Source organism: Beta vulgaris, chromosome 4 (assembly GCF_026745355.1).
Source record: "Beta vulgaris subsp. vulgaris cultivar EL10 chromosome 4, EL10.2, whole genome shotgun sequence".
Taxonomy (NCBI): domain Eukaryota; kingdom Viridiplantae; phylum Streptophyta; class Magnoliopsida; order Caryophyllales; family Amaranthaceae; genus Beta; species Beta vulgaris.
The window spans coordinates 58,544,325-58,666,220 of NC_079205.1; the positions used below are offsets into that span (position 1 = coordinate 58,544,325).

The window sequence follows — 121,896 nt, forward strand, 5'->3', positions numbered from 1 at the left end:
CAAATTTAAATTTAAAAGGTATATGTTCTTTTACTTTAAGCGTATATGTTCATTTACTATATGTTCTTTTCACTATAACCTATGTTCTTTTTATAAATATAAATTTACATGTTCTTTAATTTTAAGTCGCGTGTTCTTTTTCAAAGTAAAAAAGTTGTTGAAAAAAGTTCGTGTTCTATTATATAAATGGTATGTTCTTTTTGGGTGCACAATACTTGTACCCAAAAAGAATATGTGTGTATAATACTTGTAAAACAATAAATTATTAAAAACACAAATGAATTAGAACATAAAAGCAAGAGAAATGTATCAAACAAAAAACACTACATGGATTTTAAAAGAATATATACATACATATAAGATTTGAGAAAAAAAAAACTACATAAAATCACAAAAATGATGCGTTTTGAAACAGGACCACGTAGAGGAAGGTGGTCTCTAGTCCACCATCCACGCATTGATTCTTCTTAAGGGGGAAAGACAAATGATAAACCTCTTTTTGCTAGATGTTTACTAATATTTAATGGGGTAAAAAATTGTCAATATATATGGAAAAAAAGTTGTCAGTCAAACAAAAAAGTGATCTCGAAAATTGGACACTGTCTGTTAAACAAAAAAGTGATCTCGAAAATTGGATAATGTCTGTTAAACAAAAAAGTGATCTCGAAAATTCCGATGCTAATATATAGCGGTCATGCTACTATAACTACTCAACTAGTGTTCGTGTAACTATAACTAGTGTTTATGCAACTAAAAAATAGTGTTCGTGTATAAACAAATAGTGTTCGTATTTTTTTTTACATATCTAAATAAGAGATAGAGAAGAGTAAAATAAAAATATGATGAAATTATATCAAAATGGATATCTATTTGTAGAGAATAAAAATCTATGAATATTGGTATATTTTTTATTTTTTAATAAAATATATTTTTAAAGATATACAAGTGTAAAAATTGCAAAAAGTAATTTGTTTTGGACAAATAATATCGTGACATGTGTGCTACTTATATGCTGCCACATAGATGCATGTTAGATGTTTGTAAACATCTAGCAAAAAGTATATCATCCCTAAGTAAATTAAACCATTATCCATTCAGTCATCACTCATCATATTGTCGAATTTATTTACTGGCTAGTTTAATTCATTTAAGGGGCGTTTGGTTCGTTGAGAGGAAAGGGAAAGGGTATGAGAAAGGGTTACAAGAGGAATGGAAATGGTTTCCCTTTGATTAAAAATGTTGTTTGGTTATGAACATCAAAGAAAATGGAAAATTATTATTATTATAATAATAATAACAAATAATAATAAATAATGATTAATATTATAAAAATAATATTTATAATAATAGTTTTTAAATAATAATAAATAATAATAAATAATAATAATAATAATAAATAATAATAATAGTAATAATAATAAATAATAATAGTAATAATAATATATAATAATAGTAATAATAATAAATAATTATTTAAAATAAAAATTATTATAATAATAATAAAAATAATATTAAATAAATAAATAATAATAATATATAATAATAATAAATAATTGTAACAATAAATTATAATAATAATATATGATAATAATAAATAATAATAATAATTATTATTAAATAATAATCATAAATAAAAAAATAAATAAATAATATAATAACTAATAAATAAATAATAAATAAATAATAAATAGTAATATTAATAATAATAAATAATTAATATTATTAAATAATAATCATAATGATAATAATAATATTAATAATAATAATAAATATTAATAATAAAAATAATAAAAATAAAATAATAATAATAATAAAATAATAATAATAATTAAAATAAAAATAAAAATACAAATAAATAAAATAAAATAATAATAATAATAATAATAATAATAATAATTTTATGGTAGAGGGATATGGGGTAATCCCAAACCTTGGGGGGTGGTGGGGAATCAATCTAAGGGTAAGGAGGGTAATCCTAATAAGAAAAAAGGGTAAAGGGTTCGAAAAAACACACTAATCAAACACTCACAAAGGGAAACAAGGAACTCAATTCCCTTTTCCTTTCTTGAAACCCTCCAACCAAACGCCCCCTTAGTTTAACTCATTTAGCAAAGAGTTTAATTTAATCCATTCAGTAGAATGATCGAGTTTTTTTAAAAAGTTATTCGATATAGTTCAAGATTGAAAGGGAAACAAAGGAAGGAGAAGAGAAGATACGACTAGGCTGGTGTGGGATGCGTATGGATATTGTTGGATTAGCATTAGATGGAATAAGTTTGTTAGGAGAATATAAATTTGAATTTGTCTAATTTTATGTTAAAATTAGACCACCTATTATAATAATTTGTGTATATTTAATACATTTTGGCACTTACAATGATATGGTGGTTACCAAATTCTATTTTGGTACTTACAATGATTTGGCAGTTACCAAATTCTATTTTGGTACCAATTAGGAGTGATATACATTATTTGTTTGCACTAGTTTGATAAGGGTAATAAATGAAAGGATCGTGAATCCCTCCCGAAACAGTATTTGTTACTTAACACTCGTACCAAATAATTAGAAATGGAAATGCTTATTTGAATTCGTTTCCTACATCAAATTTTTCTATACCAAACACCCTCTAAGTTTTACCAGATTCAACTAATATGATATACTTTTTTTTTTTAATTATGCTATTTGCCTCTTAACATAGTTTATCTTCCAACTTTGTGAAGCTATTCCACATCATTATATAAGAAAACATATAGTTAAGCGGGGTCTTGTTAAATTCGTATAAAAGCATAGATTCCAAATATCAATCTTTTTAAAACTATACTTATACACAAGTAGAGAAATTAATACTCAAAGAAGTGTCTCGATAAACGTGAAAAAGCAAACAGTGCAACTAGAAAAAAATAGAGGAAGTATTTATATATTTTTATAAATAAGGTAGTTGAAATCTCATGTGGTAGACTCCCTCCGTTTATTTTAATTGTTACATTTATACTTTTCACGCATGCCAATGTAAAACTTTGAGGATATACATCTCTAGTTTTGTTATTTGTAAAAATTATAAAATGTACATATTAATAAAATACATACTAAGACGAATCTAACAGGATCCTACATGACTATGTTTTTGTTCACGTATAAATCACAAATGAAGATCAAAGTGCAATTACAAATAGTGAAAAATGTCAAAGTGTAACAATGAAAAAGAAAAAAAATAGTATGAAATACTATCTATTATTGATGTTATTGTTGTCATATCGTATTTATTACTTCTATTTTTTGGCACATAAAGAAGTATGGTTGTTGTTGTTAGTTATTGTTTTAATGTGAAGTATATGTATAACTTTCAAGATAAATGCTAAACTAACTAAATTAAGTTTTGCTTGTCTAATATACTCATAAACACCGCATTTTAATAATTTTCAATAAAAATAGTCTACTTGTGAAAATTGGTTTTTAATTAATACTCCCTCCGTCCCATAATATAGTGCCTATTTCATTTTTGGTGGTCAAACTTTAAAATCTTTGACCGAATATTCTCATTTGTATATATAAAAAAACATATTCATATAGGATCTTGTTAGATTCGTCTCACTGTATAGTTTCATAATATCAACTTTTTATATTTTTTATTAATAAGGAATTGAAGATATTAAAGGTCAAAGTTACGTTTTGGAGACCGTGAAAAAAGAAACAAGCACTATATTATGGGACGGAGGGAGTAGAACTTTTAAGATGAAATAAATAGGGCCTTGGTGGTGCAAAAATGAACTATTTATGATACAATTGATTACTAAACTGTCCATTCTGATTCATATCTTTGACACCTCATGGTCCTCCTCATCCTTCAAAAAGTGCTTCTCCACAAATATCATCTAATATCTTTTTATGAGGCGATTGGTTAATTGTTAGATGTATAGATTTGGGGTATGTTCTCCCCATCTTATTTCAGTTCAATTCAGTTCAACTCTTGACAATACTTTTACTCTCACATATCATCATTCATTTCAGTTCAATTCAGTTCAGTTCTGTTTTATGCCGAAAAGATCATGCCCTTGTTTTTTTCCGACTATTTTTAGTTCAATTCAATTTTTCTTACCGTTCAATTCAATTTAGTTCAAACATTTTATTATGTTCAGCTTTCTCACAGTTTATTTATATTTAGTTCAGTTTCTCCTCTCCAAAATTACAAGACTTAAATCGTCCAAGAGATGGTTGAAACGAATAAGAAAATATTGCAATTGCATGCTTTCAGAACATGCTACTACCGGAAGTGGAGGAAGAATAAGTAAATAACAAATAGTATGTTACTAATCCTAATTTATAAAACAATCTATTCCTAAGTAACTCCTAACTCCCCTATTTCCATTTTAGGTGGATTAAATTTATCTATTTGTTCATACACCGTTTTCATTTATCTCACATCTTTGATCATTAATGAAATTTTTTAAAATTTCCGATTATAGGAAAAATTCATTCCATAGACTATAAATTCGTGTATATCGTAAAGGCTAAATATGCAATTTCAGTCATCAAACATCCAATACAATCGTAGATTTCATATATCTTATTCAACGAAATGGCCCTTATAGCCAAACATAGAACTACTAATGTTCTGATTGACAATCTGATCACATAAATTAGTAAAAGTCAAAAACATAAAAACATACAATTACTCTTTTAACTTGAAAACAACATATAAGATCACATCTAAACATCCTCTGTTAAACAGCTAGCAACTTATGATCATGTTCAGGGGCGGATCCAGGATTTTAGATAAATGGTGTCGTTGCGTGGGCGTAACGTTACTAGCTGATGATGTACATATTATGTTCATTTCTTCTCCTCTTCAAAAGCAGAAATCGGGTAAGAACGTGAAATACCAGTAGGAGTACCAAAGGTAATTTTACCAGAAGCAGGATCATCAATGTAAATTTCATTAAGTGAAATCCAAATCAAAAGTTCTTTAGCTTTAACACCATGAAGTTTTTTCATCCTTTGATTCTCAACAAAAGCAGTAACATGAGTATCATAAGATACTTGTTTCCCTATCTTGGTGAACTTGTGTTGAACCGGTTTTTTTTGGGTTAACCATACGAACCCGGTTGACCGATTATACCCAACTTCTTCAAAGTCATCCATTGGAAGAAGACCATTTGGCATGTTGATCTCTAATAAAAGTTCTAATGATTTTTGCTTGCAAATTTGTGCACCTGTGTATATTTCTGCACCTTCACGGTGTTTTTCGATGAATTGGGCTGACATTTTTTTTGGGGGAGTTGAGAGTTTTGGGGTGTGGGGAAGATGTGGGTTTTTATGGGTTTTTAAATAGGAGTTTTCATGTGTTGAGGTAGTTTTTAAGGGGTGGGGAATTAATTATGTGATGTGTTTAGTTGGTGGTTGTTTGTAAGGAAAAGGGAGTGCATTTATTAAAGGTTGGTTTGGAAGATGGAATGTGATTCTAGGGTGTCATGTCATGTGGATTGGCATATCAAAGATCGTTGGCTGAATTTAGCCTTAAACATGGAAATGAGTTGTGTCATCTTCTGATTTTGAGGAAGAAATATGTTACCTCGACTCGTATATGACATATTATGTCTGACACGGGTACGTGTCCAAGTGTCTAACTCTGGTAGTTTATGAAAATTTTCAATGATTTTCGCTCAAAAGGAAGTGTAGAAGTGTCTGTGTCCACGTCCGAGTGTCAAGCATGCGATACGGGTACTTGAGGTGAATTGAGTAGTCCATGTAACTAAGGGGAAAAAAATATGACTTATTTGAATTACTTCCTCCGTTTCAATTTAGTTGTGACACTTTTAAAATCACGGACTTGTAGACAATTTTTGGAGAGGAGAGAGATAGAGAAAGAAAAGGTCCCATGTGATAGGATAGAGATAGAGAGATGTTATTACCCAAAATAAAAGGTGTCATCACAACTAATTTGAAATTTCCTAAAATAGAAAGTATACAACTAAATTGAAACGGAGAAAGTATATGAATTCATTCAACTCAATTACAATACTGAAAAATCTTACTAGTTCTTGCGAGGTTGTAGTTTGGTTTGTTAGATTTGTGCTAATTTGAGCCCTTACAAGTTACACTACATGGTTGGGCTATCTAGGATATGGTGGAGAGATATGAGAAGGGAAATACCACAATTCTACTTTCAGCTCTTGAGTTGTGCGCGCGATGTATGAGATAAATAATGATAGAGGTAGTAGTGATGGTGGAGAGGGCAAAGAGAAGAGAGAAAATGAGGAAGTCATAGGGATGTAAAAGTCAACTCGATGGTGGTGTTAATGGTGAAGGAGAAAGGGGAAAGTGAGTTAATGGAATAGGAGAGAGAGAATAGGTAGGAGTAATTCAAGGTTAGTGGATTAATTAGGTCAATTAAAGATTAATGACTAATGGAGTTAATACCGTTAATCATTAAGGATATTTTGTGGATTTTTTTTTGAAAATTGGCTGGTGCATGATGAATTTTGAAAAATCGAGGGTATATGGTGAATAAAAATATTTGTTGGGGGATATATGGTGAAAATAAACCTGAATCGATCATTGTCTGACCCAAATCGAACCTGAACCCAATCACAACCCTGCACAGCATGCAATTGACCCGTCCCATCGCACATTGAACCCATTTATAGTCCCGATCCGAATTGACTAAACATGTTAGTTGACTCGACCAGTTGTCGACCTAATCCAAGATATATGAAATGTAACGCCCTGGAATTTCGAAAATACATCATAATTGGTACCAGGATCATAACTTAAGTTTGTGGGTTATGGCCCACTAATAAAATAATAGCCTAAAATGATAATTCATTTATATAATTGTTCATCATAAAATTATACTTGTTTATCCATCATACAAAGTATCCTAAACTTCTTAGAATCATACATAGTCTCCTCAACACATCTCATTACAATAGTCATACTACAATTGTTCATCCATATCTAAAATATAAAACAAAACGTTATGAGTCGAGGCTCTATAACATATTACGTTAACATCGTAAAAGCATATCACATCAATTTGTTAGCAAACAAGTAGGAGAAAAATAGTAAAACCATTTCGTAAATATAACCATTAAATCATAATCATAAAACATTACCATCATCCTTTATCGTGTTCATCCTCATATACCTTTTACTTTGGTAACTTGGCTAGTATAACAAAAAGGGACATCTGTTCAGAACATATATACAGAAAGGCGGCCACAACATAGGTGACACTTTTGGTGCCCACATTATTGACAAAAGGGCGGTCACAACATATATGGCACTTGCAGTGTCCACAAAAGGGGGGTCACAACAAAGGTGACAATTTTTGGGCTCAATCATTTACTAGAAAGGCGGTCACAACAAAGGTGATACTTGCGGTGCATATGAGATATTGCCAAGAACCATCTTTCACTTAAACTTTATCTTGTTTCGTTTGTTTAACATATCATAATCACATTACATACTAGTAATCGTAATTAGGAAGCATAATCGTAATCATAACGTAATCATCATCGTTTTCCTAACATCAAAGTCATCATATTTCATAGCATTAAATCATTTAATGAACACCATTCACATAACTAAACATTTCATATCCCGCACATGATGTACAACATAGCATAGACATTTTGTAGAAGCATCATATAAAACACATTTGGAAGGGGAGTGCAGGTGCTAGCAGTAGAATTACGTGGATTATTCTTGCTTATATTATTAGCAACTTTGACAGTCGGGGAAGGCTTGTAATATCCTTTATCCTTTTTAATCTAGTCAAGAATAGTGATGTTAATATATGTTTCATTACTTAGCTTTTAAGCCTAAATATTAGTTAGAGTTTATTATAGTTATAAGATTTGTCATTGTCTTGTTTATAATGTCATACTTGTTACTTTAAGTCATAAGAAGGTCCATTAATATCCATTATTATCCAAGTCGTTATTAACTTATTAAGGTGACTCTTTAATCAACTACTAAATGAAGTAACTCCTCTATTTTCATTTTTAGAATCATAGACAATTATAATTACAATTCATATCAACATATAACCAGATGTTTCATTACTTAGCTTTTAAGCCTAAATATTAGTTAGAGTTTATTATAGTTATAAGATTTGTCATTGTCTTGTTTATAATGTCATACTTGTTACTTTAAGTCATAAGAAGGTCCATTAATATCCATTATTATCCAAGTCGTTATTAACTTATTAAGGTGACTCTTTAATCAACTACTAAATGAAGTAACTCCTCTATTTTCATTTTTAGAATCATAGACAATTATAATTACAATTCATATCAACATATAACCATTTCATAAGTACATTGTTATGTTTATAGACTATTATGTGAGCCCATAATTAATACCAATTGATCATTTATTATTAATTAACTAAATAAGTCTATTTCTAAAATAGAATCATTAACATTACCATAATATTATAAAGTCACATTATACTAATAAGCAAATTAATTCAACATTATAAGTGAATATGAGCATCAATGAAGCAATATTATTATAGTTACAACTTTAGACTCAAATTATATAATTAGGGTAGTTTATTACAAGTATTTAATTAATTAATCCATAAATCTCGTTAAGTTTATAAGATTAACAAAGAGCATATATTATTAAATCTTAACATTTTATAATGCAAATAACATTAACAAGTGAGATAATTTAGTTTATAGATTATTGGTCCATATATTTTTAACAACATATTAGGATTCAACATGAAAAATTCATATAGTTTAAGTGATAAGGTTAAATATCAAAAGTTGATTTATTAGCAACTAGCAAGCCATTAGAACAACATCATGAGTTAACCCGCAAATCAGTTTCATCTTAGCCCAAAACCTAGCTTTTGTTTTAATAGAATTTCCCAAGGCCCAAACTCATTTAACTAACATAAGCAATAATTTTAGGGATGACAATTGGACGGGGCGGGTGCGGAGGATAGTACCTCCACAATCGCACCCGCATAAAATTTCAATCTCCATCCCCACCCCACCACCCATTGCGGGAAAAAAATTCCAGACCCATCCCCGCCTCACTAGGTACATATTTATATCCATCCCCGCCTCACCACCGGCATGGATACCCACAACTGCTTCATACCCGTGTCTTACCCACTTCATCCCCACCCCCACCACCCGCATGGATATCCACACCCACTTCGTACCTGCGTCATACCTACGTATTTATATTTTGCAAGATAAAATTATTAATAATATAAGTATATAAATAGAATTTTAATCATATATATGTGGGGCGGGCGGGGTGAGGCGGAGCAGCAAGGATGGGGTGGGGATAGCAAATCCATGCCCGCTCCACCATCCATTGCAGGTAGGATTTTAATCCCCATCCCCGCCCCGCTTGAGCGATCCCTAATAAGCATTAGTTGAGCTTGAATACAAAGCATAAAAATCAGAAAATGAAACGTTTAAACCTCTCCTACTTGAGCATGGGAGAAACGCACGATAGTAAAGGGTGAACGAAGCTCCGGCAGCGGCAGCGGCAACAGTGCGCGACGGCAGAAGGCCGACGGTATTTGTTAGTAGTGGCGGCGAGCATTGGCGTTCTTAGGCATCAAGTTGGTGGCGACATTGGCAGCGTTCGTCAGGTCTTGTTGCAGCAGCATGGCCGAACAACTACAGAACGAAACGGAGGAAGCACAAAGAAGAGGAGATAAATAAAGGGCTTGCGTCGCAGTGATAAAATACTAGCTTTTTTCACAATGTCTTCGATGATGATAAAATAACACTTTTTGATATCAAAGTTTGTTAGTAAAACTATTGTAATGAAATTCATTTGACCTATGTAGCATGGGTACTTCTTCTAGGTCACGTACCCGTACCCGTATTTGTACCCGATACGATACGTATCTTGTATGGGTACGCGTACCCTTTCCTAAAATTTCAAAATCTTGCCGTTTTCTTTCCCCGTACCCGTATCCGCACCTGTATCCGTACCCGTCTATGTGCAACCTATTTGACTCATGCACTTTTATTTTGTTTGAATAGCAATATAAGAGGAAAAGGACGAGGAATGGGAGGCGAAAGAATCGGACGGGGAAGAAAAAATGAAGCCCCATTTCCCCTTCAAATCTCTCATTGTGATGGATGATTGTTATTAAAGAGGGAGGAAAAATAGATCATTATATTGCTTTTGCCTTTCCCTTCCCCTCCTTCTCCCAATTCCTTATCAAATAAGGAATTTGTTTCCTTCTCTTTCCCATCCTCCCCCCTCTCTAGACACATAAAATTGTCTCTTCCTATTTTAATTAATACCCTACTCTAATTGGTCCATATTGAAGAAAGAATAAATAACGAGCCTAAAATAAAATATTTTAAACTCAATCCATAATCTAACCGGTTTAAAATAACCTATTTTAAAAAATCTTTTTAAAATAGTTTAATGAAATCTCATCTTCGCTAAAAAAAACATTTTAAAAATAGTTTCTAAGCTAATGGACAGAAATTATAAAGTTAAGAGCTTCCACTAGTATAAATCAATACAATAACAATTCATATCCCAAATAAAATTAGATCAAATGTTCATGAGGAGTAATCGCCCACAAAAATACACATAAATTCATTCAACTCTATTACAATACTGCAAATTCTTACTAGTTCTTGCGAGGTTGTAATTTGGTTTGTCAGATTTGTGCTAATTTGAGCCCTTGCAAGTTACACTACATGGTTGTGCTATCAAGGATATTGTGGAGAGACATGAGAAGGGAAATGCCACAGTTCTACTTTCATATAGATACATCACTTAATTATTTGTAGAAATGTTTTAAATTGCCTAAGTCAACTCTTAAGTTGTGCGATGATGAATGAGATATATAATGGTAGAGGTAGTGATGGTGAAGAGGGAAAAGAGGGGAGAGAAATGAGAAAGTCATATATTAACATTAAGGCATGTAAAAGTGAAATTTGATGGTGGTGTGAATGGTGGAGGAGAAAGGGGAAAGTGAGTTAATGCAACAGGGGAGAGAGGCTATAGGTAGGAGTAATTCAGGGCTAGTGGGTTAATTAAGTCAATTAAGGTTAACGATTAATGGAGTTAATGATCATTAAAATATTAAGAATATTTTGTGGATTTTTTTAAAAAAAATTGGCGGGTGTATGATGAATTTTGAAAATTCGGGGATATATAGTGAATAAAAAAATTTATCGGGGGTATATGGTGAAAGTAAATCCAAATCATTGTCTGATCCAAATGGAACTACCTGAACCCAGTCACAACCCTACACAACATGCAATTGACCTGACTCGTCGTACACCAGACCCATTTATAGTCTCAATCCGATTTGACTAAACATGTTAGTTGACTCGACCAGTTGTCGACCCAACCCAAGATATATGAAATATGCCGCCCCGAAAATGCATAACCATAATTGGTACCAGAATCATAGCTTAAGCTTGTGGGTTATGGCTTACCAGTAAACTAATAGCCTAAAATGGTAATTCATTTATACAATTGCTCATCATAAAACAATACTTGTTTATATACAAAATATCCCAAACCTCCTAGAATCATACATAGTCTACTCAACACATTTCATTATATTAGTCATATGGCAATTGTTCTTCCACATCTACAAACATCAAACAAAATGTCATGAGTCGAGGCTCTGTAACATACTACCCTAATATCGTAAAAGTATTTCACATCAATTTGTTAGCAAATAGGTAGGAGAGAAATAGTAAAACCATACCATTTCGTAAGCATAACCATTAAATCATAATCATATATAAAACATTATCGCATCATCCTTTATCGTGTCCATCATCATATATATACCTTTTACTTTGGTAACTTGACTAGTACAACAAAAAGGGACATCTTCCCTGAGCATACAGAATGGCGGCCACAACATAGGTGATACTTTTGGTGCCCACATTATTGACAGAAGGACGGTCACAACATATGTGACACTTGCAGTGCCCACAAAAGGGAGGTCACGACAAAGGTGACAATTTCTGGGCCCAATCATTTACCAGAAAGGGGGTCACAACAAAAGTGATACTTGCGGTGCCCACGATATACTGGAAAGAACCGTCTTTCACTTGAACTTTATCATCATCACATCACATAATATTAATCGTAATTAGGAAGGGTAATCGTAATCATAACGTAATCATTATCGTTTTCCTAACATCAAAGTCATCATACTTCATAGCATTAAATCATTTAATAAACATCATTCACATAACCAAACATTTCATATCCCGCACACGTGCAACATAGCATAAACATTTCGTAAAAGCATCATAAAAAACGCAGTTGGAAGGGGAGTGCAGGTGCTAGCAGTAGACATTACCTGGATTCTTGCTTAGCAACTTTGATAGCTGGGGGAAGGCTTGTAATATCATTTATTCTTTTTAATCTAGTCAAAAATAGTGATATTAATTATATTTCATTACTTAGCTTTTAAGCCTAAACATTAGTTAGAGCTTATTATAGTTATATGGTTTGTCATACCGTCATTGTCTTGTTTATAATGTTATACTTGTTACTTTAAGTCATAAGATGGTCCATTAATATCCGTTATTATCTAAGTCGTTATTAACTAATTAAGGTGACTCTTTAATCAGCTACTAGATGGAGTAACTACTCTATTTCCATTTTTAGAATCGTAGAACATTTATAATTACAATTCATATGAAAATATAACCATTTCATAAGTAGATTGTTATGTTTATAGACTATTATGTGAGCCCATAATTAATACCAACTAATCAGTTATTATTAATTAAATAAACTAACTAAGTCTATTGCTAAAATAGAATCATTAAAATTGCCATAATATTATTTAGTCACATTACACTAATAAGCAAATTAATTCAACATTGTAAGTGAATATGACATTAGTGAAGCAATATTTGACAATAGTTACAACTTTACTATCAAATTATATAACTAGCCTAGTTTATTAGAAGTCTTTAATTAATTAATCCATAAATCTTGTTAAGTTTATAAGATTAACAAAGAGCATATATTATTAAATCTTAACATTTTATAATGCAAATAACATTAACAAGTGAGATAATATAGTTTATAGATTGTGGGTCCATAGATTTTTAACTAACATATTAGGAGTCAACATGAAAGATTCATATAGTTTAAGTGATAAGGTTTAATATCAAAAGTTGATAGCAACTAGCAAGCCATTAGAACAACGTCATGAGTTAACCCACAAATCAGTTTCATCTTAGCCCAAAACCTATCTTTGGTTTTAATAGAATTTCCTAAGGCCCAAACTCATTTAACTAACATAACTACATAAGCATTACTTGAGCTTGAATAAAAAGCATAAAAATCAGAAAATGAGAAACATTTAAACCTCTGCTACTTGCAAGAGCATGGGTGAAACGCACGACAGTGAAGGGTGAACGGAGCTCCGACAGCGGCATATATCCAATGATGACTAATACCCTTTCTCTTCCCCCCCCCCCCTCAAACACATAAAATTATCTCTCCTCATTTTAATATCCAATGATCACTAATACTCTACTCTAATTGGTCCGCATTGAAGAAAGAATAAAAAACGAGACTGAAATAAAATGTTTAAAACCCAATCCATAATCTAACCGGTTTTAGTAACCTATTTTAGAAATCTTTTTAAAATAGTTTTATAAAAACTCATCTTCGAAAAATATTTTAAAAATTGTTTTCATGCTAATGAATAGAAACTCTAAAGTTAAGAACTTCCGTCGAGGCGTCGACTAGCATAAATCAATACAATAAGTATTCCTATCCCACATAAAATTAGATCAAATGTTCATGAGGAGTAATTGCCCACAAAAATACACACAAATCTCTCTTAATTATCAATGATTTTCCTAAACATGCATTCATCCCTTATCCAATGGACTCATGCAAGAAAGAGACACTCAGTTGTGTAAGCAGCATCACAATTATATTCTTTGGAGTCCCTGATTCCCATAGAGAAATTCAACAAGGAGAAAAGAATAAGACATTAAATACTTGATTTAGTAGAAGTAAGGTAGAGTCTTAAACAACAATGGAGATCTACAAGCTTTTCTGTCTAACTTTTCACTAATATCCTATGCATAAACTAATTAATTATAATATTAATAATAATGTAATACTCCAAAAAGTATGCGTGGCCTAGGAGTCGTCATAAACCAAATAAAAAAGTATTTATAGTTTCCTAAAATAATATAATCGACAAAAATAAGTTGTAAAATAAAAGCCGCTACAGAGCAGATCAAATCGATTGTGACAAGAATAACACAAGTGCATTAATCTGTAACACATGACGAAAGCAAGACGACACAGCCATGTCGCCATGGTCATGTTGGCATGTAATAATCAGATTCTTGAGCTCCATTTCAAATAGCTGTAACTTTATATTCATATCTTTGTTTGACAGATGTAATATATCATTGGAAATATCTTGAAGTCTCGTTTCCAACTCAGTTGGAATTACCTCGTTATATTTATTGGATAAAAAGTTATGAGAAAAATAGTAAAGAGATGTCATTTTTTTAGGGAAGAAGAGATGTCATATTTCGCTTAACTATGAAAGTTGTTTGTATTATTTCCAATTTCAATCCGTTTCAGGCACACGATACATATATATCGATATATATATCGTTTCAAAGGTCATCTAAGTGGTTTAATCCTCATGTCCTTTCATAGGAGCACAAAGTACTTGAAATTACACCAAAGACCTACAACCTATGAAAGCAACATAGATTATACGTCCTCCATTCTATAATAAGTGAAACACTTACAATTTTAGAACGTTTCAAAATAAGTGAAACATACCTTAAATGGCAAAAAGAAAGTGACAAAATGACAAGAGTACTCATCACAGACTTGTGTGGTTTGCTTTTCTCTCTCATTCTTTTGATAATGTAAAGGGTATTTTTATGACTTATTGACTTTTGAAAGTGATATTTATTAAATCTTGGTCTCATATTTCACCTATTATGGATTGGATGAAGTATAAAAAGATCCAAATCTTCACAAATATAATGTAAATGCTATAATACACCTGGAAATGAACCCTGATGTAAAGCTAATTTTTTTTTTTTGATAAGGAAAATTTAGGCAGACCCCTTTAATCAGGAAGTCAGCCTAACGATGTAAAGCTAAATGATGTTAGAAAATGAACTTATCAAAATGAACTTTCCCATAATAATATTTCCTTTTTTCTAAATTCTTTATCATTTTTGTATATTATGTTAGAATTCATATTTAAAAATATTATCTTTTCATACTCCAAAAGTTTTTACAAAATTTATGTAGATATTGGAATTTCTATCTTGTTTCATTGGTAGGGAACAAATGGAGATTTTTTATGATCCAAGTCCTAATGTGGATTATCTTGTATAGACAATTATATAGCTGATGTAAACATATGAATATCTTATCTCTAACAGCATCATCTCCTTCCATCCCCCAACAACTCCTCCATCTCTGTCACATTTGTTGTTGTTGCCTTGTTGCTGCTGAATTTTGGTGCTGATGAAGGATTATAGGGGCAGCTTGTGTGTCAGAGTTGGGCAGAAATGGAGGTCTAAATTGGAGAGGAAATGGTGAGTTATTGATAATTTGTTACTGTTATTTTTTTTTCTATTTTTGGAATGGATCCACTAGCTTTCCATGACACACACATTCAAGTGATTCAACTTTAATATAAATTAATCTTTTATTTTTCTTTTTATGTTCCATAATACTATTTCTCCTAAAACTCTGTGCAAAAGATATATGTAAACTAATAAAGAAGGGAGAGAGTATAAACATAAATATTGTATGAAATTGAAAATATAATATAATAATTTATGATATAGAATATTGTGATTCAACCGAGCAGCAAGTGATAATCTAGTGGACTAGTGGTATTGGCATCGTCTCCTTTTCCAGAGATCCCGGTGTCAGATCTCACCCCTTGCAAGGAGGAATCCTCAATTTTCTCCTTCTTTGCAAGGGATTACATCTTATCTTTAAAAAAGAAAATATTGTGATTCGACCTCAGGGGTAGGGGTGTGCACCGGTCCAAGACCGATTGGACCGGAATATGGAATTTTTTGGACGGGAACGGAAAAATTCCGAACTGGTCCGGTATGGACCGGAAACTTTCTGGTCCTGTTCGGATTTGGACCTGTTGGGCTGAAATCTGCATTTTTTTTAAAAAAAATCTTTTTTTATTTAGATTTATACATATTTATAAATTAGATACATTCATATTTTATAATTCTATCAACAATAATTTTAAAGTTAATAAAGAGTAGGTTTTTAGCTTTCTAACTTTACAACTTTAAAATTACTTTTAACATTTAAGCTATTCTTTTACTAAAATAAACAGAAATTCCTATCCATCGATCTAGATTAAAAATCCGAAATCTTGATTTTTGGTGGACCGGACCGTAATTCTCGAGTCGACCGGACTGTAATCCTCGAGTCGATCAGATCTGTTCAAATTCCGATCCGATGTTATCCTTTCCACACCCCTACTCAGTGGTGTAAAGATAGTTCACACGATAATAACGCATGGGCTAAGTGATCCACCCTTCATACGAGTTAAAGAAGTTTCGTTTTTCAACAGTTAGCCCGATGTACTTGTTAGCTTAAGTTGGAAATTTTAAGGCCCATTATCATAACTGAACTGAAAGAAAAAATCTTGGATTCCTGTGTGAAAGCATAGAGGAGATGGATCTATTAGCATTAACCACTTTTTATTTTTAAAAATAATTTAATTTGATGATTGGAATCCATGCTACATCTATTGTATCAAACACATAGCAAACATAATCAGAACAATCTTCCTCCACACAAACTACAATCGTTCTAGCTGAGATCTAAATCCTCTACATGCATTTGATCATACCATTTTCTCAATATAAAACCTTCAAAGAGATCTAGTTATTCTTTCAAAGTTGAAATTGATTTGATTCAATATTTGTAGCTAAATAACTTATACTTCCTCCGTTTAAAAATAGTTACACCATTTCATGTTTTTACACTTGCCGATGCATGATTTCAATATTAATATCATCAATATTCAATTATCAATGAATAAAAATTATAAAAAGTTAATATTTAAAAAATACACATTGAGACGAATCTAACAAAATCCCACATGACTATGTTTTTCCTAAAATATAAATCACCAAAGATAATCAATGTGTAAGATATGAATAAGAAACATTATGCAAATGGTGCAACTATTTTTAAACGGAGGAAGTATGTACTATGAAACAATAGATCCAAATCGACGTAAGTTGTAGTAGAACATGAGAAGTAAAAAGACAGACTCCAAACTCTAATACAAGAAGAGAAATATATATATACCTTAATATATGAGTTGAAAACTCTTGTCAATTTAGAAAAACTTTTATTATTATCGAACATGAACAATAATAAATCTATATTAAAACATAAAATTGGGGTTTATTATCATCCGCGAAGGGTACAACACTCCATATTTTTGAGGATAAGAAGAGACTGATCGATAAGGGAGTTTGTTAAATATGACTTGAAATCTTGTGAATGGCATAAGTCTAACTTTGAATGCACATATCTCTCAATATATAAATTATTTTGATGTGATTCAAATTGGAGGTGATAGCTTGTTCAAAGAGCTTTCCAACAATAGGTCATATGCCAAATTCCGATAAGAAACGAGAAAGTTACGCCCGTTTTACGAATGAGTGACGAAGCTGTTTCGTCCCGGGCTCGAAAACCCGCGGGCGCGGGCTATATCCCGCGGGCGGGCAGAACATTTGTGAGAATAGGGATGGCTGGCCGCGGGCACGGGGTACACCCTGCGGGTCGGGGACTGAACGCGTTTTTTCTGATATTTTTCGTTTTTAAGTTATCTTTTAGGGTTTGTACGGGTTCCTTATAATTATAAAAGGGCTCTTAGTGTTCATTATTATTAACACAACTTATGAAACACTTTTAGCCTCTAGATTTAGGACTCCTTGTATTATTCTCTCTGATTTTCTCCATTATAGTGAAGAACCTCTAATTCCCCACCTGTGGATGTAGGTCAAATTTGACCGAACCACGTAAATCCTTGTGTTATTTGTTTGTTCATCTTTATAGTTTTCTCACCTTCATTATTTCATTGATTTTCTGTTCCGCATTAATCAAACTACAACACCAATTTCCTAACAGAGTTGTTTAGTACGTTGTTAGGAGATTGTTTTGGGTAACTAATACATACAAGTTACACTTTTGTTATCCCAAACCACATCAATAGTTTCCCTGCTTAACCAGTCAAAGAAGTTATTTTTCAGTATGGTTTGGTCGTATGATGGTTTAATTTACTTTGTTAATTTGCTTGAACACAAGTACGCAACAACTGGAAAATAGTATTTGTGTATAAAAAAAATATCGCAAGGTTATGTAGTCAATTCAAGGCTTATAAAGTAAATTCGAATTTAGATTTACAAATTAGATTATATCTATATCCTATACAGTATACAAACTCTTAAATGGAAGTATATAAACACATATAACCACAATTTTGCTAGATTCAAAGGAAAAATTGATATTGTGCCGGTTCGATTGCCAACATTTCTGATTCAAAATTTACGATCTTTTTCAAGAAAAGTCGACCTCAACGTTATTGAATATCGGTTGGTTTACGCACATACTTGCCATTTGGTTTAGATATTTTGAGTTCAATTATCATTATCTGGTTTTTTGCACACTTCTACTAGTCATTGTATATTAATTTTATAGTGAGGTGTTTGGGATAGGGAGGTTTTTGCGCAAGTGAAGTTTGCACATCCTTGCATAGTGCGACAACCTATGCAAGGTGGGAGATTGATGATATTATTATTGGTCTATATGCTCTCGTATTGTTTCAATTTGGTTAAGCACATACATTAGTACAAGATTTCGCATATTACGAGCACAAGTAGGGGTGAGCATAACCGGGTATCCGGTAGAATTTTATAGATTCAGACTCAGATTCGGATCCAGTGGGTATTGAAAATCTGGAATTGGAATTGGTCCAACCGGGTCCTAAATTTTTGGACCAAGACCCAGAACTGGTGGGTACTAGGTCCAGAACTGGGTACCTAATTGTAAGATGGGACAATTGAGCTATAAATTTTTTTAAAAAAATAAATGGGCCTAAAGGCCTACTAAATACTAACTTTTTACTTAACAACTATTATCCCGTTACCAATTCTATATGAATATATGAAAAAAAAAAACCAATTTTAAGTATCGGGTATTCGGACCTATATCCGCTACCACCGGGTACCCAGAGCCGGAACCGGCCAAACCGGATACCCACAAGGTACCGAGTCCGACAAAATTATTCTACCCAGAATTGGAACCGGATGCAACTAGGTCCATTTTTTGGACCCAGATCCGGACCCAGTTGGACCGGGTCCATAACGGGTCCGGATTTGGGTCTGGGTACTCAGAATTTCTGCTCACCCCTAAGCACAACTATGTTATTTGCAATGAAAAATGTAAATTTTCGATCGACACAAGTTGTTTCCTAATCTAGGTTAAGTTACCTTAGGCTTATATATAAAGGCTTAGATAGAGTGAAACCTTCAAAGCCTTGCAATCATCATCAAATACATTGTTCAAATATTCTTGTGCATTGTTATGGTCAAGCACAATCGATGTGTATCTTTTTGTGTTCTTTATCAGTTTTTAACAAATGTTTATTTCTGAATTATTATTCTTGTTTCATTTGATTCCACAACTTGAGATCCCCATCTTGCCAACTGTTGTATTAACCTATACTACATCATAAATTAAGAATGTGATATATTTTGCAAAAAAAAAAAAACGTCCTTCACACTGATTATGTTACACCCCTTCCCAATACTTAGTTTAAGTGATGACAAATTAGAAAACTTAATCATAATAAATATATCACTGCAAAAGTTTCTTTAACATACTAAAATAACAACTTTTGGGGCTTTACCCCTCTATTGCACCCAAAAGAAAAGCAGCTTCCCAAAGTTGGCTAGATATTATATCATATTGCCACTTGGTGGAATCATCAATGAATAGGTAGTTTCAGCTCTCTATCATTCTAGGTATTTAATAGTATTTTGATGTCATGTTAGTTTGACGAAATGGTTAGACTAAATACTTCCTCCATTTCTTTTTACTCGCTACACTTTCCATTATGGAAAGTTTCACATTATTTGCTACACTTCTTTTTTGGGCAATAAACCCTCTCTATCTCTCTCCTCCCACATGGGTCCCTTTTCTTTTTATTCTCTACCTCTCTCTTCTCCAAAAATTGCCTAGGAATCCGTGAAATGAGAAATGGAACGAGTAAAAAGAAATGGAGGAAGTAGTATATTTTCCTCCCTTCATCCAAGGTTCCGGTGTCAATAAGTTTAAGTCAGTTTGGCCTTTGGTGCTTTTGTCTTTATACTTCGATCTTCTCGTTTTCCGGAGGAGGGAAACTTATTAGGAAGCTTCTTTCCATTTAATAAGTTTTTGGTCATCATGAAACTTAGAAAGGTCAAACAGCAAAAAGCACCTTCATTATTGGAGGGCGCTCATATAGGAGTCTCCTCGTTAAAGTCTATTTGGCCTCTTATTTTGTTATTTGAAGGTTTTAAAGTAAGAGTTACTTTGATATTATTACAAAGAGATTATTTTGACATCTTGTTACTGATATCAAAGCTCAAATTTGATACCTAAAAATAAATGGTACTAAAATAAGTATAACAGGAGTCCGAATCCTTTAGAGTTTTAGTGGAACTCTACAAGGTAGAGTTGTATCTGAGCCATACATTTTAAAATCAAGATATCGTATTGGCGGGAAGGAAAGATTTAGGGATGAATTTTGATGAGATAAAATAGGGGAAATTTCGGAAAGAGAATATAAGAGCCTTTTTTTTTTTATTCAATGGTTGATATTGCTCAAACTCTACCTTGTAGAGTTATTTTACAACTCTAGAGGACCCAAAGGTAGAGTTATTTTACAACTCTAGAGGTCCCATACACGTATAACAGATACCGAAGTTTACTTATCATGAACTTTGGTATCAACTTATGGGTCATCATTTGTCTTTTTGTGCGAAATGTTAATTATGAACTTTGGTACCGTGAATGTCAATATCGTGATAAGCTTATAGAAGTTTGAATTTTAGAGATAAATAAGCTCCATCACATTCACGGTATCTATCATAACACATTTTTACAAACATGCGATAAGAAAAATTACATTTTTTTTTTTTGAAAAAAGAATTGCATAATAGCATTAAAGATTGCAAGAGAAAATTTACAATCATAATAATTTATATATACCAAAATTAATTCACAAATTGGGAAATATAACATCTAGAGAAAAACATCACACATAAGATACATACAAAGCAAAAGTGTGAAAACAAATAGGTAAAAATTTGATGAGTGACATGATTGGTCCAACCTAACTACTCCAAATCTTAAAGTGAATAAATGACTTTGTAATAAGTTCTTACCCTAAAGGAGGTTTGAGCAAGACATTTCTAATTGACTCCTTATCACACATTTTCACGTGTATCAGGAGTAGTGTTAGTTGGCTCCACCTTTCTCATTGTGAAGGGTGAATTATGTGATTGGTCATCTTCATCATGGTACAAATAAGCAAATCCACCATGTTTAGTTACGTCCATACCTTCCATCTCATCTTTACTTGATATTCTTAAGAGCCCAAGACTTTTAAGGGTTAGGAAAAGTGGAACCATTAAAGCAGTGACCCAACCAAATATGACTAAAATTTGGACAACTTGAGCAGCTAGTAGTCTTCCACCGCCACCCATAAATAGCCCATAGGGTCTTTGTGTATCTAATGGGTACACCTCTTGTACAAACTTCTTAGATGCAAAGAGGCCGGTGAAGATTAAACCCCACGCGCCGCACCCGCCGTGTAATTGGGCGGCCTCTAATGGATCGTCATACTTGACCTTCTCGGCTAACTTATTGAACCCGATTAAAACCCAAGCAGATACAAACCCACAAATAATAGCTGCCCAAGGCTCAACAACCGAACACCCAGAAGTAATAGCTGCAAACCCACCTAAAAGCCCGTTACACACATCAATCACATTCCAATGTCCCACTAACATCCTTTTACCAAACAAAGTAGTCAAAGCTGCTGTTGATCCAGCCAACGTTGTTGTGACAGCTGTCCTCGCGACAGCACTCCATTGGCCATAAAATTCACCAGGATTCCCATAGGGTCTAAGAATTGAAAAAAAAGAACCCGGATTAAACCCATACCAACCAAACCAAAGCAAAAAAGTTCCAAGCACAACCAAAGAACCACTATGCCCTCTTAAGACTACAGCCCGGCCCGACCGGTCAAACCGCCCAATCCTCGGGCCTTCAATATAAGCACCCCACAAGCCCGCTATCCCACCCACCATATGAACCACACCAGACCCAGCAAAGTCAATGGCTCCAGACCCAAACAACAAGTTATCAGTATTACCCGGGCTAGCCCACCCATCTGTGGACCAAAACCAATGAGAAACAACAGGATAAACAAATCCAGTTAAAAACGACGAGTAAATTAAATACGCAACAAATTTAGTACGCTCTGCAATAGAGCCACTAGTTATTCCAGCAGCTGCAATAGCAAAAGCCCATTGATACAAGAACATACTATAATCGACGTTATTTGTAGCCGAAGGAACATCTTTAAGTGCGAAGTAATGGCGTCCTATGAAGGGATTTGAGGGTGTTCCAAAGGCGAATGCGAAGCCAAAGAGGAAGTAAGATAGTGAGCCAGCAGCTGCATCAAGAACATTGATGAGCATGATATTCATAGTGCTTTTAGCTCGGACTGATCCTGCACATAGCATGGCGAAACCTAGTTGCATGGCGAAGACTAAGTAGGTTGAGAATAAGAGAAATGTGGTGTCTACTGCGTATGTGACGGTTGTGAAGCGGTCACATAGGTATGAAGCTGCGGCAGCAGCGTTCCCTGGGGAGCCACCTAAGAGAGGGATAAGCTCTGTGGCATTGCAAGACATTGTGTTGTTTTTGAGGTGATGAAGAAGAAAGATAAGGACTTTTGGGAGATGTAGGTATAGTAGAATGTTTGAATACATATATATATTAGGAATAAGAAGGTTAATAGTGTTTCTAGTCAAAGAAACAAAAAAGAGAGAAGGTAATAATAGTCTTCCTTATGTGAATGTTGACTTTTATTATTTTTGTTATTTAATTTCATTTTTTTAGATTATACTTATTATCGGTTTATATTTACTTGCTATACCTAACAGAAAGAAAATGGACATTTTTTTTAAAAGAAAGAAAGAGAGGGACCATAAGAAATATGGGTTTACCATCGCCGAATTAAAGAAGTATGGGTAAATAAACATGGCCCTATACATATTTTAATACCTTATTTGTTATAAAATAAGTGAGAAGTGTTTCACTTATTTAAGAACAAAAGAAGTATTAGAAGAAGTTAGATTTGTGCGTTTAAGTGTGCAACAGTAGTATACCAACTACTGTGACATTTTCATTTTAGGAAGTGTATCAAGTATATTTTGAAATGGAGCAAGTATACATACACCTAAGTCGTCTCGGTTGCCTTTTGCATAAGGTCTTACTTCTAAATGAAAACGATCTTATTATGTATATATAGTCATATTGGATTTGTCTTAATGCTATTTTCATAATTTCTGTTTTTAATATTTTTTGTTACTGATAATTCAATATATTAATAATTAATGTTGTACGTGCATTATTATATATGAAAGTTGAAGTGGAACAAGTAAAAGAAAGAGAGTACATATATGATATATGCATATAATGAGTTTATATTAGGGCTGCATATAAGACATAAATACATTGCTTAAAGTGGAATTTAGTTGTAAGTTTATGACAAAATTTTGCATTAATTTATGTAATAAATGATCAATAATTGATACTTGCTTTTTCCACTTTTAGCTTTTTATATGCAGCCCTTGAGACTGCATTTAGTTTTTCCTTAATATAATAAGCAAAATTAAAGATTCTTTTGAGATATTTCTCGCATTTAAAGATTGTGGCTCTCATTTTACTGATGACGGATCGGATGAAATGATTGTTTACTTGACACTCATCTTTGTCCTAGTAGGAAAACACTATTGTTTTGCCTTTATGTAGTGCACGCCTATCATGAAATTAAAGAAGATTTTTGGATCATAATTTTGGATGATTCACTAATAAATTGAGGTTAAATTTTCAATCATACAAGTTCAATCCATGATCCAAATTGTGATCACAGTTCATCACACTGCTTAATGTTCTTAATGAAAGTAGAGTGTGTGAAGTTGTATCTCTCTTTCCAAGTGTTACATTAAAGGATAAAGACTTGTTGTGGGTATTTGTTTCTTCTTTAATTTCTACGAAGGTACTTGTACGTTTTCAGGAGTTGACTCAAAAAATAAAAGAAGAAAGACTTAAACTATTACATTGATAGATATTTCACACCTCACCTAGACCAAAAGAAAAAAAAGTATGTGTATATTTACATCTTACCAAATAATGGATGAAGTCAAGCCTCAAATTGGTCAAACCTTGCAAACATATCAATCAATAAGACGTACATCAAGCTGTTGCTTATATATATATATATATATATATATATATATATATATATATATATATATATATATATAACTTAACTAATAATCAGTTTAAATATTATTTATATATTACCTTAGTTTTTTTAGATGCAACATATATTTAATTAATTATCTTAATTTATTTACTAAAAAGGTAAATGTTATATCTTAAAACAGATGAAATATATTTGGTTTACAAAATTTGTATAGTAGGTGATTAAAGAGTTTAGTGCTATTGTGGGTCCAAAAGCATTGTGCATAGTATTTCAGTTGAACTTGCGAATTAATACTGATAGCGTATAAATCTATTTTTGGAGCCTCATTTATCAACTTAACTTTTTGATTGAGTTAGTCCTTTAACATGATATCAGAGCCAGCGTGACAAAAAGATCACGGGTTCCAATCTCATCCACCCCTCCGTCTCAGTTGAATATTTAGCGTCAAGTATGAGGAAGACCTATGCTGCATCCACACCTCAAGCCCAAAGGGCACTCGTACGTGAGGGAGCGTGAAAAAGTGTTTAAATCTAATCATGTGACCTCAACCTTCAGTTTAAACTTTTAATTGTGTTGATTCTTTGACGGTACAAATACTAATCAAATATTATGTGTAATTAGCGTGATGTCACACTCTTATAGACTATCCACGCTTTTGTATACAAGATGCTTCATAATACTGAGTCCGCATTATAATCGAGACGCTCGACATGGTAATTATTTTCTCAATTCTTGGGGTTAATGACTTAATGATAGTATTAGTTATTATGTTTGATAATTAATAATGGATTAATAATGGTGTTTATTAGTATATTGGCCATTCTGAGTTATTTGTGAAATCATCACTTGCGTCAACTGAAAATGAAGGCGGAGTTGCTAGATCTCACAACTGACAATTCAATTAGCAATTGATTATTATAACTGCACTAGTGGAATTAAGAATTTATGGTTGCGTAAAGATAATAATTGTAAGCACGTTGAAAGTGATAATTTTAGGCAAATTTTATGGTGTCTTATCCTTATAGGTTTTCCATTATATCGTATGGTTAATCTGGACAGGCAATGCATCTTATTACATATAGAATATATGTATAAATCCCCTAATATTTCTACTATCCCCTAATATTTCTACTATAGCATTTTTTTAGGGTAAGAAAAAGACGTCCTAATCGAAAGGAAACTTCGTACAGGTCAACCCTATCCGATTTTATAGGCAAGACCCCTTGAAAGTTGGAAGTATGGGAAAATGGTAAGCGAAAATCCCCATCTCCAAAATGTCTTTAGTAGAGTTTGATCCCACAACCTCAAGGTCGAGATATAAACCAAACTACTAGACGTACTACTGCATTCGTTCCGGGAAGGCAACAAACTCTACTCTGAAAACTTAAAATAGTTGGTCATACAGTACTATTATACTATATGTTGGTGGTTACGGGTAGTGTTCTAGTACAACTCAGGAGATGTCGGGCAATACTAAAAAGTCTGAGTAAAAGTTTTACTATTATGACAAGGCCTATTTACCACCATATTCTTTTAATTTGGGTAAGTTGGCTCATAATTATCATAGGTTTGTCTGTCCTGATCGAGTAGAAATGTCAAATGGATTATGTCAGTGACTTGTGTATATTTTATATTCAAGTCATTTATTATTTATATTACGGTTTTTCACCAATATCCCCGACAAATTAACAAATTCACCATATATCCTCAATGTTTCAAAAATTCACCATATACCCCTGAGTTTTCAAAAACGTGCACCAGATGCCATTTCTCTAACTTCCGTTAACTCACCGTTAGCTTTATCTACGATTTTGCCATCATTAAGCCCTAACCCTAAATCTAATCTAACCCTATCCCTAAAACCCTTCTCCTTACCCTAACCCTAACCCTAACCCTAACTCCTTAGCAGCCCCACCCCCTCCCCTCCACCACACCCCAGCCCTTACCCCTACCCCTCCCCCACCGTCGCACCGTACACCGCCGACATCCCCCACCCCCTGCGCGTTCGTTCACCACCGGCCTCCCCCACCCCCTGCGCGTTCGTTCACCACCGGCAACCCCCACCCCCTCTTCGTTCTCCGTCGATTCCCCCATCCCTTCTTCGTTCACCGCCGACCTCCCCCACCCCCTATGCGAAAATCTGACCCACCCCATCTTTGTTCATTGTCGATTCCCCCACCCCCTGCGCGAAAATCCGACCCCCTCTTCTTTCACCCACCCCTTGTGCGAAAATTCGGTAGGTGATGCAACAGTGAACGAAGAGGGGGAGAGGGAGAGAGATGGGTGTTGCTGCGGAGGGGAAAGGGAGGGGAGGGGGAGGGGTGAGGTGGGGTTTGGGGGTTGGGCCTGGGGTGGAGGGGTGGTGGGTTAGTGTTTGGGGTAGGGTAAGGATTTAGGGTTAGATTTTAGGGTTAGGGTTAAATTGTGGCAAAATTGTAAATAATGTTAACTGTTTGATAACAGTCGTTATGAAATGGATATTTGGTGAACGTTTTCGAAAACTCAGGGGTATGTGGTGCATTTTTGGAACATCGAGGGTATATTGTAGAATTTGTTGATTTGTCAAGAGTATTTGGTGAAAAAACCCTTTATGTTAAATAGCCTCGACATTAATCCAAATCGTCTAATCATGCTGAAACCTCTAGATACCAACTTGATTCGTTAATTAAGTGATCATCCGTTTCAACCCATTTGACATATCTATTCAAAATTCCTATAATTTTTTTAACAATAAACCGATTTTTTATATCTAATATTTATCGATGATTGTTTATTTAGACAATAACTTGCTAGTATTTTAGAAGATATAGATTTCATTAAAGCTTTGCCAACTTATACTCTGCATGGTGTTAAAATGATATAATTTCTTATATGTTCAAGTTAAACATATAAAGTTGCATCGATTTCGATTGAAAAATCTCAACACTAACCGAACTCATTTATTAAGAGATAATACTATATATAAGGGTTGACCTATATATATAAACGTGTTAAAAAGGGTTAACACAACCTATTTTTTCGTATTTGGTTCGTGTCGTCTGTCGTGTCAACTTTGAACAGCTCTAGAGAGAAAAGGTACTAGGTAGCGCAATGGCCAATGGTCATTCATACTTCACCAGTCCGTGATAACATACATATCTTCTAGTAGCAGCCAAGCACACATAAATTGACAAAGTCTTTAAACAAACAGTAACTTGATAATGACTATGGAGTATATGATGGTGCAAAGACTTAAATGTTTGACTATAGACAATAAAGAGAACTCCGCTACTTGACAATAAACATTATTGCTTTCCTCACTAAAGTGGAAACAATGAAAAGAATCAAATAGACAATAAAGATTAGAATCTTTTAATTACTTTTTCTCACTAAACTTGATAATGGCATATCCAAGTAATCCAACTATCCAAGTGGCCAAGATTCATGAACCATACTAGTAGCTATTTTTAACTGTTTCTAAGCCACCTACATATTTTATTTTGAAAACTCTATTGTATAAAATCAACTCTGTGGCACATTTCAACAAGCTAACGTACCTTAAATTGTGACTTTAAGAGTACAATAATCTACAAACTACTTAGAATAGTAATATCTAAAGCTGATATTCTGACGCAAAAGATTGTACTTAAATTACTTGTTTTTTTTAGGGGAATTAAATTACTTGTTTATTTGTCTGTTTAACCATAATAAGACCATAAATTACACATACAATGGACATCAACATACCCAATTAGCCAATAATATAAATAACATTTGCATCATTGTAAAAACTTGAGGCCGCACATAATGTGCAATGCTTTACGAAGGATTAGTATTTAGGTATGTCAAGACAATGAAACTTAATCTATTGTTTTAATTTTTGTTTTTAAAATATAAAAAGTTATTATGTATGACGTATAGGTTATGTAGTTTTTTTTTTAATATACTTTCAACTTCTTTTGATGGAATTCGTAACTTTTTAAAACTAAATATTTTCCAAGTTTATAGATTTATTAAAATAGCACTAATTTATTATTCATTACACAATGACATGTTCGATCAATGTTATCAAAGCTTAGTTATTATTTTTACTTAGAGGTATGCATGGGCCGGGCCAGCACGAGCCCGCTCGAGGCCAGGTCCGTTATCTGCTACGTGGACTGTGGGCCTGTCACGATCAAGAAATTTTATTTTAGGTCCGCACCGGCATGAGTCGCCTAGATGGCTTGTGGGACGGCCCGTGGGCCAAACACCCCTTTCTTTTGTTTTTTAGCTAAAAATCCAAAAAAAAATATAAAACATGAGTCAGGCCCCGCAGTACGTACGAGCCCGGCCCGCAGTCCCGTGAACAAAATCTAGAATTTCAGTCTCGTCCCGCCACTCACGGGCTCGGCCCCGATCCAACCCTTCATTTCCCCAAGTCTGCGGGTCGAACCCATGAACAGGTCCATCCCGACCCATACCCAGATCTACTTTTACTTAATATTTTCATTATAATTAAACTTCTTATATATAGACCTTATCAGTATTCGGTATATATAACATTTTTTCTAACAAGATGGAGGCTTATACCGTTATACGCCTTACGGTCAACAACATCAAGTAAGTGCCCTTCTAATTTGGCCTCTCCCAAATGTTTTGGCCGCTTAAAATCAAGGACCAATTAATGGCCTTCTTGGATTAATGCTAGTTCAAAGCGTGAATTATGGACTAGGGTGCACAATGCTCATTATGCACTCAAAAAGAACATATAATTAATACAAAAGAATATGAACTTTTTTCAACAACTTTTCTACTTTAAAAAAGAACACACGGCTTAAAATTAAATAACGTGTAAATCTATATTTATAAAAGAACAAATGTTATAATGAAAAGAACATATAGTAAATGAACATCTACCCTTAAGGTAAAAGAACATATATCTTTTAAATTTAAATTTGAAAAAGGAATCTTTACTTGCAAAATTTAAGGAAACAAATAACAATAATTTTTTTAAATTATAGGCTCTAACAGTGTGTTTGGTTCATTTTTAGTAAAGGAAAGAAAGTGAAGAGAAAGGAAAGATAAAAGAAGAGAAAGGAAAAAAACCTTAATTTCCCATGTTTGGTATAAATTTTCTCTTTCCTTTCGAATTCCCCCTCTTTTGGGAGGAAAGGAAAGTGAAATTTTATTAAATAGTCTTTCCTTCCAATTCCTCCCATTTTCCTTCACTTAATTTTTTTTTTAATGAACCAAACATTGGAAAGTAATAAATTTCCTTCCACTTCCTTTCTTTTCCTTCCAAATCCCTTCTACTAAACAAACTGTAAAAATATAAAACGACGTAGTTTAGAAAAGAGTGCACCATGCTCTACATGGACTTGGGTGCATGTACTTATTTGCGATGCTAGTTTTATTACAAAAATTATAATTGCGTGGTCTGATCTCGATGGCTAACTTGCTAATAATACTTGGAATGTAAGTATGTAACATCTAAATAATTCAGATCTCATGAGTCATGACGCATCGGAATTGTAAGCACATGGTTTAGTCATACTAATACAGTTCAAATGATTTTAAATAAGCCAAAAAAAATGAATTCTAGAGTTTTTTTTTTGGTTCTTGGGGTTGATGTTACATACTAATACAAGCATCGTCATGTATATTATTAGTATATTGTTAATATTATAATGCATTATATTTATATAACCTATGATTTTGTATAATTATATCAACATCATAAAAGAGCAGGAGGTGATAGCTCAGTAAGATACCATACAGAATTTCAGGGTATTGTTCAGGGTTTGAGTCCTCATCCTAACAATATGCTGGGACATTTACTTCTAGATTGTTTAGCTTCGTATCCAACCTCTAAACTGGTGTACCCAACATACTAGTAACCTAGCAAAAATTAGTCTTCGAACTAATTATTTTTCCTAATAAAAAAAAATATCAACATCATAAAGTCAGATGCAATGCTGTTCCCACGACTTTGAAGTAGTACTAATTAATTTACGTATAGAATAATAAAATTCAGAGTAGGTCAAATTACTTTTAGCCAATAGGCAAAATGAAATATAATTTTTTCAATCTGCTTAGAGATTCTCTAACAAATTTCATCTGCTTAAGCATGAATCTTTTGACTTTAGATTCTAAACTTGATTCCTTAATTAAGCAATTTTTTTAGTTTGTATACTAATTTAAGCGCGTTGAAATTTAGGATGCAAAACCTATGGATTTATGATATATGTTTAACAAGTCAAAGAAGTTATGAAGAAATTTAAACCAGATTTTCACTTAGATTATTGGGACAAAATATTCTGACAATGACCTAATTATTTTATTTTTCTGTAGGAAATTTTTTTCTTAGATCGTGCATGGAAGAAATGTAATTAGAAAATTTTAGGCCAAGACTAAAAGCTAAATAACTCCTTAACCATTTTTCTATGTAACTTCTAAAAAAATGTAATTTTGAGTTGAATTAGTGGTGGTACGAAGAAAGTAAGCATAGTAGTTGGCAACTAATCTATGTCTTGTGTAAAACACTAAGTCCTATTTGGCATAGCGGATAGTTGTTAGTTGTTAGTTGATTGTATTAGCTGATAGTTGATATAGTTGATTATAGCTGATAGCTTACTGCATTAGTTGTTTGTATAAAGGTGTTTGGTAAGTAGCTAATTGCTACATTATTGTGTAAAATGATCGATAATGACATGTACATAATATATTGTTATACTTTTTATTATTTATTAATATATTTTGGATATAAATATAATTGATCCACTCATTCCCAAACCTCTATTATCAAAAAGCTCATCTCCCCAACTTTTTTAAAAAGAGCCTTTTGAGCTCAATAGGCTAATTGAAGCCTCTTTTGACCAAAAACTCAAATTATAAAATTGACTAGTCAAGTACTCTAATATACGCTCAAACCTCTAATTTTGTACAAAATCTATCTTTACCAACAAGGCCTAAAACTATAAGTTGCACCTTTTTCCAATTAGTCTTTTAATCGATTAACTTTAGTCTTTTTAAATTGGACAACCTTAAAGATCCTAAAGTGCATAATTGGAGAAAATTGCCAACCTTGGTGCTTTTCATTGACATAAAAAAATCGCCTCTTAAATTGCCTTCCAGAAGTAGTGACTAGTGAGAAGGAGAGCAACATAAAGTGGTCATGTAGAGTGTATAGCCGCCTCCCGCTTTCCTTGCTCTTCTATCTCTTGAAAATCAGAACTCTAATGTTAGTTCTTACTGTGGAAAGATGACTACTATGCATAAATTTATATTTGGATGTCATAATAATCTCAAGTTTGATTCATTAATGAATAATTCTGAATTTAGATTGATACATAAACACGTCCGTATGAAAAGAACTCACGATTAACATGACCGACTAGATTATGTATCACGGAACCATTACTAATGCGCATGTACCAACTAGAGAGGTACATATGTTCATTTGACTTGTTATCCATGTACATGTGCGCATCATGCTCTATGTACTAGTGTGTGCACTATTTAAGCTTTGTGAATTTAGTGTTACTCTACTCGTAATGGTGAAAAATATTCACATAACATATTCTAGTTAACCACGACAGTCTATTGAGTAGAAAGGAGAGAAAGAGGGGCTGGAAAAAAACTAGGAATTTAGATTCGAAAAATAGCAAAATGTGACATGTGAAATAGGTTATAACTTATCAGGGACCAATATATAAAAAAAAGTATCACCACACATCAAATTATTCATGAATAGGTCAAACTTGGATCAATAGGGAAATACACCCTTTAACTTTATATATATGGTAACTATTTTTCCTTTTAGATTTGGATTCCACAGGTATTTTACTCAATCAGAGAAAATATATTTTAGATTTACTTCATAACACTACTATGACTGATTGTAAGATATCATGTTGCCTTTTGCCTCAAGGTTTAAAACTCATTAAACATGATGGTGATTTGATGATAGATCCATAACTTTATAGAAGGATTATTGTCAAACTCTTGTATTTGAACATGACCAAGCCTGATATTTCATTGTTGTACAACAGCTCCAGCCAGTTTTCTTGTGCCCCTAGAGTTTCTCACTTTCTTGCTGCACAACATGTTCTCAGACACCTTAAAGGAACTTTATATTATGGTCTATTCTAATACTCTGCTGACTCCACATTGCAAGTACATGCTTACTGTGATGCAGATTGGGGTACTTGTATAGATTTAACTAGATCTCTTACTAGCTATTGCGTTTTTCTCGGTACATCTCTTATTTCTTGAAAGACCAAGAAGCAGAAGGTGGTGTCTAAAAGCTCCACTAAAGCTGAATATAGGAGCACGAGTCACACTACTAGTGAGCTTACCTGGTATCACTAATCTTCTCTTAGATCTAAAAATCACAGTTCCTACTCCTGTGCCTTTGTTTTGTGACAACAAAGCCGCTCAACATATTGCAGAAAATCCTTGTCTTCATGAGAGAACAAAACATCTACACAATGTTCACTATATTCGAGAAAATGTTGAATTTGACTTTATGACCACTCACCATGTCAGCTCCCAAATACAGTTAGCAAATGTGTTAACTAAACCTCTTGGGGCTTCTCATCATAAGTTATTAATTTTCAAGCTTGGCCTTGCTATTCCTTGTTCACCTCCAAGTCCAGATTGGAGGGGGCTGTAACTTAGAAGCTAATTCTTTAGCTATTGTAAATTGGTGTGTAAGTAGATTGGACTGGATTGGACTTTTGCCAAATCCAAATCCAGTCCAAAGTTTTTTGGACTCGGGAAATTGAGTCCAAGTCCGATCCAAATATTTTTTGAGTCCAGTCCAATCCAGTCCGATAATTTTTGCTTGAGTCCGAATCCAGTCCAGTCCAGTCCGATTATTGTATCTTTTTTCCCGATTTAGATTCAATGATTCACAACGTATTTTAGATGCTTGAGCATTTGACATCTGATTCAATTATCAATATCCACAAATGAGACTGAAAGCTTAAATCAAAGTAAAATACTATGCATAAAAAGTTGAATTAGATGCTTACCTTGATCTAAGTTGAGAGGAAGCAGAGAGACTGAGAATTAATTTGAGGGAGAAATAGAGAATGCGAGAGTCGAGACAACTAGGTAGAAAGAAAATAAAGAGTAAGAGGAAGTGAGTAGTAAGGACTGAGGAGTGAAGTGAGATAGAATTAGTCGGCTACTAGCCTACTACTGCAGTACTGCTAGTATAATTTACTTATTTAACAAGTGGAGCTAAGTGCAATAGTTTGGCGCCAAGTAAAATTGTCTAGCGCCAGTTGAAATATTTAGAGAGTGAAGGTTGAAAACTCCAAAATTTTAAAAATAGTATCAATTTTTTTAATATATACATTATATATGTATTAAATATATATTATATATAAAAATATTTTTGGACTAGACTGGACTCATTGGACTCCAAAGGCATGAGTCCAAATCCAGTCCAAAAATATTTGGACTGAAAAATTTGAGTCCGAGACCAGTCCGAAAAATTTTTAGTCCAGTCCAGTCCGACAAGTTTGGACTGGATTGGATTGGACTCTGGACTTTTCATAATCCACTTACACCCCTAATTGTAAATACTTAGTTTGGAGTTTGTTACAAATTAGTTATAAGTTGTTATATTTAGTTGCTTAGCTTCCTTCACACTCTTTGTAAACCCTCTACTATAAACAGTTTTACTTGGACATTAATTTTTTTTTCTAACAACCAAGTGGTGATGGGGATTGGCTTTGGTAGGACGGACTCGTGTTTGAATCCCCGCAACACCCTTGGAAGAGGAATGAAACCTAACCACCCCGAACTTGACCTCGATCCGGATATAGCCCGAAGGGTGAACGGGTGCAAACACCCAAAAAAAAAAAAAATCTAACACTCAGATAATACAATACATAGATTTTTCTCTCTCTAAGATGATATCAATCATCTTCACACTTGTTCATGAGTTCTACTAGAATAAACTATAATTACACTTAATTACATATAATTAGATTAATTCATCTGTCTCATGAATAGAAGCCAACCATACTGATACAGGGAGACAGATAATCACCAAAAGTGGAGAGCAAGACATCAATTCTCACTCCTTTGACCTGAGTTGTCTTGCAAGCAAAACCAATCCAACTGCTGTGATCCCAGACAAAAGCGTTGATGAATAGAAGATTAGTAGCAGGGATATCCTCAAAGACTGCATTCAGCAAAGAAAAACAATAACTTTAGTTAACAGGAAGTTTTTTAACCTTGATCACACCAAAAACTTAGGTAATTGTTTACAAGAACCTTTGCCAGCAGCAAAGCATTTTCATTCGCATACTGTAACGAGTTTTCTGGGATGCTTTGAACGCCTTGACTTACTTGCCATGATAAGATCCTAAATTCAAAAGCATGATTGTCATAAGAAAGTAGTAGCTACATTGAATGCAAGGCAATGCTTATATGGAGCACCTGGGAGATCCAAGGACTTGTGCATAAGTTCGCGCTCTCGTGCTCTAAATTGGATGAGGAATACCATTGACCATCCTAGGGTACTCCATAGTGCAAGCTTAGCAATAGCAAGAAGGCTTACCCAAAAACAACAGCAATTGCTGCACCTATATTGGCCTTTTCCGGTGTCACTTCAACCTGGAGTTCTCCAAACTGTAGTGGGAGTAGGAAAGAATCAAGATTATCTAATAGTGGAATCCTCTATCATGAAAGTCGTTTTAGGGAACATGTCTCACAATAACTTATATTGAGACTCTATTTAAATTTCTAGAAAGTAATATAAACAAAGTTGTCACCGTAGTCTCACATGGAGCAAGAGACAAAGAACAAGATTCACCTTAAAAGTCCGAGTTTCAACATTTGAGCGTTCCTCAGTTGACGTAGGCACTGCAGTTGCAGATAGAAGCTTCCCAGCAGCAATCATTGATTTTGCAATCTATACTTGTTGCAAGCAGCCAAGAATACTGCTATTAAGGAATGCATTATCTAAGAGTTAATTACATTAAGGAGTGAAAACATGAAGTCATGAACCATGCACAATCAGTATAGATTTTATTTTCTTTTAAGTTATATTAACCTAAATCATTTCTAAAAGAAACGCCTTCCACCATTCCCCAGAAGAAGTTGTTCTGCGGCTCATTGATGTAAACAAACATATGACCAGAAAGTTAGTTTTGACGCGGACGTTAATTAACTTAGTTGGGAAAATCTTGACGTGGTGGTACTTCGAAGTTGGTCTATATCACTGTGCTTCATGGCTCTCTAGACTCTATGCACCCCATAATAAATGCTTTGCTTGTTAGAAAAAAGTACAAGAGAACTTTGACACTGTACAATACCTTTTCTAATTCACCTTGACCATATTGTCCCATTGATTGAAATCTTCTTCCAGCAGATAGCAACCGCTTACCAAAAGCTATAAAGGAAAATACTTGAGGATCAAGAATTACAAATTGAGAAAGGAAGAATCAACAATTCCAGTCAAGTCTTACCTAATTTTGCACCATCTGTTAAAGAAGGTTCCAACAAAGGGAGCTTCTGTGCAAAAGAGGAAGAAGTCGAAGTATCACCTAATTCCCATGCACGAGCCAAATTTAATAAGGTCTCCCCTAGCTCTTGACCACACTGAAAAAATTTGTTCAGAATTTGTTGCACACAGTTTGCACTTTGCACCAAATAAATGATTAAGAAATCAATAATATAACTGAAAACATATCATATGGTAGAATTTCGAAGACAGGATTAACCAAAAGGAAAGAAGGGAAAAAAAAAAAAAAGATTATGACTATAAAACACAAGGGGTGAAAACTGACAATGATCCAAGAACATAAAGAAACTAGTATTATTAAGTCCTCAAGTTCTTTAGCACAATGATGAAATGAGGAGTAGCCTTACAAACTGCAAATCACAAACCACCACCCACTGCGGCAGTTTCTAACATATTAATGCTTCAAGAAGCATTCCCATCAAACTGCAATTTGCACTGAACTAGACAAATTTCTATCTCAGAAAAAAATTACGTATTATCAGAAGTTCTAATTAGAAAAGAACAACAATCTGCCATAAATTGACATATATATCTATTTCCTCTGATCTCCGTCATTGCATAACTAGCAGAACCCTTCTAAGTAGGTTACTTCAAGTCCAACCCCAAGCATGATGCACAAATTAGTGGCTCTTGTGAATATTTGTTTATATTTTTATACACTTGTAAGTTGTAACTGAATACACCACAATAGTGCAAACGGCAAAAAGCATATTAGCATTCTGACACAAGTCATCCTTGGCCTTCTATATCTCTACAAATCAAATCTGGGAGCAGCATCGATATAGTGAAGTAATCTAAGACTCCCATGCGCTGCGAATTCCCTACTGTTCCACCCCGACAAGGGAAGATATTGAAGGAAGATTCAGCATGAACTCAGTAAAGCATACAAATATGCGGGTAAAGAACCAACCCCAGCCTTCATTTCTCAAGAATGCAGTCTCCTACCCAACATCAAGGCCCATGCGAATGCTCTTGAGTAACCCTTGCCTTCTAGATGAAGTTGATGAAGGAGTTATCCTTCGATCCAGTTGACAATTACTAATATAGAATATGATTAATTACTAGGTGTTTTGCTATGTTTAGGTCTACTACTAACTATGTCCAAATTCTATGAGGTCACATATAACAGGTTAATGAATTAGAAAAGGAACCCTAAACCCATTAGGGTTAGGAGTTTGGCCAAGATAAGGAAAGAGGCTAGGATAATTATTCTCCAAGTATATCCAAAGGTTATGTATACTAGGAGATTATGTTTATGGAAACATAACAAAACGAAGAAAATTTTCCTCTACTCTTTACCCCTAGCTGGCGCCCCATTGAAGAGAGACTGAGAGAAAATTGTTTCTTCCTCCATTGTTCTAGCAGACATAAGTGTGGTTCTAGTTCGTTGCTTGGTGGACTAATTAGACAATCACATTTGAAGTGTCCATAATTGCTAGAGGACTTCTTGCTTCAAAGCTTTAATTTATCTTTTATTGATTCATATTAATCTATGCATGAGAACATGTTGTTTGATGTTAGAAAAAAGTTTTATGCAATTCCGCTTATAACATCAAGTTCCTACAGTTGACAGTGCAGGTTTTTTTTCCTTTTGAAAGAAGTTATCATCAATTGTTCCATCGTATGCAAATTTATGAGTCATCATGGATTCAGAAGTGGACAAGCATAGACAAACCCTCAAGTTTGTAACATTGTTTCCATTAACGCCTTTTAACCGGTCTCCAAAAGATGGCCATTCATTTTCTACCGCCAATCAAATCTATCCACCAATGTCAATGACTGATATCGTTACTCATCATCAACGAGCTGCACTCTCAATAAAGAATCATCCTCTTGTCAAAACTCCCAAAAAGTCTCTATTTCACTCTTCAATTTTCTACTTAAGGAGGAAAATTCATTTACCAATTTGAAACCAGGGTCCAGGAGTGTCTATAACATCAAAACCCATCCAGATAACTCTAGGCTCTAGCCACATGTTTTCAAACTTGAAAAACCTTGTAACAGATCAGCTCCAACACAGAGAAAACCAGAAAGTAGTAAAGTCAAAATAAAGAGATGCCTTGCAAGGAAGCATTTCACGCAGTTCCACCGCAACACCTACGAACTATTGATGTCCACAACTTCAATAGCAAAGTAAGTACCTCGAATACATCTATGATCAGGAGGCCTCCAATACATCATATTGGAGCAACAGGAAGAAATGAGATAATATACTAAACCAATCAAATATGTCATCACACCTTAACCTACTAATTTTGGATGATTTTGAAGCAATTGCACTTCAAAAATACCTTGATTAAAGCTGAGGAAGAATTCTGACTCATAGTTTCCCTCTACAATTCTAGGTAAGTTAATATAACTGGCCACACAATTATGAATTACTCACTCCTAAAATCTATTATTCTACACGAACTTATAATCCCTATGTCAGGAATATCTCACCCAGCTCTATTACTTACAATGTCAAGAAATTCGGCACTCCACCAATGTACACAAGTATCATATGACTGATCAAATAATCCAGTCCTTTCATTTTGCTATGTTACTCACCAACCCATTAAACTTCTACTCAGTCAATCTTAGAAAAGAATTTACATTAGAACTAAGCTTGTTAGATGATGATTGTAATATACACTAATCATGTTAAACTAAAAGCAAACTACAGAAATTAACCATAACACATTCAAAAAAGCTAACCTCATCAAGTACAGGTCCATTTGAAAGGTCAAATGCAGCATCATTGAGCTGCAACAAACATTTTCACAATATATATCAAATTCTTGGCTTATTAAACCACAAAAAAAAAAAAAAAAAAAAGAAACTTCGATTTTTACTAGAAAATAACCATATCCCATAAAACAGAATTTTCACTTACATCAAGACGAAGGTCCCTAGGAAGCTTGGAAAAATAATCAGATGGTAAATCCAAACTATCCTGCAAATTAACAAAACAAAATTAATTTTTTTTTCTGAAAGATGATAAATTTAAGATTAAAATTCTAAAATTAATCAAAACTAACCGCCAATTCTTGAAGAATGGTTTGAGGATCAGGATTAAAAGATGTGGGAGAGTCTGATTGAGTGAGAGCACATGCTACAGTGAGGGGTAATTTGGCAACATGGGTTTTGCAATTGAGTGAAATTCTGAGGTGGAAATGTGAATATTTGTTGAATAATTGTGATTTTGTAGAAGATAATTTGGTTGGAGAATGAAGAAGAAGAAGAGGGTTTTGACATTGATGATGATAAAGAGAAGCAGCCATTTTTGGAGAGTTAATTTCCTCTCAACAATTTAACATATCTAGTTCAAGTGTTTAACCTTGGCTTTTTCTGGTTCATCACTGGACCAGAAGGGTGTTTGAAGTGATTCTATGATCAAATTTGTGGTGTTGGCATAATTTTGTGGATATCTAATGGCCCACTTCTAAATTTCTAATAGACCACCCTTCATAACTAATAATATGGTAACTTCGATTTCAGGTTTTTTATATTATTTACGCTAGATATGATTAAGTTGATGGTAATATATTATATCGTATTTTTTTTGGCAACAAGTACAAACAAGTAAGAATCAACAAAGGATTACAATATCCGTTTCGTGTCTTGCTTTAGCAGCTAAAACATGAGCTTTTGAAATTAAACACCTATCTATTTTAGTAATTTCACAAAATAAAAGTTATCATATAAGCACACATTGACCTAATAATAATAGCGACTTAGCGAGTCCGATAAGTCTTGACATTATTGCTTGCCTCCATTATTTCACGTAAAACTACATAACTTTCAGTTTGAATTGAGGATATTTAAAAGACCCCAGAATGTCCTTCAAAGATCTTCACCCCTTCCTCGGACCCCACCCATCCGATTCCAACAGAAGGACAATTATTCTTAGTGTTTGATTTCCATGCACCCATCCACTAAGATCGTACAGACCTCTCTATTCATTTGTCCATATTTGATAGAAAATTTAAACCGAACTCAAATGAACATAGGCAAATTGAATTTTTTTAATTTTTAGTCGTGCACCTATATATCGTATTAGTTTAATATATTTATGCTAATTCTTTTTATTGGTAATATAGGCCACAGAATATAACCCTTCACGTTTTATTATTCCCATTTAGTAAAGTGAAAGAACTAATTTAAAACCCCACCCTAAGAGCATGCATGCGACATGATTCAAACCAAAACCCTAAATCGGGTGATGGGAATCCCTTACATTAGTTGGCAATGATATCACATATGCTTATATTCATAATCATAAGATAAGCATTGACAGCTAGTGAAATTGCACCATAAGCTTTTCCCATCTTAAGGTCCTTAAGAGGTGAAGGGATGTATAAGCTTATTTAGGTGTACAAAAAGTGACAAAGGAGAGTAGCACTAAGCACTGAACAAGTTTTTGTTTCTATGTTTTTATTTTTTTGACAAGGATTTCGTCTCATGTTTTTATCACAACATTTGAAAACCTTGCCAACTCAAATAGTCGTCGCAATACATATTTAAAAGGTGGTGAGAGGTGAGAGTGGATGATAGCTCAGTTGGTTAAAGCTTCCCTACCAGTTTCAAGTAATCCTAGAATCGACTCTCATCCCCTAACTTGTGGCTCATTCGCACCAAAAAAAAAAAAAAAAAAATTTGGTGAGAGGTGAGGTTTGACAATCCTAATGTACCCAACTGCAGATAAAATGAGAAAGTTGACTACATTGGGTTATCCTCCTGACTAAGGGAGGAAAATGAGGGACAAGAAAATTGAATTAGTACCAAGGTTCCAAGGTACTAGATCACCTCCAGACCAGCACATTTCCATAATATCCACCTTCACAGTCCATTTAACATTTCAAGGAGCAATTCATGTTGTGCACCAGGAGTACACACTAGACAGATGGTGTTCCCGATCCGGTATGCAGGGCCAGGAACACCATCCTCCTGTATATATCTAGTGTACTGTGTACATGTACATCTATCACATATGCCTTGTTACAGGGGGTTTAATCATAACGTCTATGAACTTTTCTTCCGTTGCAGAAACAATAGTAGTATACCAAGTAATCATGCCACTGCTGTAAATATTAAGCTAAATCCTGCTCGTTTTTTCCTAAGACAATGATCAACTAAGGCAAATTACATAAAGCTCATTTGATACATGTAACAAAAAGGCCGTGATTTTTATAAGACTATTGAATTTTACAGTCATTTCTTCAGCTTGCCATTCCTAATTCCTAGGCTCAAAGAATGTCAGCCTCAATTTCCAATCTTTGCAACCTTTCTCTGCTCAATTTGGCCTGTCAAAGGGCACTGCATCTCGGTCCAACTAATTGGTATCATCGTCTCACCTGTATCATCCCATGCAGTCTTTAAGTATAGATATAGTACAACTTTTTTTTCTATTAGGAAGAAAAAGATCAAAGCAAGATAGACCATGTAATATAGGCCAAAATAACTAACCTGCAGTGCTTTCTGCAGATACAACTCCCAGTTCATTCTTTGCTGTTGACAAGTGATAAGCCCTTGCATCCCCCAAGGATAGCTAAGTAGGTTTGTCAAGGAATACTTGTAGTAATATAGGACATGAAATTGCCAAAGGTTAGAGCATGTATCATATTCCTTTAAGCAATGCATTGTAAGCAAAAATGTATACAGCTTTCACTCTGTTGACTTTACGATAAACTTCGAGCAAAACAGTTCCAAATGTATTGACTATATGGGGTAACAAATTACCTACTTTAAATCGAAAAACAAACAGAAAATTATGACAAACTACAATAAAAAGGAAAACCAGATGCAGTAGGTAACTAGTAACAAGGATACAACTACTGCCCTGACAATATCACCAGCTCGGTATGAAGCATGCATATCGACCTTGTCAATCTCAGTGGCTCTTACATCCTGCTGTCTGTCATGACACATCTATTTTCTTAAAGCCTCCAAATTTAAATACTTTAACCAAGATCCCCATAATATATATACATGAGCATTAAAAAAAAATCTGTTTTCTAAGTCCAAAAATGTACCTGATTATGCCAGTAAATTTTTCCCTAACAGACTTGTTACCAACACACATGATATCCGCTGAAGCCATTTTAACCATCACCTTTTTAACCTGTCATGAAGATCACACACCGATTCTCGTCATTTAACACAAGTATATCATAACATGCACAGCCTAATGACATGAGCATCTCAACCCTCTAACCAAACAACACCAAATTTCAAAATGCTATACAGAACATATTGTGTATATATGAAAAGAAAAGGAAATCAATTAGACCAAAATACTTCAGAATTTTAGTGTCCAATACCCCATAAACTATTAAGTTAAGCTTGCTAAAAGTTATTAGCACAAAAATGTAATGAATAAACTTACACGTGCAAGTACTGTACAACCAGGCTCAGGGACTGCACCATGCGCTTTGTGACCAGTTACCTCCACAACTGTCCTCTTAGGAAAAAAATGTTGCAATCATTAACACATAGATATCATCATCATAAAAAGAAGTTAATTGCCATATCTATCATCATAAATAATCCAGCATCTATTGCAAGTATTATATATCTAATAGAAACCAGGCCACTATTGAAAAAAATATAAGTATGTTTGGTAAGTGGTCATAGGTGATAGTAATGGGTGATGGTAATGCATCTTAGTGTAAGTTTTTAGAGAAGTCCAACATTAATAAACCTGGTAATGCTATTTCACCTCAAAACATCTGTTTGGTTCATAAAATTACATTGCTATCTTTTACCAGTAAGGAAGATGGTATTGAGTGATAATGGAAACTTATGAAGAAAAGCACATGTTTAGGATTGAAATCCCATTACCATGGTAATAAACACGAGACTTTTCATACAAATTTACACCAAGTTATTACCAATTTACTGTTACTACCATCTAGTACCACCCATGAAATAATACCATAAAGACTGTCCATTAGACAGCCAACTTGAAACAACAGCAAAACAATTTCCGTAAACAAAGACAGATCCAATGCTTGGGGATTGGAGAAAGACAAGAATCCTGAAATTGTGATATATCTCTAACCACAAGTGTAAAAATCCCAAAATGGAGTCAAGATGTCTTCGACCTACCCTACTCATTGAGTGAGCCTGCACTAAACACCTAATCATCCAGATATACAATGCTCCGAACGACATGAATAAATCCCTATGACAAAAAAAATCAGTAACTCAGTATGGAGTTTTCCATTTCTAAAATAATCCATGAAATAGGCTACCTTAATTCAAAACATTGGGTTAAGAACTCTCCAAACATTGCATATCTTTGCAATTAGAGATCTAAAGATTCAATAATGTGCACTGCCTTGATCCATCCCAAGATATCAGAATTAGAAATTCTACTGCTTTTCAATGCTTCTATGTAAACGAAAAAGCAGAGACACTAAACTGTCTCTTCTAATCTGAGATATTGCCTTCAAAACTCTCCATATACCGTACAAATTCTACAATCATGAATATAGAACCACTATATTGTCAATCACAAATCCAAAATTTCTGCATTGATTGAAAAAAATTCTAAACCATGTTATCATAAAAATCCACAAAGAAAGGAGACCCCCAACCCCCCCCCCCCCTCTCCCTAGATTCCTCTAGAGAAGTAAATAATCAATTTTCAAACTCCAAACTTGACAGTATCTGCCTCACATTCGCTATTCTGAAGGGTAAATGCTATCAAAGTACAAAAAGAATTAGCACAACAAACTAGATTCTCCCACATTTGGCATGCGACCATACTCTAGCCATAAATAAGATGAAACTCATTACCCCTTTTTGTTCCCTATACCTTATACAAATGCAAGATCTTAGCAAACTCTGCCAATGAGATACTAGAAAGCGTACAGAAAGTTTAACAGCATAACATCCTTTCAACTCCTTATTCATCACCCAATCAAGCAAATGGTACCTCTTAATGTGCACTAAACCAAATGGCACAAATACTCAAATCTTCCTTTTTCATTTCTGCCCTCCTAATCATTAACCTCTCTAATCTCCTCCTCAATCATCTTACAAAACCCAAACAAGCTATTACATTCTGCATAGCTGGTAAAACAACAAATTCCTAAGTAACAAAAAAAAATCAAATCTCAAAGCTAAACTCAACTCCATTCAATTCACCTGCATTTCACCCATATTAATCGTATCTTTCAGCCCATGATTCAGTTTCATAATACTAGCAACCAAGTTGCTTGGCACACAGTTTTGGACTTAGGACAAAACGAACTGAACTGCGAGAAACTGAACTGAACCACAAGAAAGCTAAACATGATTGAGTGTCTGAACTATGAGAAACTGAACTGAACTGAAAATAAGTCCAAAAGAACAGGGCCACCTAATTAAACATTTTCCTCCACTCTCTCATTTCAAACATCTCCGTTTACATAGTTTTCCATCAAACGAAACAAAGAAAAACTAAATACTTCCTCCGTTTCGAATTAATCGCAACAGTCAACATTTTGCACTATTATAATTTTTACATATATATTATAATAGATATTAACCGTCAAAGTTATGTCTCGACAGGTGTGAAAAGTGAATTGTTGGGATTAAATCGAAACGGAGGAATTATTCATTTGCGTTCTCCACCCGAATATATGTTCCATCAAACCAAAGAGACCTAGAACTACAAAAACATATTGATTCCACTAATTTTTGCCCAAAAAAAGATAAACCCATAAATCAAAATAAAACCCTAGAAAGAGGGAATATGCGTAAGAAATGCAAACCTTGTCAGTAGAATCAGAAGAAGGAATAGAGCGAGTGAGGTTGCCAGTGAGAGAAGCATAGATGAGTTTAACTCCGGCAGCATCAGCAGCAACGTAAGTACCTTTACCAGGTTTAAGCTCAGCCGCCTTTCCTAGTATTTCACCTGGGGTTACTTTTTCATTGTTGTCCCTCATATTTTGCGCTGTTTTTTTGGATTCTCTCTCTTCCCTTTCCGGTGATGGTAGGAATTAACCAATTTTTTAAGGCGGCGATGGAGGTTTTTGGTTAACTGCTTGCTGGAGTTGATTGGTGTAGTAGAGGAGGGGGGAAAATTAGCGAGTTTGAGTTGAGAATCAATGGGTTATAAAATTAGGATTGTTCGTGGCCACCCGGTAGAGGTGGGCACGGGACGTGCCGGGACGGCCCACGTGCCAAGCCCGCGTGCCTCGTGCCACAACGTGTCGTGTCAAAACGGGCCAAGAAATGCTCGTGTCGTGCCGGGCTCATCCCAAGTTGTAAAATCTAAGGCCCATGCACGACCCGGCCACGTGCCGTGCCGTGCCATCGTGCCTTATACAAATTTTAACCAAAATAAGCATGCCAACTTGTGGACCGGCCCGTCGTGCTCGTGTCGGGTTCGTGCCAAACTTTTAGAATGTTGTTCATGCATGGCCCACGGCCCACCACTCGTGCCGGCGTGTCGTGTCGTGCTCATAGCGGGCTCGTGTTGGGCCGGGCTCAAATCGTGTCGTGCCGTGCCGGCCCGACCCATGCCCAGCTCTATTCGTGGGGTTTGTCGCAAGTATACCAATTGGTAGATGATGGACTAGTGTTTATCAACATGTAGCCCAAAAAACATAATAATAAAATTATGAAATTCTTTGAATATTTTTTTGGAAAATGATATACATAGCCGTTAGGATTATGTATAAGGTGCTTAAAATAAAAATAAAATATTGAATCAAGCATTTATTACCTCAGTTAATGTGAAAATGTGTCTTGAATTCTTAAACTGTTTCCATTTAAAAAAAATGTATTTAATGCTTATATGTAGCCCTACATATAACATTACCCTAATTTTTTATCCAAAAAAATGTAAAGATAGAGCAGTAATGAATTTTTTTTAAATAAAAAAGTAGAGTTGTACAATAAGAAATAAAATGAAAATTAGAAAGATATCGATCTTGAAAAGATATTGCCATCAAAATAAGAGAAAAAAACAAAGAAGAAGAGAGAAGGATCCAAGATGCATCTTATAATAGGGATTGAACTTGCGACATTCGATGAAGAAATATGACAGTACAACACATCCAATTAACCACCAAGCCAAACAACTTAGGGGACATTTGGTTCGTTAAGAGAAAAGAGAAAGATATGAAAAAGGATTATAAGGAGAATGGAAAGAGTTTCTCTTTGATTAAAAATATTATTTGGTTAGGAACATCAAAGAGAATGAAAAATAATAATAATAATAATAATAATAATAATAATAAATACTAATAAATAATAAATACTAATAATAATATATTTATAAAAAAATAATAATAATAGTTAACAATAATAATTGTATTAATAATAATATTAATAATAATTATAATAAATAATAATAAATAATAATAATGATAAATAATAATAAGAATAAATATTAATAATAATAAATATAATAAATAATAATAATAATAATAATAATAATAATAGTTGTACGATAGAGAGATATAGGGTAATCTCGAAGCTTGGGGATGGTGGAGAATCAATCTAAGGGGAGGAGGGTAATCCTAATAAGAAAAAAGGGTAAAGAATTTGAAAAAAAAAAAACACTAACCAAACATTCACGAAGGGAAACAAGGAACACAATTCCCTTTTCCTTTCTTAAAACCCTCCAACCAAAAACCTCCTTAGTATTGTATGTCCTAATATTGTACCTTTTGTTTATAACCTTTTTGTACCAGAGCATTGTGCGCGAAACGCAAGTGACATACGTGCAGTGTTGGATGTATGCGCTCGGCGCCCAATATTTGCATTGAGCGCATGGTTGTGCGTTTGACGCAGATAATTTTTTACAATAATTTAATTTAAAATTTAGGGGGCACGTGCACCTCATGTCCTTAGCTGGCTCCGTCACTAAATATAACAATTTAATGATTGAATGTATATAAGGTTATAATTCATGTTTTTGTATTTTCTAGGAAGTGCAAACTTTTGCACAAAATCTTATATAGGATCGATGAGATTACAATATTTATCATAACACTAATGTAACTTTTATTATTATAAAAGGTAATTCTCATAAAGATAACTTTATTATAGTAACAAGTTTGTCTGGCGTAAGACTTGAGGAAAATTCTTTTTGATTGATTATGTAAAGTTCCACTTATCTAGGGAGTCTGGGTACGTAACTTTATCCATTTTGTATGAAGTTTCATTTTACTTCCTCCGTATCAAATTAAATGCAACAGTTTCTAAAAATGGCTGTTTCAAATTAAATACAACTATTTTCTTATTTCCATTTTTGGTAATGATCGTTACCCCTTAAATTACCAAAATGTCCTTATTAAAAAACTAAAACACATATTATACTACTCAAATCAAATTAATTACAAACATAATCATAATTAATCAACCTAAATATAATCCCTCCCTCCCTTTGATGCCACCTTCACTCCACCACCCACCACCCACCACCATTTATTTCTCCTCTCCCATCTCCATCCTCCTGCCACCACCACCACCATCACAAATCTCGTCGGCGTCCCCCACCAGCATCATCATCACCTTCGATCTCCTCCACCCACCACCACCATCATCACCTCCTATCTTCGATCTCCTCCACCACCATCCACCGAAATCCACCCGAAATCTGAAATCAACCTCCATCATCCTTCGTTCTTTCTCCACCCGAAATCCACACCAGATCTCTCACCTTCGTTCCTCCGTTCTTTCTCCACCCGAAATCCACACCAAATCTCTCACCTCTGTTCCTTCGTTCTTTCTCCACCTTCGTTTCGGCATTGTTTCTCCACCTTCGTTTCGGCATTGTTTCTCCACCTTCGTTCTTCTCTCTTCTCGATTTGTTGGTGGTTTTTGGATTCGAATTTCGATGGATTTTGGAATCCAATTTCAGCGGATTTTTTTTGTGGTTTTTAGATTCCAATTTCGGTGGATTTTGGATTCGAATTTCAGTGGATTTTGTTGGTGGTTTTTGGATTCGAATTTCGGTGGATTATGAATTCGAATTTCGGTGGTTTTTGGCTTTTGACAGTGGTTATTGGTGGTTGTGGTGGCGTTTTGGTGGTGGTGGTGGGGGAGGGGGTGTTTCGGTGGTGGCGGCAGTATGTAGTGGTGGTTAATTACATTTAACATATGCCCTTATCTTTGTTAATCTTACCTTATGAAATTTTGCCTAGGAGTCCGTGTCGAGAGATTTGTTGCAATTAATTTGATATGGAGGAAGTATATGATTTTGTCAAGGGTCTTGCTATTTGACGCCCTGATATTTCCTACTAACGCCCTAAAGATAGTATTTTTATACTGTATATTTATACCTCCATTATTTTCTCTCTTCTTTACTTCCCCTCCCCTCTCCCTTCACCACCATTGGAGCCGCCACCACCAACACCTCCGCCACCACCAACACCTCCGCCACCAACACCACACGGCAAACCAACACCGCTGCAGATTATGAACACTTGTATTTTCAATTCCCATGTACTGTGTTCGCCATATGTTCATAGTACAAGTGCTGAATTGAAATCTGCAGAAAGTTGCAAAATAAGTGCTCATATGTGGTGTGGTTTTCATAGTACATAAGTTACTGAACATAGTGAAGAATTTTTCAGCGGAAAATTTTATAAAATGCAGATTTTATAACTTATGTACTATGAACACTACACCCACATATGAACACTTGCGTATTTTCCTCCAGAAAAACTAATTTTATAACTTTCTGCAGATTTCAATTCAATAAATCCATATTCCTCTGCAGAATAATGAAAACAGAAGCTTTATGAGCACTTGTATGAACATAACTTTGCAAACTCAACAGTACTCACCAAATTAGGAGATGAAGAAACCATCAGGAGGCTGTTTTTTTTTTTTAAAAAAATTATATACAGGCGTCCACCGTGGACGCCCCACCACCGGTGGAGGCACCCATGGCAGGCGCTCCACCACATGGTGAGGCGCCTGCCATGGGCGCCTCCACCGGTGGTGGGGCGTCCATGGTGGACGCCTCCTTAATTTTTTTTGAATTTAAAAAAAATTAAGAGAGGCGTCCACCATGGACGCCCCACCACCGGTGGAGGCGCCCATGGCACGCCTCACCATGTGGTGGAGCGCCTGCCATGGGCGCCTCCACGGTGGTGGGGCGTCCATGGTGGACGCCTACCTTTTTTTTTAAAAAAAAAAATCAGAAAAGGAATAAAAGAGGAGAAGATGGTGTGTGCTGTGTCGGTGGTGGTGCAGTGGTGTGGCGGCAGAGGTACGGCGGTGGTGGTGCGGCAGCGGTGGTGAGCTTTGTCAACTTGTTTGTTTTTTTTTTTTTTTTAAAAAAATAAATTATGAGAGGTAGTAGTGTTGGTGGTGTGGAGGGCATGAAGGTGATAAAAAAGGGGAAGTAGGAAAGAGGAGAAATGAAAAAAAAAATACAAAAATACAGTATTTTATACAAATACAGGGCGATACCAGGAAATTTTAGGGCGTGATTTAGCAAATGACCAAACAACTCAATAGTAAATTATTCCACTTTCGAGAATCAGAATTTCTACTTTACATATTATATGTGCCGATACTTAATAATTAAACCTGTCTTTACCTAGCTATTTAACTTATCTTAACTTCTACCAATACTCCTATAGATTATGAACGAGGGAGTGAAACACAAGATTATTAGGTATCATCTATAATTAGTTGATTAGTTACTCCATAATCAACACAAAACAGGAAAAGGAAGAAGGGAAAAGAAAATCATGCACCCACGTAAAAAGCAGATAGACTAGAACGAATGATCAAAATTTTTATTGGATCAAGGCAACAATCTAAGATGTGGTCGTCCGAAGGACCACACTGTTAGTGGCTGTCCAACAAGACAAAGACAATAAACTATAATTACTTTTTTTGTTTGTGTACAGAAAAACTTAGTTATTTGGAATATTAGACCAGAGATATTGAAGATTGAAGACTACTTTTACCAAGAAAAACTTCCACCTCTCCTATGCCACAAAGGTGATACCAAAAAAAAACATCACTTCACTTACAAATTACAATGAAAATACTACAAGAATTTGCATATGATAATTGATAAGAGTACATCATGTCAGTGGCATATATTCCCTCTTCTACTGCAAACTTATCCATACAGTTTTACTGTTTAACTGTTAGATGTTTGGATAAATTGGATTATATTTGCGTATTCAATCTCAAGAATTGCCTCTTCTAAGTTCTATCCATCCACTTGGCGTGCAGTTGATTTGCACCCTTATTGTGTACGATAGAAAAGAAGTTCACCAGATTATTTTGTATACTTCATGCCACATTCTTGTGATCATGTTTAGTATATGAGTATATGACTTAGGTTGTTTTAGGAAACAAATTGTGCCCTAACAAATAAGCGACTTGTAGGTGTTTGATAGCATAATTATCATTTTAGTTGAGTTGTGGGTAGTGGGTACCCTAATAAAGAGCACTTGAACGTTTGCGAGCATTTAACACAATTAGAGGCGTAGATGATGCGAATGGAGTTCCAATTTGAGCTAGCTCGACTCAACTCAACTCATTAGCATTTTCAGTCGATCTCGAGTTGTTGAGCGCAATCAAGTCGAATTTTGATCGAGTCAAGTTTTAACCGAGTAAATTTCGAGTAGCTTGCAAGTGTCTCGTGTTAAAAGCATGTCACATTAAGGTATTTTGCTGTAGATAATTTGGTATTCGAGTTTCTCATATGTTTCTGAGTCGAGTATCTAATAATTACTCAACTCGACTCGTCAATATCTCAAGTTCAGCTCCAGTTCGATTTATTTGAGCTCACTCGATTCGAACTTTGATCGAGTTAGAGGTGATCAAACACATTTGTAATGATACTAATTTGATCAAACACATACTAATTTGACATACTCATTTGAAGAGACATATGCATAGCCAATATTGGGTATTCGAGTTTCTCATGAGTTTCTGAGTCGAGTATCGAATTGCTTAACTCGACTTGCCAATATCTCAAGTTCAGCTCGAGTTCGATTTGAGGTCACTCGAGTCGAACTTTGCTTGAGTTAAAGGTGATCAAACACATTTGTAATGATGTATACCTATTTGATCAAACACATAGTAATTTGATCAAACACATTTGAAGAGAGAGATGCATAGCCATTTGATCAGATAAATACTCTTTTTGATAATTTCGAATATGCATACTCTTTTGACCTAATATACATAGAGTTATTATTTTTTTAAGGTAAGGAGAATTTCCTTACAAGGAAGGGGGAAAATTGAGGATTCTTCTTACAAGGGGTGAGAATCGAACCTCTGTCACAGGATTAGAAGGAGACCTTACCACTAGGCCAACCTTGATTCTCTATACATAAAGCTATGTACACCCAAGATATATTGCTGTTTTGTATCTCACAATCGTGAGTTTGTGGGATCAAACCCCACTAGAGACACTTTGGGAATGGGGATGTCCCCCCTTACGATTCCCCCTACTCTCAAGGAGCCTTGCCTGCAAACTCGGATCGAATTGACCTGTGCGAGATTCCGATCTGATTATGACACCTCTTTCTTACCTTATTAACAAAAAAATTACTACTAATAAATATAAAAAAAAGGTAAAATTCCATGACAAAAGGCCCACTAGATCATAATAAGGGTGGGTTTCACGTGCCATGCACAGACGACAAACCTAGAAAAGCAGAGGAGATGGAGCTTTCTTCGATCTTATCTTATGGCAAAAATAGATATGAAGTTAGGAGAGAGAATACAAAAACAAGGTCATGAAGATCTCTTGAGCTGACCAGTCAAACTCCAAAGGCCTTGAAAAGTTACTTTAATTCAAAAAGGTGTTCACTTTGTGGTGGACTCAACATGCAACTTACTGCCTTTTTTCTCGTAACCTTCTTTGACTCATGCATGTCTTTTTCTTTTTTGGCAGATTTCATGCATGTCACATTTTAGAAATTGCAACAAAATATCTTTATCTTTCGACTTGTTAAGTTAATTACAATATTCATTGTGATTGTAAACCTAGTGAGATATCATCTCAAAGTTAATTAACAATAGATTAAGTAGTCGAATAAAGTGATAAAATCAATCATGATCTCCTTATTTTTCATTTTGTCACAAACTCATTTATTTGTGAATTCTTTTTTACACTAACGTACATAATCACTCTAATACTTATAAGTAGACATTTAGTTCTTATAATTAAGAAAATGTCACAAGATCCTCAACGAGACCGTAAACCAAGCAATATTTGATAGTTGAACGACTAATCAGTAATAGACAGAGTAATCCACACGACTTATCATTATTACTCGCCCTCCCCATTATTATTCTTCAACGCTTGTGGGACATACTCACATTATCAGTCACATGTGAATTTCCTCTAAATACTTTTCCTTGAAGTAGGTATTAATTATTAAGAGTTTGTTCTCCCCAACTTATTTTCAGTTCAGTCCAATTCAGTTCAGTTCAATCAGTTCAGCTCTGGACAATAATTTTATTCTCACATATTACTATTCATTTCAGTTCAGTTCGATTCACTTCAATTCAACTGTTTTATGCCGAATAGAACATGTCCTAAAGTTTCTTCACCGTGTACAAGCTCCTAAAGCTTTATGGGTACAATTTATTAGCATTATAATACATAAACTATGCAAACACATCAATATGATAAACAAGAGAAAGTTATTAACTTCATTAAGTTTATGAGAAGCTAAACCAGGTATTATATTCCATATAGTGATATAGATCCTACAAATATGGCTGGATTAGACAACTTGTACAAACTGAAGTACTGAACTTCATCAAATTAGTAAAAACACTAAAAAAAAAACAAGGCTATTTAACTCATTATTTGTGCAACATTTCCAAGATTCTTGGAACACAAATATATATGAAGGTACTAATAAAATCTAACAAAGTAAAAAAATAAAAAATACTTTGGACAACAAAATAGAAAATAAAAGGACTTTTAAATGATTATGTTAGGATGAAGGAGGATCAAACTTATAGTATTTATCCACAGCAACAGAAACATCCCAAATGCAACTAAGTCCCTTGGGAAAAATCACAACATCTCCTGCCCCAAACTCTACTGCATCATCACTTGTTGACCCTTTTGAATATGCCTTTACTCTCCCTCTAACAAAATAACATGTTTCTGTGGCATCATATTTCAGTGTTATTTTCCCTGGTGGACAACCCCATCTGCAAATCATAAGTGTAAGTAAATAATCAAATTAAAACCCGTTATTAAATTAATACAATCTCTATTATATAAGGTAAGAGCGACTGAATGAAGGACGGACTTTGTGTCCACCCTAAATTACAAATGCATTCTGAAACAAAAACCAATACAACCAATACCACCACAGTTATCTATCAACTAAGACCTCCAGATTGAGCAGCTCTATCCTAGTTTAAGTTTAAGTTATCTTTGCTTTTGTAATTGTTATGTAAGAGCAAACATTGCTCAATTTAGTTCGATTGTATTAGCGGTAGGCTGTACATCCGATTTTTAATTAATGCATTCTTCACCCATTGTATATATATAAAAAAAAAACTCATCTTTACCAAATTTTCAAAAAAGCGAAAAGAATAAGGCCAAATTACAAGACATTTCCATCAAATTTCAAGATAATTTATATTTACTTTCGCAGCGTGCATACAAGACTAGTAATTACTAATTTTACCTTCAAGAAGTCTAAACTAGGTTGTTGAAACGAAAATGATTTCACTACGTTGATATCTTTCTTAGTTTTCAGTTTTATTTTTGTGAGTTTTCACTTTTTACCACTTGTATGATATAAACAGTTGTAATAAACTTAACATAAAATATAAGTTTAAAACTCTTGATTTTAGTTTTTTAGACTGCAATAACATCAAGAAACCACCTTTAATTTATATAAACAAGAAATAAATATCTACATATATACAAGAAAATATTCTAAAGACAAAAGAAAAATACATACTTAGGCCATGATTTAATACCCAGTTCAGATAAACGAGCTTCTGAGGGATTTTTCTCGACTATAATCTTTATATTTGATCCTGATGTTGTTCCCATTTTATTGTTGATAAATATAAAGTAATTTTTAAAGAAGAGAAATTAGAAAGTAATAAGAAACTAGAGGGAAGAATAGGTGAAGAAAATATGAAGGGAGAGTATGGTATGGTTTGGTTTATTTATAATGGTAATTAGAGAATTGAATAAGAAGGAGACAAGTAGAAAAAGGTATAGAATTATATAAAGTTGGACAATGAAAAAAGAATTTTTTATATGAATTTATATATTATTGTAAAAATAATAAGGAAAGACCTAAACAAGAAGTCTTTCCTTAATAGATTATATTGCCCCCACTCAAGGATGCATATAATCTACTCTAGTCCTAGCTAATTCATCATGTGTTCCATATTTCATATATATATGGTATAGATTCTTTATAAGAAGAAGAAATAAAGTGTATGTAATGGTCATTGCAATATTTGAGGATATTTTTGTGTAGTCATTTTAAGTTATGTTTTTTATTTGTTTTTTTTAATGTAAAAGAAGGAAGAACTTCGAACAAGCAAAAATTAAAATACTAGTCGTGGTACAGGCATACCAACTACATCCTCATAGAGGGAAGAAGTTAAAAATAAGGAGAATGGAAAAAAATATTTGACCTAGACTAGCTAAATAATTAAATATATAAGAATAAAAGAATTAATTTTTGAAATAGACAAACTCATGTCTTTTAGGTTAAGCACATTCAGAAAGTTATTATAATTAATATTATACTATATATGTTTGATGTGATTATTATTTCATGATTTAATGTTTTTCAATTGTAATTACATATATATCACAATCCACAATTTTTATTATGATGATGAATCCAATTTGCACAAAGATTTTAAATGTAGGATAAAATTATAGGTAATTTTTGGAGAGGGAATGATGATGAACCCCTAGAGCTAGCCTAAACATTGTTTGTCCAAAATATTTTGACACTCAAATAGAAAGTAATTTTTCTTTTGACTTCACTTTTGACTAAATAAGTTTCTCTAATTGATTCTCCCTCTATTTCAGGAAGAGTTATCATGTACCTATTTTTACATTATATGTTTGTCAATGCATAGTTTATAATATTAGCTTCTTCAATTGCATATAATAAGGTCTTGAAAACCGTGCATTAAGGAAAAAATCATTTTTATATACATACAAAAGCAATAATTCAAATATTCAATATACATACCTTATATTTAGAATAATTACCTCAAATGATCAGTACATGTCTTTTTCTTCTAAAAAATACTAATTTTCTCTTAATTTCGAAATAAAAAAAATGAATTTTCTATAATAATATTTTGATTAATTGCATTCAATAAAAATCCATCAAGTTTAAAAGTTTTAGTTAAGAGCCTATACCTTGATTTTCTTTTTCTACCATTAAGGACCTAAACCAACTTTTATCAACACAATTACTCTTCTTCCCTCTATATTTTACCCCTTTGCTTATCCATTTGCAAAAAGAAAGCTCCAATTGGAAAAAATTAAAATGCAGAGAAAGTAAAATTGTCAAACACAAAAGTTCAAATGGAAAAATAAATTTCGGCTGGACAATGACATCTTGCATAGTTGCATGCTTCTAGGCTTTCTAGCTGTAAACAGACGCAAGCACTTACTAAGCATCCCATCTAATCCCCACACATATATTTTGAGTCTAAATTAGCAACAAAATGTTCTATAATCAACATTAGCGGCGAAGGATGACATAAGAAAAAAAATGCTTTGGTTATAAATAGTTGCGCCATTTTATATTTTCATACCTAGCTTATCGATGTATAGTTTGATGGTTTCAAACATTAACATCTTTAATTATTAATAAGTATAAATTATAAAAAGTTAAATGTTAAAAAATTGTACATTGATATCATAATCTAACAAGATATCACATAACTATATTTCTCCTAAAATTAAAGTGTAATTATAAATCGAAAATACTATGCAAATGATACAATTATTTTTAAACGGATGAAGTAGTATAATTTTAATTTGTTGGAATTCTCATAGCTTGTTAATTTGACCAAACAACAAATAATTTCTTAGCTTTAACTAAATACAAGATAGGAAATGGAGTGATCAGATCTATACAAGTGGAATTAACATGTCCAAACTCTCTATTGTTTGCTAATAAGTTCAAGGATTTGTCATTTGGGGTCCGTTTGGTAGGGCGTAAAACATTTTCTTAGAAAATCGTTTTTCTCTATTTTCAATTTTACATTGTTTGGTTTGTAAGGAGTGTAAAACATTTTTCCTTGGAGTAAAAATTACTCTCCAAATGATGGAAATTAAAACCATTTTCCTTTCCAAATGAAGGAAAAACTATTTTCCATCCTTTTCCTTATCTCTCTTATACACTTCTCTCACTACCTACTTTCATTTTCCTTTCATGCCATCATTTTTCTTACAAGGAACCAAACAACGGAAAACTAATTTTGAAATTGTATTTTCCATGAAAATCATTTTACACTGAAAATGTTTTACATCCAATCAAACGAAGCTTTGATGTTTTCCATAATATACATCGTATCATGTCTTTTGCTCTCTAATAAACAACAAGAATAATGATAGCTTTCTTGTCTACCCCAGGAGTGATTAAGATCAATATCATATAGATTTTCAACAAACAAGTGCCATAAAAAAGAGCAACCTAATAGAGTTATATATGGTTATCATAATACTCCATAATTTCATAACCTAAGAGAAAATCAATTTTTTTTTTCCAATGACAAAATAGGTATTATTATGACGAGAAAGATTACCTAATTTATTATTATCTCTCATTATCTTTATTAAGAAAAAGAATACTTTTTATTAGCCACGAGACCATGTATATTATAGGATTTATTTGAATATAAATTATATATCTTGTAATAAAGAAAGTAGAAGTTAGTTACAAGTTAGTTACAAGTTGTTTTTCTCTTTCTTACATCTTGTATATAAGCTGGTCTTCAGCTCATTTGTGGTTAAGAGTGAATAATACAATTTCTGATTTCTTCCTTCTCTCTAAAATCAGTTTGATTACTATTGATTTTTTCATGGTATCAGAGCCATAATCTCAAGCTGAGATTGAGGTTTTCTAAAATTGGTGAATTTTCATCTAAAATTGTTGCGAAAATTTCTTGCGATTATAATTGCAAAATTTTCTTGCATAAATCTTGTTGAATTTGTGTGAGTGTGAGATAATCAATATGGGGTTAGAAGAAGGATCTATGAATACTGAAGGTTCGAACAATGAAGGTAATAATGGAGGTAATATGAGAGGAGGTAACAATGGAGGTAATCTTGATCCTTATTTCATTGCATCCTCTGATAATCCAACTTCTTCGTTAGTTGCTATTGTATTCAATGGTGTCAATTACATTCGTTGGAGTAGAAATGTTAGACGTGCCTTAATTGCGAAAAATAAAGAAGGTTTCATTAATGGTGAAATCATGAAACCTTCTGTAACTAACAAGGATTATCATAAATGGAAGCGTGCTGATTTCATGGTAGTAAGTTGGATTTTAAGTTCCATGAATGCTGAATTAGCTGATGATTTTGGATACATAGATACTGCTGTTGATTTGTGGAAAGAATTAACTAAAAGATGTTTGTTTCTTGGATATCCTGTTGGCTATAAAACTTTTAAGTTATTTGATCTTGATACTCATCATATCTTCATCTCCAGAGATGTTATTTTCTTTGAGAATGTTTTTCCATATAAACTCTCTCATCATGTTGTTAGTTCAAAAAATGCTTCTTCACAAATAGTTCAGTTTTCTTATGATCATTCTGATACTGACCAAAATTCTTCTTCTATCCATACTTCTCCAACTACAACAAATTCAGAACCTTCACATAATTACCCTACTCCTATCTCTTCTCCTATTTCTTCTTCTCATACTTCTTCTTCTACTCACATTTCTGAAAATACCACACAATAGATTACAGTTCCTTCTGTTGTTCATGATATTAATTCTTCTGTTCCTCTCAGAACATCATCAAGAATTATTACTCCTTCTCATGTTTTTCAGGATTTTATTGGAGGATATATTCCTCATAAAAATCCATCCATTTCAGATAATACTCAATCTTTATCTTTCACTGTTAATTCTTTTAACCTTGAACCTAAACACTATAACCAAGCTAAACATGACCCTAATTGGGTTTTAGCTATGGAGAAGGAATTAAATGCTCTTGAGAGCAATGATACTTGGGAACTTACTTGTTTGCCTAAAGATAAAAAGGCTATAGGATCCAAATGGGTTTACAAAACCAAACTAAAGCCTGATGGCTCTATAGAGAGACATAAAGCCAGGTTGGTGGCTATTGGATACCAACAGATTGAGGGTCAAGACTTCACTCAGACTTTTTCTCCAGTTGCTAAATTAGCAACAGTGAGAATTGTGATAGCTCTTGCTGCTGTAAGGGGCTGGCATTTATGTCAATTAGACGTTAACAATGCGTTTTTACATGGTTTCATTGATGAAGAGGTTTATATGACACCACCTGCTGGGTATTCTAAGGCTAAGCCAGGTGAAGTTTGCAGGCTTAAAAGGTCTTTATATGGCCTTAAACAAGCCTCTCACCAATGGAATAAAGAGCTTTGTGCTTTCTTACATAGTTTGAAGTTTAAACAATCTACTCAAGACTATTCTTTGTATACCAGAACACAAGATGGAGAGTTTTTGGTTGTTTTAGTCTATGTGGATGATATTCTGGTTACTGGCACTTCTACATCTCAGATTGCAGATGTTAAACTTGCTTTAGACAAGGCATTCACTATCAAGGATCTTGGTGACTTAACTTATTTTCTTGGGATAGAAGTTCATAGAAATGACAAAGGGATCTTTCTTTCTCAAAGAAAATATATCAAAGACATTCTGGTTGATGCTGGCATGGAAGAATGCTTTGTTGCTCCTGCTCCTTTGTCTACTGGTTTGAAATTATCTCCTAAAGTTGGAGATTTACTTGAAACTCCTGATGTTTATAGGAGACTTGTTGGGAGACTTTTATACTTGGGAATCACTAGACCAGATTTGTCTTACTCAGTCCAGCACCTAAGCCAGTTTATGCATTCACCAAGAGTTCCTCATTTGAAGGCTGCCCTACATGTTCTCAAATATCTGAAAGGTACATTAGATACTGGTTTATGGTATTCTGCTACTTCAGATCTTAAGATCACTGCTTACAGTGATGCTGACTGGAGCTCTTGTCAGTTTACTAGTCATTCTCTGAGTTCTTATGCAGTATTTATTGGTTCTAATCTAGTCTCTTGGAAGACTAAGAAACAGCAGAGTGTAAGCAAGTCATCTGCTGAAGCTGAATACAGAAGTATGTCAGCTACAGCCAGTGAACTAGTGTGGATTCAAGGTTTACTTGCTGATCTTCAGATTCCAGTTTCCTTGCCTATTACTCTCTATTGTGACAACACTTCAGCAGAATACTTGGCTAAAAATCCAATGTTCCATGAGAAGACTAAACACCTAAAGAGAGATATGCATTATATTCGTGAACAAGTTGCTGCTGGCTTTATTCAAACAGCCCATGTATCAAGTGTCAATCAACTTGCTGATATTCTCACTAAGTCTCTCAATTCTTCTCATCATCATGTTCTATCTGCCAAGCTTGGACTCATCTCTAAGGTCCAGCTTGAAGGGGGAGTATAGGATTTATTTAAATATAAATTATATATCTTGTAATAAAGAAAGTAGAAGTTAGTTACAAGTTAGTTACAAGTTGTTTTTCTCTTTCTTACATCTTGTATATAAGCTGGTTTTCAGCTCATTTGTGGTTAAGAGTGAATAATACAATTTCTAATTTCTTCCTTCTCTCTAAAATTAGTTTGATTACTATTGATTTCTTCATATATATATATAGCTTGGATGATATTATCATTGCAACTAAGAATAGTTCTTTTCTTCCTTATTTCACAATTACATTTCTTTGTCACCTTTTTAGATTGACCAAAGAAAAACAACAAACATATCAGTTAACAACATAAAAACAAAATCAGAAAAATACCATAATCGACATTGATATATACTTAAATTTAAGACAACCAAAATAAAAAAATTAGTAGTAGAAAAAAACAAAAGTTAAAAGGTTTATATTAATATCCTAGGTGGATATGGGCCAAAGAATCATGGACACTTTGAGTTTCTCCCAGGCCCACCGTAATAGAAATGTTGGCCCCAATCATTATCATAAGAACTCTTGATATCATAACAGTTGGTGTTCTCAGCTAATGTTTGGATATCTTGGGCCGAACTAAGGTTGTTGTCTGAGTCCACAATCTCCAGATTTCGGAAGTAACTGGCTTGCCCAAACCCATCTTCAGCAAAACGGCCCGAGCCCATTTGGGTTGCGGTGTGAAGCCCATTGGCCCGCGTGTTAACCACCTCACCACCCCACTCAACCATGGTTGCATGATCAGTTAGGTGTGTGAATAGCTCTGCTGGCCAATAACCTACTAGAGTGTCATCCCCAAAGCTCATCCACCAATTCCCAAGTTTTGGATCCTACAATTTGCAAAACAAAATTTTCATAATATAAAGTTAAGGTAAATTAATTATTTTGCGAGATAAGGATGGATATCCGACTTTTTAGAGTGTACATGTTGTATTTGTCTTAATAATTTTATGTATTAAAAAGATTCATATTATCATGAATACATGAGTATCAACATAAAAAATAGAAGTGATTGTAGACGACATTAGATGTATTTAATTTGTATGTAGTACATGCGATTATCTTAATTAGTTTTCTTTATTTTTATTTTTTTACTATCTTATTTATGATCACTTGGTCTTTTCTTTTTTTCTGAAACGACTTATTATCACCTACACGCAAAATCTGATGCGTTTGGAAATACTGAAAGTTCAAATAAGTTAAGCAGGAGTATAATTTAAGATAATTTTTTTTTTTATATAAAAAAACATCTGAGTTAATAAGCATTTGCATGAATTTTGTACAAACCTTCCAAATTAGGATGGTGACGTCAAATTGGTTGGTTGAAAATGAAGAAATTGGAGAAATTGCTGCTCCAATAGCAATCCTGCTATTCATTTGCACAAATCCCGAGCACAGAAGATTGTAACATCCAGTTGCTTGATACGAGTCACTCTGCATAAGTTGATGTAAAACAACAAAAATTAATCACCTAATTATCACCAATTTGATCTCTACTGAGTTAATTAATTCTATATTTGAATGGTCTTATTTTTATTGTGAATTAAATTTAAATAGCCTTACCTTAAACTTAATTAATTTTTAAAACTTGTTAAAAACAAAGGGAGTATTATTTAAAATATTTAGAATATATTAACCTTAAACTTTACTTATTTTAATTAATCTACACTCGTTTTTCTTAAAATAAGTAAAAAAATAATAATTAAAATTGGAAGAGAACAAATTAAATCCAATCATAAAAAACCATAACCAAACTTTGTTATGATAGAAGTATATTAGTATTGTTATTAAATAAATAAGGCTGAGTAATTCAATAAGGAGGAGGAGAGTTTAGCCCACTTACAAGTCTAAGGAGGTTCCATCCTAATACCAATTGGTGATAAAAGGTGTAACTACAAAACTTATAAAGTGATTTAATCTTCCCTTTTTCTCCGATATAGAACACTCGCATGTGGCAATTAATGGGATTTAACAAAAATCAATGTTTAGTATTACATATCATATATTCTCATATCATATGTTACATGTATTGCAAAATTGAGATAGTATATTGAACAAATAAAATTATAGGTACTTGTGATAAAAAAAGACATTATCTTAAAGATGGTCACTTAGAAACTAGTTTTAAGTTTTAATAGGTTTTTATTTACCAATCAAGTTCCTTTATTAAATTTCTAATGACTTAAAAGTTAATCTCTAGGTCACTTTTGTATACGTAAATTCTAGGAGTGATATCCAATTAAGAACCTATCTCCACATTACACTTGCATGCAAAGACTAATAAGATCCACTCACAAAGGGGTGCTAATGCTATTTTTTCTCATCATATATAGAATTAATTCATATGCATAATTAATAGGTGGTCCATTTTTCGGAAATGGTGTAATCAAATTGGTCAGTTGATCATTATTCAAATTAAGGGCACATGCAAGTGTCATTTTCGTACTACTACATGCTTCATTTCTATACTAGTATCTTTCTTTTCTTTTATTATAATGTTAATGTACTACTAGTGTTTATTATCTGATTAAATGTATATACTATGTCCATTGGATCCACCATCCAAGAAGCTCCCCACCTTGCATTTACATTTTCAAGTAAAGGCATGCATTTACTGAGATACTCAATAATACTCTCCATAATTGGAAAATATAACAAAGTATGGGCAGTGGCTAGGTCATATAGCAAATAATTGCGGGTCAATTGACTTCATTCAAACATAAAAGTATGGAATTTTCTCTTATAATTTTGAGATTTTGGTGTAGTTCCTTATAAATTCAACTATTTGCCCCCTCTAAATTTCTTTAATGTTATTTTAATCTTACTAAATATATTTCTAGATCCGTCACTAACTGTTCTCCAACCATAACAAAAATATCATAATTGCATACATATAAAAGCTCGCTATATGTGCAATCGAGTCGGGTTTTTTCGTACATAGTCTATGTCAATTATTTGATCAAGTTGCGTACGTTTAAGATATATCAAATATTGTGCATATAAGAATGTATATATAACATGCAACATAATAGATTCTTGTATATCATACTATTAATTTGACAAAAATAGTAAAAAAAAATTTTAAAAAAAGAAGCATATAAAAGTTAGAATTAAATTATGTATGAAAAGGTCATATAAGAAAAGACCTTAAAAGTTAAAAAAGTTATTTTGAAGTTAAGATTATGGCATGAGAAATAGTTAATTTTTATAATAAATTTATTTATTCGAAACGAAAAAATGATTTTCTGATATAATGTGTACTCCCTCTGTCCATTTTTCAATTATGTCTGTCCCAAATAGGTTTCCCACTTCCTTATTTGTTATGGGTCCACCAATTAAAATATTATTTTATTTTCAATTGTTATAATATCATACACTTTCCCATATTACCCACATTCTCTCTCCTTACTAAACAATTCATAAAAATATACTCACTTCTATATTTAATTATGATTTAACACAACTAAAGTCATACATATGATTTCTTCTTAATTCTTGTGCCAAAAGAAATGAACACTCTATTTAGGAACGGAGGGAGTATTTACGTGTAATATTATATACTCTTTAATAATTTTATTTTATCTTTTACTAACATTAACCAATACAATTGCAAGTTTTTAACTAAAACTAACTGAACTTCTATACACTCTAAAAAGTGGTCAACCTACCTTACAAGTTACAAATAGAAACATATAATGAGTACTTGAAATTACATAAAGCAAGTAAAAAGGAAGCTAAGTGGTCTCCCTTAGTTGAGATGTTACAATTTACAACCAGAGAATATTATTGGGGGCATTAAATGAAACATGATTTGACTGATCTCTTCTTCTTTTATTGAAGAATAGTGGTAGTAAATGAGTAAAGGGTTTATCAAGTTTGACATTATAGCACTTACTCATGTGACTGTCAAATTTTATTTTAATGCGTTGAATTTTACTAGTTGCCAGCACTAATCCAAGAAATATATATGTTCCAAAGAAAATTAAGTACTTTTATTGAAGTACACAGTACAAAGATTAAATAAAATTTGGGAAGAAATCTCACCGTCCAGTAAGTGAATAATCTTGGCCTGCTATCACCATAAAGCTCCGGACTGACCTGACTAGTAGAACAATCAAATTTTTAGAGCTTCTATTTCCCAACTCTGTTTCTAAATATAAGGCATAGGTAAACTACTTGATTATTATGATAAATTAAGTTATCGCATGCTCCGCCATTCGAATATATTTATTGTATATTTGAATGTATCACGTGCATGGTACTTCAAGACTATTTTTTGTTAATTTGGAACTCTTTCTATTGTGTAAAATTTGCATATTTGGAGATTTCAAATAAGCAACAAGTAAAAAGCTAAGATAGCTTTGATTGTACATACTCTTTGTACACCCTGGTGTATGTTAAAAACTATACTATTATTATTAATATCTTTTTAGAGGACATTAAAACTAAAAGATAACTTGGTTCTTATAGAAAAAAAAAGGTAGCTTAGTTAATACTTCCTTCATTAGTTCATTTTAAAATACTTGCACCACTTGGCATTTGGTCACTATTCATGAATCAACTTTGACGAGCCTTCCCTTACCATTTTATATATAAAAAAAACATAGTCAAATCACATGTGGGATCTTGTTGAAGTCGTCTCAATACGAGGATTTAAATACTATCAACTTTTTGTAATTTTTACTTATATGCAATTAGAGATATTAACGTTCAAAAAGTGTTACGGCAAATATGAAAAAGCAAACGGTGCAACTATGTTGAAACTTCAAAAGATGGCTGGATAGGGTAATGGGGTGTTTGAGAAGTGAGAAGTAGTAGAAGTACCTGCCAACCAGCTTCGATACTGTTAAGATCAGAGCCGTCAAAGTTGCCAGAAAGAACCCAAATTTGAGAAAGGCTAAATTCGTTCATTTCTTCAATGGATGGATCCCAAACGTTGATTGTTGCCTTTGCTCCATATATCTCTCCTGATGTCCCCGTATATGCTATTGCATGCTATACATTATATTCCACACGTAATTAATTAATTCTCTAGCTAATTGTAGTGTCATACAGTATGTACTAAGTAATTTGATTAAGAGCATACTAATTTAATACAGTTGATATTTCACATTATAAATTATAATTAAGTTACTTATAGTATTAATCTAGGTGGGTGTGGGTCGATTCTTCTGAAAAGATCCAGTAAAATTTTTGTGCTTCCAAAATGAATTTTCGGAAAAACTAATACTCCTTTCGTATTGTAAAACTACTTTCTTATGATATTTATTATAAATAGTTGTTGTACTAGACTACTAGAAATTAGTTATGTTATCTATCAATAAGCTCTCAAACAAATAAAAAATATTTGTTGGGAAGTAATAATAGGTCCGAGCGAATTTGAATTTCCCGAACTCCAAATAGTCCATCTCTATAGTTAGACTCAATTTTCTCAAAAATTGGATTTAGATTAGGATCCCATTTGTTGAATACATTTAATTTGAAACGTTGGTAACAATTAGGGAGACTTAATCATCATTCTTATACTTAATACTTGGCTATGAATGACTTTTTAATATGAAATGTTATTTGTGAAGTATATCATGGGCACATTTTGTAAAAATATTGAAATGCATTAATTATACACTCGGGTGTACCATGTGCATGATACACCAAACTAACTTTTAATATTGAATCCGAATGTATGGGTCATGCACAAGTATTTATTGACCAACATGGAAGTGCATGACTTGACCTCAAATAATTTGAATCCAAAATTATTTGACCCCAATTTAACCTGAATGATGACCAATTTAACATATCTACAGACTATTTTATCACACGAGATCACAAAAGCCACAATTTATAATTTCAAAGGTGATTAATAACTATGAAAATCAATTTTTTTTGTTGTTTTAATATTTAGAGAACAACAAAGAATATCAACAAAGAGGAACTTTTGATCTCAATATTGGTATACTTACCAATCAAAGAACCCATATTTTTTAAAATAGGTAAGAAAAAATTCAATGGACTGTCATTGTACAGGGCTCTCCGTACTCAGAGGCCCATTACAAGCCAAACACCTCACAACTCCCCCCCTCCCCCTAATTCCTAAGCAAATTGCTTGGGCGGAAATTGAACTCTAAACTTAGGAAATTAAAGTGGGAAGTTCATCACTTGAATCAACTCCCCAATTTCTACCAACGAACCCAAATCACATACTATATACAACTTCTAGAGATTCAGGACGCAAGGAAGAAAGTGTTTATAACCAATTGTTAGAATCTCTAAAAAACTCGACCAGAGTAATTTTGATATTTCAAACCTATACCTCTCTCAATTGGTATTAAGGTAATATCATTTCAATGTCAACAGGTGCTTAATTAGTTATACCATATTTACTACCAATTAAAAGAGGCATATGTATCAAATAATATCAATTGAAAGACACATATAGACTAGGTGGTATCAATTGAAAAAGGCATAGCTATCAAATTGTTATTAACTTGGTGGAGTCTTTTCAGAACTTCACCTACTGTTGCTAAGACAAGCTCAAGGGCAAAGAGAACAAATGTCTTATTCCCTCCGTTTCACAATATAAGGTACGCACGAGGTTCGAGGTCGAACTAGACTGTTAATTACTCTCAATTTATGATGATAAAAAAAATTTAAAAATAATATTATTATAGTATTTTTCAAGACGAATCCAACGGTATAATTTTTATAATTTTTATTTATTGTATTTGAGAGATATTTGTGATCAAAACAAATTTCCGTAAAGCGTGAATGCCTTATATTTTGAAACAGAGGGAGTATCATTTAATCATTTCATTGTCAAAAGCAGTAATAGAATTTTATTTGACTTCACTAATTGTCAAAAGTTTCAAAATAATCTTAGTTGACTCAAATTAGAAGTCCTTGTAGTTTTGGAAGATTCGCATGCATGATCTCCCCTATTCCAAGCACAATGAATAGTACAAGAATGAAATGAATAGTACAAGAGTGAAATGAATAGTTCAATGCAATTATATTTTTCTTAGTCTCCCTAATTGATTGTCTTGGTCTGCCTCATAATCGAGCAAGGTAATAAGTAATTGTGCAATTATCCTCTTCTTTTGAGGGTAAAACAACATAGTGCTATAATTTTATACGAATCAAAGGTCAAATTTTTCAATAGTAAATGAAGATAATAAAAACAATATTTTTCTTAAGAGATCATGAAAAATGATTTGTTGCATATTATTACATGGAAAATATATTACTCCCTCCATCCCAAAATATAGTTCTCATTTTCCTTTTTTCACAGTAATTTATGCAAGTAGAATATAAGAGGGATGAGGGATAATAAAGATTTTTTGTTTATTTAAATAAATGTTATATGGGAAAAGATGATTTTAGGGGAGAGAGTGGAGAATAATTAGTGAAAGAGCATTAATTGTAATATTTTGGTTGAATAAATGAAGGAAAAAACAAAATTCAAGAAGCAAATAAATGATGAGACACAGTTTTTCTAGACAAAGTACGGAAAAATGTGAAACTAAATATGGAAATGAGAACAATCTTTTGGGACACCCAAAATGAAAATGGGAACTAAATTCATACAAATATATTAAAATGTGTTTCTATCAAAAGAATGGTGCTATGTGGTACTCTTCTCAAGCTTATAATAATACACATGTTTTTAATACTCCCTCAGATAAGCGCATTGGCAAACGTGCAAAGTCAAAGTAGGAAAGATAAAAAAATACAGAGGGAGTACCAATCAAAAATATTAACAATATGTAGTTACTAGGATTTGAACACACGACCTTTGAAAATAAATGTGAGAGTTTCACCGGTATTAATCCATTACACTCTCAATGCATAATATTCAAAGTAAACATAATAATATAAGTACGTTCTAATTATATGTAATTATAAAACATATAGACAAACTTTTTGGTGTTTAACTCTTTTATTAAGTAATATAATTCTCTTATCTAAGTTCCATTGAAATTGTTATTTTTATCCCGAATTTCTTAGAAGTTTTTTTTAACAACTTATCATGTCATACCGTCAATTTCCCAAATTCGCACTATAGAATATTAAGAAAAGCTAATAGAATGAATTATGAAATTTATAAATAATAATATATTTAATAATTATAACTGACCCGGATATCGTACAAGCCAAAATACTAGTTTTCATCTCAAAGGAAATGCCATTAATGGACATTATATTAATTCCAACCTCAAGAATCTTATCAAATAAGCAAACTAATGTCCACAATGGCCATCTATCTTACACCATAATTATAGTATCAAGTTTGCAAAATTCTTAGTACCCAATTTACAATGATCACGATTCACGTCCGTGGTGGTAACTTCGTATTTCAGAGATTATAGATTAATTAACCCTCCATCAAAATCCATTATCATCATTTGATAGAAACAACCAAAATCTCTTGAGCACTACTTAATACAATATAATGAGATCAACAATCAAACAAATCATTACGCCAAGTAGTATTATGTAGATATAATAATTAACTACGTGTATACATTATCTCCTACATTAGAAAAAATTATTTTATTTTGCAATTTCTTACTTTAAAATTATAAAGTAGCCAGTTTATTTTGCTTTTAAAAGGATTGAAGAAATCTATTATAATTATTATTATCCGGTAATTGGCAAAAGCGAAGTCATTTTTTTGATCCATATGAACCACGAATGCAGTACAAAGAAGGGGAGGGGGAATTTGAACCTGTAACCTATCGTTCACAGCATCTCAATTTTAATCACTAGGTCAAAACATCCTTGGTAAAGCGAAGGCCACTAATTACAAAATAATCTTCATAAAAACGCAATATATGATATGCATTGCACCAAACTCAATAAAAATTCAAGGATACGAGGCCAAGGCCAACCATAGCCATTACATAGCTTTGCCCCGGGTTATTAGGTGTGCTCAATTCAACTGCTTTTTTACTAATTTGAACATATTAATTTCTTTTTTCTGAGTAGGTCTTTGGTAAGACGGTCTGACGTTAAGCTTAACGTCAGACCTGTTAACAAGAATAACTGATTGAACATAAAATTATAGCTATTAACCCGAAAATCATAATTAATGACTACACAATCATAACTTTTATCCTAAACATAATAACTAATCATGCAAAAAATATAACTAATTACCCAAAAAATATAACTAATGGTCGTCTGATGTTAAGCTTAACGTCAAACGGTCTTCTATAAGAATTTGTGTTTCTGGTTTGAGCTTATTTTAAAATATTGAAACTTATCTTAAATTAAAATAATTAAAGTAAAAACTAAAAACAAATATAAATTGCATACCTCATGGCCATTACCATTAACAACATCAGGAGCATCAGTTTTCCTAGCTAGATTCATGAGTGATCTAGGCCGTTTCTTCCCAAAATCATACAAAGATTTAGCCCTCAGCACATCATGCACTGTACTCCGCCGCACTGGAATAGTACCCTTAGGGCACCTTGTTCCATTTAAATGCCACATTTGCCATTCTAATTCTTTTATTCCTTCTCTTTTCTTCTTGCTATTCCCTTCCTTTAATTCATCTATTTTCACCATTTTCTTTTTTGGCCTAATTGGTGCCACTTTCTGTCACACATAAAAAAATAATAATTACTGAAAAAGCACAATATTCAATATAACAATTTGACTAAAAATGTCTTACTGAAAAATATTTATATTATTGAAATAAATAAAGTACTATCTAGATTTTTTCAATATGCTTATTTGAAGTACTAAACTGTCTTTTTTTTTTGGTTGGATATTGGAACTATTGGCTTGAGCTCATGACCAAAAACCACCCTACTTTTAATTGGTAAAAACCACCCTACTCTTAATTGGTAAATACGATTTCGCTAAAAATAGAAAGAGTGCAACTATATATTCCTACTAAATTTTGTTTTAATTTGGTTTGTCACTTGATTGCTATAGTATGGGGCATGCTACACTGATAATGTACTCGTTACAAATAGTTAGATATACGAGTAAAAACAATCTATTATGTTGTTGAGTTGGACTCCGTCATTTAACAGTATAACATACTACGATAATGTACTAGCTCGTTAGAAATAGTAAAATAGAAGACTTAAAAACATTCTAATATGTTGCTGAGTTGGATTCCACTCACGGTCTTATCTATTTTTAGAAGTAATTGAACAATCGATTAAAATGTTCTAGTATATACTAATACTAGTACAAGTAACAAGTGATATCAATTAAGTTCTCATATGATGTTGCAAAATGCAAACTTTTTTTTAATTGATTAGGGGTTGCAAAGTGCAAACTTTTAAAACAGTTAATTCTATTCACGAGGGACAAAATTATTTTCATATTTTTTTCCAAATTTGAAGTGGTGAAAGAAACAAACCTGAATCTTGTGATTCTTCAAAAGAGGATGATCAAAAGCTGGTTGTTTCTTTCTATGAACACAATCTATAATGTCTCCATCTGGGCTCTGAAAAATATAGAAGAAGAAATTAATAAGACAAAAAATATACATACAAGCAAACAAAATAGAAGATACTTTTTCTTAAAAAATACTGAATATTGCACATATATATATAACAAATACAAATAAACCAACAAAAAGTTTCTTTATAATTTTAGCAAAAATAAAAAGTGAATAACTAAACTAACTAACCTGAATGCTAAACACAGAAGGCTTATTAATGTTGTCAATATGCTTCTGAATCCTCTGAAATCTCAAATTACTAACTTGTCTATATTTTGTGTAGTTTAACCCCAAAACAACTTTAAATCTTCCAAATAACAGCACAAATAATAGTAAAAAAATCTGAGAAAAATAAATTACACCCTTCTTTTTCTCAATAAAAAAACCCATCTTTTTTTTTTTGGGATTTCAATATAAAAATCTCATCTTTTTTAGTGTACTAACACTAAAAAAAACAACCCAGAAAAGCAAACTTAATGTTTGAAGAAAAAAAAAAACAGAGTAACCCTTTTTTTTCCTCTGTTTTTTGTAATTTTCTCTCTCAACTTTCTCTCACTAAAATAAATTTGATGGGTGTAAAAACTGAAACTTGAAATAAACTCTGGAAGACAGAAACTTCAATGGGTTGAAGGACAGAGATTATGATTGTGAAAAACCTGTTATTATTATTGCATTGGAGTCATATATATCTTCCAAAATTAAAAACTCTGTAATATAATTAATATGTGTTCATCTTCTTTTTTTTGAGTTGTGGGGTTGTATGAAATATGTACCAGAGAAAACAGAAAGAAAGGAGGGAAATGTGACTTGAAAGGCAATATTTTTAAAGAAAAAAGAAGAGAGAGAAATTGATTGTTGTTGATGAAGATGAGTAGACCTACCAAAGCCTTAACTGTACACACCCACCTAATTTAATTACACTTCACAACTTGAATCTTCAACTTTTAATGATTTTAACTATACATCTGCCAGCATAGACTGAGATGAGAAAAAAGAGCATTAATTTTTCTTGAAACAACACCATCATCAAGTACTACTAGTGATTTACTCTTTCTTTTTTGATTATATTAGTTGTTTAAGGTTGATATGGGAGTATTATATTTGTCAATATTTGTATGTGATTAATGAAGAAATAAATAATAGTATGGACCTTGTTTGGTGAGTAGTCTTTTCTTTTGCTATATATTTATTGGCCTTTTGGATCTAAAAATATTGTGTTTGGCATTTGGCATATAGTCTTGTGAGTATGGTTGTTACAAAGTGTTGGAAATTATAATGCTTTGGAACCTTCAATTGTGTAGTAAAGAGGATAATAATAGAGATTAGTCTTTGTAGATTACAAATTATTGGTGAGTTATTGGAAAATAAGTCGTTATATTAGCTTTCAGTCTGGAAACCCTAGTTTTTTATCTTTTAATTTGGGCGGTGGACAGTAAGCTTCGTTTGTTCTCTTTGTTGTTTGTTTTTGAGTTTTTTGTTTACTATATAAACCTTTAGTCTCGTTCAGATGGAGAATTTTTCTATCCATATATTGGGTTTCATCTCTTTTCTTGTGATAGTTTGGGGATTTTTATGGTGTTTTTGAAATCTCTTACAGATTGATTTGTTGATGAGAATTTTTGCACCTTTACCGGAGATGCCAATTTTTCGTCTAGAATCAATTGAATCAAAACAAGTTCTATGTTAAAATTATAATATATTAATAGACCCCTCGTAGAAAGAATTATCAAATAGTGATGTGGAAAACAGTTTGCAGAATTGCTAGATCTTTTCTATGATCGTGATTTTGGCATAAAAGAATTTCGTTTCATCCAATATGATATGTATCTAACAGTTTTGAATTATTTTGCAGATGTTGTATGACTTTAAATCAATGAATTTTTTTTGGGAAATTCTAGTATTCTACATGGTAGCCCCTAACTTTTAGATTTTTTACATTGTAGCATTTTTAATTTTTTTTTTATACTTGATAGCCCCCAACTTCTATTAATGTTAATTCTGTAGCCCTCTTAAGTGAATTCCATTAAATGGTCGTGAGTTTTGAGTCTTTTGACATTAATTAGTCTAGCATGCAAATCAAGACGTTTTGCGATGACTCAAAACGAGTGTTTCAGGCAATTTTTTGATAATTTTGACCTCTAATCAAGTACTTAAGGGTCAAATTGCCCCCCTAAACCTAAATTGAGTAGTTTTCCTAGGCATTCAAACTGAGACGTTTCCATGCACGTAAATCGAGGTAATTTTGGTTGTTTTTTTTGTTAATTTCTAGACTGCAATATCTACTCAATCTATTTTAAGGGGGTCAATTAGATCCTTAAGGATCCAACTGGAGGTCGAACTTGTCACAAAACAACCGAAAAAACCTCAATATACATGTCGAAAAACGTCTCGACTTGGGATTTGTAAAACATAACGGTTTGCATGGTTAGAAAAACTACTCATCGTTTAGGAGGGCAATATTGTACTTAATGGCTCAATTTGAGGTCAAAATTTACAAAAAAATTACCAACAAAATTTGATTTTCGTGTTGGAAACTGTCTCGATTTGCATTTCAAAGAATTTCTTGATTGTATGACTAGAACAACAATTCATTCTAGAGTTTAGGGGGCAATTCTTCCCTTTAGGCCTCGATTAGAGGTCGAAATCGTCAAAAAATTATCAAAAATACTCATCTTGGATGTCGAAAAACTTCTTAATTTACATGGGACACTAATAAATGTCAAAATAAACACTAATAAATGTCAAAATAACAACTTACCTGAATTTACTTAAGAGTACTACACAATTAGGGGGTGTTTGGTAAGATTAATGGAAACGGAATAGAAAGGGTTTAGATAAGGAGGGGAAACAGAAATAATAATTGTTACCTTTAATATTTGTTTGGTATCCTAGTGAAATGAAAACAATTCAGAGGTTTATGATTGAGGAAGGAAACATGATTTGTTTCCACTAGTTTGATAAGGGTAACAAATGGGGGGATTGTGTTTCCCTCTGGAAACGATATTTGTTACTTAACACTCATACCAAACAATTAAAAATGGAAACGCTTATTTGAATCTGTTTCCTACATCAAATTACTTTATACGAAACACTCTCTTAATATTAATAGAAGTTCGGGGATGCAGGTCATCCCGAATTCCACATAGGATATATAGTTACAAATCTTGCATAGTAATTTAGTCTATAGTAGACTAGTATAATTAGTAGCTAGTACTTCATATGGTAACCTCAACTTCTCAAGTCAAAGATACATACACTATTTTTTTGGGTCAAATAGAACCATCTTTTCAAAACTCTAAGCAAGTTCTACCAAAGGATTAAAACATTCCATATTTTGCTGGACTGTTGTGCTTCTCTAAGTCTAAAAAGGACAAATTTAGAGTACCAATTTCCTTTGATCTTTGGCTCTATCGTCCTTTTATATGTTATTCTTTACTTCTTCCCCCCTATTGTCTCAATTGTCATTTTGCTTAAGGTTTACCTTATACAGTTTCTTGTCAAGGCAGCAACACAAATCCCATTACAGTACGTCATTTTCTGGAAAATGGCAATAATTTATGGAAACGAATTTTGTTATAATGTACCTGTATATCACTCGACAACCATTAACAATAAAATTTCTCCTAGACTCATGTTTCTAAGTATTAATAATTTAAACAAACAAAAACTCATGTTCTTGTATAGAACGCACATACCAACTAAACTCCATGACAATATAGATACATTTGCGCTAGATTGTTAACCAAACAAGTACGAGTAAACGCTTGCATTCACCTACAAAGAGTAGCTATTTCAAAACTGAGGCTATATTTAGTTCACCTGAAATTTTCTGATCTGAATTATTTTTTCTGATCTGATTACAAGATCTTATCTTTTAAATTTTTCTCAATATATAAGAAAAAATATAATCATATGGGGTCTTGTTTGATTCGTCTCAATGAGTACTCTATTAATATTCAATTATTATAATTTTTACTAATATGTGTCTGAACTAATCTGATCTGAACTTATTTTTTCTGATCTGATCTGATTAGATCTGAAATAAGCAAAAATAAGTTGAACTGAACATAGCCTGAATCACTATTAGTAAAAACTGGTGATCAGAATAGCCATTACTATTAGACACCGAATAGTAGGGCGGTGAAAAACTGACCCAATCTGTTTACCAAATTTGAACATGACCTGAAATAAACGGGTTTGGGTTGAGATTTTTGACCCATTTAAGTAAATGGGTTGACACAATTTACCCATTTAATTAAATGGGTTAGGTTAAGGTTGACGTTTTCAACCCGAATTAACCTGGTTTGACATGTTTAACTCATTAAAATATAAATTTCCTAAAAAATTGTGTTAAAGTTGGTGAAAATTTTGAAAATACTAATTGCAGAACACAAATACTGAAAAGAAAATCTAATCATGCATACCTTTATGTGAATTTATTGTTGGAAAATAATAATTTTAAAAAAAAATTTAATAGTGGAGTAAAACGGGTTATACGGACAACTTGTCTAATAAACAGGTCGAGTCAAAGTTGATTTTTTTAACCTGTTTAATAAACGGTTTCAGTTTGAGTTGGGACATGTTCAACCCGTTTATCATTAACCTAAACCCGAACACGACCCGACAAGAATCTGTTAATCAGCCCTACCGAATAATTCTTGATTCGTTGCTAAAACGTAAAATTGGTAAAAGTACAAAAAAAAAAAAAAAGAGTTTGTTAAGGACATCTTGAAAAAATGAAATTTATCCTATCAACAAGGCCTTTTGATTTTATTCTTGTGTGGATCAAATTCACACTAATACTATTGTGAATTAAAGATTCAAAGTCAATTATTTAATATAGTAATCCTTATTTTACATATAGTAATCTTTGAAAAATCTTAAGTTACACTATAAACTTACTTTCTATTATAGTGATTTTTCTTTTTTTTTTAATATAGTCACTCTTTCTTACATTAGTTTATTAGGATGAAACATTCACTTTATGACATAGTTATTTTTTTTCAATAGTCAAACACTCAAACTTTTTAATTTATATCTAGTTATTTTTTATATATATATTTAGCCTTTTTTTTCATAAATCACATGAATTATCATTAGGTCCATGCTAATTTAGTGAACCATATCCATATAAATTTTTTACTAGATAAATTAAGAGTTGTTTATAAATAAATCGGAAAAAGAAAAGGTTGTTGTCAGTTGTCACAACTCACAATGAATAACGCAGCCGTTCTTTTTAATTAAGTCTATCTTCTAAGGCACGAAGAAGATCAGCAGCGCAGCCCAAAATCTGACCGTTCACCACCTATATTATATGCATGCCTATATCCCATAGAAGTTCATAGAGTTATACTTATAGAATAGGCAAACTAGTGCACCACATCTTCACAAACGAATTACTTAATGAACAAGTATCATATCATTCTAAATAAAATAGACTTTTGCCTTATAAACAAAGATTTAAATTTATAATTTGGAATAATTGATTCTAATAATATAATTTTTTAGCGGTTTATATTAAGATGAGACAAATATTATCGAAAGTTGTTCGATCATAAACTATAAAGGTGGAGAGGAGACAACAATAGAAGAAAAATAGTTCATTCTTTATTCTACATTGTTTGGATTTACTAAAATCGGATAGGAAATAGTTGGGATTATTCGATTTTCCAAAAAAAATAGAAAGTTCTTTTATTTTTAATAAGCAGATTATCCAACCCATCTTCTTCCTTCTTTTTCCTCATTACCAAACCTATTAAGTATTAATAGTCCAACTACAATATTGATGCAGGCCTTGCTCATCTTCGTGCAATTAGATGCTCCAAGTTCAGTAGTTGGTAGTGCAAAGGTCAATCACAAAGAGTTCCATTGTTTGAAGAAATTAGAAATAGGAAGAAAAAGTTGTGGGCACATAGGGTTTAAAAGTGAATGAGGAAGAGAAGAGAATATGGGATTTTAGTGCTAATTTTGGGTAATTACTTCTTGATATGTTAAAAGTCATTAGTGATCCATTTCAAAAACCACAAAACTAATTTTGATACTTTAGAATATTTACTAGCATTTTTTAACTAAAATTTAATATCCTAAATACATTAAAAAAACATTCTTAGATCCCTTCTCAGGTTATCCGAATATTTATATTTGACAAATAAATAGTTGGTAATGCTCAGAGAAATGACTATGTATTATTTTTAAGCACCCACAATCATTAATTTGGACTGAAAGCCAATTGTCCACATTGAAATAGTTACATCTTTAAGAATTTGCCTCGTAAAAGATCGCCTACTTTCATATTAAAATTAAACAATGGTAAATCCAATATTAAAAAGAGAATCAGCCAAATAGTGACTAGGTTAATTTCTTTCGGTGACTAATTTAATCATTTTGATATATATTAAAATTAGAGCGTCTCCTGTAATAACTTTTGTAGAATTAGTTGATACCCAGTGTTATCTTTCCACATCTCGATTGTAAAAACTTATTTAACAGAGAAAGCATGGCATGTCCTTTGTACAACGCTAGTCGCATACTTGCATGATATATGCAGGAAAGACAGAGGTCGTCGATGCCTCAAAGGGGAGGTAATACTGCAGGAACAATTGTATATATCAAAAAAGGCTTATTTTCTTCTATTGATTTCTATGTGACAAAAGGAATACAATATAAAGCAATGTTTTGGGGGTCACCAGGATACCAAAAATTACTCTTTACATAATCTATCTACAGTTTCGGAAGGAACCCCCATCTTACAGACACTATCCAAAATGTGTATATATGTTGATTTCTGCGTTTGCAAAAAGGTATCACAATATACAGCCAATGCTGCAAAATAATTTACGACGAGCATTCTGTTACCGCAGCTCCATCAATTCCCAGCCCAAATCTGGCAGCATTTTGGTACATGCACCAACCTCCTGGTCAAAATTTCAGCCAGTTGTGTTGTCATCTTCACTATCGCCATCACCATCACTGCAATGGGCCGAAAATGTTCCAATTAGTAAGCTGACAAGATATTAGGGAGAAAACGTGCACATGTATATCCAAGCAAATGGATGCATGCGTGCGCAAACCGCAATGCAGCTGCATTCTCAAACTCCGAGAAATTAACTAGCACCATGACATCAAGCTATGTCTATGAGGTTGTAGCAAGACTAGCAACAAGCTAAACGTTTGTCTATGATCTGGTAAATGCATGTTATTAGCCAACAATCTTTTGCTCATCCACTTTGGGCAGGGTGCAAAACTAAAATCTCTTGAAAGTAAAGCTAATCATATACCTATACAGACGAAGTAGTAATCAGTTGAGTAGAAGCATGTTCTTACAAAGATTAACTAACCAAAGACATTTGCTCTTTATCAGAATATTGTACTACTAGGCTACAAGGCACAAGATTATTCAAAACTCAAAAGTGAAAGAACCCTATCAACCAAACGTTTATAATTAGTTTGGCTATTCATCTAATACCTAAATATCTGAAAACCAATGTATGTTTACTCTTTTACTCTTTAATAATGTTTATAACAAGGAAATAAGGAAATAAAATTGACTAGAAAAGGATATGTAGGTCATAACACATGGCATCTAGATATCCAAATTTAGACATAGAAGTTTCTTTATAATTACTGCATAGCCATTCTCTTACACGAGTTCACATTCTCGGAACATATTGGAATTCGAACACAGGCATTGAAGGAAAAATGAATATGAAAATTCTGGAGCTACAGCGACTTAGAGGGGGAATACACACGAATAAATGCAGAGACGTACCTGTCTTCAGAATATTTAGCAAGTCGCCTTGCATCCAAACCAGTGATGTATTTTTGGGCTGCCTGAACATTTTCTTGTCCTGGACACAAGCGGATATAAGGAAAAGTCATGTTAATTGAGTAGTCTGAAACTATAACTTTCACATATTCCCCAAGTGGGCGTTCCAGCACAACTTCACATTTCTATGTCAAGTAAAGCATTCGTCACTCCATTCAACACCTTTTTTGATCTTTTTTTTTCTCTCCCTATGCACTATTCTTAATCTCCAAACAAAACCCAAATTCTAATTTTTTTTTTTTTGCCACGACGGAGAAAATACAAACCATGAAAATTCTTAATCTCCAAACAAAACCCAAATTTAATTTTTTTTCCCACAATGGAGGAAATACAAACCATGAAAACAAGCAACAAACCATCAACAATAATTTCCTGTCATTTTAAATACTGCGAACTCGGTTTATAATTGTATGGCAGAACTGAAGAAACATCGGGTAATCAAATACCTTTAGCTAATTGGAATGAATGCAGAGCACATCGTTCTGCAGCAAGCTTCACAGGAGTACTTCCATCCTTCAGACATTCGGCCAATGCAGGGCCAAAGATCGACACATGGCCCATAATAGCTGGAGGATTTGCCTGCCAAAAAATGAAATTCAGTGCCACATGATAACACGTACGTTTATATCAAAATACATCTATGATCTATTTCTAGAAAGCAATGTAACTGCTTACTTTTGCAGCAGCCTTCAGGGCAGATAATGCCCTTCGTCTAACTTCACTGGAGTCATCTTGGAGCGCAGAAACGATTGAGGACAAAACTTGAGCATGCAAGGAACTATTCAATGGATCGCTTTGAATTTGATAGATCAGATATCTTCCTAGTGCTTTGGTCGAACTTTCACGTACTGGGAACTGTATCATGGAAGAAAAAAGAAACATAATCAGAACTTCAGAAAAGGTAATTGTGATTTAATTCATTTTGATATCGTCGTGCACTCTGGCGTCTTCCAATAGGTACCTTCTCATCTTCCAACTTATCTTTCAACATAGATATAATGGATGGTGACCAAGATGATAGACAAACTCCTGACGGGCAGTGCCGGAGCATGGATGAGATGGTGAGAACTGAACCATGTCTAGTAGTCCAGCTGGAAGACAAAGCTGAATCTAAAAGTTCTTTTAGTAGCTCTGCCAGCAGCTCGTCCTCAATGTACTGTTAAAAAGAAGTAATTTGAAGAAGGAAAATGAGGGACTCAGAATAATGAAGTCATAATAGTTGACAATTGATACAGAATACAGGTTAAAGTGATTTATTTTATCACATACCTCAGAGGTAATCCCCAGTATGCTAGCAGCAGATATGCGAACTTGGTCATCTTCATGATCAGTAAAATTTTTTAACAGATCACAGACACGAGCTCTAACAGCAACGCTTACACTCTTTCCCGCATGTTTTACCACACCTCTAAGAGCAATCAAAACTGCTTCTCTTACACCTCCATCAGATGCCTAAACAATCAAGCCCACAACATCAAACAACAAAGTAAAAAACACAAGGCACTTAAAGCAAAAATAAATGCAATAAAGGGACGAAACAAGTACCTGCAAGCTAGATAAAAGATCACTCACTAAAGGATCAACCCTACTACTGAGCGCACTTAGTTTCCCAAGTGCCAATGCAGCACTTGAACGAACAGTCCTGCAATGAACAGTCACCGAAGTTAGCTCCTCACAAATGAAACCCTAACTTCTTCCAGCAGTAAAGACTATCAACACTCGTAATCACTGCTGCGAAGATTTTTTTAAAATCAGCGGCTGACCTGGTGTTGTCCTGTAGACATTTGATGAACGTTGTTTGCAGCTGTGGCAGAAAAGGTTTCAGGGCGATGCCACTCTTCTTAATTATGATGGTCAAAGTTGATAAAATGGCACTCTTGACCTGCCAAGGGAACCGATCACCTATTATACGAATTAGGGGCCTGCAGTCAGAGAAATAAATTTGTTCAGAATTGATCTTGTTCTAAAAAGTTGTACATGATATAAGGAACTACAATACATACGGAACAATAATCTAGTTTTCTGTCAGTAAGGTCTCCACTACACAACAAACACTTGAGGAAACAGATGTAAATGAATCAATGACATCAAGTAGGTATCTAGAAACAAATAAATACGCAAGCCAGATTCAACCTTCAGACACTCAATACAAGAGATTAGCATAAGTGAAACAAAATCCATCATCTTGTAGTGTATAGCAAACAGCAAAACGCTGCTGGCCTCAGCCATTAAGAAAATAAGGTAGGCGTTGATGAAGATCCAGTTCGTTAACCCATCAAGACAACAAATGAACAGAAAGATACAAACATTTGAAGAGCAGAAAGGTTTAAACTTTAAATCATATCCTCTCTTTCAAATCATTATTGTCATACTTTAAGTAAAGAATATCATAAAATTATATACTGAAATCATGACAATGACATACCCTGTTATGGGTATGACAAACGCCTTCAGCGCTTGTTCACTAGTTACATCAATCAATTCACCAAGACCTATGGCCGCCTGTTCCCTGAGTTCTGCTGAGCCACTTACTAAACCCTGTCAACACAAGAAGGATAAGTACAGGTAAAGCAATATGGGTGTGAGAGGAGCGGCCATCAAGAAAACAAATATGCAGCCTTATTGCTGTGTGTCTGTATATAGATAGGATATCCTTTACATGAAGCACCAAGAAGTGCACATAAGATGACAAAAGACAAAGTATACACTTAAAATATAAGTTTAGCTTGAGATTCAAACACCATCAAGGAGTACTGGAGTAGTTTCTGGTCAAGTGGTATAGTTACACAACGGTGGGGGCATATCACCTAACAGAGCCCCAACAAGTGCACAAAAGATAGTAGAAGCTTAAAGAATACACTACAAATATAAGATTATCTTAAGTTTCAAGTACCATCAAGGAATACTTCTGTTCAAGTGGTATAATGAACAAGGGTGGGGGAGGAAAAACCATGAAAACAACTATGCTGCCTCATTGCTGTATGCTTGTTTAGAAAAAAAATATCATCAAACGAACACCAACAGGTGCACATAAGATAACATAGACTTAAAGGATACAAACAAGTATAAGATTATCTTGAGACTAACACCATTAAGGATTTGTTATGCTGCCCCAAATCTTTATATGAACAATATGAGCTTCTACTCATGGAAGTGCAGCCAGAGAATATAAAATAACTTAGACAAAATAAACCCAGTAAGCTGAAATTGATGTTTCCTTGCTGATTTGTTAGGAGAGTCTAAAATGCATTTAGGCCTCTATTTATATGCAGCCATATGCAATTCAATCCCCAAAATGAGGAACACAACCACAATACCAAAGCCTTTAATCCTATTGGCTATATGAAACCAAGAATATCTCTTGTGATCATCTCTACATGTCCTCTTCCTCCAATTGCTTCTATCTAGTGCTATATGCTACTCCAATCCCATTTGTTCATATCTAGGATGCTCGGACTCGGGTACGGGTTGGACTCAGGTACGGGTCCAAGTGTCGGACCCTTCAAATTCTAATTTTAAGGATTCGTGGACTCGTTTTTGAAGAGTCCAAATTGTGGATATGGACTCGGGGACACGACAGTTAAGTATTAGGAAATATTATTTTCTAGATTTAACTTCAAAAGCTCTTGTATAATTGTAAAAAAAAAAAGTAAAAGAGAAAAAGAAGCAAAAGGTTTATTATTTTTTGAGAGAGAAGAGAAAAAGGTGTAAATCAGTAAGGCTATGTTTAGTTCACCTGAGATTTTCTGATCTGAACTTATCTGATCTGAACTTATTTTTTCTGATCTGATCTGATGTGATCTGAACTTATTTACAAGATCTTATCTTTTATAAAATATATTATTACTATTATATTATTACTTTGTAATTCAGTATCATGCACTACATTATAGGATCTTATTTATAATATTACTATTATTATTATTATTTTATTTCTAGTACAACTTTAACACAATTTTTATTAATAATAATAATTATTATTATTATTATCAGTATTATAAGAACAACAACAATAATCATAATCATCATAATAATTATTATTACTAAAAATAATCATATAACCAAGTCATTAATTTATAAGAGCACTTATACAATGTTTCACACTTTTCCTTAAAAAAAAAGTGTTTCAAAATTGAGAAGTCGGCAGACTCAACTTCTTTTTCGGATAAAATAAAATAAGATATACAAACAATTATGACTTGCGCAAGAAAGAAATACATAGCGTGCAACTTCAAAAGGCTAGATAGACTTGAAATTCGGTAGGATGAAGTATACGGAATCTAAATTTATAATTTGTACCTCGCACTTAGCTTATTTTGAAATGTAATCCGAACTTAGTAGTTTCATTTTGAACAACAATAATAATCCTTTTGAAAAAATGTACTGGTAAATAATAATACTCCTTTTGTATTTTTTTTTCTTTCTCACTTAGAATCTTGACACTATTCACAATTAGAGAGAATCGTTTAGATTTTTCTCAATATATAAGAAAAAATATAGTCATGTGGGGTCTTGTTTGATTCGTCTCAATGAGTACTTTATTAATATTCAATTATTACAATTTTTACAAATATGTAGTGAAAGATATTTAATAGTAATAATGAGTTTTTAAATATAAGCATGATCTGATCTGAACTGATCTGAACTTATTTTTTCTGATCTGATCTGAAATAAGCAAAAATAAGGTGAACTGAACATAGCCTAAATGTAATGTTTCCTAAAAAAACAAAAAGGTGTAAATGTAATGTTTCCTAAAAAAACAAAAAGGTGTAAATGTAATGTAGTACAACTGTCTGCTGCTGTACTACTTCTTGAATTTAATAGGCCAGTTTTATTACTTTACTTTTTCACTTTTTGGTTCACGTGATTTTTTTAACTCCCCCCTTCTGGTTTCCCACCTCACCTTAAATTATTAGATAAAAAAAAAGAGATTTTCACCCAGTAACCTCCATCTCTCTCTCCTCTACCGTCGCCGGAGAAGTGGCCGGTAAGATGACGAAAGTTAGACTATTGTAAACGACTCACCCTCCCGGGTAAAAGCCCCAATATCTCAAGAAATAAAATCGTGTATTTCTAGGTCAATTTTCAGATCTAGGGTTTATAGGTAATCGATCGCGTCCACTTTCTCGTCCCCGCATCCAGTCCGGATTCCGTGTAGGCACCGGTGTCGTGTCGTGTCGATACCGGTACAGCAGGGTGGCTGGCCGAGTCCGAGCTTAACAGGTTCATATCCCTTTTAGCTCCCTCAAGTTATCTGTTCCCCCTTCAAATTCAACTAAAATCATCGTAATTCCAAATCTCAGCTTTCCTTACAAGTGACGCATCTTGTGGCTGAAGTAGCACATGCCCAAACCGATGAAGTTGATTTTCCCTTATCTTATCCTCAATATTTGTAGCTTTGATATTACTCCAAATCTCCGCACATCCATCTCAACAGATGCATTTCTCCTACACCTATGTTCTCAATATGATCTTTCTTAGCAATACAAAGGAATGCTAAAGCATGCATTCAAGCATAATCAGATACCCCTGTAGTCTAAGCCATAGACGACCACTCCACTATTTTCCCTTGGTTGACAAGGATCAAGTTCCCAGCTAACAGTTGGAGTTGAACACCACTTTGTTGCGTGAGAACAATGGCCAAATTAAAACTCATAAATAATTGACGGGGGATGCATAAGTGATGGACTCATGTGGTTTACTTTGATACAACCTGCAAAGCCTTAGAAGCCCTCGACATATGAAAACGAAAACATAATACTTTCCTGACCAATCGAGATGGTTGCATTCAGTTAAATATTTCTAGCTAATCAAGCAGAATACCAATTTTTTTTTATTTGCTCACTTTAAAAAGAGTTCCAAAGTTTAAACAATGGCTAGGCAACAAATGCATAACAGGCTACAAAGACATTCATCAACCAAGAAAAAAAGGTGACTTATATTACAAAGACACTATCTACCCAAACGAAAAGATGACAAATACGTGCAAGGAAAAAAATCGCGCATGCGGTCGCGGTAACGTTTGCGTTTTCACGGAAGCGGCTTGTAACGGATGCATGGAACGGATCGCGGCCGATGCAGTGTGATTTTTTTCAAAAATTCACATTAATATATTCTAACCTTATGTGCATTGTTTTAATTTATGAGGCATTATTACAACATAGTATAATCAAATCTATCAGAATATAATGTTTCATCGGTTTCACAATTGAATAATTGATTCATATAATATTTTAGGCCAATGTTTGAAAAGATCAGATGCAGTGGGGATAAAACGTTCTGAAGCAGTGAGTTCACATTACGGAACGGACAACGTGGTGAGAAGTATGTGATTTTTATTATGGCGTTCCATAACGAGATTTTGAGGAAAACCCATTGAACTTATCTACCCTATAATAGTTAAGGATAACCCACCCAAGTATTAACTGAGAGTCACCAGAAGCTGCAAGCAATTGCCCATAACAAGTTCCCATGAAAAGACGAGGATGTCTCCTTAACATCATGAATGTTGGTCGGACAGCAAAAGGGTAAAAGTGAAGAGGATACCTGCAGGAAGATCGGAAGAACAGGTTGCAGGGCTTTTGGTAGACAAAATCCAGGTACTAGAACTGGTCCTCCCTGTTGATTAAATGAACCATTTAACTATCTCATATTGTTCAATAACACCAATACCATAGAGCAGAAGCATCACCAATAGCCAAATAAGACCAAGCTAAGAAAAAGAACAGTTTTTTAGCCAACACAAAGAACAATTAGAGAAACTTACTTTCTTTTTTCTTCGCTGCTTATCTCTAGCGGTGGATACAGCATCACGAACCAGCTTTATGTGACTTGGAAGTACTTCTTTAGGAATTGAAGTGACAACCCTTGACAAAGCTTCCCAGGAAGCCTGTCGTATAAAAAATGAGAAGCAATTCTTGGTATAGACATATCAAAGCACATGAGCAAGACATTTGAGAATACTACCACTACAGTGTCATGATCAGAATCACTAAGGAGAACAATCAAGGTAGATATCATGCTGGGCGCTTCATCATCCAAAAAGAGCTTGCTGTTCTCGAAGAGATGGCCGATAAGGTATGAAGCGCTTCTCCTAATTGATGCCTGGAATCCAAGTAAGTTAAATTAAAACGGCTCATTTACATGAGAAGCAAACTGAAGGCTGGACAAGTAAGAACTCAGTGCTAGCAGAATGTACCTTACTATCACCAGAACTTTTGATAAGCTCGGATATTAGAGAGTCAATTCCCTCCTCATCAACAACCAATACGACAGTTTCAGCAGCCTTCTTTGCTAAATCTTGCACATCCTATATATTGAAAGAACTTGTGACAAATTGAATAGCTCATAAAGGAAAATTAACACGTATGGGTGGGAGTGAGAGAAAAAAATTGCTTGATATGCCACTTACCACATTGTCATCACCCATTGCTGATAGCAGGGCAGGAAGTACAGTACTAAGGTGTAAATTAAGACCAGCCCCGGCAACCTCCGCCAAAGCTCCAAGAGCATGTGCATTAAGTTCACTAAAGACGTTGGTTAGAATAAGTATATATGTGGAAAAGAAATATTTGGAGAACATGTACATCAGACAGGAAAGCTGTACACACCTGAGGGGAAGCTGAACCAACTTCGGCAAGATATGAGGTAATATCGCTGCGGTCCTCACACTGATTTGCCACATTTAAGAAGGGGAAGATCAGCTACAGGCATGGAAAATAATTTCTATTCGCAATAAAGCCCAAGAACCAGGTAACTAACCTTAAAATTTGCTTAAGACCATCTAAAGCAGTCTCGGAAGTTTCATCATCCTCTAAGGCTTGCAGAAGAGTAGGAACAATCTCATCAATTGCTTGGATTCCAGCACTCTGAAGAAACTATAGCTTTAGTAACTTGAAACTTTCAGACACGATAGGAAGAATCGAAAAAGAAACCAAAAACACCTTGTAGAGAGTACCAAACGCCTGGCCTGCTGACTCACGGACCTCAGGCTCACTGTTGAACAAAGCAAACAACTTTGTCATAGCACATTATGCTAAGTGCTAGCAATAAAACAATTCACCAAATCATGTGACTTTGCACAACAGAAGAAATTACAAACCTATCACAAAGAGCAGTACGGATTGTAGGGATAAGTTTATCCATGAAACTCAACAACTGACTCTTTCCAGCACTCGCCATAACCTCACTCAGACCAATGCAAACACCCTGTCCAAGTGAGACACACAAGATTAAAGCTGTCAGTTATGATGTTTGTTGCTATATCTTTCTTGGTTATCAATGTTTTCCTTATTATAATTCTTCTGTGTTCTTGCCTTATCTTTTAATGCCTTTGTAAACAATGCAAATATTGATACAGCTTTAGAATGTATCCACTGGACACTCATGTTCACAAGGGACAAAAAAACACTAACAATCACCTCTTAGCAGGGTGAGTATTCCAAGTAATTGGATATGGGTAGTTTTATTACAATCAACACATCACAATAAGAAATAAAGTTGGTTGAATCTAGATTAATTACAAAAGAAAGGTATAATTCATACTTGTCTTCTTCCGGAATCAGGATCTTTTAGACCATCAGATAGAATAGGTATTATCAAAGGAAGCACCCTTTCACCAAGCTTCCTAACAAGCTCACCCAATGCCCTTCCTGCAACCTAGTACAGAAACACAAATGCAAATAATGTACACAGTTTGCATACTAATCTCAATTAGGTTGACAATTAAACATTAACAAACCTGTCGCCTTTCATTAGATGGCAATGCAAGTGATGTTATCAGGGTATCCATCAATACAGGCATAATTTCCTTAAGTGTCTTGGGAGTATTTGCTACTATGGTCTTCCATACATGTAAAGCAGCCTGTAAAAGCAAAGAGAATAAATAAATAGCCAAAAGGTTCACAAGAGAATCTAACTATTATGAGAACGGAAAAAAAAAAATCTTCTAAAATGCTTACCTGACGCACTGACACACTGACATCAGTGCGAACCATGTATAAGGCAGCAAGCACTTCATTACGTTTCTCTCTACCAAGAACCTCAATAATAGCACGCCCTTGTGCTTCTGTACTAGCCCCCTCGTCATCGCTACCTCCCTCAAGCAATGCTTTCCCAGAAGTTCCAGCAACCTAAACAGAAATATAATTTGTTTTGTGAGGGAAACAACAGAAGATAAATATCAACCATTCCAAAAGATAGAACGGCCAAAAAGGAATCACACCTTAAATAACAGGTCACCCAACAGTTCGACAGAGCTTTGCCTAATACGCCAACTGTCATTGAAGATTCCCTCTTCAACAGCAGGAAGTAGCAGCCGTAAAGACCTAAAGCAATACAACTAAATAAGCACGACACACAAGAAAAAGATAGTCTCAACTTTTCATGTAATCCAGGTACATTCATACATATGTACTTATGTACATTATCTAAAGGATGACGGGGTGTCCCCCATGTACAAAGTTAGGGATCGAACCAAAAGATACCATTCTTTCAAGTCAAATCTGGGAATCTTTTATATCTAATTGTATTTAAGGACTGCAGAAGATGATGATATATGCTATACTCCTGTAAGGATGATACCATAAATGCAAAAGTCGAAGTATATTTGAGCTGATTGCAGAAATGGGAGAGCTAAAGCAAGGGAACAAAAGCACTCACGTTGTCGCATAGTGCTCGACCAGAACATGTCCAGCACTAAGAGCTGCATCGCGAACAGATTCATTTTCGTCGGCAAGACCTAAGCAAAATTTGAGTTCAAATAATTAAAAAGACGGAGAGGATGAGGACTATGTACCCAAAGTATTACACGTAATGAAACAAAAAGTTAAAAGATCAGTTCCTTGTTAACTAACCATCAAGAATAGCAGGCAACACCTGTTGCAGATAGTCCTGAAATTGGACACCCAGAGACCTAGGCAAATACTACAGACAAATTTATATTATATGTCAAAATTAGAAGAGGATATTCCTATCAATTGAACATATCCCATATTATTAAATACCTTAAAGATAGTCAAATAGCCTTCACGGACATAAGCCTTTTGGTGAGAGCAATTTCTTATGATATCAGGAAGAATATGCTCAAAATACTCAATTCCAAGCGCAGCCATAACCTAAGAAAAGAAACAGTTTATGAAAGAAATTAATAAAAAATATATACAAGCCCTTTGGTCTTAACAACAAGCTTTCCACTCATTAAAAAGCAACACACTCGCAAGAATCGTGAACAACACATTTAATCTGAGATGTTAAAAGTCTAAAGAGACCATAACATGTAGGTGAACTTTTAAAACTCATGACTGGGAAGATAACAATGTTTGAGATTATTTGGAGGGACTGGTCAAATAAACTTAGTAAATCAGAATATTTTACTAGAAATGATATATTACACAGTTATAATCTTGGAACTTTGGTTGAATACTGGAGGTGGAAAAAAACTGACACGACCCAGGAACTCGCCGGAATCTTAAAGACTTAAACGAAATTAGCCTTTTTGTTTAAAGGTCTAAACAGCTTTAAGTAAGTAGGTTGACCCCACACGACAAAGTTATCAAATGGGGTGGTTAGCGTTGAACTTTCAAATATGACCTGATACAACAGCTCGTTTACTTGGTGAACTTTGATCAACATCAGGAGTGTTGCTTTTAATACTTTACAGTTTTGTCTTCTTTAAACATAAGTTTCGCACCTTGGTGGTTGTATTCTGTTCATTTAGACCTAACTTCTGTACATAGTAAGTGGGTTGATCACATTACTAGGCAACATATTTGGTTTTCATATGTAAAACTGTGCTTTATAAGTCTCTTTTAAAAGGTGTAGGGTGACTCGTTTAGTAAACAACTCTGGTTAGGTTAAGTGGTTGTCAATCCCTTGATTAATGAACTTGGGTCAAGGTTGAGGATTCTCAATCTGTTCAACAAACCGGTAAGGTTAAGGTCAAAATGAGTAAACCCATTAACCTCTGAACTCGAAGTTTAATCTAAAATCCTGCCAAATAAATCATTAAATTCAACAGATAATCAAATCAAGCCTATCCTCCGGCTTTTCTTGATAAAGAAAATAGAAAAAGCTGGAAGTTCCAAAAGGCTAGAAATACCTTATATCTTCCCCCTAGACACGCAAAAATAGAAACATGAAAAGAAAAGCTATGCAATCCTACTCCCCGTGACTTTTTAAGCAACAAATCACCAAAAATAACTAGCAATTGACAATCGGTAACAAGCATCAACAACAAAAATCAACTAAATGCCAAATATAATGAATAAACCAAAAAGAAGCAAATTTTAGCGGTGATCCCACCTCACTCAATCCCTGTGCGGCACCAGAACGTTCAACATTACTTCCTTCAGATTTTAGAGTCTCCAAGAGCCATAGAACAAGGTCAGGGAAGTTTTCCTCTCCCATTCCTTTCAAAAGAGAGCCAAGTGCCCTAGCAGCGACAGACCGAACTTCAGGTATAGGATCAACCAGAACCTGCATACGGGAAGAGATATTACAGCACCGAGAGAAAGAATTTGAGAGACATATCCAAGCATATATACCTTTTTCACTTGAGGAAGGAGCAAACCGATATAAGGTATCATGTCTCTAGGCTCAGTCACTAATGAGCACATATTACCAACAATTTGGGCTGCTTTCTTTTTAGTTTCAGCACTCCTTTCCCTCAACCCTCTATGAACAATTGGCACCAGAAGAGCAAGTGAAGGAGCATCAACTGAGTTAACGAACGTTGTCTGCAAATATATAGGTTAAAATCACAGAGAAGCGATTTGTCGACAATCATATATGTTATAGGGTATAATATATAGATTTACTTGGAGAAGTATGTCCAGAGCAACTCTGGTATGATCATTGGGATCAGTAAGTCCCCTCAGCAGAGTAGGAACCAATGAGGAAATTTCGGGATTCTTTATAACACTTCCAACCTGAAAAGAAGAAAAAAGTTACATCTCTTGATTCTCTCAGAGAGGTAGTAGCATGACCAGTTTTTTAATCATCACCTGCTGAAGCGCAGTCTTGCCAGCATACTGGACCTTTGGATGGGTATCCGTCAGCACCTGTCACAGCACAGTTACCTCAATATCATGGGGAGCAAGATCTAACAAAGCTATAATTCAAATGATATGTCATGTTTGCGAACAAGCAAACCTCTGTCAGTTTAGGCACAATCTTAGGCAGGCATTGTGACAACTGTTGAGGAGCACAATATGCCATTGCACCAAGTAGCTGCACACTACTTTGTTTAGTTCGCCAAGCCTTATCTTCAAGACCCTGTCAGACCAAGCACAAGTAGGAAAGTATTGAATAAAGCCAGTATACTTAAAGATATATAGAACGATAAACACAAACTGTTACACCTTTATATGAGGTCGAAATCTTAAATATGACATGGTATATATGAACTTATCTAGCATAGAAGAGATGCATACAACTGTAAGGAAAGCTCAATAAAACAATTATATAACCAACACACTCAGGCCTTGTTCAACTTAAAATAAAGAAACAAAATGGTTGGGATAAAATAGATGAATGGAATCAAAGATAACTGATTCCATTCTTTTATTGTCCTTATTTGGTTCAATCTATATAAATATATTAAAAGGCGTTCCTAAGGGAGTTTTAATTCATGTTATTCATGTACAATAAATTTTTTTAGAAATTGCATAGTATAGGTTTTGATCCCGTGACCTCAAGTTCATATACTAAAGTTTTAACCATTATACCAAGTTGTATTTAGTGTTATCATTTCAAAGTACAATATTAATAAATGAAATATTGTCTTACCCGAGACATAGCCCGGGAATAATAACTAATTTTTATAACAAAAGAAGGATTGTTTTTCTCTCTCCGTGTGGAGTCAATATAAGTAAAGAACGGCAAAAAAACAAATAAATAAAAATAAAACACTTGGGAAAGAAACAACTGATAAAGTAAACCAATCATTTATTCAATCTGCATTCCACTGAAGTAAAAGGAAACTACTCCAGCAGCCAGCAGGACCCTCAAAGCACAATTCAAAATAGGCAATAGCATATGCCAACTATCAAAAGCTTTCCATTGCTATCAATCAGATGCAGCATAGAAATTAATCGAAGTGTCAGACCCCCAAATACTTCTCCATAAACTACCACTTTCCTTTCCTCCCAAATTTAGTGCTACACGGATGGAAAGGAAAATTACATAAAATCCTTTCATTACTATCATAATCCTTTATCTAATTAACTAATCAAACATAAGAATTATTCAACTTCTAATTGAACCAAAAGAAATAAGTGCTAGCCCCATTCCTTTCCAATTCTCTTTCGTTCCTTCCTTTCCTTTCCAATCATCATAATTCATAAGAATAAATAAACTGTAAATAGGACACTTTCTGTGCAAGCATGGAGTAAAAAAAAAAAACTAACAATGAACATACAACAGGACACCTACTAAATTCTGACACAAAAATGCATTGGAAAAAGAACTATCATATGAAACAAAGGGAAAAATTGTAATATCAGCAGGATAGGATGGTTCTACCCAATCCATTCTTACACTGTCCAAAACAAATGTTACCTACATTGTGATTTTTACGTGATAGGGGTCACATGGGTTATGGCCATTTTGGGATACTTGGACCATATGATTTTAATTTTCTGATTATTACTTTAACAAGGGTGGATATTTTAATTTTAATTTTGTGAGAATCACCTTTAGCAACGAAGGGAGAACGAGCTTGACCCCCTGAGCAGTAAGGTTCGCCATCATTGCACGTGCAGCACATTCAGCAGCTTCGCGAACAGCAGCAACTTGATCAGAGAAAGACACCAATAGCAATGGGAGCATTTGAATAACATAGCTGTCCATGAAAAAGAGAGGTCAGAGGGGGAAACTTGATGTCATTTCTTGACAGTGAATGATGCATGTTCACCTCATGCTAGGAAAAATACATAGAAGGAATGGGACCAAGAGCAGTTAACTTCACAAGACACACAGACATACGGTTCAAATAGTTTTCCGAGCTTCTCGCAGAGACACTCAAATCCAATCAGTGCTCCCTCGCGGCATTTTGCAGAATTTCTGAAAAGTGACAACATAGTTAAAGTAGTAACATAATAATAATAATAATAATAATAATAATAATAATAAAAAAAAAAAAAAAAAAATAATAATAATAATAATAAAACTAATAATAATAATAATAAACATAATAATAATAATAATAATAATAATAATAATAATAAACATAATAATAATAATAATAATAATAATAATAATAAAAATAACAATAACAATAACAATAACAATAACAATAACAATAACAATAACAATAACAATAACAATAACAATAACAATAATAATAATAATAATAATATTAATAATTATAATAATAATAATTATAATAATAATAATAATAATAATAATAATAATAATAATAATAATAAAGCTTTCAGGGATGTCATAACTCATGCACTCTAAAGAACTATCAGAAACTACACTACAAACATTTATAAATCACAACTAGAAGAAACAAAAAGATAAAACACAATTTACAATGGAAATGATAGCTTGCTTTACATCTAACTAGGCCAACAACCACCATAGATAGAAGAATTTGCAAAAGAAGGTACTCACTCCATCCCAAAACTAATTGTCCGCTTAAGTAGTCTTCAGCTTTAGAATTTCATATCATTTCTCATGTCAAAATTTCTTGTTAGTTTATATTATAAATGCAATATTTCTTGCCAAAATCTGAGAATAGATGGAGTGACTAGCAGAAGAGATGACCTAACAAATCCAAGAGATGGGTGTTAAAGTTAGATATTAAATCTTCAAAAATACTATCTACTCTAGATATGTTGACCCCCGTAAAGCCACATGGCACAATAAACATAGTCATAGACAGACATATATCCACATGCTTGAACTTGACACCTATGTTACTCAGACACGGATTGAGTGTCTACTCGGATACGGGTGTCCAAGTGTCCAACTCGGCTATTTTGTAGAAAAATGACAAGTTTTTAGTTTAAAAATGAAGTATCAAAGTGAAGTGTCGTGTCGGACACGATACGACACGCCACCCGGTTTTTTAGGTTAATGAAGGTGTCGGAGTAATATAGCTTGACACTAGAATTAGTTCCATATTTTGGCAATTAAACAATCTCTAGAATAGTGTCACAGTAGGGGTCTCAATTGCATTCCAGTCTGCTTGTTCCATTGATGTCTCATCTAGAGTACCAAGTAGTATGCCCAAACCCCGTGGCATTCAAGAAGAAAACTCCATGAGTTTAACATAAAGTTTCACTGATTTTTTATTGCAAATAGACAATCACCTACTTGTTGTATCTAATATAATTAGCTTTTAATGGTGTGCAACGCACAAGATAATTTCATTGACTTCCACTAGCCATAGTGATTATAATGAGACATTATGCATTGTGCAGAAAGAGAACTAATATGAGATGATTGATTAATTTAGTGGACATGCACCATGGAGGATTAAATAGCATCATTTTAGAGAAATTAAAAACCGAGAGTATGGAGATATGGGAAGATGTTGCAATGTTATATTGGGAATTGGAACAATGTCAAAATTGTGGCTTTTATGAGCTTATCGCAAACTAATATCACGGCCTTGGTACGCTCAAAAACCTTCACACTGCAGTCGCAATGTGGTGACATTCCCGATATTTTATATCACGTTCCCACATCATGACCGCCCTAGAATTAATACCATGTACTCACTTATTGAATCAGTATCATTACATAGACAGCATGTAGCAAAATTCACCAAGAAAAGTAATTTACATGCCATGTTTTTTCAAAGATGAATGCAACAGAAAACACTATAGAGCAATGCATAGTTGCAGACTGAGCCACTACATTTGGCAATAAATTTATGGCAGCAGATATAGAAAGAAAATAGAGAGAGCACCTGTCAGTAAGGCCTTCATGTAATGCGGACACAATCCCATACTTCTTCAGACAAGAAATTCCAAAACCTTTAACAACTCCAGCTAGTCCAAACGCTGCCCCACGACGTTCACCATACTTGTCGCTCTTCATCATTTGACCAAGAAGCCTTGAAACAAGAATTGGTCCGTCTTGCTGAGAAGAAAGACAAATGTGGTTCAGAGATGATAACTTTTCCCAAACTACATGCAAAAAAGTGTGCTCCAGAGGACAGCAGAGAAAGGAAGCAAACCACTAAACTCGAAGGGAGGCATAATATCAAAAATTCACAATAAATATGAGTTACACTTGGAGATCACATCAACAAGGAAAAAAGCATAGCTTGTGAGAGTGAAACTCAGAAAAATAGTTGGGATATCCAATTCCTCCATCTCCCAGTTTGATGCGATGAATCAACATTGTTGAAGCATCATTAATGGCAGAAAATAAGGAAGAAGATTATTTGATTGATAAACACTAAAAACAGCAGTTGTAAATGATATTCAAGCTTTCGAGAGACTTGATTCTCTCCCAATTGAACTCTTAAAAGCTCACCCAATTTTCTTATCAATATTCAAAATGATTTTCCCTCTTACATAAGCCGTATATATAGTACTTCATCCCTAACTAACTCTCTAACTTATTCTCCTAGACACCTACACTACTTATAAAGCTATTCCTGAAATTCCCCTACTCCGCATATCAGTTCGTTGCATTACCGGCCCCCAAACTTCCACTTTGTCCTCAAGGTGGATAGTAGTTGGCACTCGATTCCCGGCATCGGCAGCAATGATCTCTGCTCCAATTCTTGCACTGGCTGAAACAGTTAGTGAGCTGCTGAATTAAGTTTTGCTCTTCCTTAGTGAAAGTTGGTATACATTTATGGTGCATAATCCCGCAAGAGAGGTTCAGCAACTTGGCATTGTCGAAGCACTGTGGCCATTGGCGTTGGATCACTTGATTGACAAGTGCTGATGTGATTGTCATTGGCTTGGCCATGGAAAGGAAATTCCTGGACTGTGTACTGTGTAGGACAGAATATAGAATTCTGGGAAGTGGGAAGAATGGATATCAAAAGTGATAATGTGGCCTGGTATTCCAATGGCTGATTATAATGTTTTGGACATCATAAGAAAAACTTGGTTGAAAAAGAAAAAATTGAGTGGGTTTAGTGAACAATGGCTAAGTGGACAATTGATTTGTGCAGTTGAGGATCTGGGTGGCAAAATAGGGGCAGGATTGAGTTAGGCTGGTTTAGGAGGTGCGAGGTGGAGGGAAATGGAATTTAGAAATTGAGGAGGGATTTCTTAAATATTGGGTTGATGAATTGGGCCAAGATTCTAGAGTAGACAAGGGACCCAATTTATTAAAGGTTGGGTGGAAGCAGTAGTTAGTTTCAACTTATAATTCATAAATTTTAACTATGGTCCATGTCAGAGCCTTGTGAAGTAGCCTAAGTGTTATAAATTTAAACAATTACTGAGCTAACCATACAAATCGAATCTATCTACTGAGAAAAGGAAAATGAATTCCAGAATCTAGGCACTCAGAAGAAATAAGGTTCATAGTTACAGGAGTCAAAGAAGCACCACAAGCAGTGGAAAAACAAACTGGTTCGCACACAAAGAACAATAATAATAATATGTGCACCGGGTGCACATTAAATTTATTGTGAGACCACTTCACTTTTAGCCAAAGCGGGTCAGTCTTTATGTCAAAAAGGGTCACTTTTAAACAGAGGATAACATCATAAATTAAATGACTCACTACCATATAAGTGAAAGTGGCCCATGAAGGGCAATAAGCTACCCCTATCTCACAACAATTTATTGTGCAATGGTCTCATTCAACAATTTGTGCATTAAGAAATTCGCACCTAATCCTGAAGGAAGCTATCCTCAAATCACTTCACTTTTAGCCAAAATGGGTCACTTTTTATGTCAAAATGGGTCACTTTTAGACAGAGGATAACTTTATAACTTAAATGAGTCACATCCATACAAGTGAAAGTGACCCATCTAGGGCAATAAGCTAACCCTGTCTCACAACAATCTATTCTGCAATCGTCTCATTCAACAATTTGTGCATTAAGAAATTCGCACCCAATCCTGAAGGAAGCTAGACTCTGATCTAATCACTAGAACACAACAATTAATTTCTAATAACTCGACTACAAGAGTTATTTTCTAATAAATGGACCACAAGAATTACATCGGTGAAAAATGTATACAAGAATACAACTAAAGATAAGGGGGTGTTTGGTTAGGGGTATCTTGGAAAGGGTAAGGGAATGAAGTAACTTGATTCCCTTACTTGTTTGTTTACTTCATTTAATGAAACCCTTTACCCTCTCCTTAACCCCAAAGCCCTCGACTCTCTTACCCTCACCCCCCCTAAGGTTTCACTTACCCTTTCTTTGACTAACATTTACCATTTCCTTGACCAACCAACCACCACTTGACCCAACCATCATCATCTGAACGCCTAACCACCACCACGTGACCACCCAACGACCACCGCATAACAACTCGTCGCCTCTACACCAACCAAACCACCGTTCACCCACAAAACCGCCTCTTCATCCACCACCTAAACCACCGTTCACCATAAACCCTAAAAAAAAGGGAGAAGTGCTACACTGCAAAGGACTTCCTCGTGGCTGAAACTGAGGCAGCGCAAGTGACGGCAGCAAGTAGGGGAAGGGAGGAGGCGATGCAGGGAAGGAGAGGGAGAGGAAGCGACACAGGGAAGGTGACAGTATAGCGCGAAGCAGAAAGGGAGGAGTGTGTGACGCGATGGGAAGGGGGAAGGGGGTAGACGGCGAGTCGGAAGGGGGAGGGGCTACAGCGAGTGGGGAAGGGAGGGGGACGGTCGGCGGTGCGTGGCGCGACTGGGGTGGGTAGGGAGGGAAAAGTGGTGGTGCTACGGTGGAAGAAAGGTAGGAGGAGGAAGAAAGAGAAATGACCTTGTATCAACCAAACAACAACTAACATCTAAGGATTTTCCTTTCCCTCACTACCCCTTTGTTGATTCCGTTCCCTTTACCCCATGACAACTAAAGGCCGCCTGACAAAGGTACTATTAAAATTAGCTACTTGGAAAACATTAAACAAATCGTATGCCTGTGTAGAAAGCAATCATGTAGGCAGCTTCTTTGGTGACTAGGAAAACTTTTCAAATCTTGATCGCATGTCTAGAAAACCAACGAATAACTAGTATACAATATTTTAACTTCAAAATGGCATAAGATAACCTGTTTAGATGGCATTAGTGGAGACAGGCAAGACGAGACCGCCCTCTGCACAGCTTCAGAGGGAGTATTGAGCACATCAAGTAATTTTTCAACAACTGCATGAACTTTAGGGTCATCCTGACAGAAGAGTAGATATTAGATACCATCACACAAATGATACAATTGAGGAGTAATGTAGCAAGCAACACCTTTCCCAAATGTTTCGCCAAAGCCCCAGTAAATATAACTACACCTTCACGGACAAGATCGTACTGTTCTTCATCAGACGCCTAAATAAGAAGGAAAATTATGAATCATATCAAATTAAGATAATTTTAACTGTCATAAATATGAGAAACTGACGACAAAATCCTGGAACACGGTGACAGTAAAAACAATAATCAGTAATCAGCATACCTTTTTATTAAGATAGTTCTCAAAAATTGGAAACAACAAGGACACGTTATCTCTGCCATGCTTGTCTATAATCAATATACCAGCATTGATCATTCTCCCACGAACATCTCCATTGGGATCAGCCTAAACAATCAACAACCACATTTGTGTCTAATTAACTGGACATGAGAAATGATGAAGAAAAAAGAAAACTAGGAGCAGGTGCACAAGTGTGGGCTTCAATTTGATAATGGTACGGGTACCAGACGTCCAGAACTGACATACACAAATCTGATTTATTTTTTTTAGTACATGATTTTCTACCCATCAAAATATTTGGACAATTTTATATGTTCCCTCCATCCCATAATAGTCTGAAAACTTCTCTTTTTTGCTTGTCCCAGGTTAGTTAGAACACTTCTATATTTAGCCTGGTCCCACTATAATTATTCTTCCTCCGTGTTTTTAGTTGCACCATTTGTTTTTGCACAAATTTTAAGAGAGAAGGAAATTGGACGCCTTTGTCGATCTAATTAGTTCTCTTATTAGGGGAAGAACGGGAATAGTTAAGGGTAATAAGGTAAAATAACATCAAAATCTTTGCCAGAAAAAGAAATGGTGCAACTAAAAGAAAACAACCCAAAATTGCAAATGGTGCAACTAGAAAAAACAGAGGACGTATTAGGTTTCTGACATTCCTTTTGGCCCAAAAGTAAAAAGTACATGGGTCTTGTACCTCTAAAATACTCAACTTTCTCTATCTTTCAATAAGCAATTACCCCACTAACTCCTATCACATAAACCTTTCCAATAAAACAACGTTTGACAACCAAATTACAACTTATATCCTTAAATTACGTGTCCTAACAAGTGTTCAGAATATTCTAGGATGAAGCGAGTAGATTCATGGTCTACAACTAAACTAATACATTAAGTATAGTATTTCTTAATATTATTACTACTAAAGTCAGTGGAGTACTTAGCATTTATCAAGCAGCCAGGAGCACATTTATTACATAAAAGTGTCCTTTGAACTGATAGATTTATCTACTACTTGACTCGATTATTCAACTCTTGAGAAAATTGAAACCAGACCCCATTATGTAAAGGCACCTGAGTCACTTTAGGAATCAAACTTCAGTCTTCCACTTACTTTCCTTTTTGATAAAGAGCGTGAAATTTATAAGCCTAAACCCTGATTTGAGACACCATAGCTCACATCTCAGAGAATAGCTTTACTGACAGCAAAAGCAAAGAACAACAGAAGAAGACAACTGACTATCTTCTCCTTCAGAACTGAAACTATGATTAGTAAATTGCTTGGGGTGAAGTTCTTTAACTCATTTTGAATTTATTATTCCTGCGCTAACAATGAATTGTGTCACTTGATTGGGCAAACTGGGTCATGACCCAAAGATCCAAAACGCATTTGACCCTAGATTTAGGACATGCAATGTAGTATTCTTGTCGGGAATACCCAAATTCTGGACAGAACTATCCACTAGATGTGTATAAGGAACTATATACAGAATACCCTAGGGTAAAGAATATGTGAGCACTAAAACCATAAGCAGACACCCTCAACAGAGAAAGACATAACTTGCTTGCAACAAAAGAACTATAAAACAAAATTATACTAAATGCTTATACGCACAGCCCATATTAAAAAAATTGATCTCTCTCCCTACACGGAAACTTCTGAGAGAGTAGCCCCTTCAAAATATACTAAAAGAGGCATCCTCTTTCCACGGTCTGTACCACATACCAATAGTACGACAACTTTCACTCCACAGTCAAATAACTAAATACATCAATTTTCTATCCATAGAAGCAAGACAAAGAAGAATGACAAAAGCAGCTTAGCAGGATCACTTCATAAAACAATGCTAGACGAGCACATTGTCCCTGCACGAGCATTTCATGCATGAACACAAGGAAAGGGGAGTTCGATCAATGAATTACCAGAGCTCGAGAAATTAGAAACGTCATGACAACAGGGAGGTCTTTGGTTCTCAATACATCAGCAGCAGAATGTAATGCCAATGCAACTCCTTGTCTGCCCAGCCAACCAGCATCAGCATGCCCTTCTTCAAAACCAGCATCACGTATGTATAAGGTAAATAGAGTAGCAAGGCATTCCTGCAAACAACCATATAAAAATTAAACAACGTAAATGCTAAACTACTGTATAAGACCAAACAGCTACAATTACCTGTATAGTATCAGGATTTTCATCTAATGCAGCAGCTAATGCTTCAGCTGCGGCCAAACGAACATTATAATTAACATGCGAAAGTGCTTTATACAGTCCTGAATAGTCAGTCCCAAGATCGAATCCATAGCGATCCCATAATTCTTCAGCAGCTTCAGCGATTGACTGTTAAAAAGTTACAAATAACCAAATGAATCTTCAAATATAGAACAGAACAAAACAAAACATATAGTTCAACTTCCACAAGTAATTAGGTATTGTGATAAATAAAAGGCCTTACTGACAGAGCACAGAAAGCTATACCGGATATGGCCAGCCTCTAAAATTAGCTAAAGCAGTCAAAGAGCCACCTAGCACAGTTACAACTGGAAGAGGGACAATGATCTATCTCTACACTAATGTTTTACAATCTGTAGATTTGTTAATTTGTATCCAAACAACATTGAGCGCCCAGCATACCAAAAGCCAAGCTAATCTACATTAATCAGGAAGTGAAAGATACCCAAGCGCGCACACACACACACACACACACACACACACACACACACACAGAGAGAGAGAGAGTCTATGATCACCATCCAGCCAAATCTATAATACCCGAGACATTAGCACCAGAAAACAAACCATTCAATTTAACGTTGAGGAAGGACATCCCAAGGATTCCGAACTAATGCTCTCTCCCCAGTTCCCAAGCAATCATGTAGGCCAAACAGCAACTAAAGTAATTACTAAAAGAATGAAACACAGTCCATCCAGAAAATATGTCAGCATTAAATATTTCAGTTCCAAGCCAAACCTTGTCTGGATCATGCAATGCAATCCAAATACTTGTAGCAACTTCAACATTCTCAGCCAGACAACGGCTAGAGACAGCAGGAATGCATTTTACAGCATTCAAGCAGGCCATTCTAACATGAACATCTTTGGCAAACACACCATAAAGGGCCTGCCCAAAAAAATAAAAGAAAGTATAAAACAAACCAAGAGGAAAAATTTTAAGCCAGATTACATTAAAAAAACTACAACACATACAGATGCAACTTCATCAGGCTTCAAACCCAAACACAACTCATTCAGAGTGGACCCAATAGCTGCTTGATGAGCAGGAACTACACCAAGAACATGATAAAGAACCTACATGGAAAATATTATACATAGTATTAGCATAATGCAAAACAATTACACCCAAGAGACAATATTAAGGCACAGCAAATTCAACAGTATTAAGCTGCCACCACATAACTGATAACGTTCTCAGCCTGGGGAGAGGCAATATTGGATCTGTATGCAGATACAGGACCCGAAGCACCTCATTATGAACAGCTGTTTTCTCTGGTGACAAAAGAATCCACTCCATGATCTGTATATAGAGTTCCATACTTCCATAATCAAACAACAAAAAAGAAACAACCTTATCATAAATATCATTCTGAGCAGTAAAAATTTACCGGAAAGACAAATAGATATGTGTCCACTGGAAGAGGTCCATATTTACATGAAACAGTTAATCCAATAACTACTCTATTTAAAAGACCAAGAGCCGGCTTCTCCTTCGCTTCCTCCACATCAGTTGCTGAAATGAGGTCCAAGACAACATGGCTTTCCGATACCTCAACTAGCCTTAGAGCAGTAGCAATGTCGAGTGCCCAATTACTGAGTGGAGGAGCAATACATTGAGACAGTTTCACCAAGGTTTCATAAGCAGCATCGCCCACTATTTGTGATCGAATAAGAGGATTGACAAACTTCACCTGAATTCGGAGAATATTAGTATTAGCATCGACAGGAAACTTTGGCATCAGGTTATAAATGTGATGAAGAGTCATCATATCTAGCATCTCAAACATCAACAGCAACAACATAAAGATGGGGTCAGTTGCATGAGTCAAGATTTTATTTCCAATGGTCATCTACATGGATCCACCTCCATTCTTTTCTATAAATCTAGTTTCTTCATATAGTTTTCAACGCCCTCCATTCAAGTAATCATCAACCTTCCTTGACTTCTTTTGAAATCTCCCGTACCCAAACTTTCCACTACCCCAACCTCTGCATCCTCTATACAACGTCTCATTTGCCCAAACTTATTCACATTGTATGAAAATCCAAACTTCATTCAAAAATCCCCGTTACGAACTCTATCTCTTAATACGTTCCCGCAAATGCATCTCAAACTGTTTAATTTTGTTACCCCCATCTTCCCAGTATGATCCTTCCTAGAAGCCCAACACTTAAACCCATGTGACAATGTTGGTCTAAATATCAATCATAATAATTTATGTTCAACCTTAAAGGTACACTATGATTGCAGAAGTTCCCAGTTTCCCCTCACCATTTTAGCCACCCTCATTGAATCCTATGAGTCACAAATTAGTCAATATCCCCATTCCTTTGTAAGATCTACGAAAAGTACTTGAAACACTAATGAATGGCTAACTCCTTTCCATCTAATGTTACCACATCCTCACTTGTCTCACTCTCATTACTACAATAAAAACTCCATGTACTTTGTTTTGCTCCAACTTAGCCGTAAAGCCTTGAGATTCTAACATTTGCCTCCATCATTCCAATATAGAATTAAGCAATACAAACACCCTCTACTCGCATAGATCCTAATACGAATAGGTTGGGGTGTTGTTAACATATTAGATCAAGTGCTAAAAAGTCCCTCGCATAGACCCTTGGCCTCAACTCCCTTATGTCAAGTGCTATATGCTTCTGCACAAATATCTCCATATCATTCTTAACACCCTCGACTCGAGTCATCTTTGGCCTCCCAATTTTTTCCAGGAACTCCATTATCTCACTTGTCACTACCCCTTACTACTGCAACCTTTGGTTGACATTTCAAATGTCCAAGCCAACGAATTAGTTCTCTCATATCCTCAATATGCAAAACTCAAACCTTCTTCTGAACATCTTAATTCTGTATTATATCTCAAAAGGATTCAAAAATATGTATCTCAAAAAATAGATCTTCAGTACACCACATTGATCACTCCTAAATGTCTAGAACTTCAAACGAAATAACAACGCTCATTCGATAGTATCTTATAGAATTTAGTCTTCATACTTAAAGGTCTACGATGCAACATTATACCTAGTTTCTCCTCTCCATCAAAGTGGCCTTGATTGTGAGTCACATATCCCCATCGCAAAACCTCTGTACATCAACACACAACACCAAAAACTCCTCTCAGGATAACTCCTTATCATCCGATGTCATTATATTCTCACTTGACTCTCACTTACGACTAAAAATGCACTGCAGCTATGCTTAGACTTAGCTTAAATCCTCTCGTTTCTTACGATTATCTCCCACACTTCAATGAAATACAGGCTACATCTGTTTATTACTTATGCAACGAGGAGGACTTGGTGCACATCCCTCGTGTAGTCCAATATAGGGGTTTCCTCCGTCACTCTTCAAGACATCCATCCTGCATCTGTTTCAACATCTCAATACATATCCTTAACCAAGTCAATACATGGCATACCTTTTCCATATTACCCACCAAAGCATGTTGAAGGATCATATATTAGCAAAAAATCACAAGTGAAATGGCTCAACACAAATGATTAACCCAGAAACACATCATCAACGAGAGGGTGTCTTTCATAATTCAATGCAATAAACAAAAAGACCAATTATAAGGTTGTTCCCAACAAAAAAATGTCCTAGTTGAAATTTTACAAATATGAAGGACAGGAATAATCACATCACTTTTTTCTGTTGGGAGGACAGCTTTCCCCCCAACTTTGTTCCCCATGTTTGCTATTAAGTTTGTAATATAGTCAAATTCCCATCAAAAGAGAATACAAAATATCTAACCGATGAGTAGGATTTGACCAATAGTGTTCTAGAGTGATTCCAAGAAATGTTAATAAGGTGGATATGTATTAATTTAAGTAAAAGGACAACAAAAAGGGACCCAAAACAGGAATGTAGTACATACATATTTTAAGTCAACAATTCCCATTTCAACCAGAATTAGTCCACAAGTTCCCAAAAAGGTGGATATGTATTGATTAAAGTAAAAGGACAAAAAAAAAGGGAACCAAAACAGGAATGTAATACATACATCTTTTAAGTCAACAATTTCCATTTCAATCACAATTAGTCCACAAGTAACCAAACCAATTGACTAACCAAAAACTAAAATAAAATCTTCATTGGAGTCTTTGACTTTCAGATAAAAAAAATTGATCATGGCTATTAGAATGCGATAACCAGAACCTCTCCCCACCCACCCCCCACCCCCCACCCCACCCCACCAATCAACAACAGGTCCTTCCAGGCTTCCACTGTAAACTAAAAGGGTGCGGCTGAAACTTCCTCGTCAAGGATTAAAGTACAAGTATCATCATAGACAAGTAATATGTGTCAAGAAATCTAAATTGTATCTTACTAAACAAATCTATTTAAACATTATTGTATTCAAATTACTCCCTCCAATTAATAATAAACATTAACGAACTCGTGGAATATGATTCAACACATACTTTGCAGTAAGATACTTCTCTGAAATGGCACCTATGTTGAACCGGGGGGAACAATAACAAATTAAAAAGGCATTAAATTATGAATCTACGAAACAAAGATAGCAACCATTGAAGAAAGTTGACTGTGCGTGAAGATAGGATTGGCAATAGCCATCGCTCCTAGCGCCCTTAAAACCAATGAAAGATTCCTCTGTATGGCCTTGACCTTCCCCCTTATAGCAGCCTCCTCCTTCAGGAGTAATTCACGTGCCTCTTCTTTACCAGTCTTTGCTTTGTCTATAGACATTACACAATGCAAGAAATAAATGTCTGGACTCGTTCTTACAAATCCATCATGGAGAAAACACTGGAAAGAGATGAAAAAAGTGTACCATTTCTTTTTGCTGTTTTGCCAGAGTCTTTCTTGCCTAACCCAGCGGCGTCTCTTCGAGTCGGGTCTTTACGTGCAGAGTGATTGATACTCACATGTTCCTGGCAAGGAATGCCCGATAAGAATAAAGCATAAAAATAAAAAATCAGATGTCAACAGGAAAGGAAGTAGGAACAGAAAGATCACCTTGTTGTTCAGCTCTTCAAAGTCTCTGGAAGCAACATACACACCAACCTCAGTTGAGAGAATGCCCTCTGGAGTGTTGAAAATCTGAAATCATAAAAGTATATGAAAAGTATACAGAAACAGAAAAACGAGTAAACAATGGCTACATATAACCTTCACATACAAGCCGAGCTAAACATTTTTATTTTCCACAAAATTATGATGCACAATATCATTAATGATATAAAGTTACAGTTAGATAAACAAAACTTCGATCCAACAGCTGTGGAGAGACACCCCCAAAAAAAAAGTTTGGTAACTGCAATTTCACGTATTTCCAAAGAGCCTATACGGAAGGGATTGCGGTTTGCCAAAGTCCTTATCTGATGTAACAAGATACTAACTACCAATCGACAATGCTGCTAAGGTTTCATGTCTTGACTCGACTTTCTGTGAATGGCTCATCAAGCAAATCGAATGGCACATCAACCTAATTAGGCGTCCATTTTTTCTACTCAAAATCTGACCCTATGGCCATCTAAACCAAAAGCAATAGGGGAAAAAAACACATCCCTCCTAACAAATAAACTTAATTCATCAAATGCATGCTTCATCAGATATTGTAAAGCCATATTCTTGCTCCATCGTGCATTTTTCTACTAATTTCACCTAAACTCGATCAATTATTATGTAATGTTTCATAGCTAAATGCATTATCAACACCATCAAGACTAAGAGCCACACTCAAATCTTGTATAAAAAAATCTAAGCAGAATTGTGTTTATTTGGATTATAGAAAAAAAACACAATGAACAAAATCAAGAAACTATGTTAAATACTCAACTACACACACATAAAAGAGCCGAACCAAGATTATTGAAGAAATCAATACTCTGGCACATAAATGAATAAAACAGTGTGTTCAAATCTTTACCTGAATGTCATTCGGGAAAAGAGTATTATGTGTGTAGCGATCCGACAGATTGCTAAAATGCTGTAAAATGATAGAGCCCACGAAACTCAACACTAAGAATTGGTACATGGATCTCAAAAGTTATTAACATTTACACTGAAAGCTAAACATTATGTGCTTCACCTTTTCAAACTCCAAATAAGTATCACTTGGAGATATAGTCATAAGAGTACACAAGGAATTAACAGCTCCTTGTTGTTCAAGAGGACTTCCACTCATTAATCCTGTTGGTCCTACAAGAACCTGTAAGTAAAGAATATATGAAAAGATTTGCAAAATCATGAAAAATAAAAACTCAAAAACTACAGATTTCCTATAGACTATAGTTAGCCGCCAGGGTAATTTATTAGAACAGATTCCTTCTAGATTCGGAAGCTATGTCACGAAAGGTAATATGGTAAACAGAAGGTCAAAATAAAGTTTATCACATTGTAGAAACTAAAATGTGTACTAACTGAAAACTGCCCTCAACATATCAAAGGTTGCTGATATCCTGATGTCACCGAGTGTTCACTGTTCAGTCCTAAATGAATCACAACTTTCAGGAAACCAACAGCGTCTTAAAGGTATCCACATGATGCATATTGAAAACAGAAAGGGGCACTCTCAGCCTACAAAAACTTACTTCCCTTCGTGTATATTGGGCACGATACAGGGGCGGATCTAGCGTGGGTTCAACTGAACCCACGCAAAATCCTGGAAAAAAGAGAAAACTGACGAAAAAACGAAAAATAATAAGTGTACATTAATCTTCTGCGCGCTGTTTACTTGATTGAAAACGTTTGGCTCAGTGGTCAGCTGAGCAAGATGAAGTTTTCCCCAAATGTTGGATGCGGAATCGATTCCTATAAAGACTTGAAGAGCGTTTTGCTTCTCCTCTTTCTTATTTCTCTTTTCTTGTTTTACTTTCAGGCTCCTGCCTCATATTGCTTTTCTTTTTTTTTGTTTCGTTTTTTTATGTGAGTTCAACTTCTTTTTTTTTAAGTCTTATGGAATATATGATTCTCATTTTGTTCATTTTATTTTGTGAAAATCTATCTAAACAATCTCAACTTTTACCTATCATTTGAAAATAAATTTGACTTTGAATTGTTATGAGAAATTCCAAAAAGATTGAGTGTTATCTTATTAAATAATTTGGACTCTTTATTTTTTAAAACTCAATATTTCTAAGTGCTACAAGTAATATTTCTAAGTGCTATAAGTAACTTCTACATTTCTTACGCTCTTCTTATAAGTTATAACAGTGAGAAATGTGTTATTCCTCCTTTATTGTTCTATATAGAACATATCCAAAATGGTTAAACAATGCAAGAAAAATAAGGGCCTGGATTATTTTGAGAAAGCCCTCTAAAACTTGAGAAAGTTCCTGAATAATATAAAGTTGGGATTATTTTCAAAAAGTGATTGAAAGATGAGAAGGTGGGTTAGTGTTAAATACTAGATATTGCATGGGATAATTTTAACATTTAAAGAATGGATGATAAACAAATTATAATAAGTCATAAATGATTTTACTACTTTTTAAATGTAATTTTTGGTTGTAATTTAAAATTTGGACTAGTGTATTGCAATTTAACTAATCTGTTTTGATTTTTTTTTCTTTGAATGATTTCGAACCCACATGGGTCAATTCCTAGATACGCCACTGGCACGATATCATAAATACTCTCCTCTATTGCGATTCTGGTAGTGATCAAAGAACAGAAAACAGAATGGCAAAAAAATTTGTACCCTGAAATCATGATGAAGTCAAGAAAAGTCATTGAACCGTAAAGGTTTTCTTACAGCAAAAGGAAAAAAAAGAAAAGACAAGCACTCATAAATTACGAAATATAGAGAAGTTTGCATATAGATAGTAAGGGACTTACAAAGTTAATGGAACAATAACTCACGCAGAAAGGATTCAAAGGAGATTACCCTCCCACACCACACACACCAAAACCAAGATTATTATACTATTTTTTATAGGTTTAAGGTTTGTATATCTCTAACCTTATTGAAAAAGAGAGCAATAGATACAAGATGCTGAAGATATGAGATTTGGTCATGGACTTAATATTGAAGATGAAGAGCATACATATTGAATACTGAGTAGTCTACTCAACCCCGGAGGAAAGAGCCAAGTTCAATAACAAGAAATTTCACGCCAAGTAGCAAGTTTTGTCAGAGAAGTGATCAATAGCAACTAACTAACAAAACAAAGGGTTACTATCACTTACGCACCTTCACACACAAACAAAAGTACATAATTATCATAGATAAACAGTGCCACAAACATCGACTAGGAAGATAGCCACATGTTTCTCTTTAAATAATAAAAAAGAACCTCTAATTGACATTTAGGACCAGCTTCCATTTTCTAATTGATAAGCAACTTGGATCAAAGTCCTCAAATTACTAGTTCATCTCATTCTGAAACATGAATCAACTCCATATCATAAAATCAGTATATATGGGGGTTATTGCAGGTCAGAATCATCTATATTACTTTTGCACAACTCAACAACTTCCATAGGTATAACAAGAACAAACCTAAAATAATTTTAGACAAAATAAATTAATATATAAATAAAAAAACAAGGGGAAAGAAAAGTCACCTCACATATGTGTTTGATCCCCTCAGCAATAATGCTAAGAATATCCAAACCCTGCGATCGCAAGCATGTCGATATTCTCTGAGAGCAAAGAGACCAAAAAATCATAATGAGCATGAGGTGGTAAAATAAAATGGAAGGCTCAAATAGGTTCAGGTAGCTTTCACTTATCCAAGGAAAAAAGATCTTGATTCTTGAAAGCTAATAAATATTGCAAACCATTAAATACAAGCTCAAACTTAAACAACGTTAAATCTATCTTCAGGTTACAAGGAAGGCGGCTTCACAATCAAAAAATTGTCGTGTGCAATGACTGGCAATAAAAAGGGACAATGAAGCATAACAAAATATTTAAGCAATCAACAGGTGCATAGGAACCCAGTATGCTACACATAAGAGAGAGAAAGAGAGAGAGAGAGAGAGAGAGAGAGAGAGAGAGAGAGAGAGGGAGGGGAAGAACCTAAAATAAACATGAGTCCACAATAATTTTATGTAAGAGGTAACCTATAGAGCCAATAGAGTTACCTGCCATATTCCATCTCTCTTTCCAGTGCCAAGCAAAGCCGGATGATGTGAGCAAAATATTATGTGACCACATGTCTCTGGCGCAGCCACAACAGCTGCAGAAGATATAAGTACTAAGGCCTTCACCATTACTTCTACAGAAGGAATGAAAGAGACAGAAGCTTCCACTGCATTTTCTGTGTCACTACAAAACAACAGATTAAGTACCCTAATTGCCACATAACCTTGCTGATGGTTATTTCCATTTATAACACACAGCAGTAGACATAATGTACATTACAATGAAGCGCCACTCAAACATCCAAAGTAATGTTCCAGGGTCATAAAAAAGCAAATGAATAACAGCTTAAAGTCAGTTGGTAGTTTATGTGGGGTTAATATAGATCCCCCTGTCCTAAAAGGGTTCTCCTCTAGTTGAATCACCAGGGAGTACCCCTCATTTATTGGTTTTTCTTTAATGTAAGATCTGTAGAAAAAGTTGTTTGAGACACTTGCTTCTTTTATTGAGGTGTACGACCGCTTGTTTAGAAAGCATTGCAAAACTGGGAGGGGGGCAGAGGGATTAAGTGACCAAATCAAATTGGGAAAAACTAAAGCCCATCTAAATGACTTATTGGCTAAATCTACGATCTATCCTTCTCAAGATGTAGGCTCAACATAACTACTATTTCCATATAAAGCATGTGTATATAAGCACGTAAAGCAATGTTCAGAAGAGCAAGTATCAAACTAATTGGATTAAGGGCAGCAAGTTACATGCCATTTAAAAAGCCAGGGATGGTAAATTTAGCAGAACCACATTAATCCTAATTCATGAAAAAGATGGTTGTAAAAAAAATATTGAATTGAAACAGTACAAGTATAACATTGAAAGAAGATCTATAATGATAAGAAGGCATAGCCGCATATTAAAAGGGAGGAAAAACATAATTCTAAGTATACTGATGAATGAACCACCAATAACAGTTATTATTAGTCAAAACAAAGCCGGACGATAAACCTATACTACAGTAATAAAATAACACTATAAATAAGCAATATTATAACTTTAACAAAATCCCGTAGAATCAAATACTAAATTTTATTAACAGCTACAGCATCCAACCACTAGAGAGAGCCATGCTAGCCGAATCCGATAAAGATTTTCTTCCGCTAGTCCTCCCCAAACAATAAAAGCATGTTGGCTAAAGATCCAAGACAAAAGTTATGATCCTGTCATTGTAACTAGTATGTTCCACAAACAAGAAGATAGACCACAATGCAAGAAATTATGACTTGCAATCTCCTCAAAAATAATAACGAAAATGCCAAAGCCTCACTCCCAATAAGACGGGGTCGACTGAACTTGCCCTCTCCTCGCAAAGTAAAATGCATATATCAACTATTATAATAGCAGACATCATTCCTTAACAGGAGAATATAAGAGCACAGAAATTCCCTAACATTCTCAAATCTTGCAGAAAAACACCAACTATGAAATCAAATAAATCATACTTCAGAGTATTGAAGTAGTAAAAGCAACAACAATAATAACAAGAGGCACATGGTAAAAGATACCTTATTTGTAGAAGACGAGCTTCTGCCACAGCTGAAAGGAAAACTGCAAATTCTTTCAAAAGCACTTCTGTTCTCTCGGGAACTGCTTCAACAATTCTTTTGGCAATGCCATATGCAGATTTGCGGATGTGCCATGATGGGTGGCACAAAAGATGGAACAATAACTACAGTGGACTAACAGTAATCACCACCATTATTACAACAAGGAGGAGACGCAAACAACAACATTACTAGCTTACCTGAAACAAGGTCTGTACAACAAAAGACTCCAAAATCCTGTAAAACAGTAAAGGAATTAAATCTCATTGCTATTGGCAAAAGAAAACATTTAACAGAAGTTGAAGGAAACAATTAAAATTATTCTCTAGAATAAAACAAATGGAACCCACAGAAATTAGATCAGAATTCACCTTTTGGTATGGTCCACTAACAGCACATGAAGGAGATCAACACAAGCTAGACAATCTTCATCTGATAGCTTTGGAACCTAAAGAAATATGTACAACAAATGAAAATGGTTTAAGGGTTATATACATGACATGGTAGCATTTAGCTAGCAAGAAAGAAGATAGATAGAGTCTCAACAATGCAGGGAGGTAAAGAAACAATACATACATCATACTTCTCCTAGTTCAAAAATCATGCAACCAAGCTCCTATGAGCAAATTACATGCAATACTGCAGGGTAACTTGACAAGAGTTAATCGACCATCTATCCTTTCAGCTTTTCCTTCTCTCTCTCCCGTTGTGGACAAGGGTGGGTGTAAATGAGACAAAGAGTAAGAGCATCTTGTCCTTTCCAATGAAGTATGAACAATTACTTTCTCTGTCGTTAGCTTCTCCTTAATTACAGTAAATGACCTAGATGCAAACTACTCGAGGCTCCATCAATGACTCATTGAAAAAGAAGATTTTACCACAAACCAAATACCCCCTATGTCCCTATATTTTTCACATGCGGGCTTGGCACAGAGATCAATAGTAGCAATCAGAGAAAAAAAAAATTTGGAAATTCACGGAGAAAGAAGATAATGATGGGCATTGGAAATCATTGGATGGAGTGAGCAGAAAGCGATCATGTGATGGAGAGGGGAAAGTTAATAATACCATTTATATTGCGTCTCAGTACCCATGCTCTTACTGCTAATTAGGTAACACCGTCCAATTGCATCCCCACATTACTGAAACCCCAAAAACATTGATATGCAAGGTAGTCTAGTAGTCTAGAATTCCAAAAGCAGTAAATGGAATCTATTGAAAGGAACAATCAAGAGAAAAATATGGGTAACTGTGGTGTCAATGACGCAAAGGGCAATATAAAGAGAATGATACAGTCATTTGTGGTGTCACCGTGTCAAAGGTACAAAGGGTATAAGGATCTTGACCATGAAAAAATTTCCGGGGTTGTGAGAGGGTTGTATTGCCACATGGCGCAACAGTTGTACCAGAAAAGTTCACTACTTTAATCTCAATTTTAAATACAAGCATACTTGCATAATGCCTGCTTGAATCTTATTCTCAGGAGATTCGACAATGATCTAACATCGTTAGACATGTTACGAATCATAGGATAGAACATACAAATACAAATGAACAAATGATACCATGGAAAGAGGAACCAAGGATGGTTCATTTTGAGCAACTAAAGACCAGATCTTCTCCTTCATAACAGCCTCCTCTGGAAAGCAGATTGTAAAAGAAGGTTTTAGGAGAATATCTTCATATTTTATTGCAGGAAAAGAAGAAGAAAAAAAAAAAAGACACCCACTAGAGTCTGATACAGAATTCAAAAACAAATATTATTAGCTGCAAATTGAAAAATACCTGCTTTCATATCAACAACTGCCATCTTTGCTACCAAAAGCAATGCATAGATGCTATCCAGACGCTGAACAGATTTAGTATATCCTGTTTTTACTATCTGAATAAGAGGTCCCAGCAAAGATGACACCTATGTTGTAACATCATCACCAACAAAATTGAAACTTCAGAAGAAGAGCAATAGCCAAACTAAAGAGAGCGACAGAAAATGCAATATGAGACCTGTAAAGTGACATCAGCATTATTGCATATCACCCTTAGGCATCTGAGATGACCCCTTCTCAGACCTTCCTTCTCTTTCAGTCCTGAACTGAAAAATGAAAGTATGGCTGGTTGGACACAATCTGCACCTCGCGCTAGCCAAGAAGCTAGCGCAGATAAGATAGCAAGCTTTACTTCTTCATTTCCTGCAATGATTAATAAAACGGATTAGCCACAAGAAGCAACTAATAAAGAGCATAGTGTGTATGTAGAGCCAAAAAAATTGAGCCAACCCGAACCTAACCAAACAAATAGCCGGTTAAAGTTGAGATTATTATATTACTCGGGTTGACAGCAAATAACTTGTATCACTAGAAGGTTAGGTAAGGGTTGACATTTACATCCTGAAACTGACCTTCTATGATCCATCTAACTCATTATTTAATAACTCGACCATAAAATTACAATCATAAATGTGAAAAATAGTAAAGACATAAGAAGTTCGAAAGATTGACCACAATTATATTTCATAGAAAAGCTAAAATTGCATATATTCATTTCGTGAAATTTTTTGCCCTATTTTACATATGGGTTAAGTTCGGTGGAGAAAATCTTATCTCATCTCATCACAAAACCTGACCCAACGGTCTGCTTGCTACTATATATGTATGTCTCACTTTAAACTAGTTTGCATAGTTATCCATTACCATCATCCTTGTAACAAGACAAGAGGAAGCCGCACAATGAAGATGAGAGGTCATTCAACGATTTTCCCCCAGGAGCATTGGACAATTCCTGCAGTGCATTGAACATGCCAACCCTTTGAAAAGGAAACTGCAGTCTTCCCTCTGATCCTGTTTGTTATAGAATACATTACAAATATAAGTTAATTTTTATAGACCTCTACTTTTTAGACCAAAAGATAAAAAGCAATGGAAAACATACACCCAATAACAGCAACCCAAGTTATAACGCCATAACATGTTGGCATCATACCTCCAATTATAGCTTTAATAGCTTTAAACATTGTATCAGTAACATCTGGATTACTGGATTTCTGACTCAAACACTGTATAATTGCCAGAGCACCAAGCCTCCTTCCTTCATCGGCATGACGAGCTTGTGTTAATACCACAGGGAGAAATTCCATCGAGTACTTACTCAAGTCAATGCTCACTGATTTCAAGAGAATATCAACTGGTTCCAACGCAATCTCAGGATTTCGTTTCAACATTTTAACAGCTGAAGGAACAACAACATTTCCAAATTCTTCATGAGCTAGACACAAAAAAAGTGGACCAAAAGCTTCACTTAGTCCCTTAGCTGGCTTCTCTCTGGCATTAAGGACAGCTTTCACATATAAGTCGAGGAACATTGTCTGCACAAAAAAGTTACTTTAGAACTCCATCTGGAGATAACAGTGGAAATGGCGATAATATAATCTAGACTATACACACGGTGGAACGTATCAGATCCCCACCTTGTGTTGTCCAAAAGAAGGATGCTTCCGTGTATATTCTATCAACAACCAGATAATATCAGGACATTCTTTATAGGGTATCCTTGCCTCTTTCAACTCTTCAATGTAGCTTGTGTGGATATCCTGGGACTAATGACATTGGAAATAATAAGAAAATAATGGATCCCAGCTCAAAAACTTATTAAAAGAACTAAAAGTAAACCAGCCAATTGCAAATCCAGAATATTAGTTAACAACCTTCGACAAAAAGCTAAAAAACAATCGTTTAGAAGCCCTTCTCTCACGAAACGATCCTTTCATAACAAGATGAAGCAGTGATGTCTGTGCCGCAATTACTCTGGACATAGCATTCTTTGAAATCGAGGAAAATTTACTGCTACTCAAAAGGAAACACGACCATTTAAGCAGCCTGTAGGATCCTATGTGTGAATGAGACTTTTGCAGTCTCTCCATAAACTGAACAAGGGAAGCTGCAAAAGTTTTCATGAATATAACCTCACTCAATGCCTTTAAAAGAACATCATCCACAGCTTTCCGTGATCGAAGATCATCATAAATGCACAAAGTTCTAAAAATTATATCCACAATGACAGCTGCAACCTCACTTGACATATCTGCAAAGAACAATCAATTGGGACGATGGTGTTAAACTAAGCTAAAGAATGAACTTAAACTAAGAACATTTGTAATACAAACTATTTTAGTATCTAGCAATAACACAAGGGGTCTACGGGATATATATGTGTGTGTGTATGTGTATATATATATATATGGAGATTGAGATGGTTGAGTAGCGACATCACTTCCCACCCCATATCACTGAGGTATATGGATCAAACCTCTTCGGACTCATTTGAGAAATTCTCCTTATACACCTCAAGTATGCCCCCTTCACCTTACCTTTACAAAATAAATATATATATATATATATATATGTATGTTTATATGTATGTATGTAGAAGTGATTTCATATGAGAATGCATACTTACATGAGAAATGAGAATGAATTTTACGCACTATAAATCTTATGAATAAGTGATATAACTCTAATAAAAATGTGATGTAACTCCAAAAAAAAGAATATTAGAAGAAAAAAATTCAAAAAAAGAAATTCTTTTCTGGGCTCAAAATTTTTTAAGGCGATATAACTCTAAAGAACAAGTATTGTAACTCTAATCCAATCGTATGGTTCACAATCATTCTCATTTTTCATGTAAGGAGAATTCTCATGTGATCTTGCCCCTATGTATGTATATGTATGTATATGTATATATGTATGTATATGTATATGTATGTATATGTATATATGTATGTATATGTATATATGTATGTATATGTAAATATGTATGTATATGTATGTTATAGTCAAAGTATTGGGTCAGAGCATCTGACCTAAACATTAGCCCACTTAAACCTCATTATCAGTTTCCTCTTTCACTCATCAAACCCCACCCCCATCGTCTTCACTTGCAACGCAGACAGGCGGTCCAAGCTTAACACTCTATCCTCTCCTCCTCCCCCTCCGGCCCCTCTTCCGTCACTTCCCACCACTTACCCAAAGGATTAATCGACAGTGGCGGTTGACTATCTCAGAGAAATGCTCAACAAGGGGCTCAAGGATAATTCCATTGTCTATAATAATCTCAGCAAGGGGTTTCAATTGTTATTTTTTTTGGCGTTTTTATTTTGGATATTCAATATCTGACTAAATATTTGAATATATGATTAACGATTTAAATATGCAAAATCAGACATTCAAAAGAAATTTTCAAATACAGAGAAGTGCATAGAAAAATTTGTATCACCTATTGAAATGTTTATATTAGATAATCCTATATATATATCAGCCATTAAAATGTTTATATCAAATGATTAAATGTCTATATCAGATAATGAAAGTTTTTATCAGATATTCAAAGCTTATAATCAGATATTGAAAGCTTTCTATCAGATAATCAATTTTATGTCAGATAATCAAATGTTGTCGTCAGATAATCAATGTTGATATCTTATAATCCAAATGTTGAATGATCTGTATCATATATTGAATGAATGATATGAGTTATTTAAAAATCAGTATCAGATAATCAAATGTTAATGTCAGATAATCAAATGTTAATGTCAGATAATCAAAGGTATATGACACATAAACAAATGTTGTTGTCAGATAATTCAAGTTTGTATATCATATCAGATAATCAAACTCTATGTCAATGAAAACTATGTAACATAAATATAAATATAGAAACTTCACGGGGGCATACTTCATACCACATGGGCACACCATGTCACGGTATAAATAATATTCGGAAGAATTTAGAGTTTATATCGATAAAACAGATAAATAAAGTTCGAGATATACAGGCACTGTCGGGATAAACAGAAGACTTGCAACTTTAGAGTTTTGCAATATTTGTAACATTGTATGTAGCTCGAGATATGCTCCGAAATGAGATGCATAAAACCACATATTAATACAACCTTTTCAGGTAACTACTTTATTTGTTGTACCATTGTGACTTTTAACACTACTCACACACTCCACTTTGACCATCTTATATTATTTATATGAAAGAAAAAGCATTGTCATGGGATCATGTTAGATTTATCTCCACATATATTTTCACGGTATCATCTTTTCACAATACTCTCTCCGTCCCAAAATATAGTTCCCATTTCTCTTTTTTCACGGTAATTTATGCAAGTAGAATCTAAGAGAGATAGTAAGGATTTTTTATTTATTTAAATAAAAGTTGTATGGGAAAAGATAATTTTAGAATAGAGAATGAAGAATAATTGGTGAAAGATCATTAATTGTAAAATTTTGGTTGAATAAACAAAGGAAAAAACAAATTTCAAGAAGCAAATCAATTATGGGACACGGTTTTTCTAGACAAATTATGGAAAAATGTGGAACTAAATATGGAAATGGGAACTATATTTTGGAACATCCAAAATGAAAATGGGAACTATATTTTGGGACGGAGGGAGTATATAATTGTGCAAAAGTAAAGATTTAAATGTTCAATATTGTCTTTTGCAAAACCTACAAAGGAAAATGGTAAAACTAAATTTATAAAAAAAAAAGGGGAAGTATATCATATGTAAATGTGTCAAAAAAGAAGTTCCAACTTCCAATTTAATAATTAACACAACAGGATCGATATTTAGTTAAGAATATATATAAGTCTCCAAGTTAAAATAGGTTGAAATTTTTTGTTTGGCTAACTACGGCAACAATGATGTTTCAGTAAAGTTCCAAATGGAAGGGACGGCATACTATAATCATTTGACCTAAGAATATGTATTAACTTCAAACCAATCGGATCTCACGAACATACATAACACGAACATACATATTATGCATTTTTCTTTGATATAGGATTGAACTAAAAGGGTAGATATTTTACATCTAGTATTATAGCTTAAGAACCATGATATCCACACAATTAAATACATGAAATTATTTCAATTTAACCACATTTAATTGAAGTAGTTAGGGCATACAATACAAAGGAAAATGTTCCCACAATTAATTGCATGACATTACTTCAATTTAACCAAAAATTAGAAGACCTAATTTTAGAGAAACCCTAATTCATGAACTGCAAAACATTTGGGAAATTGTTGATAATTAGATACAATAGAGGTGGGTGGCGATCAATATTCGGTCGTTTCCGACACCTCATCTCTAGCGTTCGTCGCCAATCAAGTTTTGTAGGTCAATCGTTCTCTCTTTCTCTCTCTCCGATATGCTCTCCTCCTCTCTATTCGACCTGAACCCTACTCCCTAAGAGTGAGAAGTAGTCACGTGTTCTTTTTTCCGTTCTCTTAACCTTCTCCTCTCCTTTTTCTTTTTGGCTTGTGTTTTTCTTAGCCCCGGGTCAAATCTTTTTTCTTTGAATAAAAAATTACATTTTTTTCCACTTTTAGAGTTAATATTTATAAATCCAATAGCTGGCAACAAGTAGCCTAATTTCACGGGTCGACTATACGTCAATATGCAAATTCTAGAGTAGCTAATTTTAGTCCGTAGACATAGCCTGTATGTTTCATTATAGCAGCTTTTTTTTAATTATTATTATGTTGTTTTAAGTACATATATATTCTATAATTGATTATAAGGTTCTTGGCACCAAAGGTGCGCCTTGCCTACGAGATGCACATGCCCTCACTTTGTGCCTTGGTGCGCCATGCGCCTTTTATGACTAAGAGTGCAATGTTACAAGTATTAAATATGAAAAGGAGTATGTTACTTTGAGACAAATAAATACAAGCCCGTGTTTACTTTGAACATTCCCTCTAAGAATCCTTCATAATATAAAGTCAAAAACTGAGTTACATCCAACAAATCTCATTTTGCATTGTGTCTCATTCATAAGTAAAATTCTTACTTGAAAGTGTGTCTATTAATAGAATATCATAAGATTAGACATACCAATAGTTCTATCTTTGAAAGGCATAACTTCTAAGCAACTGGTTTCCGTGACCTTTTTCACCTATGCAAATTCTGGAACGGCTAAACATACCTCCTCATCATTAGAAATGCAAAGACTTAAGTCTTACCAAACTGACTACTAGAAAAATCACTCTCATCAATTTTCACATAAAGAATTATCCTTTCATATATAAGGCAAACACCAAAACTCCAGCAACATTTTACCTCTATTCATAAAAAAAAATCCCGAGCACACAATAAAACCCAAATTAAAATATCCTTCCTTGATAAATAGGAGCATGTTTCTCCTCAAATGGGAGCAAACAAGATTACCATATCGGAGCTCTTTCACAAGGCAAACATGAAACAACATTACCATATGTGCGCTCGTTCACATTATATCGAATATCGACCTAACTCCAAACACTTCATTTTCCATCAATTAGTAATCCTGTGAAAACTTCAATTTTCTTCATTCAGCAATACAACTCATCCCTAAAATCCTCATGCAGTCTAAATTCAACCAATGCCACCACACTACAATTTCCACTTGCATCAAACCAACTCAAAATGAAGTGCTATTACTTCATCAAAAGCCAAAAACACACTTCAAATTGTTCCAAAATTAAAAATTCTAATCAATTGAGTGCAAGTAACGATACAAACAAGTGTTCAATCGTACAAACGAATCTTAGTAACAACACATACCAGAAAAATGGAATATAAAATTAGCAATAAAAAAAAAGTAACAAAGAATGAAAAATTAACAGAGAGAAATACCTGTATTGCTGAGAATATCGGGAATATCATAACGAAAGATTCGAATGCGGCGCTTAGTAGAAGAAGTAGTGACGGACTCGGCGAGTGAGCTCAGCCTCTGAATTGAGTCCGCCATTGAAGAAAGATTGAGTAATCAGATGAAGATCCAAATGATTTAGATGAAGAGGAGAGTGAAAATGCGGGTAAAATGATGAAAATGGTGATCAAAAAAATGCAGATATGGAGGAGAGAGAAAAAAGAGGGTAAAAAGTGGGGGGTTTGAATATATATTAGGGTTTTAGAGATGTGCAAGTGCAACAGCAGCTGCTGCTGTAAGAGTAGTATACTAGTATGTTGGGTTGCTTTGGAGAAGACAGAATGACTCGATATTTCAGAGTATATTTATGGTTATGTATGAATATTGCAAAGCTGGAATAGCTCAGTTGGTTAGAGCGTGTGGCTGTTAACCACAAGGTCGGAGGTTCGACCCCTCCTTCTAGCGTCAATATTTTTTTTTTGGAAATTTACTTTGTCCAAAAAAATTTGGTTTGTTCCTCGATTATTATTTTTTTAATATAAGATAAGAAAAAAGAACATTAGGAGCCACACGAGGGGCGGTCCTAATCTATACTATTATCTAAAGCAGAAGACAAAAGCTGACGTGTCAAGCTCACATTAACCGAGCAATTCTAGAGCTCCTCACAATTAAACGCTCAATGAGAGTGTCCACGTGGCAATGCATGTTTTTTTGGCCGAAAAATTAATGAAAAATGCAAATGATTTCGGAAATTAAATGATTCATTTTTTAATTTAGGCAATTAATATCATGATCTCATAAGAGATTTCTGGAAATCAAGGATATTCCATTCATATATTAATGTGATTGAGAGTTAATTATGGGTACAATTTCGTAATTCAAAATTCAATGTAATATCAGTGTTGGCCGAATTTTTTTTTTGCCATATTGGGTTTATACGAATATTTTACTAATCAACTAAATACGGGAAGTAATTTAAATTATCAATCAATCTTAATTATTCCCTCACTTAATGGTAATTGTCAATCAATCAGTTAATTTAAATTGATACTATCCGAAATTATATTACCAATCAATCAATCAATAGTTATTCTGATTGTCAATCAACGATAATTACCTAGATAACGTATATTTAAAAAAAAAAACGGAAGATTTTTTAGTATAAATAGTGTCGTTTTCTTTTCAAACATCCCAACTCAATTTCGGACTTTCAATTTGCATATTGATGTCAACTTCTTCCCCTACTTCTACATCAATATTATGTTCTCCTCCAAACATAATAGAAACCGAAAATCCATCAAAAAAATGGCCCGCTAAAGTTGAATATTTGAATTTCTTAGATGTTGAATCTATGGTTTTAACACTCTTCCGTGGAGGTCATTTTTATTTCCACAATGTGTCCAATATGTTTACATATGATTTTAATAAAAGCAATGAAGTTTGGGCTTATGTTGAAGACGTTTGGACAACAATACATGGTTATCGTCCATATTTTGATTATTCGAACATGATGTTATATGATCTACAATGCATTCTATCAAGAGCTTACAAGATTGATGATGAGTATTTTGAAGATTTTGATTTAAACAACACGGAATGTTGTGGCGTTAACAACAAAGTATTAGTTTATTATCTATCAATTGATTAAAACGTAGTAATTAAAATTTGATTGTAATTGTCATTACCATTTTTATTATCGATAACCTTATTAAATTTCTTTTGGTTCATATTTATTTTTTAGTACGTAGTTGTAATAAGATGATTTACATATCTTTATGCGCTTTATTTATGTACTTATTTCTTTTGTTCTCATGTCATTATCAAATTATTAAGTACTTTGTCTAATGTATTGATTTTGATGATTTATAATTAATATTCTTGGACGTCTTCTTTATTTTTGTCGTGATTGTAACACAATTTGTCATTAGTTTCAATTTGTCGTGATTGTAACACAATTTGTCATTAGTTTCAAAGTTGTAAAGTAGTATTATCGGCAAAAATAGAAATAATATTTTGCGTCGGGTTGCACAGTGCAGCAAAATATAAAGAATAAAGGTGAAGGCAAGCATGTGAGCTTTCCTTCAGCAACTCAATTAACGAACATAACATGACGGAATTTGTAAGTAGCAAATGTAAATTATAGCATGATATTATAGACCAAAGTGATGCTTATCCCTTAGGTTTGATACTTCACGCTATACATACACAATGAAAAATCAAAATATTGTCTTTGCATCCAGTTGCAAGGTATTGCAAAAAGACACTACAAAAGTATTGTTTTTTAAATACTTTAAGCACTCAAACTATAAAGGAAGAAACAAACACTCTTCCCATTTTTCAATAGGTAATTCTAATCAAGAGTTAACCGATTATATGTTTAGCAATTGATTAAGATTTTCTCAAATTACATATATATCACATCTATATAATTATTATTCTTAATCTCTAAATATAGTTGCAAGGGACTTAATGACATTTGTGACGATGAAAAAGTTCTACAAAAACTATCTACTGAAAGCTTGCTAAACTTAATTATCATGGGATTACATTGATAAGATTGATTTTTTTTTTACATGATGTTTGAAGTGCAACAATCTTGAGGCTATTGTACGAGTTGGAATGGTAAAATAATTTTTTTGTACACTATTGTTTATGAACATCAAATTTTTTTGTAAATTTTTTATATAT

The 121,896-nt window shown here is 34.1% G+C and overlaps 5 protein-coding genes and 1 non-coding gene across 6 annotated transcripts; 1 reads left to right on the plus strand and 5 right to left on the minus strand.

The window, feature by feature from the left end:
- Window positions 1-4,537: 4,537 nt before the first annotated feature.
- On the minus strand, window positions 4,538-5,404 carry LOC104890449 (hypothetical protein). The gene has a single exon (XM_010675947.4). It carries the CDS (start codon window positions 5,261-5,263, stop codon window positions 4,832-4,834), a length of 432 nt encoding a protein of 143 aa, XP_010674249.1. The 5' UTR covers window positions 5,264-5,404; the 3' UTR covers window positions 4,538-4,831.
- Window positions 5,405-21,253: 15,849 nt separating this feature from the next.
- LOC104890698 (uncharacterized) lies at window positions 21,254-45,157 on the minus strand. The gene is made up of 17 exons (XM_048642368.2): window positions 44,817-45,157; window positions 42,443-42,517; window positions 42,090-42,178; window positions 41,887-41,971; window positions 41,524-41,605; window positions 41,323-41,411; window positions 39,096-39,356; window positions 38,951-39,010; window positions 38,773-38,820; window positions 36,020-36,152; window positions 35,867-35,943; window positions 35,365-35,463; window positions 35,110-35,180; window positions 34,824-34,914; window positions 34,637-34,731; window positions 29,963-29,975; window positions 21,254-22,995 (listed from the first exon to the last, which is right to left on the minus strand). Exons 1-17 carry the CDS (start codon window positions 44,988-44,990, stop codon window positions 21,499-21,501), a joined length of 3,039 nt encoding a protein of 1,012 aa, XP_048498325.1. The 5' UTR covers window positions 44,991-45,157; the 3' UTR covers window positions 21,254-21,498.
- Window positions 45,158-52,669: 7,512 nt separating this feature from the next.
- LOC104890448 (hypothetical protein) lies at window positions 52,670-54,211 on the minus strand. Its single transcript, XM_010675946.4, has 2 exons — window positions 53,973-54,211; window positions 52,670-53,208 (listed from the first exon to the last, which is right to left on the minus strand). The coding sequence occupies exons 1-2, from the start codon at window positions 54,065-54,067 to the stop codon at window positions 52,986-52,988; spliced, it is 318 nt and encodes a 105-aa protein (XP_010674248.1). The 5' UTR covers window positions 54,068-54,211; the 3' UTR covers window positions 52,670-52,985.
- A 5,838-nt stretch (window positions 54,212-60,049) lies between these two features.
- LOC104890447 (uncharacterized) lies at window positions 60,050-71,150 on the minus strand. Its single transcript, XM_010675945.4, has 7 exons — window positions 70,371-71,150; window positions 70,098-70,184; window positions 69,035-69,319; window positions 64,544-64,714; window positions 63,764-63,817; window positions 61,007-61,153; window positions 60,050-60,549 (listed from the first exon to the last, which is right to left on the minus strand). The coding sequence occupies exons 1-7, from the start codon at window positions 70,569-70,571 to the stop codon at window positions 60,172-60,174; spliced, it is 1,323 nt and encodes a 440-aa protein (XP_010674247.3). The 5' UTR covers window positions 70,572-71,150; the 3' UTR covers window positions 60,050-60,171.
- Window positions 71,151-76,780: 5,630 nt separating this feature from the next.
- On the minus strand, window positions 76,781-119,489 carry LOC104890446 (protein ILITYHIA). Its single transcript, XM_010675944.4, has 60 exons — window positions 119,193-119,489; window positions 114,212-114,588; window positions 113,975-114,103; window positions 113,491-113,872; window positions 113,202-113,348; window positions 112,516-112,700; window positions 112,297-112,423; window positions 112,077-112,150; window positions 110,883-110,959; window positions 110,712-110,748; window positions 110,473-110,636; window positions 108,916-109,099; window positions 108,394-108,471; window positions 105,917-106,036; window positions 105,755-105,814; window positions 104,842-104,925; window positions 104,657-104,756; window positions 104,392-104,561; window positions 101,231-101,533; window positions 101,026-101,142; window positions 100,815-100,916; window positions 100,579-100,728; window positions 99,783-99,947; window positions 99,533-99,709; window positions 97,592-97,714; window positions 97,384-97,464; window positions 97,196-97,312; window positions 93,926-94,098; window positions 91,990-92,067; window positions 91,699-91,846; window positions 90,157-90,279; window positions 90,009-90,065; window positions 89,823-89,933; window positions 89,550-89,741; window positions 89,308-89,481; window positions 88,011-88,121; window positions 87,861-87,930; window positions 87,667-87,745; window positions 87,230-87,332; window positions 86,967-87,137; window positions 86,747-86,869; window positions 86,551-86,664; window positions 86,108-86,214; window positions 85,950-86,001; window positions 85,768-85,874; window positions 85,617-85,676; window positions 85,418-85,532; window positions 85,205-85,315; window positions 84,973-85,110; window positions 84,773-84,895; window positions 84,553-84,624; window positions 80,432-80,544; window positions 79,770-79,928; window positions 79,552-79,648; window positions 79,276-79,458; window positions 78,968-79,162; window positions 78,682-78,861; window positions 78,453-78,585; window positions 77,950-78,028; window positions 76,781-77,150 (listed from the first exon to the last, which is right to left on the minus strand). The coding sequence occupies exons 1-60, from the start codon at window positions 119,305-119,307 to the stop codon at window positions 77,108-77,110; spliced, it is 7,839 nt and encodes a 2,612-aa protein (XP_010674246.1). The 5' UTR covers window positions 119,308-119,489; the 3' UTR covers window positions 76,781-77,107.
- Window positions 119,490-119,599: 110 nt separating this feature from the next.
- TRNAN-GUU (transfer RNA asparagine (anticodon GUU)) lies at window positions 119,600-119,673 on the plus strand. The gene has a single exon. It is a non-coding gene; the product is annotated as a tRNA-Asn (tRNA).
- The last annotated feature ends 2,223 nt before the right edge of the window (window positions 119,674-121,896 follow it).

What these genes read in the sequence shown, in the direction of transcription:
- LOC104890446 (XM_010675944.4), bottom strand. Translation starts at nt 119,307, where the DNA reads ATGGCGGACTCAATTCAGAGGCTGAGCTCACTCGCCGAGTCCGTCACT. An exon ending in AGCCTGATGAAGTTGCATCT is followed by an intron (nt 100,729 to 100,814) that starts GTATGTGTTGTA and finishes TTTTTTGGGCAG; the next exon opens with GCCCTTTATGGTGTGTTTGC. An exon ending in AGCAGCGAAGAAAAAAGAAA is followed by an intron (nt 84,625 to 84,772) that starts GTAAGTTTCTCT and finishes TTTAATCAACAG; the next exon opens with GGAGGACCAGTTCTAGTACC.
- LOC104890448 (XM_010675946.4), bottom strand. Translation starts at nt 54,067, where the DNA reads ATGGGAACAACATCAGGATCAAATATAAAGATTATAGTCGAGAAAAAT. An exon ending in GGTATTAAATCATGGCCTAA is followed by an intron (nt 53,209 to 53,972) that starts GTATGTATTTTT and finishes TATGATTTGCAG; the next exon opens with ATGGGGTTGTCCACCAGGGA.
- LOC104890447 (XM_010675945.4), bottom strand. Translation starts at nt 70,571, where the DNA reads ATGGGTTTTTTTATTGAGAAAAAGAAGGGTGTAATTTATTTTTCTCAG. An exon ending in CTTCTGTGTTTAGCATTCAG is followed by an intron (nt 70,185 to 70,370) that starts GTTAGTTAGTTT and finishes TATATTTTTCAG; the next exon opens with AGCCCAGATGGAGACATTAT. An exon ending in TCACCATCCTAATTTGGAAG is followed by an intron (nt 60,550 to 61,006) that starts GTTTGTACAAAA and finishes TGCAAATTGTAG; the next exon opens with GATCCAAAACTTGGGAATTG.
- LOC104890698 (XM_048642368.2), bottom strand. Translation starts at nt 44,990, where the DNA reads ATGAGGGACAACAATGAAAAAGTAACCCCAGGTGAAATACTAGGAAAG. An exon ending in CTTCTGATTCTACTGACAAG is followed by an intron (nt 42,518 to 44,816) that starts GTTTGCATTTCT and finishes TTTTTTCCTAAG; the next exon opens with AGGACAGTTGTGGAGGTAAC. An exon ending in AAATTTACTGGCATAATCAG is followed by an intron (nt 41,972 to 42,089) that starts GTACATTTTTGG and finishes GTGTCATGACAG; the next exon opens with ACAGCAGGATGTAAGAGCCA.
- LOC104890449 (XM_010675947.4), bottom strand. Translation starts at nt 5,263, where the DNA reads ATGTCAGCCCAATTCATCGAAAAACACCGTGAAGGTGCAGAAATATAC.